We start from the raw sequence: 104,474 nt of genomic DNA, 5'->3' as shown, positions 1-104,474 counted from the left end.
CAAGCAAATCAAATATCTAAATCACTACCATTACCAGTCTTCGGTGTACTGGGGACCCCCTGAAGGACCCCAAATCCCAACTTGAGACCTATTAGACAAGCCTTCTGTGTCTGTCCCTGGCAGGGGGAGGAGCGGGGACTTTATTCCCACCAATTACAGAGCGGGAAGTGACTTTTACCTCTTGTGATTGGCCGGCTCGACCACGCAGTCTTGGGAAACAGGAAGAGACTTTCTGTCACGTTTGTTTTGCAGCAAGATGAGACGCGGACATCGTTCAGTCATCGTAGGGATGAAAAATAGCTTAATTGTAAGCCACAGTGCTGATGTATGGTGTTAAAGTTACTCTAACATAGCCTGATATAACCTGCAGTTCAAAAGTTATCCGTAAACTGCTATGCTACACAGGCTATATTTTAGCAAGTTCGAGTATGCCTTCAGTTACGATCCTCTATTCATCTTTTCGACATTTTAAGTGAGCACTCGATATAAAAAGTGTATTTTAACTCGTTTGCAGATATCTATCTATTTAAAGTATGGCGGCAATCTTTCCCCACGTTTCGGCATGAATTTCCTCAATCTAAAATGGCACAATAAGGACACATGTTGCATTTCCGCACTCGCAGCGCCCTTTCTACTCAATTAATCACGCAGGTTTGACCAGGAGCTAGTGTAATGAGAAACGAGTCAAATGATTGACGAGCAGGAGGAAGCTGCCAGTGATTTTTAACAACACAAGCTGCTTATTGTTTGTTGTTCCTCACCGTGAAGAGCCGGGTAAACATCCAAACATTCAAGTAGTCACTTAGACTAGTGTACTGCACCGAAAACGGCACAAAGCAAACATGATAGCATTATTTTTAATCAGCGAAGACTATTAAGCCAAGGCCATTATTGCCAAAGTCCATTATTCTATCTATGAGTCTATTACCAGCTTGCTAAATGGCAGGCAGTGTGTTCAGCGCTTATCCAAAGTGCACTGTACCATTGTTTGGCTCAGAAATTTCTCGCCTTTATTGTCAGTTCAGGCAAACCCCCGATGAATACAGTGAGAGCTGCAAGAGTAGAAACAAGAAAGTTGAAGCAGACGCATTTGTGATCGCATACCATGACAGATGTGGTGGTGTTGGTGGTGTGTGTATGTGAAGAAGGGGGGCAACCGAAAGTCTAAATGAAATACTGTAAATGCATGACTACTTTTTATCACATAACCTCTTTTTTTAATCTAAAAATATATATCTATTTTAAAAGTACTGGCTGAATTGAGCAGTGGGGTATTTATTAATTGTTTTAGGGCTGCAACATTTTTAAAAAATTATAGATAGGTATATATGATGTCAGAAAATAGTTTAACATGTCCATCACAATTTCCTAACTGTTAAGGTGTTTTTTCTGTCTGGAAAAAAAAAATTCTCTATCACAGAAGACAAAGGAAAAATCAGCAATTCTTCAAATAAGAGAAGCTCCAACTAGGGAATGTTTTCTATTTTCCCCAGAATAAATAATTAAAAGCATTAATTGATTATCAGAAGAGTTGCCAGTTGCGATTTATCAATTAATTGTTTTGGCTGTAGTGTGTTTTTTGTTGTTTGATTAAGTTACTAGTCTCCAAGTCTAGTGACTGTTAGAAGTTTAAAGTACATTTTGAAATAGTTATTCACAGGTTACAGTTTCTCAAATTTGCTCCTTTTATTCTGTTGTATATCTTTCTAGACTAATTTTTCTTTCCTTCCTTTTTTGTACTGTTTCACAATACATGTGAAAATGTAATCTTGGACTCTGTGATGCACATTTCTTTTCATTTTGTTACGTTTTTATACTAAACAATTAGGTGCTTAATCTAGAAAATAATCAGCAGAATAATCTATAGTGAAATAATCATTAGTTGCGGCACATCACACAACAAACATGTGACTTGGAATACATGAATGTGAATTACATGTACTATTAAAAATGAAAAAGAAAGAGAGATATTGTATTTGTACCCTTTAGACACTTTTCACATCAAGGTTCCAGGAAGGAAAGGTTTCCTTGGTTGAAACTCTTACAATCAATGTGACCTTTATTTATTATAACCCCCATCTCTCAAAAACTCACATATAACATAGTCAATCATCTCTCCTTCCCTCAAAGTAAAAATAAAAAAGGAACTGCTGTCTGGTTATTGCCAGTATCCATCTCAGTCGTCAGAAAAGCTGCACGTTTTTGCTGTTGTTAAGGGCTGGAAACCAGAATCCCATCGGAGTTGCACCCTAAGGAACAAATTTAATGCTAGAAAAACATCCCGACCATCAACCAAAAATGACGGATTGAAAATAATGTCGAGCTATCTTGGGAATCCCCCACCAGACAAGGGAACAGACTGCATTGTTTTTCTCATTTATGTGATATATAGAACAGAAAGAGGGGGAAAAATGGGCGATTTATTGGTTAGATAGGCGTATTCTTTTCCATGCACAAAAGAAATATTGGATAGTAATGTAGGGATCAAGTCACATCATGACATTGTTTGGAGGCTAGGTGTTCAAATATGTAAGTCATCATCTGTTGGTGGCCCGCTAGGTTTTCAATAGATCATTCAATGCAAATATGTGTGGGAAATTGTGAAAGTTGCCACATGAATATGTCAATGAAGGGAGTGTAATTTGTGCTTCCTTAGCAGGGCAGCGAGATGAAGAAGCAGAGGGAGAGCCAGTGCACTCAGAAGACCATCTCATTGCTGAGCCCCCTGGGGACGATCCAAGTCAGTGGATGTGAGAATGGTGTGCACACCATCCAGATCCTAATGGATGTCGCACCTGCTGAAAGGTACTGTACAACAGCCGGGCTGGTGACGTGATAAACAAAGGTGTGAAATTTACAGGCGGACAGAATCCACTCCTGTGATGGAGTGCCACCATTCCTCATTGGAAGCAGGGCATTTTTGTAGATCCCACAAGAAATATCCTGGAGAAAGTTGGGCAAATATGAGCCGGCACTAGAAATATGAGGGGCACTAGAATACAGTTGGGCTTGAAATTAGATTTCTGATGGCATGTGGTTGTGATTCTTCCTGCAGTATATTTGAAATTTCAGAAAAATAACTTGTTTATTACCCACAGGGGAGTTGATTAGAGCTGATGTCTGTAGGGTCAGCAAAGGCCATGGGGAGCATGGACTGTTCGCTCCTGTTTATTTATGTTCCCTCCAAGTTGTATGCAGTAGTTGTGAGTGTCAACCGACACTCAGAAATGTAATATGTGATTGCATTTCATGCCCTACCCATCCCTCAAAATTGTTAGAATGTTGACAGTCTTACTGAAGCGGTTGAAACTGATTAAACTCAGCGTTAATAAGTACTTATTCCTTATTTTTACAGGTCCACATCCTACAGCTCAGATTAGTTTTGATTAGATTGAAATTAAATATCCATGTATCGCAGATTCACATTTGATAAACTTGAATGGTTTGGGAAATTAAACCATTTCCAAATGCACCCGGATAGGAAGTTATCCTTTTGAAAATGTATGTTCAAATTCTAATTTATGGAAACCCATTAATGACCTTGTATATTATACCTCAACATGTGTTTCCTTCTCGACTGTCTGCTATTTCCTAAAATTCATCAAGCAGTAAAAACATTCCACTTGTTGTTAATGAGTTGAAGTGAGAAAATTAATAATATGGAATTTTGATTATGGAAGATGTCCTGTAACCATGCGCAAGCACCTTTCTCCGTCTCCTTGTGAACAGGGTTTAATTTGTGTGTTCAGGTTCAGTAGGAATATGCAAATGAATTTAATGATTCGCATCACTAGATCATTTCTCAGTTTAATATCATTTGCTATGTCGGTCATAAGTGATGCTTCGATCACATCGCTGTCTGTATGTTCTCAAAGGTGTGAGCAAGAAATCATTAAACAAAATGTTTAGATTTTATCACGACCAGTTGAATGCAGCGTTATTGTCACAGGACAGGGGAAGTAGAGCCGCCTCAGATATATGGAGTAACGCAATGTAAACAGGCATTAAGGGAGGCGAGATAAAGTGACAAAATATAGGCTTATCTTTGCAACCGGCTTTACATGTAGATCTCACAAAAGCCTGCCTGTAGCAGTAATAGTTCAAATCAGCCATTTCCATTGATTTATTTATGACATACTAAACAAGGCTCTTTCCAGCTTTGGATGTGGTGTGGTACGGGCTTAGGAAGTCAGTGTGATAAATGATCTCTTAGAGCATATTTTGGGTAAGGGAAATAGATAACATCTATGCATAAGGTAAAGGCAGACCTACAGTAGTATGTTTGTGAGCAAGTCAAAGCTTTGTAGGCTTATACGACTCTGTTTGCTTCCTTTTTTTCCTCACAATTCACTATTGGTTGGTGTTGAACAGCTGGTGCTGCAACAATAGCATTTGTGGCATTGATAGATAGTTATTGATAAATGCCATTATAGCTACATAAACGCCCTTGAAGTATTGCTTACACACCATGACCGTCAGCTCTTTCTAATAGAAACGTCTCAAGCCCCTTTTGCTTCCTAACTGATCTTAGGAACATTTCCTAAAATCAACCTCCTCTGCCAGTCTAACGACAGCCCTGAAGGCACCATCAGATGAACAAATTCATTACATCTCAACAACCCCTGTTGGGGCCCTACGCACCAGCCTCCCTGTTAACCAGCTTTCCCCCCCTTTTAGTTTTTAGCATGGCCTCAGCGTTCACAGAAAAATGATACGCATTTTGTTTACAGGAGATTACTATTATCTGAAATATGATGCTTCTTGCCTCTTTCACACAGAGCACAGACACATAATACAGAGGAAATCATAGAGTACTTTTTTATTAGGGTGAAAAATGAAAAAAGGGCTGGACTCCTGCCCCGAGACATTTTGTGAGCATATTATTTTACAATGCTTTGATCAATTTGTCTGTCAAGCTGGCTGAGATGTGGGGGAGCAGGAAAAAAGCAATTTAGCTTGTGAGGTCCTCAATAGAAATGTACTACAGGAGCCTGTGTATGACATGTTGCATTAGAACCTGAGTAGCCTTTATTGCCTGATAATGTCGCAAGGCAATGCTGATATCAATCACCCTTTAACAGCCAGTATGATGTGTTTTTATGAAAAGAAAAAAAAAATAATGCATGAAGCATTTCTTGGAAAATAATTGATTTAATTCTGAGCTGAGGGATTCCTTTTTTTTTAACAACATAAAAATATTGTGTTGGAAAAAACAGGCACAAAATGTGCTAGGAGCTAAAAATTGTTAAGAACAAGCTCTTTGCATATGCTCCTATAGAAAATTGTAATTAATTTTACACGGATAAACATTCTCATTCTCAGCCTCATTTGCATATAGATATAAACAATATATTTGTGCATCTGAATTCCCAGCACACTTGAGTCACGTGAGCTGCCTAAAATCCTAAGTGGCTAAAACCAAAAATTATCATTATATTTCCCAGGCCATAAATCCGCCTTTTTTTCTCTGACACAAAGCCTTATAAATCTGTGTCTGATTTTTCACATTGCACATTGTTTTTAGTTAATGATTTTCATCTGTTTGTTGTTGCTGTGATAGTGGGGAAATGTACCATATGCTCCGGCAAAAGACAAATGATTAGCAAATGAAATTCTGGACAGCTGTCTGACTGAAAGCGTTTGGTTGATAGCATTCTGCTACCATAATTAGCTTAAGCTTTGGGTTAATTAACTTTCTACCTGGATATGCATAATAATAGCATTCTGCAGAAAGCCAAGGAGCTTCCAGTATATCAGCAGCAAAGGCTGGCTTTTTATTTTGTATTTCGGCTGCATATTTCAATTTCAAGAGGCGATTTAGCTCGGGAGCATCGTCAAATATTGTAGATTTTACTCCCCAAGCCAGATAATTCTGAAACAATAGGGGTGTATTATGTGGCAGAAATGCCATTTCTGAATGTAATTAAAGCGGATGAAAGCAATCACCAATTTTTAAACGCTTTTGTCTAGCATGAGGCCTACTTGTAAAAAAATACCCATCAAGAGGAGAAAAGAGGCACGAGAACCCCCAAGTCCTTATATAAGAGGCCTTTGAGACTGAAGTGAAGTACAACAGTAATTAGTCTTTTGTATGAATTTTGCCGGCCATGCTCATGATTAGTTAAGCATATGAGAGGACTGCAGGACTGCATTGGTCTTAAGGAGGAGGGTGTTAAAGTCTATTTATCACCAGTTATCCTCACAGCTTTCCATTATCACTGACAACACTGGATGGGGCCTGAGAACAGCCTAATTGTTCTGAGGTGGAGTGTTTTTGTGTCAAACCCGTCACCCCAGTCACATTGGCATTCATAAGCAGCCAGACATTTTCCATCTATCTAGCCCTAATACCCAAGCTGTCACAACAGCTTTTACACACTACCAACGCTAGTGTGAAATATCTGAGGTGATGCATTTATCGTTTTTCTCACACTCATGTAGTGTTGTGAATCAATGTCCTGGTTCACACTGAATAGCAGTATGGTAAATGTGTTCCCCGTTTGGGGCCTGTTTACATGATGTGCTCACACTCATGGAACCATATCAACAACTTATTGGGTTGTTTTTTTTGCATGATAATTTCCTCTTCCTCTCCTCCATCTCTTTTTTTCTCTCTTTTTTTTGCTCTCTCTTATATTTAGTCTGACACATTATTTTAAACAGAGACCAATACAGATACTGATTTCAGAGGGGAACATCTTTTCTATGTGGATTTTTATACTGATTTAGGCCAAAATGACAAATATACTCATAAGACTGCTTTCTTAAACAGATAGCTTTATTAAAAAAAACATTTATCATACAATTATCAAACATGATAATGTGTTCTATATACAATTTATGACATTATCAGCCACCTCTACAGATGAAAAAGGAGATAATAAAGATTAAATACAAATAAAATAAACAGCTAAATAAACATCAGTGATGTATGTTCATTATTATCCAATTGCTGATATTTAAAATAAAGAATGAATAATAGCTAAATTAATACCTGACACTATTTCTAAAATACTCCAAGCATTTTTTTCTGCATAATGTGTTCTGTAAAAAAAAGGTGTCACACCATCATATCAGACTGATATTAATAGATACAGATATACCTGTAATAGACATATATATAAGCTATAAGCTAAGATATAAGCATAGCAATGTCGGTACTATGATATTTTTATCGGTCAGGCAATAATCAATTCAAATTGTTATATTTAATAATGCACAATAAGATGATTTCTCCAAACCGGTCCAATAACTGATAATTACCTGCTTCCAATACAGATAAAGATAATTTTAATTTTTTTTATTTGAAAAGAAGTTCATGACCTTGAGTTTCTGCACACCTGAGGGAAGAAATGCTAAGATGTGGGGAGTAGAGGTGAATGATTTAATATATTCCACAGCTCTGACCCAACCAGATCTAACTGATTACTATTTTAAGACAACAGAAACAAAGATCAGTCCTGACCCTTCAAATGTTCATTTATTTTTTCGACTACAGTTCATTAAAAAAACATACTTTGGATTTAAACAAACATTTTTCCAAAGAATTCAAACTAAATGGCTGCTAAATAAACTGCTTACATTTGTATCTAAAATGCTTTGTCATACAAACAGTGACCTGCTGAGATATTGAATGAAATCATCAATAAAGCAGAGGGGGAGACTTTTTGACGTAGTCCCTTTAGAAATGGTATGAATAATTCATTGTGTAATGATATTCAGATGATTTTTGTTCTATTTTTTACTGCGGCCTTAGAATATTGTTTTGCATGTTGTGAAGTGTAGTACTCAGCTGCGTATTCATTAAGGTGCTGCTCCCACTGGCCCTAGGACCCATCTGTGCTCTATGTTTATGCCTCCATCTCTCGGGACCGTCCCAATCAGGCTGCATGTGCCATTTCCTGTGTAAACCAACACCTGTGTAACACACTACCTGTAAACCGCCCCACACAGACGAGACACTGACATTCACTCAGATGAAAATCTGCAAATGTTGTGGTTTCTAAAGCAGAACCTCCAGGGTGAGGACCGAGCCGAGCGAGAGTTCCCCTTCACTGTGGAGATGCAGCTAAAAGCAGCTCCTGCAGTTTTTTCCCCCCCTTTTTTTCTGTTCTCCCTGCTGTCGACTGGGAAGTTTTTCCGGCGTGAGGGTTGTGCTAGTTTGTTTTAGAACTTGATTGGATTCTATATCTGCAACATGCAGAAGTGTACAGTGTGTGACATACTGAGGCAATATGCAGAGAGATGATTCCGCTCTGACATCTTGGAGAGGAGTACGAGTCAATTATGCCCAAGTGTTGTTCTTGCTTATCTTCCTGCGGCACCAAACAAGGATTTAGTCAAGGATTTAGGGGTGAGGGGGCGGTGGTGGGGATCATGGTAAGCGGTTCACAACAAAACACTCAAAACTCCTGGGAGCGGGCACTGATTTAAAAATAAATTACAGAAGACGAAGCGCTAACACTCAAGGGCCCTCAGCAGTGCTGGCGTACACAGGTGAAGATTAGCCTCCTCGCTAATCAGAGGAACAAGGCAGTAATTTGCTCTGAACACAGACAGTAATTAGGACTTGGTGACACTGGATTCCCATAATGCCTTTGTGCTTGACGTGGTCAAATTTTGACAGAGGCTATCCATGCAGGGTCACTGTCCCTCCAGTCTCTCGGCCCTCTTCAGTTGAGGCTCTAAAAGGTCCCTGCAGTTACAGGGGATCCCTAATGTACTTTATGCCTCCCTCACTGGCTCCTTACCATTCGGGTAATTGGAATCTCTTACTATGGCACTTGAGAATAGAGGCTAAAAACACTATTTGAAACTGCTCAGTAGTCTGTTGTAGATAAACATTGCTGCGTCGGGGTGTGTGGATACACTACATAATGGAGTAAGAGTTAAGGCTCTGGTAATACATGCCTTCACTGACTCCTGTGGCTAGCCAGTTGGGAGAAGACCTAATTGTTGTGTGCTTTGTTGCCTACTCTGCAGTATTTTACCACCACCTTTATGTATTGGATTGAGTGTTGCGGCCTCTTCGGTGGACATTCACTAATAAGAGTTGTTGGATATCTAGAGAGCCGTTTATCCGGCCGAGTTGTTTTTATTTTGAAACGGCAGAGCACAAAACGTGCACCCCACAATGGAAAAGGATGCATTCCTTTCAGCTTACCACTCCAAAACCTCTCGACTTTAGTGCTGCAGTAGCTAGATAGGCATCTGAATGATCTTCAAATGGTTGAACGAGCTGCATTGAGCAAGTGGCTTACAATTGTATCACAGCCTTTGGCTCAGAGACCATCAGGATCTTGACATTCATAGAGACATGCTGTATTTTTTTTCCCTTTTTAGACAGTCATTTTAGGCTTTTTTCATGCTCTCTTGAGTCTTTGACGTCTCTGAGTTAAGTATCTGCAGCTATAAGGCTGAGGAAAATATTGGACTGCTCTTGGCCTTTTCTATTTCATCCTCTGACCCGCCATGTTACCCATGATCGGTGAAGGAGAACTCTGGCAGGCTGTGTCAAAAGTGACAGCCGATCGAGTCAGGATGAGCGCCATCACGCTTCACAGGATGGAGGCATGAGTTCTGAGTTTTTCCCCTTTTTGTGCAATATACCATTACACCCTTCGCCAGATTCCTTTCAATTAGATCCTGTGGTTAACCTGTTTCATTCTTACGTCTGCGGCTGATAGAAAAAGTCTCACTGAAGTCTTGTGTAACTAGAGATACAGAATATGCCAAAGGAAAATCGACAAATTTAATGTCAGCTTTTCTTTTTTTTTTTTGTTCCTTTGTCTCCTTCGATTGTTTCCTTCAGGATGAATGAAATAACCTCCAACATTATATAAATGCTCAATTCATTCTTTATATTAGAGTTGGAAAATAGGTAGAACTCCAAATGACTCCCACTTTACGCAGCAATGATTTATGGTAATTGGAAATTGATTGTGACAGGAGCACAATATTAGAAATTTTCTCAAATCACAATCTTCTATCAGGGGAAATATTCTTTTTAGTGCAGCAGATCCTGGCTAGTTTGGAATTAGTTTCTTGTTTCCTTACCTGTGATGAAATAGTAAACGCCTGAAGGACATTGAAAGAAATGTGATTTTAACTAGTCAAAAGATAATAAATAACAATTCGTTCTAACCAAATTTGAATTGTTTATTCAAACTTAAACAGCCTTGTTTAACACGGTTATTTAAAATACTGTTTGTGATAACTACTTATTTAGTTTGTGGACGGCAAAATAAAGATCACTCCTCCTGTGGGAGTTTCTTTATAATAAGCCCGACATTTATCGCACATCTCTAATCTCTCATTTGAAGGGCAAAGTTTCTAATGTGCCAGTGTGGACACTATAAAGATCATATGATGCTGCTTGATTTGTAATTCATTGAAGCGACTGGAAATGTTGCCAGCGCAGGAGCTACATCTCCACTGCCCACATGCTCTTTAAAAACAATCCCCCATTGCACCTCGAGGTGACAGACTTCAGCTCGACTGATGTTGTTCTACTTTTATTTATTTATTTTGGTGTTGTTTACCGGCCATAACATGTACTGCATTCCATTAACTTTTACTACTGTCAATGTTGTATCACTCAAAACACCTTTTGAAGCCGGCGCATCCATAACGGAGGGCTGAGGGGAGAAGAAAATTAGCCACGGTGACAAGTCTGAAGTGTGAGCTGGAGGTCAAAGGTGCCAAGCCTTAAGCAAAGGTGCTCTAGCCTTTGTCCGGTAGATTGTAAGGGCCTGCGGGTCCAACAGGAACATTTCCACACACAATATCCCCGAGCTGTCAGTGTGCAGCGGCTGGAACATCCTCTCAGAGAGAAAGAGGGGCTGTGGAGGGGTAGAGGAGGTGGTGGTGGTGGTGGGAGGAGGCGCGCTAGAGGTGGAGGGAAGGTGGTGGTGGTGGTGGTGGGGGGGTTGTAGAGAGGGAACAGTGGCCTGAAGATCCTTGCAGAGAGAAAGAGAGGTGGGGGGATGGTGGGTGTGTGTGGTGGGGAGCCAAAAGAGCTGGAGTGGGAGGATAGAGAAATAGAGAGGGGGAAATGAGGAGGGAGAGCTGGGGGGAGGAGGGGGAGGGATAGAAAGGAGAGACAATGACAAGTAGGGGCTGGCTGGGCACTCACCCATGCCGACAGAGATTGCCATGAGCCATGGCCATTGTTTGAGCAGGTCTCAGCACAGGACCTGCCGGTGGGTTTCCGAGTTTTCACCACTCAACTATAAACTGCTGTGTGGTTTATTTAGAAATGAGAGTATTTACACCTTTTACTGTATTTACACCCACTGTTAAACGGCACCCAGGAGATTTTCATCACACAGCCACAAACTAGCAGGCAGAGCGGTTCCCTGAAAACTGACCTGCTCAGTCATAACACTCCAGTAAACCTCAGCTTCACATGTCCAATATAAAACGTTGCTCAAACTGTGACCTGCAGAAGTGTAAAAACACTTTAGGGCCGTGTTGTTACGGCGGGCAGGAGAGAGACGGTCTGTGTGTTTAACAAAGTAAATGTCTATTATTAATACCATACAGGATAAGCCAATTTTGAAAAAGGGGCACTTAAATGGTGATATTATTTATTTATAAGTCCTGTACACCAGTTAATGGAATTGGCGGGCCTGCTTTAGATCCACAACACAGCTTGAGGTCCACTTTGCAGTAATGCACATGCTAAGAGAGGACCTTCCCAGTAGGGTCTTTAAGTGTCAAATATGGGTCAGTCTGCTTGCATTGACCTGGGGGGTGGTCAGCAGCGGAGAGAAATTCAGCTGTTAAGTGATGCCAACTCAACCATCGGCAAATTCCTCCAAGCATCTACTCATGCTAAGATGCACGTCCAAGTGTAGTGCTTTGCTGGCCAGCACCGCTCTGGCCAAAAAAATCCATTTATACTTGTCATGAACTATAAACTAGACCCAAGCAGAGTTGAAACTGTTGTTAACGCTGTGCTCTTAACTTTTTTCCGTAACAGCTGCGAGACTTTTGAAAACTCTGTTCTTTTCTTTTTTCAGAAGCCGGTTCTGCTTCCTTAAAGTTGTTTGAAATAAACTGTTAGCGCCGTTCCTCATGACCCGACAATGTTTTCTTTCATACTCTATCATGCTGCACTTCATATAAATATATCTACTGTAACAAATGCCTCCATTACTGTCTTTTTATTTTCTTTCTCTGCTTTTCACAGCTCTGTGTGATATTTGTCGCACTATCCGAGCCGAAATACAGAACTTGAGATTTTAAACACGTCTTGATTAACAACTTTAGTTTCACTCAGCAAATTATGCCATCTTGCATCAGTGTCACTCGTGGCATATTATTACACTCTTGTGACATATTTTAGCACTATTCAACCAAGAATCTGGTATTATGATTGCTCCTCTGATCCCCACCTCAACTCCCCATCCTGCCTTATATCCCTCACAGGAGCAGCGAGGCCCCCCTGAGCTGTGTGGTCAACGATAGCCCGGCAGAAACGAGCCCCGAGTTGCAGCGCTGCGTTGAATGGCTCCAGGCGTACTTCAGTGAGCCGCACACCACTGGGAGTCTCCCGCTCCCTGCCTTTCACCACCCCGCCCTGCAAGGAGGTCTGTCATGGATAAATATTTGCAGAGCCATGACTGGGATCAGGCTTTCACTCTTAATTGTCAGTTACATCACTTACACTCACTGGCTCACTGTGTTATAATGAAGTATTTTATGGCTGAGAGAGGGAGAGCGAGGGAGAGAGCGAGAGCGGAGGAAAAGCGAGTGAGTGGGTGAGCGAAAGGAGAGAGAACAGAACACAGAGCTGTAACTTGGTTCAGTAATCTGTGGCAGCTCTTACCACGCGTGTTAGTCTTGGCAAGCTTTTCCATGATTCTTGGCACATTCTTTGAAACTGATCGAATTCCACTCTTGACATTTTCAGACAGGAAGCTTTTTTTTTTCAATGACAACATGTGAATGGTGGTAAAGTTTGAATGAGCTTATTGTTGGCTTGACCAGTCACCTAGGGCGAGTAAAATGAAAGCACCCCAAAAATGGACAATTAGTGTCCTTTCAACTGGTAGTTGTGACTGCAGAGTGAATGATTGAGGGCGCTGAGGAAAAAAATGAGGAATTAATTATCCCTGGCGCTTTTGTTTCGAGGAAAACAAACAGCACTCGCAGCCTGACAACTCACTTTTGAAATCATAAACTTATCGTGCTCGTGCCGTTTTTCAAAACAATTACAGGCTATTTCTTTGTCACACTCAGACGCTCGTTGCATTTTAACTTAAAGATTTTCAGAAGTGCTCATTTAGACCCAGAAGCACACCTACACAGGGAGAAAAAAAATAACTCTAATATATGCATTTAACAATTGTGCCTCTCTTCCCCTGCAATCAGGCCTTAGTTGCTCTCTAATTTCATGCAGATCTGCAGTGCTTGAGTGATGGCATTTTCAATGAGCAGGTACTCCATCGAGACCCTGTATACAGCTATGAGTCCCACGCTCCCGCAAAGGCAATGCAGAAATACATCAGGACCAATTACGATATCAACTTTCAGTGTGATTCCCTTCGCCACCAAGTGCTTGTGTACCAGCCCCAGGCTCTTTCAAATCGCATCTCATCTGAAGTCTTTGGGGTTTTAATTAAATTTCAGGATAGATGGAATTCTTCATTAGTACCTGATCTGAATAGGTGATTGTGCTGTGTTCCACCTCTCTCCCTCGCCTGTTGTTTTGGGGCTCAGTAAATACAGGGTTTAGGCTTAGATTGCTCTCAGTAGTCAGAACCATAGGCCATGCCAGTATAAAAATGTTAAATGTGAGCATCAAGAGTATTTGTCTTTTGAGGCAGGAAAATAGAAGGGTTTTTTTTCTTTGCTTGTTGATTCACAAATATTAAGGATTAGTTTTTGCCTTACTGCTGTACAGATTCCTACTCGATCCAGTCATGCAGCCCCAGCCTGCCTGCCTGCCTGCCTGCCTGCCTGCCTGCCTGCCTGCCTGCCTGGGAAAAAAAAAAATACAAGTTTAATCAGGTCATTACAATCTGTGACAACCAACTTTTGTTTGCTCAGTTATCTTGTGGGAGAACCTGAACGCGACAGCGCTCTCGCAGCACTTGTCATGTAATATTGAGTTGTGACCTTCACTTGAAGTGTTGCCATGTTTATTTACACATTTCTGACAAAACAAGCCACTTTTCATATTAGCTGTCATGATATACCTGAGCAACAGAGGTGACATGAAAGGAGACGCGAGGTGCAGTTTTCTATACTGCCTGACTGATTGTCATGTGGAACATCACACGCAAGTTTGGTCGTCGGAGGTAGAGGAATGGCGAGTGCGTGCACGTGTCATGCTTGGTGAGCTCGCGTGTGTTTGTGTGTGCGCGTGCACTCGCGTTAGCCCCCTCAGAAAAACACAGACGCCATCATGGGTTCTTAAAACGATGCATATTCTTATCTCATTAATTATACATCCATATGTAACAGACGAGAGGATCTTAGTCTCGGTAAGCGGCACAGGGAATATGCAGGGAGGGGGCCAGGCAAAGGGGGGGAAGGGCGCTCTTCAAAGCCCAAATGACTGTGTTCCTGCAGGAGGCTGAACCTCCCCCTGTGCACAGCACAGGGCGAGATGAGACACTCACCAGGACTCGCCCCTGTGATGTGGAGAGGAATTAGGGAAATGAACGTTTTCAGAATATCGAATAATCAGAGAATCATCAGCACCCCGTCAGCCTTCAAAAGTATGGATCCCTCAAGACTCAAGAGACACTTTGACTGGGAGTCAAAGTCTTCCCTCCCATTAGACACAAAGGATAATGAGGTAGCTGCATTTCCACTATTGTCTTTTTATTCATACAACCATAACTGTCAGGTGGAAATCATCTCCCCAAAATCTATCATTAGCTGTCCTGATGGAATTCAGTTTATAGTTGTTGTTTTTTTCTCGTTTGAAATTGCTCTCATATACGAAATTATGAGCAAATCAATCATATATGCCAATACCTTCATCACCTTAATCAGTAGATGTGTTTGATTTTACTCTGGGTCAATGTGCCTCTGCCTCTGCAGTGGCCCTATCACCTGCTAGGTAATGACCTGTGACATAATTATGGGATGTCTGTAAACATGTAAGTGGTTCCTCTCAACTTTTATTTAAACAATTGACATCACTGCACCCCGATCTAAAGAGGGTCCTGACCCCAGACACACCGTATTAGGCTCTTTATGAAGTATGGGGCTAGGGGACCGCTCTCCAAATCATTGCTGGTCACCTCGAGTGACCCGCAGGAAGTCTCTGTCACTAACACTGATGAGGGCAAAGTTCTTTAACCCCTGTGCCGGCAGATGAAAGCGCACACACTTGTTTTTTTGTCCAGAACTGTTGGAGATGCGGAACCTTTCCAGGAGAAACAGCTGCTGAGGATTTATAAAAGGTGTAAACAGCCCCGTCGCTTGTTGCTCGGTCTGCTCGTAGGCGAGAGTGCTCTGCCGCATCTGCTGGCGTGACACTGACTTTGGTTGTTTGTCAATAACGTTTGCATCAACTGGGATTTGTCATAGCCATAGTCTGGGCAAGTTGTCATCTCGCCACCGGTGACAAAGCGATATCAATATGTACCACGCACATCATGTGGCCAAATCCAAGCTTTATGAGGGAGAATAATGCATAAAAGAAATTTCAGGGGTGTATCTTATCTGCTCATAACATTAAGTCTGTCTGCGTAAGAGCCCGTCATCTCGTTGACAGCGTGATTATTACCTGAAAAATTATTAAACAGTACCTACGGGCCTTGTTCAAGACAAAGAACTCACATGGGTGCGCATCAATCAAATATATCCCCTTTAGGTTTTACACTTATTCCCCCCAGTTTAGGCAAATTGCCTTGTTCGCGTGGCTTTGTGTAGCGGAGAGTGACTATAAGGTAGCGAGGGAGCCTGGGGAGCAAAGGATGTTCACTCTGTAGAAGAGAGACAGGGGTGTGACATGTTTTCACACAATGCCAATTTAGAGGGATTTCTCATAGATCACTTGTCATGTGCTCTCTTAGACCATATAAATGAGAGAGAATGGGAGATCACTAATTGAATTTTCATGACTGAGTACATGTATGTACTAGAAGAATTTCACCCCCTCTTGATAACGAGACTATTGTTTCCCATCTTGTTCTCTGTGCAAAAAAAAAGTGTTGTTCGTCTGCTACACAAGCTCACTGCATCTACGTCTGAAGGTTTCAAGATGCTTCACATTTCCCTTTTACTTTAGCAATCAGAGCTGCACAAACATGCCTCTCAGTCACTGCCTGGTAATCCAGAAAAAAAAGATAATGCTACTGCTAAAGTGCTAATGAAATCAAAGCCGTTAATGTGGTCGGTTAAGCTGCGGATGATTTGAAGAATTCCGCCATTTAAGTGAAGATGATATAATGAATCTACTCTGAATAGAAAGCAATTAAAAGGACAAATTGGTCTGATTAACCTCAAAGTCATCCCACTGCCACAAATGGTGTGCAACATTCAAATTATTATTATTAAAAATCTGGAGCAGATTTGCAGTCTTTTTGGCCTCTCTTAATCCTTTTAAATGAAGGAGCGAACTTTTTTAATTTTAGCTGTGACCTTTCAAAGCATAACCTAGATTTTTCTGCCATAGAAATAATTTTCTCACATCAGCTTCTGTAGCATGTTAATACTAGCTCTAAGGTCAAATTGAGGGACTTCTATGTATTTAGTTGTTTAATGAGTATTGTGAAGAAAAAAGAGGGAGTCCTACAGAGCCCCTTCCAAGGAGAATTGGACGTCAAACATGTGGTTGGACGCGATGGGAAGCTATTAAGTGGATCAAAATGCAAGGATGTCTCAAACTTTTGATTTAAAATTCAAAACACCAGTTTCTTTGAAAGCGGTAAAATCAGCGTACTAAAGTGTTGTCTTGTTGTCACCAGCCTCTCAGGCAGCTGTCTGATTAAATGAGGAACTCTCGCTTCCTCTGTTCTCTCCTTCTGTCTCTCGCTCTTCCTTTCTGTCCTCTGCTTTTGTTGGCGTAGATGCATTCACCAGCCGCGTGCTGCAGGTACTTCTGAGGGATGTGAAGTTTGGAGAGACGGTGTCGTACAAACGGCTGGCTGAGATGGCGGGAAACCCCAGAGCGGTGCGGGCGGTGGGAGGGGCCATGAGGAGGAACCCGGTGAGTGTGGCTGACATTGATTGACAGGCTTCTCTCTTACTTACTTTATTTAGGCAGATAGGGAAAGTAATCATTGGTATTGGATTATTATTAGAATTTAATGACAAGTGCATCTGACCCTACAGCAAACAGTAAAGCTGCTTATAGTTAAAGTTAATTAATCATTTTGTTAGGTTAGTTATTAAGGAAATAAAACTAAAGACACCATGACATCACTTACAGTGTTAAATAGAGAGCTGCAATGATTAGGCGTTTGATAGAAAATTAATATGCAGATATTCTAAGCATAAACTCTAATAATTCTCTAAGTAATAAAATTTGCAGATTTGCTGCTTTTCTTTGTTTTATGTCATTTAAACAAAATCTATTTTGTTTTTAGAATGTTGGTTGTAAAAACAAGACATTTTAAATCATCACATTGGAGAGTGACGGATATTATTCATTGTTTTCTGATGTTTTGTGGAAATTATCGAGAAAATAATCAGCAGATTAATCAATAGAATAATATTCAATTTGAATATCTTCACGTCATTTTGATTATGTGTCAACAGCCACACATGACATTAGATTTACAAATGACATTAGATTTAAAGGTTTTACATCAATATGTTATGCTGTTATTGCATATAAACCTGGAGAAAAAGGTTTAATGAATGAATACAATTGTGAATTAATTAATAAGCAAACAAATACAAATTAATAAATAGAAACTATCCTGTGGGTAAATGTAAATATATGTGCCTGAATAAAAAAATTGAAAATACATAAAAGCTTATTTTCAGTTCATCTGCTTTGTTTCAATTTCTTGAAGAGCACTACCCACAACAAAGTGTTTGTGAACTCAACTTGAGTTTTTCCAATAAAATAAGTTTAAAAAAAAAATCTCATCGAAGCAGGATATGTAATCTAAACTGTAGGTGTGTTCGAATATGTGTAACGGCGAAATAAACGCCTCCCTGCGAGAGCGGCAGAGAAGTGAAAGTCTACCTACAGCACAATTTTAAGCCCACACCTTTTGTTCCTGTTCTCTCAAGTCTTTACTGTAGATGTTCGCTGCAAATCTCCGATTCTTGTAGGAAACCTGGCCCGCATCATTTCGCCCATGAATCCACTGTGTACAAAATGGAGGGCTAGAGGGCAAGTGGTGTGTCTTCTTTTGATCAAACCCTTTGATCAAAGCCCGTTTAGCTCTGCCCATGTAGTGCTGTGGGCACCACCGGTGTGCTCTGTGAGGCACAGCACACTTCTTGTACAGAAATACAGCCAGTGAAATGCTCTCCCTCATATATGCAGTGAAAGAGCTTGTTTACATCCTCGTCGTAGTGTCATGTTTTTCTTCTGACCCTATTTTTGATATTGAGGTAGGAAGAAAAGTCATTTATAATAAAATAAAAAAATCGGAATAAATCCAAATAAACCAAACAAAAGCATTTGTGTGTTTTTAACGCTCTGCTCTGGTTTTTTAATGTGCTTCATATATAACATTAGCCAATGGCACTGCTTTTGAATGGCTGTATAATACCTCTCAGTCTCATGTTTTACAGACACTTCCTTCCTTTCGTCAGGGAGGCTGGGAGCCTGAGCCCTCAGCTCCTGATACAGATCCAGAGTCAGATTGTCAGTGTCAATTACTTGTCAGTAGCGCTGCTCCACTCAGGCTTCAACTGTGAAAAGCTCAGTGTGCTCAATCGATCCTCGCCTCTCTGTGGCACTTCTTCTTCACCAGGATTTGAGTATTGATAAGCCTGGCGTAGTGCTCTTTTCCCCCCAAGTGAAGAGGCAGATCCGCAGGCCTTGAGGGTACCCTGCTCTCCCTCCAAACCCGGGGAACAGTATTGATCCGAATACTCGAGCAGTATTTCTCTGTCTGCAAGGTTAATCTGGGGCTCGGAAAGTTTTATTGCTGTTGATATGGGAGCGGGTTTAATGATGGATTTGAACTGAAACACACTGCGTGTCCAACTTTTATATGAAAGACTGGAGGCGCCGCCATCATCTCGGTTTAATTGGAGGAATACAGTGACAATGCAGCAGCAGTTTGGATGATTTTATGTTCAGTATAACGAGAGGAAAATGAGGGCAGCATTAAGAATATTTTAAAAGGAATAATTGCTGTGATTCATTCCAACCATTGCCACTCTTCTTGTTCTGAATTCACAATGATCGAAGTGTTTTAGGCTTGCTTGTTTAATCTTTCTCCAGCCATTTAGTTTACAAAGAACTCGGGACCCCCCTGGCAGTCGTCTGCAACAAGAGTAAACGCTCCACCGACTTCCTCTTTTTAATGATCACAGGGTTATCAGATCTTAATGTTGACACCCTCTCGATTGAATATTCATCCTGCTGGTGTTTTTGCCCATTAATTTTTGATTGCTTCTTTGCTTTACACTATTAAAGAGTAAAAAACATTTATACCCAAAGACTGAGCCATCACCCTGAATGTGGATTTGTGCAGGATCAAACCAGACACTTCTGGTGTGACACTTTGTTTTCATGCAGTGCAGGAACATAAAAAGCCCCAAAAAAAAAAAAAAGAAAGAAAAGGAAAGTGCAGATTCATATTTTCTGCACGTTAGTTACTTTAAAGTCGCAGCGTTTATGTTGTAAATCAGAGATTCTTTCATACATAATACATATCTACTATCTGCAACTGTTGTGCTTCTGTGACGATAAATGTCAACCTGAGAATAAGAAAGCAGTAAAGCTCCAATCTGTATTTCTGTTATTTTTTTAAATATTAGTGTTGCACTAACACATCATAGTTTGTGGTAACAGCACTGATCCTTCGTGGAATTTATATTTCTAAAGCTTAAAACTTGCATGCTGGAAATATGCCTCCTTTCTGAATTTATAAATCGGAAAAATCGTTTAAAGAAAAAGTAGAAGCAAATCTTTTAAAAGTGTCTCTGTTTGCACGTAAAAATGTCCTTGCGTAATATTTGCAGAAAACTTCAACATGTTTATTTCCTCAGAGTTGAATTTTTCTCTCTCTCTCTGCCTGTCCGTGCCAGGTTCCTCTCCTCATCCCCTGCCACCGAGTCATTTCTAGCAGTGGACAGAGTGGGCCGTACATGAGCGGCAAGGGCGACCATCTCAAACAATGGCTGCTCACCCATGAGAGGCAGGGAAGGGAAGGCTAAAGCATGACAGAGGCCAACTGTCCTTCATTCAGTACACACACACACACACACACACAGACACAGAAGGCCGGGATTTTATTTTTTTTTAAGAACACAAAACAGGGCCATAAAGTTTAGCGTGCTTGGCACACTCTGTGGAACAACTGGAGCTGCTTGTAGTTTATTCAGTTCAGTTTATTCTCCTTTTTTAAATCTAAGAATAGAGATGCTGCATAGTTAATGTGATACAGAGTTGTTGCAGAATTAGAATGTACAAAAATAACTTAAACAGAGAACAGTAGGAATTACAAACATATGCTCCCGTGGGTCTCCGTTGCGTTTGCCAGATAGTGCTGGAATGGTTTTTCTAAAGAATTATTATTCCCTTAAAAATATGTCTCTTGCATTGTTGTTGTTGTTGTTTTTTTTTTTCCTAAGCAGAATTAGTCTTTGTACCTCTCGTTGGTTTTTTAATTTCCTGCCAAGTGAATGCTTTGTTCAACATCCAGTGATAAAGGCTCTGAATTTTACTGCTACAAAGCTTTGTAGTGAAGCATTTGTTTTGTCTTCATTTAGATCTCATTGTTTGCTCTCGCCTTATAATCCACCTAGAGTGGAAACGTCTTATGCATTATATACAGTACTTTTGTAGCGTTAGACATGTTTAAATAAATACATCTCAAAATGACAAATCCTGCCTTTTCATCATTTTAATTGCATTTAATTTAAAAACTGATTTCATGTAGCGTTCACTCAGTTCAGCTCATAATTAATTATGCTGTATGTCTTCTCTCCTCGCTGCAGCTCTGGATGTCAGAGCTCCTTTTTTATTTCTGAGTAGTGTTTTCCATTAGAGGGCAGTACAGAACGGGAAACAGAAATCAACATTTCAACCTTGAATTCATCCTGCACATTTAATCTGTAACTTAAATGTTTATATGTTATTTTATTTTCATCACAACCCAGTTTAATCCCTTTGGGATAAATTATTCTCTCTTAAAAAGACCATATGGAGAGGGCAGCAGCAGTGGTGGTGTGTGTTTAGAAATAGCAGTTGCTTTAATTGAATATGTCCTGTACTTTTATTTTCTACATTTCCTCACGATGATCTGCGGTAACATTGACAGTTTAGTCTTTTTTCCCCCCTAAGTTCTGGATTCTCCTAACAGTCTAGCATAGCCCCAGAGTGACCCTTTCTTGCCCATAGTTATTCCTCTTCTGTTCAGCCCAGGTAGCCTAATAATCCACCCTCCAAAAATAACCTCGGCTCTAACCTTTACAGACACCAATTCAAGTGGCCCGCTCGCTGAATACATTTGAACTTTGCTGCATTTTTGAATTTCTTATCCGATCAGCTCCGTGTGGCTGTCTTGCCGTGCTGCTGCTGGACTCACTTACTCTGCCGTTGGAGCACCATCGCAGCGTAGATGTTGAGGCAGCAGACAGGCAGATGAAGAATGAGACTCAGTCTGTGGTTTCACAGAGGGCTAATGATGCCTGTGGTGACTACAGGCTACAGTCAGCCCCCTAACGAAGGGAGCTGTGACACAGCCACAAGGGGTCCCATTTAAGCCAGGCGCACTCTGAAGTGCACTGTAAGCACCCTCCTTTTTTGCTTGTGGCTAAGTAAATTCTATGGAATGCTATGAATTTAGCAACTAGAGATACTGATGTCTGTAGAGGTCTGTGGCTGATGTTAAAAAACAAGTCCAGCATCAAAGCATGGAACATGCTGCCAGTAATTGGCCATGTAATTGCTTAGGTACCCGAGGAATCTCTTAAAAATAATTCACACCTTTTTTATTTTCTCTTTTATGGCATTTTAGTATTTATCAGCATTAGTAGTGGTGTTAGTATTATTATTATTATTATGTCTGTATTATTTTGTGGACATATTTTCACCATGTGTACCACTTCCGTATCACGCTGGCTCGGAAATAAAAAGGAATTAGATTAAAAGAGGCTGAGACGATCTCATCATCCGCACTGTTAATCTCTGTGAAACCTTTAATTTTGGCCTAATATCTGCCTCCATTTCAGAGAGAGGGAGACTACACGAGTGCATGTGCTCGTGTGAGAGTGTGTGTGTGTTTGAGCATGTGGCCATGCGTGTTGGTGTGTGCACATGTGTATGTCCATATGTGTGTGGGTGAAGTGGATGATATTGAGTCTGACTTCATAAATCACCCAGACACTGATAAACTCCCCATGCACCCACACACCGCTAATGGGCAACCCTTAAGGAGTGTGAGTGTCTCGTGCGGCGTTTGATTCAACATTTATTAACCCCCTCACACACACACTCTCCCTCACATACGACACACACTCATTTGAGCCCCAGAAAGAGCGAGGATATGGTTGGTGGCATCCGTAGCGATAGTGCGAGGTTTTGACCCGGCTGCGCTGTATTAATCATGGCCGATAGTAGTAAGATACATTTTAGCTTATACAGCCACAACAACAACAACCTCTGCATTTCCTAACATTAGTTTCCTTCTCATAACTTATATCCTGTCTCCAACTCCCCACTTCCCATCTCATATCCTGGCACCCCTCCTCATTATAGAGCAATTTTCTGCCCCCACATCAAATACAAACACACTCTGTGCTTCCATCTCTTGCTCTTCATACATGTTGCCTCATAATTCTAATGTTATCACTACCTGCACCCCTTGGTACGAGTCATGCGCTTAGCGGGGACCCTGCAGAAGCGAATCCCGCAGCCACATCAGTGATTCATAAATAGCTGCTTTTATTCTTCCCTAAGAACTTTGTGCACTTAAAAAAAAATAAGAGTGAAACTTTTTGGAGCGCATTAACTCAGCTGCAAGCAGTGCACTGCTGCTTGGGAGCCAGAGGAGTATCCGGCATGCAGATAGGCAGTGTCCAACAGTCAGTCAGACAGATAGACACAGGGATAGATAGCTGGATAGACAGACATTAGACTGGGGCTTGGCTGCACTATCAGGTTTCCTCCCCCTCTGCCTGTCTGCCGGGACAGCCTGGCCTCGGAGGCCCTGACACCGAGGCACCACGCAGCCAGCCACGACAGCTGCCACAGCAGCATCTAATACCAACACACTCCACGCTACGCCACAACTACAAAGAGAAATATCATTTCAAACATGGCATACTTTGATGCTCTTGTAATGATCTTTGTGTTTTGAGAGAGAAAGCGGGAGGATGGAGGATTCGTATGGTGCCTTTTTTTCCCCGCTTTGTTTTGTTTCTTTAGAACAAAGAGACCCCCCCTCCACATGAAGTTTAGGACAGTGGTGATGAGATAGAGCAGGATTAAATGAGAAAGTAACAGAAACCCTGAGAGGTATCAGCATGCGAGTGTGTGTGTTAGTAACCTTGTATCAGTGTGTCATGGTAACCTTATGAACTCAAGTGTTGGTCTGGGGCTCTCTAATTAGGAACGGCTGATGAACGACCATACATTACGTGAGAGCGGGCTGCCTGTATCCCTGCATGTATCAATCTGTGACTATGCAGCGCGGTTGTCAGCGTGGTAAGGAGAGTGTCTCAGCCTGGAGAAAGTGCAGGTCTAGCCTTGGTCATGTTGACGGAGGGGCGGCACTTCAGAGGCTCCAGGACCCCATGGCACCAGTCTCCCCAGTCCCCCAGACAGACTGGGAGCATCTGGGCTCTGTCAGCGCCTCTGGCCCCCGCAGACTCCGATCTATATGACGGGGGAGAGGAGTGGATTGGATCAGGGAGAGGGAAAATATGAGCCAGATTCCTCAGCCTTGTGCAAAATGCATGCTTTGCCAGTTAGCATGTTACACGTGTGTGTGTGTATGTGTGTGTGTGTGTGTGTGTGTGTGTGTGTGTGTGCGTGCGTGTGTGCGCATGTGTGCTTGCATTAAGGCCTGATAACAGGTCATAGTGATTAATTTTGTATGATGTGAGATAGGGTTTATTGATTGGCGACTAATGTTGGAAAATTCCTCTCTGTAAATCGTTAAGCATTAATTAAAAGTGTGCAGCTAAAAATATGCAAAGCCCGTTCTGAGCAAAAACATCAAGATTAGACTGACAGATATCATTCCAGAGTTTCCTTATGAAAGTGAGCAGCGGTTTTGATGGAGAGGATATAGCGCCTAAGCTCTGCCACATGGAAACTGATACACACACACAAGACTAATTAATCCATACACTAAATTAGGAATATAAATTGTGGTCCCAATTTAACAAGGTCAGTTTTAACTTCTCCCTTTACACTTTATTTAACTGTGTTGAAGGAAAAAAAAAAGGAGCCCTATCAATGTGCTTCGCTTATTATGATTGACGATTGATGATTAAGTCCTCCAGCTGACACACACCACCAAAGCCGGTGAGTTGGAATTGGATGTGACACATACACAGTTCTGCGTGTTAGGTAATTCGTTGACGAGGGGCCAAATTCATTTATGGAACAGCGGTATTGGCAGGCATGGACACTCTCTGCAAAAACAACGATAATCACAGAGGTTTGGCGCGGCGTGACAAGGACTCTTCAGGGAAAGGCCCTTACACGCTGCTTTGTTGGCCGTTCCTCCCTAAGATGGAGGGAAACATCCGCCACTGTTCTTAAGATGAGAGTCGCTCAGAGCAGGAGAGAGCTTTATGTAAGGTGTGAATGATGTTTAAAGGGCTTGATTAGCACTTGTTGGAACAGCGTCCACAAAATCTGGAATGTATAGATTTTTGTGATTATAAATTTAGTTTTCACTTTTTGGAGGGAAGCAATAAGTGATTTTTTTTTTTTCAGAATTGATGGAATAAAAGCTCTGATAAATCCTCTGTAATGAAACATGAGGGGGACCCTGTCTCAAGCCATTTAATCTCTTTTCGCATTCTCCATTTTTTCTGCTAATGAGCCTTATTGACAATCAAACAGAAGCTGTCATCCCCCAGGATGCAACACTCCCAGCCCCTGCGTGTTTGTCATAGTGTCCTGGCAATCAGAGCTGCCTGCAAGACCAGGCTGGCAGTTAGTGGTTCTCACAGCAGCACTGCCTGAAAATGGCACACTTCCTGTAGAGTTGCAGCTGCCACCTCTGCTACTTCCATTACTTTCTATAGCATGCAGATGTTGTATCAACATTCCCTGCCAAGGGGACTGCAATAACTGTGAGATTCATGCCATGTTTCAGAGGCACGTCAATTTCTCAAGTGGCACAATTAAAGAGGGAAATACAGTACCAGGTTTTTCACAGGCGCTGAAATCGGAAAAGGGCTTTTTCACTTTTTTTCCAAAGGGGGGCTGTTTCATAAGGGTTCAGAAATCCACCCGATTTTTACTGCCCTTTTCCTGAGTCGAGCTGCTCTGTGAGCCTTTGTGCGGCAGACCTGTCGTGACCCACAGCGGATATGGAAATGGGGCTAAGGTTTTATGGGCCAAACGGATTGGACACAGTCAAGCTCAGGGGGCATGAATATTGGATGTTATTTCTGCTCCCTTTTTATGTAATCCATTGCCAATACATTATTAATAGATGATATCATATCCAGAACTACTGGACAAAGCACTACAGAGGGGTACTATGAAAGGAGCTCTATGTGGTGGAGACTGTGGCAGAAAATACAGTTCAAGTGATATTATTTTATCACCGTAGCCTAACACTCCCTGACCAGGCGATCCTTACAGTCTAATTTTTGGACTAAGTGAAGTTCATAGAAGGAAAATATAGTGAATACTGCATTTCTACCAGGGGTAAATCCTGCATTTGTGGGTTTGAAATGCACTGAAACATTGATGATGTATCAAATGACACCCAAATACAAGTTTAATGGATTTTGAAGCACTGGGATACTTTGCTCATCCTCCTTGACTGCAGCGAGTGAAGTGGAAATCTTTGCGAGGATCTAGAGTTTTCCTTGCAAAGCTGACTCCCAGTGTACAGTAGCAGGGGAGCAGTGTCTTATCTGATGTACCGATTCACAGACAGGAGACTGCGTTAATGTGGGACTGTTTAAAAAAAAAAAAAAAAAAAAGGTCGGATTCTCTGTTTTGATTCAAATGTGGAATCGTACAAAAAAAGGTCACACTTGCCTATTTTGATTCATTGTCGTCTGAAAGTTATGATCTCTAGTTGTGCAGTTTTTACGAGTCACAGCAGCATGTATAAACTTAGAGTTGCTGCCGCTTTTTTTCCCCTCTTTCTCCTTCACAAAACACATCACTCAGCGGTTACACAAATCCTGTCTGTCCGAGAGCAAATCCTTAAAAAGAACTTCTCAGCACTGCCCATCGAGCACACAAGATAAACTATCGGTCACCTTTTTTTACGGCCTGCCTCGATACTGTACACATATTAGAACAATAGTATTACCACATCAACGTCCATTAAAAGTGAATGTATAAGCCCCCTTAATAAGAGTTACATAGGGAGTGGATGCGTAAGGTAATATTCTCTTTTTAAGGTCAGTTTGAATTGTTTTTTCTCATGGGAAACGGCAGATTGATAAAGAGCAAACAAAACCTCTTTTCTGAATGCTTGTCCTCCATGGCCTCAATGAAGGTTTCATTCCTTTATATCATCCAGCCCAATTCCCAGCATGCACGGCCATTGTGGCTCTTTCAACTGGAGCTCTCCATTGACTGGCTCATTGTCCGGTCGCTCTTTTGTGTGTGCTATCACTGGAGCACAATCTTTCACCTGAACAGCACAGGAGCGCAGCCTGGATGTGGTCACGTAAAGCTACTGAGTCACCCACCAAGATGCCAGGCTGCGCAATTAACCCGCCCGCTAATTAAGAAACGTTCGGCCCTTATATCAACTTTAAAATATCTCTGCTGATGCTTGTTAATAATGCGGTTTTTAGTCATGCTCAGGCAGCCTGCGTCAGACAGAGATGTTCAATATTACCGCTCAGGCTTATATTATTGAGAGGAGGTTTTTTTGAAATATAACAATGCACGAGCAGATGTTTGAAGCGTGGCCCTCGGCAACACAAGGCTAGTTAAGATCGATATTGCTTTCAATATTTCTTTCCTTTGACAGATAACCAGTACTGAGGAAAGTCTTGATAAGAGTGGCAACATATGGATGTGGCGAGCCTCGCTCTCTTTTGATTGCGTGACCCCTTGACCTTTGCCTGTGTTTGAGAGGGAGGCAGCCACATGGTACGGTGGGGGTCTGTCAGGCTCTGGTTATGGGGCATTATTGACCCAGGATTTATAAATATTTAATGCACACATTAAGATCATGGTGGAGGGTGGCCATTAGAGTTCTCCAATAAAGAGGCTCTCACAATGATTGAGTGGTGTGGCAGAGCCAGTGGCTGGTCGTTGGGTACAGAGAAACCTGCTGAGACAATATACTGTACCTCCAGCCTGCCTGCCAGGCTTCAGGGCTCTTAAAACTGGCAACTTGTCGTTTTTTGATTGCACTTTTACCCTCTGAATTTTTCTTTGTGTGCGCCTTTTTTTTCTCTGCTGGTTGTTGCTTCTATGATGAGAGACAGTTTCATTTATTTTGGCATTTAAGACTAAATAAATATACAGTTGGTGCTGCAATTTGTCGCTGAATAACAGAGACAGCAGTGAGCAAAGGCGATGGATCCAAACCTGTGTATCTGAAACAGATAATGCAATGTCAGGAAGCAGATGTGTGGCAATTGTTATCAGACACATTGGATTATCGAGGGAATGATTTGAAGCACAAGGCGATCGCAGCTGAAAATTAAATCGCTCTTTTGAGTGCATCTGTCCTTTGCCGCTATCAGCAGCTCCTGGGCTATCTCCCGTTGCTGCCGAGATCCGTGCATGCTGGCTGACATAATAAGCTGTGATATGCTGATTGCCACTCAGGTTTGCCGTCGTTTTAATTGTGCATTAAAGGCAGAGGTGGCCTCGGACAATGTTGCCTTGATGAGAAATTGACATTTTGTGACCTGCTCTCCGCGTCCACTCAGGATGCCAGATAAGATGCTCAGTTGTTTTTAAGGAGAACTATTCTTCCCTCAAACACTTCTATCCTTCTGTTTGACCCACTTGATGAGTATAGATTTCACAGTGGCCCCCCTTTCAGCGCTCAAACTATAAGAGGTTCAAAACGATACCAGCCCTTATAGACAAAGGATAACCTTGCTCTTTCAATGTATTGATTCTTTATTAACTAGGTGGCTTAATGCAATGAAATGAGGGATTTGAATGAGCCCCATTTGGGGTGCTTTGAATAAAAAGCTTGCACTGTTTATGAATGACTACAATGAACCTTTGAAGCACCACAGATGCAGGATATGCTGATACAAAGACCAGTAGGAATATGTCACAATGTCAGAGTGCTTTGCTTGAAAGAATATGAGTGAAGAGCAGTTTTCATCTTTTATGGATGTTACACTTTTCCACAGGTTTCAAACAGTTATCTCTATGGCAAAGTCTAAACACTACAACTTACAGACGAATCACAGGTTTGTCTTCAGAAGATTTCTACTGTCTTTTTTTTTCTTTGTCCTGATTGTCAGTTTGTCTGCCAGCCAAACTGTACTTTAAGCTGAAGAAGTCCACAGTTGAGAGGAGCTATTGTGTTTTTACTGAAAATTTTAATAAAACATCACTTATTCATTTCTGTTTCCATTCCAAATGTTGACATTTTTAAATTTTCTTCCCTGTAAACACATGTAAGCTATGTGGCAGAGTCATAAGTGGTGAGTAAAAATGACTTCTATACATTCTACAAAACAGAAAAAAATACAACCACAAATGGAGTGTTTTTTTTATCTCCAAGGTTGTCCCTCATGCACATTAGTCTCTATTGGATCTTAACAACTATCATATGGGTCACAAACAATTTATTTGACAATACAACCAACAAAGTTTTCTCCAAAATGGTCTGTATAGATAATTTAAAATCAATATAAAAATAAACAATGAAGTTTGACTTCCCCTTTAAAAAATGGACAGAGAGTCTTGACGGAGTAACACAAATTTTTGAGGATACACATGAAATATATGCACATTGCATTTCATCAAATACAAAAAGAAAACAAATGAAGGCAACAGTTCTTGGCTGAATTATCTGTGCTGCATCACTATATTAAGGGCATGACGATTAATACATACATAATGAAAAGCAATATACAAAATTTCAGAGATAAATACATTATTTATAGTTGATATGTTACAAAATTTCCCTCAGTGAGCGCAAGTGTGTATTTGAACAGAAATATGACGATGAACTACTATACTCCTACATTCTCAATGGATTTTAATTTTGTTTTTTTAAATGTTTTTTTGTTGATCTAAAAGAACATGAAAAAGACAGATGTATAAATATTTAGCACAAGTTTGGCAATATCACAATAGTCTACAATTTTTAACCACATATAAAACACATAAGGGAGTTGGAGCTAGAAGGGGGAGACTGCTCCTCATCAACAAGAAACAGACTTCACAGTAGCCTAGGAATGCATTAATATACAGTGCTAGCAAAAAAGTTGAAAAACATGGCAAAACACACTTGCTTAAAAGGAAGCTCTAGACATGGAAGTACATCATATTCATCAACAGAGCAGTGTTTTGTACACGTCAGTGTGCTTGTTGAATCAAAGAGGATTTTTTTTTTAACTTTTGAAGATGATTTCTAGCTACAATAAATTACAAAATTTAAGTTAAAATGCAGGAATGAAACATGATACAACCTTACCCACCCAGCCCCGCCCATTTTTACTCGTATTTGTTGTACTTTTATGATCAATTTTCTACATTATATATCTCATATATTTTCCAGTTGAAATTCAAACTGTCTTGGCCCCTGTGTATTTTTCTCACACATAAAAATACAAAAAGTCACATTATAAAGACACACAACTGTTGTGAATCTATTAAAAGAGAGTTGAAACAGAAAAAACAATTTCTGAAGTTCATTGGCAAATGTACTGTACATCAGTGTTTTTACTTTACAACCAGATGGTGAGTCCACAGAGTCCCTTCCAGTATTGAATGTGTGGTTGATTGGACATATCCAAGGCCGAAGCACTACCCGACAGGTATACAAAATAAACCCTTCATCATCCCGTGTCCTCTTCAAGGGCGATAAAATAGGGGGGGAAAAATAAACAAACAAAAAAATTCCCCACAGAAAAAAAAAATATTGTTCCTCGTGAAATCCTTTTTTTCTGCAGGTTTTTGCGAGTCATTTTAAAAGAAAAAAATCTTTTCTTTCTTTTTCATTCATCTTTTTTCTCTTCATCTTTAAAAACAGAACAAGCGGTTGACTATACATTACACCAGCGTTTTTTGCTGTGTGCTCCTGTGAAGTGGTAATGTGTAGACTGGTGCTTGAGATGATGAAAGTGCATTTACATTGGAGGGACAACCAGGCCGGACATGGCTGGAGAAAAAAAAAAGGGAAAAAGAGATTAGTTTATTTGCCTGAAACAGGTATGGACATAAATATTAAAACATTTATTAACATTTTCTAATTTGTGTGTGCATGCATGTGTATGTGTGCATGTGTATGTGTGCCATCTTACTGTGCACAAGTGTGTGAATGTATGCCTTAATGTGCCTGTTTGCGTATGTGCCTGTGAGTGTTTGCCGTGTCCGCCAGCCTGCTGCTGCACGTCCTCCTAACGGGGGAGAGTTTGAAAACCTCCCTCCTGCTCTGACATTTCAGCCCCCAGCATGCCAGTCTTGCTATGTGTGATATTTCTCCTGGCGTTGGGGTAATGGCAAACAGTGGCCCAGACTCCCAGGAGACGCGGCCGTGGTGACGGCAGAGCAACAACACGGTCACTTCCCACAATGCCACAATGCTACAGTAGCAGACAGACTCCCCTCAGATTCTATTGCTTCCTTTCCTCCCCTCATCTCTTTATCCTCCACTCTCCGTCACCGTACAGCGCATTAGTCCTACACTTCCACATGCCTCTGCGTCATTATCTAAGAGAGATTAGGCAAGATCAAAGGTAGCTTCCGTTATTTTACCAAGACCATCTGCTTAGGATATCATTAGCAACTGTACCTCACCCTGAGAGTTTATATATTCAGTACTTTCACACGTTTTAACAATTAGGCGACTAGTGAAGTGCTGGGATGATATATTATTATATTGCTCTGAGTATATTTGTAGAGTCATGGTTGAAATGCTTTTAAGTTTGCCAGCGCAGATGATGGCAAGGCATTGCTCATTAATTTCTGCACAACATGTATTAATAAGTATGAACGTGTAGCAAGATGAACTTTAATTTCCCACTTCATTAAGCCCAATGTTATTAATCTTGGGGCACACACTACGGCTAAGCTTGTTTTCAAAGTAATCATGTTGGTCATGACACATGCACAAAACCTAATAAACATAATTACTAAAACAATTCGGGGAAGGTCTTTTCCTGCGACATCAGAGGGGATCATTTGTATAAAAGGGCAACAAGGATGTATGTTTGCACGGACGTGAGGCTTGCAGTCCTATGCTTGTGTGTGCATGTGTGTGTGTGTGTGTGTGTATATGTGAACTGAAAGGTGTAAATTGGCCTGTCAAAATGCATATATTTGTAATGATTAATCCCTCACCAAACCGGACAGAGGCCTGAGCAGCGGTATCTGACCAGTAGTCCGTAGGGAAGGGATGAGGGGGTGAGGGGGGCTCACCTTGCAGTCCGTTGCCGTTGGCGCTGGTGCAGGAGGGGGGTGGGGAGGCCTGGGGTCGGACCACAGGGGCGAAGGCGCTCTTTTGTTTAACTGCAGAGACGATAGGGAGGGAGAAGGAAGGAGGGAGGGGTGAGAGTGAGAACGTGCTGTGAGTAGTGCCGGAGAGGGAGAGGGCAGTTAAGGTAAGGCAAGGATAGTATTACTGCCAGGGGGGATACACGATCAGTACTCACAGGCCCCTACCATCAACATCTTGTCCGGTTGAACAAATACAGGTGGCATATGGTGAAATACACATAAAAATGAATATTCCTGCTACTCTGTGTGTGTTCTCCGAAGTACTAAAACTAAACAAGCCCCCGTGAATGAATAGTAATATATTATCACCATCAATAATGTTATAACCCTGTCAGAAGTGATTCATAGAAGTGAAAACGAATGTGGGAGCTGGAATTAAATCAGCAGCAGCTTAGTGCTACTACAGCGTGCGATAGTGGCAAGCTACTCACTTCCATATGGGGAGTTGGCAGAGGATCCGTTGAGGAACCCAGGGGAGCTTGGCACGCCCAGGTTCATACCGGCATTGCCGTAGCCATTCATGCTGTTGCTGACGGAGTTGTAGCTCGACTGCTGCGGGGTGCTGCTGGAGATGTAGCCCCGGGGGGACACGCTGCTGGTGTTCCGGCTGTAGCCCACTAAAAAACATGGGTGGGAGATAGAAAGGGAAATCCATTCATTTCTTTCCTTTTGTACAGTGTTTACCAGGGAGATGTGCACTCCTTACAGTAAATCTAACAGGAATTTACTGCTGCGACCTAACATTTTATATCAGCAGATGCCATGTTAATAAGAAAATCATTTGGCATTTAACTCATATATTACAGGTGAGAATGGGGGTAGTGATCCCAGAGTTCAAAAACACAATTACTATCCATTTTCTTATTTTAATGAGTGAAAAAAGTGAAATTTAAGTATTTTTCATATTGCTCAAAACCCCCCGAAAACCCCTCAAGGACCCCCACCAGCTCCCTGGACCCCACTTTTTAGAACCACTGAGTTATGGTACCCTAAATCACATACCTTGGTCATTCCCTTGTGACTCAGACACATTGACTGCTAGCTGGCTGCTGAAGGAGTTAACTCCCATCATGCCGTGGGAGGCTGTGTTAGCGAGAGAGGGGATCTGGTTGTGGTTGCGGGGAACGCTGTACAGGGCCTCGGCGATGTCAGCTGCCCTCTTCAGAATGATCTCCTGAAAAGCGCAGAGAAGGCAGAGGTTTTGTTATTTATGTGTTTTTTTTTATAGCTGTGCTGCTGCTTTGATGCACGGTTCATGGCTATATGGTTAACTCACAACGCATGTAGCCTACATTGCTCCAGATATAGTGATGAAAATACCCTTTGGTTATACTATCAGTAAATTTTCAATGGTTCCTTATTTAGCAGCTGTGTGGATACGAACCTGATTGTTGTGGGGCATTCCATACAGGGCTTCGACGAGATCAGCCGCCCTCTTCAGTAGCACCTCCTGATGAGGAAAACAGAAAGAGTAAATGTTAAGACCCAAACAGATTATGGTCGAGACCCCAGTGGTCCGTACAGTAACAAACAACATCAAAAACAACATTACGCAGCAGGGTTGTGGCGAGCTTTAAGAATGTTTACATATTCAACCGGCTAAATAAAAGCCACCCTGATTTAAGAGGCACCGGTGCTGCATTTATACAGCGCTACCACTTTGCTCCTTCCAACCATGCAGAGCAGTGAATAATGTTCCCTATCTTAATTAAACTGGCATAGTCCTTTAAAAACAACACCTCACCCCTGATTCTGGGCTTCACGTTTGCTCTGGAGTTCAGCGCTGAGTCCCCTCTCTTCAGAACAATAAAGTGAATTAGCTCTGGGTTAATCTAGTTCTGTTGTAATGACATTAAGGAATTTTTCAATTAACCTCTTTGACTGGCTGTTGCAAAGGACTTCACAAATGACTTCCCATCCAGCAAGAGCTGGGTGCTTGTGCCTTGGGGACACGGATGCTCAGGATGTGGTCTTATCCATGTCTGCATGCTTGCCCCCGCTTGACAATGCGGATTAGCTGTGTTGCTTTGGCTCTTAACACTGAAAATGAGTTGGCCCCAGATCCTGTTCCCCCCACTCTGTTTCGGGCTTCCAGCTAGGTGGGGTTTGGCCCGTTCGTGCGTCTTTATCTGCTCTTTGAATTCAGCACTTACAATTAAATCCCTCTCAAGCAACCAGACCGCTCTCTTTGTTTTCTATAATACAGAAGGCAATATGCTCTATGAAAACCCTCTTCTCCTTTTAGAGTGCATTTAATCTGACAAAGGCAAGTTGCAGACATGACTGTTGCGTGTGTTTTTAAAATGCTCGCTTGTTGTCACCTGCTGTAGAGCAGAGATTTGTCGACTGTGCTGTTAGAACCCTGGTTAAAAGCAATGCAAATCTGTCACCAGAAACATCTCAGATGGCGCTTGTTTTCTTCCCACATTCGCTGTGTTTTCTTTTGCGGGCCTCGGTAATTTGTCTGAAGTGTTCCATCACTTGGCAATAGCAGTGTGGGATTAAGACGGCAGCTGCCGTAAATGAATGTAAACACAGCCTTCGCGCCTTCAAACAGCGGCCTCCAAGACTTGGCCTGCATTTCCAAGGCACAGCGTATGTAGTGTGTACGGAGTGTGTGTATGGGCCCTTTCATCCTGAGGAGCATATCTACCACAGTCCTTGATTTATCAAGATGAATCACTGTAGAAGCCACTTCCAGCGTATGCCATGCTCTCTTATAGAAACATATCGCTTAATCCACCCCAAGTTACCGGATGGGTGGCTCTTAGAATGGGCATTTACCTCTGAAATTGGTGTGTATGCTCAACGTTGCATGCATCTAGTTTGCATACAAATAAAGAATTATGGTTGTCGTGAGGCAGGTAGACTAAATGAGAGGACCAGCTGTCTTGATGTGTTCTCATCAGGCAGAACAGATTTCTCTCTCTCTTGCTGAGTGAGATAAAGTGGTTTTCTTTCTTTTTGTCTGCAGTTAATAATTACCAATAATCTATTCTATCATATTTCAAGATCTCCTACATGGCTCTCAATTTTAAACAACAATTAAAGCAATTAAGACTGTCGCGTTCGCAAGCCATGTTTCATTCTCTGTAAAACGTCCTCTCCCTCCTTGTCCATATGGTACTTTGCAGCACTGACATAAGGACAGCTTGGAAAAAGGAGGAGAGAAAACGATATTGCCTCTCATCCTTAATCTGTCGTTTACCGCGTGGTGTCTTAACTAACCAAGCTGACTCGCAAGGCTATGCTTAAGTGCAACCTAGTCATATCCGAGGATGATGAGAAGTGCTGCACCCAATCAAGGAAGAAGTTTGTTTTCTTCTGACGAGACGCTTTCATGCATATCAGCTCACGCTGTGAATACGATTAACACGGAATAGTGTTCTGAGGGCATTTCCATGTAAATCTCAATACTACTCCAGCATAAGTGTAATTGGCTTTCTTGTCATGGAGACATATCAGAACACACCATGTTAAATTGAAACAATTAAAGGCCTCAAATGATTTCTGTTGTTCTGTGACAAACGCGTGACAGATTTCTGCTATTGTTTGCCTTTGCTTTGCATAAAGGTCTCGTGTTCAACAACTGTTTAAATGGAGCTGCTCAGATGACAGATCACCTAAGATTTAGAGCCCCCCCCCCCCCCCCCCCCCCCTTTTTTGTTATTGCCGAGAAAATATGAGAGGAAGCCATAACAAATGAAGTGTTATAAAGAATATCTAACAATAGGGAGAAGTGGTCTAAAACGGCCCGAACGTGATTCTTCAAGCACTAGATTAACATGGATGTTGTATTTATATTATCACAGTTAATAAAAGAGGGCCTAGGTTATGTAGCTTGGAGTGCTAATGCCATTATAAAACTGTAAGGCAATTACTCTGTTAGCTCTAGCCTGAGGTAATGAATGCATTTAGAAGCATAGGGCCATTAGATGAAGGTACTTCAAAGAGCACAGGAAGAGAGATTCATTTAAATACATGGGTAATTGCTTGACATGAACACATTTGTAATATTTTCTCCTTGTGGATTACACAAAGAATTGGAAAAGAATGGGCTTATGCTCATTTTGGGAGGAAAGAAAGGAATCCAAAGCAATCAGCTTAATAATAAAACAATATTGAGTTTCCACTTTTAATTTCATAATGAATCTAATTTGTTACAGAAGAGAGAAATTGAGTGTGATATAATGTGATATCCAGTCTATTTGTCCATTACTGCCAGAGGGCACAAAATGGTATTATAAATTGTCTTTTTTATATTATGAATAGAAAATTGTTTTATAACAAGATCTTAAAAAGGAGGGTGAATTCCAAAGTCTCTCTTCACTTAACGCGATGCCCGCAAACCAATCTCCTTTCTCATCACTTGACTGCTCACACTTATTACTTTCATATTCACCCTGGACTTTGCATTGAATTTTTATATCTCCACTCCTCCCACAGGGTCAGACTGTCATCTACGATGTTGTCTTAGAATTACGAGGTAAACTTCAATCAGAGGCAGCTTCCCCCCTTTTTTTCTCTGTGTAGCAACAATATTAGCGTGCATCCCTTGCTATCCATGAGCACTCCCATATTGGCTTTCTGTCTCCTTACAATTACCACGTGTCTTACTGGTCCCAGGGAGAAGGCTGGTGGAAATCAATATAGCGCAGTAATATTATCAACTGGAGGGTGAAGTCATGGGAGGGGGGGTAGAGAGGCGGTGAGTGGACTTGGTGTCGATTTGCCTTTCTGCTAATGCACACCGCGCGTCCTCCAGCTTTATCTTCTTTTTATAGAGTCTCCCTACCTCACCTGCACCCTGTAATGGCTGTTCTCTATATGCTGTTTCTGTTCTCATTCCAAATGTACATGCAAGCGTCAGCCCGCCGCGGGCTGTTTTATTGGGAATGTGCTTTTGACCCCGTGAGCTGACCCTCAGATGGCAAGCTTAACAATGACGAATCACTTGGTGGGATCATTTACATGCCCCCTGAACCCCATATTTGGGTCCATTAGAGAGCAAATCAAATATTTATGTTGTTTATTGGAAGTGCAGGGTTTCATCTCACTCTGTGATTGTTTCATGCAAAGGCCGGGAGACCGTGCTATATTAAGTATATGCACACCCAGGAAACTAATCTTGGGTCCAGTGTCAAAATCTGTCTCGCAGCCAACAACGCTTTGTATTCAAGGAAAAGAAGTAAAGGTTTCTATGTAATAAAGCTGTGTTTAACATTGTTGCTCTCTTTGTTCTGCCGTTTTCACAAAGACACTGTGACTTTATAAATTGAAACAGTGCAGTTGGATTGACCAGTGAGGCCTGCGGAGATAGACAAAGCCATGTGGATATTAAAGGTAAGTGTACTTTACCTTTTGGTCTACGTTTACAGTTGAAATTAGAGTAACATTTCATGTCTAGGTGTTGTTTCCTGTCTCCACAGGGACTGAGTCTAATTGAAACACTTCATATACTGAACCAGGGACTAGCTGTGATGTTCCATTTCTCCACATTGCTTTGGTCAAACGTCTACAGCTACCACACAGTCTGTTCTTTATTAAATTGTCCGTTGGACGTTAATGATATTGCTGTGGTGCATGCTGGGATTTAATAGATAAGGTCTTTAAAGGTTTTACAGTATTATTAAAACTCTGAGGTGGCCACCACTTTACCACATGCCAAGGGCTTTTGAATGTACTAATCAGTTATATTATTACACTTGACACATCTGGAACGTCACTCAACGAAATGGTTACTGGCAGGGTGGCAATTAGTGAAAACACACAGATAGATTTTATCAATAGGAAATGGAGAGAGTAACTGAATCAAAGGGAATGAAAAGACTAAAAGAATCAAAGAGTTTCTGCAGGGGAGGGGGAAATAAGAAAGAAAAAAAAAAAAACAAGCACCTTAGTTTTCATGCTCAGGTCTTTTCAATATGGCAGCCTATTTATGTGCCACACCGGTGCGTCTAAAACTGATGTGGCTTTCAACTCCTTCACCCAGGTTCAAAAGAAAACAATAAGAAAGCCAAAGCATAATAACATGCAGTCTTTGTCTATTAGCTGCAGTAAGACTAGGGGGTTTACGGCACAGGGTTCTGTAAACAAAAGATTAAACCAAATCGAGCTGCAGAAAATGAAAGGAAAACATGAGTGGGGTAATGAGGGTGCAGACGTCGTTTCTGACCAGATTACCATCTCCACAGACTACTGGAGAGGAAAACGCCTGATTGAGCTATTTTACCACACAGAGAGTTTTACGCCTCTCTCCACACACAAAACCAATACCATTACCACGCTGGTTAGTGGGGTAAGCCACACATGTGAGGCAAAGCTGTTACGGTTTGGGGTCACAGTGCTCTGCCTTGATGGTAATGCTGTTTTGTTTATTTGTCACATTCAGAGTATTAAGGCATTATAACACAGACAGCGCTGCCTCATTGCGGCTGTGTGTTTTCCTGTGCTGCAGAGACACTGTACTGACCTTTGGTAACCTCTCGGGGTCGCCGGGGTGTCTGGGGATGACCTTCTGCAGCCTCTGGAAACCATAGTCGATGGTTGGCTCATTCAGGGCTGAAACACAGGAAAAGGGAAGATGAAAATGAAAACCATATCAGGGCTAATTTTGCCAGAGAACAGGAAGAAACTAATTGAGAAATCTGTTGGAGTTTACAGAACAAAAGTCATTTCAGAATGCCTAATTTCAAAGAGACCTCAGGGGTGAGAAGATGTTTTATGAAACATCCAGGGGGGGTAAGTGATGGAAACTGACACAGGCTCCTCTGACACTTGTGTCACCAAGTGTTATTCCATTAACAGCCGTGATGACCTACATCAGTCTGAGAATCCTTCAGAGGGACCCTCCCTCTTTTTATCTGCTTGAGAATATTGACTACAGCAAACTACATAGCAGGGGTCTTTTAATCTAACCGAGCTTTAATAATCTGTGAAAGGCTGTCCACACATTGATCTAGTGTAAGTTGCTGTCATTTCACCCTTCTGCACCAACTGTACTGCAACACTGGGCCCGTGAAATACGGCAGCAGATCCCATGGAGCCATTAATCTCTCCCACCCCTCAAATAGTAATCTGGGGCATGAGGCATATTGGGCGATGAATCAGAGGCACAAAGTAAATGAATCATAACCCAGACTTTGGTGAGAGCAGGGCGTTTTATGTCTGACAGTCCTAATGGGTAATTGAAGGCTTCCTTACAGCTCCGCCTGATTCTAAACAATCATGTGCACACTCATAGGCAGGACACGGCGAGGGCGGGAGGGAGGGCAGAGGAGAGAAGGAGGGGAGGAAAGGAGGAGAGCAGTGTAAAGGGGGAAGGAACGACTTAATAGAGAACATCACTTCTCAATGTAGATATCATTTTCAGGAGAGTAACTCCGCCGAGCAAGGCGCTTCATAAATCAATGGCTTTCTATGGAGACTAATAAGAGCTGCCTGCCTCTATTCATTGTTCAGCCTGTAATTTGGCCCATCACTCATTACTCAGCATGTAATTTCAGCATTAACACCGCACAGCTCGCTGAACCTGCTGAACACCAGAGAATGTGAAAGCAAGCGAACCCCCCCCCACCGCACACACACACACACACATATACACAAGCAGGCAGGCAGGGCCACTGAAGCACGAGCCGGGGAGTCACGGCAGGAAAATGAACGTTCATGTGTCTCACTCTTTCTTTTGTTCCCTCACATCTAAATACACATGCGAGCATGCTCACACACATACTGTACCTACTCACGCATACATACAGCAGTCATGTACTAACACACACACATACAATCGAAAACACATGCACCACTTGTGCCAAAACCTGAATACAGTAATTGCCAGCTCGACCGTGATCAAATGGAGCAATTATGTGTTCAAGCATGGACAATGTGAGGTGCTAATCGATAGCAAGGATCTAGCTTGCAAATACAGTGGTATTCAGCCCTATTGGCCGGGCACACCTGAATAAACCCCACGCCACAACAACATACACTGCTGGAAATCTGATTTGACATGTCATCATGCGTCCCGAAACGACAAAGGTCTGCTTCGGAATGTGGGGGAACGCCATCTTCTCCTTAATAAAGGATTGATCTGCCGTATTGATCGTACATGACAAGGCTGTAGCAAGGAATTTGCCCCCTTTCTTTTGTTATTTCCACCCCCTTTCTTATCTATGCACTCTGGCAGTCCCGCACATAAGTATACACACACAAGAGCAGGCATATGCGTGTGTGTGTGTGTGTGAGTGAGTGCACGTGCCCGGCTGAGAGTGTATGTGCACGGCAGCCCTGCCAGACCCCGCTGCTCAGTGTGATGTAAATTGTGTATGTGTAAAAAGCACTCCATAATCAGGCCATCCATCATCAGAGGCTGTCAGTGGGCTCTCTCAGGGTGATACATCACGCTCTCCTGTCCTCTGCCTCAGCTGGGGCCTACACAACCCGCCAGGCATGCTGGGAACACAGCCGGAGAGACGTACAGTACAGGACGAGACCTAGGTTGGGAGAGGTGTTCTGTTTGATGTGCCTTTCCAATGATAATGATGCCCCACTGTAAATGCGGACCTAAGAATTATGATGAATGTGATTTGGAGGGTAGGGTATCCTGTACCCTTAAAGAACACTTTAAACTGAATTGTATCAGCAGTTTTTACAGTTTATACACAGTATTAAACGCCTACATATGGAGGAATTTTAAATGTGTTGAAAAATTACATTTTAACTTGTCCCGGTGTGGGTTTTAAACACGGCGGCAGTCTCAGCCCGAGCATCAGGCATGATCTCCACATGTCGACATGTCGCCATCTCATCTATCATGGAGATGATCTTTGTAACAACCCCGGCGTAATGAAATTGGTGACACAGACCGCCATCTGCTATTGATTTCATGCAAATGCTTTTGACAGCTGATGGAGACTTGCATTAGCGCTAAACGGTGCTGTCAGTTGATGAGTTGACAGTTTTGTAGTCATAGCATGTACACTGGTGCAGACAGACAATGTCAATAATCCTGTAAGAGCTGCTGATGATATATACTGAGCACTTATATTCAATCCGGACAATAAATGTGTTATGTGTGTATTCATCGCATCGCTCCGCACATTTTTTCTTCTGGGCAAAGATTTTCTTTCATCTGCTGAGCTTTTACAAGAGTCATTGGGACTGCTCTTCTTACTTTTTCTTACACCACACACATTGACAGCAGCCTTTCCCCCTCTTTTACTCCCCCCTCTTCACCCTATGTCTTTTTTAATCTTTGGCACATCATTATGTTCCGACTTCACACTCTGTCGTAAACTTTACTCTTGTCTAAAGATATAACCGGCAAATCTATCCGCTTTGCGATGCCCTTGTATGACTCCATGCATGCCAAAATTAGTTTGGCCCTCCTCGTCCTTCCAACACAATATGGTGAAAGAGGTGGGGGTGAGGGTGTGGAAGGAGCGTGCTCCCCCCTCCCTTACCCCTCCTGTAAGGGGTCTCAGTCGCTGCAAGGAAACATGAAACCCTCCACACACATCCAATAAATCCTGCTCTGGGTGGGGAGTCTAGCCGAGGGGAGGAGGGACCGAGAAAGGTGGGGGGGGTATGATAGGGGGCTGGTGGGGAGGGTGGGGGGGTCGCTGGCACGTTCCAGTCACGCCCGCTTCCCGGCTCGCGGCCAATCAATACCACTTTCCTGTTTTAGAGGCGGGTAATTATGAGGTGGAGAGATTGTGTGACCTCTCACCCCTGCTGCATTACTCGCCTGATATTAAGATAAATTGCCTGATTTTGGGTAAACATATGCTGCAATTCAAACTGTCAGCACTGGTTTGCTCAGGGATAATTTGTATTGATCTCCTGGCTTCTTCCCCATTTTGCTTACTGACCTCATGGATAATTAGAGAAAAAGAGACACGGGGATGTAAGGCAGGGCTTGCATTTGAATACTTTGCAGGAGAGATGAAGAGCACATGGGAGGGGAGGGGGCTGCGAGGGAAACATTATGGACTAATAGAATTTTCATTTTCCCTCATTTTCTGCTCAGATGTAGACAGGTTGCATGCTTTGTTCAATTACATCGCTTATATCTTTTTCCCTGCTCGCAGTACGTATACAGAGATATAATTGTTCGTAGATTTGTTTCTGGGGTTTTTATTTTAGAGTTGATTTAACAAAAGTAATGAGACAACAAAGTGACAGAAAATATGTTTCCAATTTAACAGCTGATAACTAAAAGAATGATTGGAAGAAACATGATTTCTTTACAAAGAAAGAGACTTCCACATGGAGGTTTGAGATGCAATTTTTTATGAATATTTCAGTAATTTTCTCACTCTAGAGAGCGAATGATCATGTTTCAGAATATGAAGAAATGGAATGCATGACTCGGTGTGCAGCTGTGACCATATCATTTCCAATTTTGAATATGGCGCATGCGCACAAGTGCTCATGGCAGGGCTTCAGTGGAATTCCTCTGCCTGGAATGTTCACTTCCCAATCTTATTTTGATCTGACGCCTTAATCTTGCCGTCCTTTCATGCTACTAAAACACATTTTCTCTGAGAGCCCCCTTTAGCCACCCCAGCTAGCCACTTCACTTAAAATGTAGAGTGGATGGCGCGTACATGGCATCTGAGTGTGGTCTGCTGCTCCTTCTCCATGTTCTCTAGAAATAGGACATGAGTAACCGCTCTACAGGAACAGTGTAACATGGCCGACGTTGGCAGCCAGAAGTGCTTACATGGCAATACACTACTGTGGGCCCTCGGTCTATATGGAAGTGGATTGAACACATGTATTGACTTACAGTATCTGGGTATAAACATGGGGAAATGTTTGAGCAAAGCAGTAAATTTAAGGGAAATTGTTCCTTGTTAAGTCTATGAGCCTGAATGGAAGCTTGCACAGAGTACTAGCATTCCTGCCAGCCATTACAGCTTATTACGATAACTCTATCTTTCCAGGAGATAAAAACCTAGCCTTGTTGCCATTTGCCAGCTATTACTTTCGCTAATTATACTTAACTGCTTCGAGCTTATCTCCACTCCTCCTACACCATTGAGCAGTTATTTTTTTCTTTCCCCTTAACACAAATTAGAGGTGGAGTGGGAGTTGGAAAGGGGGAGACAGATAAACAGCACAGGCAGAAGTTCATTCAAGTGTTATTGCATTTGTGACTTGTCAAACAGTCTAACTGAAGCCTTTTAGGCACCTGCGGTCTGTTAGATGGATGTAGTTTAAAACAGCATCAACACACATAATGACCTTGTCTCCCTGATGTTCGGCAGCGTCTACTGGAGACATTTAAAGTGTGAATATCCTCTCGGTGTTACTGTAAGGAGTTAAAAATTGAATACAGAGAAGGTAGAAGGCAGAAGTCATGCTGCTGCTCCACAGTAGATATGTTCCAGTATTGAGAAAATAGAAAACACACATGCAGATGTAGAGACCATCTTTAAAAAAAAAAAAACAACAACAACAAACCAAGCCAAATTGGAATTTTCACAGCAAACCCACGCAAAGCAAACCTCATCTGTTTTACCACTGACCATATCATCTCCATCCACTGCAGCCAGTTACCACTGAGTGATTCCATCTCCAGCAGTCTCAAGATGAACAGGAAATTAAAATTTCAAAGATCTGCAGTTAAGATAAATCAATGGAGACAGATCAATGTTCATTGAAATTTCATGAACTTTGAGCCAATACAGATGAAAAAAACTAGACAGTTACAGTCTCCAGCAGATATTGCTCCTGCAACAGATAAAATGTAATTAACACGGTTAAAAGGGAGCAATGTTACAGATTGCACATCCATAATTTCAGACTCCCTTCATATCATCTGTATTATTAGAAAGGGCCAAAGACACCTGTTCAATCCTCTTAGATGACATCTAAAGTATGTGTGCCACTTCTCTAAGGACGCCGGCGGACTTTCACACATTACCGGCCAACAGAAATCAAATGGGTTCCCTTCACAGCTGATTGCAAGCGCAAATTAATATTGTAAAATGAAGATCAATACATGGACGGGGCACAGATCGATGACGGCTAAATTACGGCCGCGTTTTCCCCCTCATTCAAGATGAGTTGTGTTTTCCTCTCAAAGTCAATACCTTGCTGCCTCCCTCATTCATTTCTCAATAAACTTGCCGATGAATTTCAATCAAAATGCGGCAGCGGAGGAGGAGGGGGGTGTGGAGTTCTTTTAAAGCCCGTTGGGTGTGGATCATACTGAAAATGGGGCAAGAAGAGGAGGTAGAGAAGGGAGGAGGAGGGGAAAGATCCTAGTCTATCAGAGCCCCCCTCCGTCTATCTTTCCTGTGGCAGAGGACTGATGCTGTGACTTACTGAGGACAATCCATTTTAAGAGCCATTACAAAACAGACCTCTAACGATACTGTGGGACAAAAAGTGGGTCCAATTAAAATTAAATCAATGAATACCATCCTTACTGAGAGGAGAGGGGAAAAAAACACACAGCCATACTTTCATTTTTCTCTTGAAAGATACCCACAATACATTTCACGGAGAGGTGTAATGGGGAAAAAATACATGCTCAACTGCAAGTACTTATTTCAATCAATTTCCTGGAGCTGGATTTCACAGGTCACTTGCTGATAACACGCTGTGGAATAATGCCACAGTGTGCTTCTCAAAGCCTACCTGACAAGCTGCCTGACAGTGGGGGATAGCGAGCACGTGTCACGTCAGCCCTCTAATTGGACACAAGGACCTTCCTCCGTGGAACCTTGTCGCGCTCAACACAAGCTCACAAGGCCTTCAAACCAGGCCCATCTAACTTGGCAACGAGTGTCTGCTCCACTCCTGTGGAGCTGGTGCTAAATACCAGAGTTGTAATGAGACAGGCAGGTATGGGGATATGGCTAGTGGATAACATGCTTTGACACATGCTAAAACTGTTGTGCCAACTGGTTACAACCCACTTGACTGTGGTGATGACATTTATAAATGCCTATTTCATCCTTACTTGCAGCGAGTTCATGCAGGGTGAATTTATAAAAAAAAGGAATATGCGGATAATTTAAAAATGGTTTCAAATCTGATATGCTGTGTAGATTTAGGAATTTTAAATATACAGTGCTTATATGAAGCATTTGGCATGTTTGCGAGCCTTCCTCTACAGCGGATTTGTTTACATACCTCCTTTAATGCCTTTGATTATAGCATATCTTTGCTGCAGGCCACACCCCATCACTGACCAGTAACCAACTGAGTTCCAAACCCAACCCTGCAGGACAGGAAATGAAAAGGAAGCTGTCCATCTGATCAGCTTCTGAGACTTCAAAGTGACGGCAGGGCGGAGAGGAGACATAAGGATAGGCCCGATTCACAGTCCGAACAGCACAAGGCCCTATCTGATGTGCTCAGATAAAGACGTCTGTGTTTGTTTATTTAATTTTTTTTTTTTTTTTTTGAAAGGAGGGTCCAAGACTGCTTAACATTTGTTTCCCTTTCTAAGAGTGGAACAGGAAGGGAGTTTAATTTTGGATTTAAGAGCTGGATATCACTATTTATATGTCTGATTTGTTACACGTCCAGTGGCTGAAATGGGACAGTTTTCACCAGTACTGGCACTTCTGATTTTTGAGTACCCTTATTTTTATTTAGAGTATTATTCATAGGTTGACATTTATACTAAAATAGGTTACATGATTTATTGGGAGAAACCAAGCAATTCTATGTGAAATCAGAAATTAAGCACCCCTTTAATTTAAGTCTTAATGGAATAATTCCTTGTTTCATAAGCACATTTATAAATATATTTAAGACATAAGCGATGATCATGCTGTGAAACAGCTAAATAAGGGTACTCACAACTTTTTTTGTCCCAATTCAGGCACTGTGGACATCTATTTTACATGCATCTGAAGACATAATTAGAATATTGTGATTTTTTTAACATTCATAAAGTAAGAAATTGTCTTAACTAAAAAGAGGCTTTACTTCTGCACTATGAACATCTTCCTTTCCCTTCCCGTACAGGGCTGACATTTCTTGATCTCCACCAGTATTGAGTGAAGCACACATGACCCCTTTGTCCTTATGTTGATGAATGACTGCCTCATACCCATTTTGTCAGATTTTGGTGCAGTGGAGTCGATAGCGTCACCTTGACGAGGAAAGTTTGTGATCCATCAGCCCTCAAGGCTGTCTGGCCTCAACTAAGGCCTGGCAAGAGTAGCTCACTGTATGGGGCACCCACTCCATCCAAAATCCTTCACCCAGTGTGCTGCGATCTTGTGAGGTCGAACGGATGGCTCTTATTACTGCCGCTTTACAGTGAGGGAAAAAAAGAAAAAACACTTGACTTGTACTAATAGCTGAGAAGCCATGCTGGTCACCAAAGGTCTGAAGACGAAGCACCCTGTCAGTGCCCAGCTTGGGAAATTAGCAAATAATGTTCCCTTCCCCCTGACAAATGTGTGACAGCTCGCCTTCGCCAATCATTCTCTCCTAACGTTATGATGCATGTCCTGGATCCCCACTGGAGGATACAGGCGAAGTTTACTGACCCTCAATTTACCCATGACAAATGGGGTCCCGGTAAATGTGCGTTTTCTGGGGCGCGGAAGGGGTTCATTTTAAGCAATCCTGGTTATGTGGATGTCACTGATTAGGATAAATAGTGGCTGAGTGTGTTAGGACTGCTTGCAGAACCATATTACCAAGGGCCTGCATCGTCGCCCCTGGAGGGGAGCACTCGTGGAAACTTGGCCAAGATAGAAAACCAAAAGCTCTGATGCAATTAGGAGCTTAAATTGGATGAATTGTGCGTTCAAAGTTTTTATTTATGATTTACTCTTTCATACACTCTGCAGTGAAAAGGTTAAGATGCTGCAAATGAGGCAGAAAATACAGACTTTTTTTTAAGAAATCAAACTAGCACGTACTGTTTGCAGTGCTTAATAAAGTGTAAAGTATAATGCAGCATTGACCTCAGGTACGGCCAGGAGTTTCTCCTTTTGATTTTCTACAACCTTGCTGACAGTTGGACCAATGGATAACCAATACATGGATTAGACAGAGGACAGGCTAGCAAGCTCCAAGGGACAACATTTTGTTAGAAGGTAAAAGGTATAGACTGTAAAATGTCTTTCTTTTAAAAATGTGCCAATTAAAGTACAGATATAAGCTCCTTGAAGCAGTCAGTAAACTACAGCCTACTAAAGTTTTATATAGTATGTCTGTTTGTCTCATTAGTGTTTTAAACATTCAATAGTCGATGCCAACAGGATTATTTGACATACATTACAGGGTGCTCTCTTTCTGAGAATGGATTGTGAGTTTTGGAGCCGTTCCAGGGTACTAACCCGAGTGAGGACGTGTCCCTCCGCTGTTCGAATTGGCTGCAGTCTCTTCTGTGTTGACTCTTGGTAATTTGTGATAATTTCTTAAATTGAGCGAGTTAAATCTCCACAATTAGGGTGGTGGTGCAAGAAGAGTCAACATGAAAAAAAAAAAAAAAAAAAATCTAAAAAGGCACTCCTCTCAAGCCGTGCTCTCAAGTCACGCTTGAAGCCATATGCTTTGATAACTAGACCTTTGATATGCACATGTTGCTCTCCAATATGACACCGGAACATTCTGTGCCTTTTGAGACAGCACTGTGACACTACATGCCCTTTTCAGCCCATGTAATTTGCTATTGTAACTTGAGGTCATTTCGAACCTATTTGCTCTTGTAGTGCAATTTTTTTCAAGTGCTGTAACACAGAAGAGAAAGCTATGGTTTGAAATGAGCTGTTCCGCTCTTAAATACAAGATCCACTCTCTTGCGCTCGATGCATCAGCCCATTCACATTTTAATGTCTGGGAGAAGTAGCTAACATCCTTTCACCTAGCAATTACAGTACATATGGAATCAGTGGTACCTAATTGTAGCGTTATGCATTCTGCTCTCTTTAACGGTTTCATTCTCTCAAGCGTCAACCCTTGTACAATCAGGGTGAGCCACACAGGGAATAGCAGAGCAGAGGAGCCGGACCTGTCTATTCGTGACTTTCTCTTTTAATTCAGCGCACTAATCAATTGTACCACCGTTGCCTCCAGGGGTAATTGTATCTTTATACTAACTGGAAGTGAGTAGGAACCCAGGGAAGACAGAGAGGAAGAATGGAGGTGGGGGGGTGAAAAATCAACAAAGATAGAGAGAAGGGGACACGTTTCCCCAGTAAAACCTGATGGTAATCATCCCAATCCGCTTAGCCTCTGTGACTAATGGGGTCTGTTCTTAAGGGACCTGGCACTTTCACCAGGGTGCTATAGAAGCCATTAATGTCTTAACTTATACACCTTCTCAGGGCTGTGCAGTAACACATGTACACATACTCGTGCACACACACACACACACAGACTTTTTTCCCTCTCACTCGCTCTCACACTCTCACACAAACAGACACACATACACTTACGCAGCCACACTACACTCCTGTTTCATTATCCTGGTGCCTTGTTGGCCTCTGCTCCGCTCCTGCTAGGGAGGTTAAATGCAGGAGAGCTGGGCCAGACTGCACGGTTGGAGGAGAAGGGGACGGATGGCTGGGGGGGGCGTAGTGGTGGTTTGGGGAGCGAGAGAGGGGGGACTTGATGAGAAACAGCTGCCCCAGGATGGAGGGGTCTGGTTGGGGGTTTCGGAAGGGGGGGGTCCAGCCCCACACTTTGCAATTCTGCTCTGCTGCGCTCAAGGCCAGGGCTGTGCTGGAGGCCTGGGGGAAGTGAGAGTGCTTTGACGCGCCCCCCCTGTTTCATTCTGCCCATCAGAGTTAGAACAGACAGAGGCTTCCAGGTCAGACAGGCTCTGACCTCCGCAACCTCTGTCTCCTCACCAATGATGACAGATAAGACCACCACTTCCTTCTGTTAGCCAAGATAATCAGATCCCTTCCTTATAGTGTGACACACACACCCCGTCTCTCTCACGTACACGCCTCTCTTTGCACACTTTCTCTCCCATGAATTCATATTGAACACGCATGAGAAAAACTTCAGACCAACTCGTGCACTTAACCTGCTTTTCTAATCTGATTCATAAAATATGAAACCACATTTTTGCTTTACAAAATCAGCAAATTAGCAGAAAGCATTATCTGTCTCGCAACAGGGCAGATAAAGAGAATTGGCAGAATGAGATATCCTGACAGCTTGAGTTTAACAGAGCTTGGCAGCGCCCTTGTATGATGGCAGGTCAGAGGAGGATCGAGTTGCACTTGTAGGAGCCCCTCCACGAAACACCTTTTCGCCAGCAGTGCAGATCTCACACTTTTAACATTCAGCAAGCAGGGCCCTGGTTAGTTCATTATTAGCGCCTGGACTTGGGGTTGAAGGAGGGAAGGGGGGGGCACAAGAGAAGCCTGCGGAAAAGGGGAGAGGAAGAGAAGGCTTTGACTCACCAGTATAGACAAATCTCCCAGGGGCACCTTTGCAGAACTGCTTGGACTTGTAGGACAGCGTGACTTCCACAACACCGGGGATATGCCGAGGTGGAGTCTGGACGCGGATGGCGTGGGGAGTTATCAGCTTTATTAGAGAGGAAAAGACAAAAAAATAATGAGCTCTCTGCAATAACAAACGACAGAGTCTGTACTTTTAAAACTGCTGGCAAAAAAGTTAAATAAAACTAGCTGAGTTTCTAGCTGGATTTTAATCAAATCTATAACGAGGATTCAAAATTAATGTTTTGTTTTTGTTGTTGCCTGGTCAGGCAAGTGGGTCAGAAATCTACTTGCCCCAAGTCATTTTTTACTTGCCCCTATACATTATTTTTTGTTTATAAGCTGTTGAAATCGACCATGTTTTATCTGCCTTGATCTCAAAATTGCAGCAAACTGCACAGTAAATAGTTGCAGTTTCACCCACATCCTCCCAATTACCCCCCATTACTCCAGGATAATTGAAATGCACTTTAGCTCATAAACTTTCTCTTTACTTTTGTTCCAGATCAGTACTGCGCATGTGCAACTCTCGTAACAGTTGAAAAAGAAGTGAGATGGCTCACTCCTTATCTCTACAAAAAACAGTGTTTAATTCGTTTTTAGGGCAAGTGAGTTGCAAGATTTACTATCCAGACATGGTATTTTATTTACCCTGAGCAATCTGGCATTCCTCAATGTTCAGCCCTGTTACCTCCACAAACTCATACCTCACTCCATACGAGCATGGTGCCGAACACGACTTGTAGGCCATCAAAGAAGTTGTCCCCTATGATGATGACAGTGGCTCCTCCAGTGGTCCATCCCTCACTTGGGCTGATAGCCTTGATGCACGGGGTGGCTGCTTATCCAAGACAAAAAGAGAAGAGCAAATTCAGCACCAAAAGCTTCGACACTCGGGCCCATGTCTCTTTCTATACAGACACATTACTGCATCACCTCCACGTCTCTCTCACAAAGACATATCATGGAAATTGCCCCTGGAAAAAAATGATGGATTTGTCCTTTAAGGCATGAGAATCAAAATCATTTATCAGCGCGCTGGAGTGGTGTAGTTAAGCAGACCCTTCAAATGGTCCACTTCACAAAGGCTAAACGCCGGGCTCGCCAGGAAAATGATTTGATGGAGCAAATTATGTGTCAGGGCAAATGTAGCTATCAGAATTGATTAAGCATGCGCCCACATGTACAGTAAAATTTCAAAGTTGAACACATCTTAAATGAGTCAAGAATACAGGCTGTTAAAGTGGAAATGACAAGCTAAAGCTTTGCTGGTTCACGTTATTTCATTACCTTTGTTCTGCATATGCAGTACAGTGCAGGCACACTGAGTGTAGTTTCAGGTTTCATAACGTGAAATGCACTCATGAATTATTCAGATTGAGTTTTTTTTCTTTCTTTTTGTGATCGATTCAATCCATTTCATATTGTTTATTACAATGCTTTTCATCTGGCATGACTTCTGCTACGTAGCTCTGCCATTCATCAACAGTCTGGGTTGTTATTATAATCTAATTTGAGTGATCTGGTGCCTCACATTCACTGTCATTTGATGCATTACCTTAATATGGTGTTCAGCACAACACCGTGTTTACAACAGAAATAGCATGACAGCTAGCCATAAAATAGCAATATCAAATTTAATCTATTTCCATCAATATCTTTTAATACACTATGAATTGTGCATGTTTTCCTACTCCTCAAAATGTGAGCAACTATTTCAGCAAGTTCCTTTTTTCTTTACAAGCTCAGTTCTAAACCTCTATTATCCTTTCCATCCAGTAAGTAAATCACAGTCGGCCATTGTTGTATGGATCACCTCCGACAAGACATCTCCCTTTGTTTGCCTTGCTGTTGGGTCTGTTCAGGTCATGTTTGCTCTCTCTCCCTGCCCATAAAGTGCACACACACACATTGGTACTACAGGGAATCTGACTTTAACAGGCGCTGTTGACTTCATGCTAATCACCTCGTACAGATTTTCATTTGTGAGGCCTGGAGGAGTGACATTTGCTTTCCTTAATTGCGAAGCGGAGCGTCTGAAAGAGGACCAACCCTCTATGGGCATGCTGGGCCCCCTCTAAGGGCCTGACCTTCATCAGTGCGGACGATTACAGCAAATAATTCACCCTTCAAAATTACTGTAAACAAATTGACTTTGGGGATGAGAGAGAGAGAGGGGGGCAGGAAGGAGGAGGAGGCAAGAAGAGGGCCTGATGGTGACGGTGACTGTTGGGGGGCAGCTGCAGCCTGAAACCTACGACAAGCATACACAATCACGTACACACACACACACACACACACACACACACACAAACACAGACGCACCACCTCGGAAATCCCAGTGCCCCCTCCCACTCACAGAAGGACCCATGGAGAGGCAGCGACTGAGGCCCTAAGCCGTCCACCCTTCTGCCTAAAAATTTGCATATGTCTCAATGCACAGACAGAGAGGGGAGCATGTGCTGAATGGGGACCGTGGCGAAGTGGATTACACAGTCAGCGCAGGCGATCTGATGACAGACACGCACAATGCCCCCTCAGCAGATGATAGGCATCATGAGGAGTGGACGGATGAGGATGCAAAGAGCCGGCCTGCCGGTCCGAGTGTTGCATCACTAAGTCTTTGCAAACTTTGCGCTACAGTAGAGGAAATTCACTCCACTTGAATTCATATGTCGTGGTTCGTTTTGGGTTTAGGGTTTTTTCGTGCTGAATTGTTGCTGCATCTATTTTGTTTGTGTGCTTGAATTTATTTCCAGATCCACTTTGCTTGTGAAATGACCCCAGGCAGCCGATCTGTGATCTGTCCTAATCTTTTTCCTCGGTGGTTAGGAATTGCCGTAGAGGACGTCAAAACTGATCCGAGATCTGAGCAGAGGAGGTCTCAGCTCTAGTATTGTGACACTCAAACAGGTCTGATGTGGCCCCGCGAAGCCGTCCTTTGTTCTGCCTGCTGAAATGTGTTGTAATTGTGCTGTGGGATGTCCAGATGGTCGGTTGATAGTGCAGCTGATGGGATTATACCTTTTACCTCTCCCTGGGCCATCTGTTCCCTTTGACTCTCTCTCTCTCTCTTTCTCTCTCTCCCTCTGCCGCTCACTCACTCTCAACCTCTCTCTCTCCTACTCTCTCCTTCTCTTTCTCCTTTCCTCCTCTCCTTTTTTTCCCCCTTCCTCCTTTTTCTCCCTCTCTTTCTTCCTCTTAGGCCCAGCAGTCTGGATTCACTTGTCTTTATTGCATAAACCCTAACAGCATTACAGCCACTTGGCATGCAAATGAGGCAGGCGCTGCAGGCTCTATGCTGAGTCTCCTATATTGTCTGGGGCTCTATAATGGTGGAACTGAGCTGAGGAACGTGTGTGTGCGTGTGTGTGAGAGAAAGAGTCTGTGCGGCGCTGTTTGTGTGTGTCTGCATGTGTGGGGGGTGATGCTGTGTGTGAAAGACTCGGCTATTTGTGAGCATGTTTATGCACCTTTGAGCCTGAATCTATACATGTTTGAGTGACAGGCAGCCACAAAGCACATTCGTGTCTGAATGCATAATATGCTTGTTGTGTGACAGTACACACAAGTGAACAAAAATGTCACATGGTGAGATTCAGTCTGTCATCCACGGGCTATCCCGTCTCTGTGCCAATAGGGGGCAGCACCTCTTGATCAATGTGAGCAAGTCGGTACAAGTGCAGTGTGAGCTGAGAGGAAGGATGCCTCTCTGTTTCAGCCACACAGGCAGTCAGTCAGCCAGCCGCATATCTGAGGCTTCTCGCCCAGTGAACTCCCAAAGAAGAATGTGTTGCTAATTTAAAGCACGCTGTCTGTCTGCCTGCTAGTTGTCAGAGCAGCATGGACGACGAGGCTGGAATTACATTTTATGACCGGGTCTCCTTTTCTCACGTCTCTGTTTGTTAAAGGTGACTCAAACAAAGCCAGCAATCGTTGTTGATGCATGTTAAATTAGTTTGTTATGGAGCTGAGCCTGGGAGGCAGGGGAAAAAAAGCACAAAGAAAAAAGGTCTCAACTTGTGAGAGCACACGCGGTTAAGCAGAGGGAAGGTGTATTAAAGTTATTAGACAAAGACATGTTCAACTGGGCGGTTGACAATAGCTTCTTTTCTTGCTTTACGGGGCGTCACTCTGCTGCTTTGAAGAGTGTGGTGAAGAGAGGAAGAAAGGGATGGGTCGGGGTAACCTGTAAAGAACACAAGCACACACGCTCGCACACACACACGCAGACACACAAAACACACACGATCCCATGGGAGAGGGGGAACATGGAGGCGAGGGCTCAACCTCTTTAATTGCTCCCCTCATTAAGAAACTGGTTGCTAGGCGATCCACACCTATCGTGTCATAAACGTGAAACACACAAACAGAACGTCAGTGAACATAATGACTTTGGTGCTCCGGGCAGGACTTTAATTATTTGATTTTGTTCTCCAGTAGAGGAGTCATTAATAAAGACAAAAACAAATAGATTAGCTTTTTCCCCCACCAGGACTGGAGAGCACAGAGATATATTAATTGTCTAGTCTTTTTTTTTTTTTTTTATTAGTCGTTGTTGTATTAAACATTACATTTGCTTTTGGTGATAGAACCATTAATGCCCATTAATGTGTAGAGAAGCTTGTTTTAGTCAGTGGTGTATATAAACTGTTTGCCCAGCCATAATTGGCTCTTGAAATCTGAAGATAAGCAATTTGCACAATTGGCCCACTCTCCTTCTTTTTTTCTTACAATGTTTCAGCTGTGTGTGCTCCCATCTGCAAGTGGAGGCCACGAGGGTCAGGAGGTTATGTTTAGTGCATTTTACTTTTTGGATTTCCCATGGTTTGGTGGTCCTTCTTTTCTCTCTTTTGGCTGAGCAGGCAATCAGTCTATCATATGGAATCAGTTGGAAGAAAAACAGTAAGTTCTGTTTTTCTCATAGGCTGCCCCCCCCCCTCCACACACACACACACACACTCACACACACCATCAACCCACCCTTCCCTCCCTCCACCGTTCTCTCTTTCTCCTTCCTCCCCCTGTTTCAGCTCACTCACAGCTAAATCTGCAGAACCCAATGACAGGAAATTGACCTCACAGCCAAATTCTTAAGCAATTTGATCATGTTTCACATCGGCTTTTAGGACAAATGTAGGTGCATTAGGAGACTGGAAGTAGTATAACATTTTAAAACTGTGAGTATTATACTCGTCATTAGTGATATCGGCATGATGAATACACTGAGTGATGCATACTATTTCCAGTCAGGACACAACAATAAGTATGATGGAGGAAAAGCAACTAAAAGAGTAAAAAATGAAAGTGATGGTGCAACAAAAGATTCTAGGAACTAGAAGCAAACTAGGTGTGTGGTTTGTGAAATGGGTGGATGTCTAAAAGAAAGTAGGAGAGAAAAAGGAGCGTAGCAAATTATAAGATGTAAAAATGTGCCTACCATTCTCCAGATAAGGAGGCGTACCTTCTGAAGGGTCGAGTCTGCGAGCCCTTCGCCCATGCTTGGAATTGTTGTGTACGAACATGTTGTCGGAGACAGCCAAGACATGGCCGTCCACATTGACGGTCGTCGATACGACAACCTGCAATAGGAGCGAAGGCGAGACATGCAGTTTATTACATTGTAAGATAAAAAATGAAGACTGAGAGATATAATTTTACACACATTCTCACTAATGCTCTGGGGTACATGCTGCTTTAAAAACTCTGCTGTGTCCAGGTACATGCCTGTGTGCTATTGATTTTTATTGTCAAACCTCTTGAAGTGGTTGTTCTCTTTGGACATATCGCATTACAGTTACCCTGCTTCTCAGCCATTTTGTTTTTGCTTTTTAGTGTCTTGCATTTGTGTACGGCTAATTGACTTTTCAATCACTAAAATACCATTTCCGTTTGCTGTCATCATAGCCGAAGCTCAGAATTATTGATCAGCTTGTCCATCTATTTGAGGATGGAAGGCCTCCCTTTTAAAATATTACTGGAGTCATTAGCAACTGAACCGTGCTCCATCCCATCACTCAACAAACATTTTACTAGGATCGGATTCCAAGCCACACTCCATATTTCATAATGCTTATTTTTGTTGTTGTTTTTTGGCTACCACATCTCCAAACAGTGAGCCGCATGTGAATGGCCAAAGTGTTTCTGAGCCGGAAACAGAGAGCCCCTCTCAGGTTTGCTTCGCCGGTAAGTGACCTCGGTGTAGCAGTGGAATTTAGGGGGGCGCTTTTTTTGGTTGGTTTGGGAAGGGTGGGGGGTGTAGCGGGGGAGAGAAGGGGAAGTGAAAGAGCTCCATTCTTGTGAGCAGGTTCAGAGCTGGGCCAAGCTGAGGATGATGGATTGGGCCCTCTCTGGCCTCCAGCTGGTTTTTGGGGGTAATAAGTGGAGTGGAAGGCATGCAGAATACACAACTTTGGCCAGAGAAACACCTATGGTGGAGCATCTGGGAAATCTATTTGGGGAAAAATGGCATGCTAACAGTTGGACTGAAGACAAGTTATGATCATCAGCAGAAAAAAAAAATAAAAGATCCAAAATCTTGTTTTAGATTTAATGTTTTAGTTTCACAAAAAAGAAATGTGAGTTCTTGCATTCCTTTTGACACACAGGAGTGAGAGGTGAAAGCCCTTGGTGGCTGTCATGCATCAGTCCACATTCACCCTGAGGGAAGATTTGCGGAGGCAGGGGAGGTCTGATGGTGGTGACATCAGGAGGGGACACCCTGTCTTGTCTGTTTCATGTCTGGGCTTCCTCCTGGAGGATGCCGGCTTGTGTGTCTATCACAGAACAGTGCTGTCAGTAACGGACGCCCTCCTGTAGATTGTCACTATCCTGATAGGACAAATAACACTAAACTCTCACTCTTTCACCTTGACCTAGTGGGCTGCTTTGTGGTGAAAGTGTCTGAGTAGAATGGATGTATGGTTGGATTAAATGGATCAGCAGGGGGGGTCAATAATTTCAAGGCTCAACTACTTGACACATTAGAAGGGGGAGGGTTAAAGAAGCAGTAAAAGTGCTCAACGGTCATGTCCTTTTAGTGTAAATCGCAGCATTTTGTCAGCCCGCAATAATGATGGTTTTCAGATGGCTTGAGATGGTTTTCATTGGCTATAGAGTGAACTGCATATATGCGAGTTTAAGTGTATGCATATGTGGGTAAGAATGAGCGAAGGATGTAGTGAAAGCAAATATATGCGCTTCTAGCTTGTATGGGCATCCATCCATATGTGTGTGTGTGTGTGTGTGTGTGTGTGTCTGCGTGCCTGCGCATATGTGTGTATAAGAAGGTATGCGTTTCCGCTGCCAGACAGATCCTGAGTTAACACTGTTGTTACATGTGGTTGGATCGTCCTCCCCTCTGCGCTGGGGCTCAGAAAGCTGTCAGGAACACAATTGATGGCACTCTTAAATCCTATATTCTTATTTGTGTCAGATGGTATTCCCTAATAAATATTCTGTCCAGAGCACACAGGACACAAAATCCCTCACTCTCTCTCTTTCACTGCTTTTTGCCTCCTTCAGTGCCAATAATAGAATTGTATTCATATGTGTGTCGAAGTGACTTAGCGTAGCTTTTGTACACCTGTGTGTCTGCAAAAAAAGAAGGACAGTGAGAGGCAGAGAAATAAACAGAAAGTAAGGGATGCACCAATCCGACAAACCTGCGGAAATGTGCAAAACTATTTAGAGCCGTTAAAAGAAATTTGCGCTGACAGCCCCAAAAGAAATACAAGATATGAATTCATTAACTTGATATATATTATGAAAATGTCAAATTGTGAACTGGCAATTTGGTAATAATAATTTAAGTGGAAACCTTTTGAATGCATCAACTTATGTATCAATACTTAAACAGGAATTAAAATTCCAGTATGTAATGTATACAAAATAGTATTTAATATAATCAAATTGAATATATCAACACTGTAGTCTCCGATCCAGTTATTTGAGTCAGTATCACCTCGATATTCAATAGTATCGGTACTGGTGCATCCCTTCAGATGACCTGTATGAAATTTTTGTGAGACTTCAGTCACCTGGAATCTGCGCATGTCTCGTGGATTCCCTGCATTCTTCAGACAGTTCTGATTGCACTTGAGGAAGAACTTTAGGAAGAATCTGAAAGAGAGCACAAAACAAAAGCAAAGAACAATTAAATACACCTGTCAAATGACCAAGATGTGGAATATATAAGTAAGAATCCTCAAACACTCTCACATCGGATCCATTCATCAGACACAAACGTGACATCGCACCGCTTCTCTTTGGGAAGTCGCAGCACTTATCATTCCCTCAAAATCGAGAACATCAGTCTCTTTGTCATCTCATCCCCTCACCTGAGTTCATGGGTCTTTCCCAACACCCATCTGCCACTAACATACAGGAAGTCACTTGATATTCCACCCACCTCTTTAATCCCAGGACACCCCCTGTGCAATTAAAGTACTCCTGTTCAATAGGGAAGCAAATGAGGCCCACCTGTGACCAGGTCTTGTTTGAAGAGCATCAGGGATAAAGGACCTAACAAGGTGGGAGCGCGCCACAAAACTTATAGTCCTGTCAGGCAATTAGGCGGACACTCCTGGGACCACCGTATGCCACACACACACAGACACACAACGCATACACACACCCATGCACTTGTGGGTGGGTGAGGCAATTATGCCACAAATTACAACCTGGCTAATCGTCTCTGAACAAATGTCACGTCTGAGTGAGATCTGGGCTTGGTTAGTTTGTAAGCTGCCTTCCTCTCCTTCTCTCAGGACTCACAGAATGTATTGCAGAATGTATTGATAAAGCCTCGTATTGAGAGCTGTGAATCAGATGTGGCCTCACAGACATAAAAACAGTTAGAAAGTGGAAGACAAACAACAGGGCCAATAAGAAAAATTGTTTCAGAATGTTGCCTATTGTGTAAAATCTTACACAACAACACAGAATAAACAATGAAATTGACTTGTTTTTGTAAATTCTCCCCAAAGAATCATGACTGATTGTGCCTTTGCTTTCTCCGATTCATTATAAATACCATGCAGAGATATTTATTTTTCATCACATTGCCCTAGCGTTACTATATGCAATACTGTGGTTTCCATTGTAATACTACCTTGGCTCACAGAATCACAGCGGCTCATTGGATTACCATAGATTGCACCATAGATTGCACGGCCATTTCATTCCGCTAAATACAGTGGCTTGTGTGGCCTGTGAGGACGGCTTTCACAACACTGAAGACTTCTCCTTCACCCAGTGGGATCCTGGCCAAGCCATAAATCAGAGTCTGAAATGACCCTTCTAACCCTGGCCACATTAACACATGCACTGGTCATTTAGAAGCGTTCTTCGATAGACTCCTATACCTTGTGCTTCACTGAGGGCCCAGGAGGGAGAGGAGAGGTGAGAAAATATTTTCACTCCACATCCAAGGAGCTTTGGCTCGGACATCAATAAAAGACGTTTTAACCCATGCCAGAATGCTGATTGCCTGTCGGTGTGTGGTGAGGCCATAAAAAACCTGACTTGTCATTAGTGCATTTCGCTTGATTGTGTTCACTGTGTTTTCGGGTTGCATCTGTTGGCTGATCATCAAAATGACCATTATGTACTCTAATTCCCTGACCCTGTTTTTATTTCCCCAAAGAGTCATAATGTAGAGCAGCAGACATCTGCGGAAAGCAGACCTGAAATACGACTTTTATTTGTCTGTCGCCTCTCATACAGATTGGGTAAGGCCAGTGTGTGTGTTTGTGTGCCCGTATGTGTGTGTGTGTGAGCATGTGCATGCACATGCATCACCCGTTGGTAGACAATTTATGTCAGAGCAAGAGATAGAATACATTTCCTCTGCAATGCATTGACTTCATAAAAGAAACACATTACTTTCAGAGTTAGTCTTGTCTCTTTTCTTGGATACTTTAATGCTTTTACATACTGTTCCGACTACAGCGAAACCAAAAGTTAAGAAACAATAAACACAGGAAATGGAGTGCCCACGCTATCATAAAGTGGCTCCTTTATGTTTACTGTTATGAAGGCAATTAAGCACAATTTCTCTGCTAAAAAGATAAGCTTAATTTTCATAGTCCGCAGCAGTGGCAGTGCTATAGCATCCATTACATTTGAGTTGGTTAAGATTCTCCATGAGCACGGTGCAAATTGGTCCTTGGTGAGAAGGAGAGCAATTAAGACAAGGCCCCTCTCTCTCTCTTTTACTTCTTAAATATCTACAGAAGTTTGTGCTGGTGTTTTGGCACGCACGGAGACAAAAGGAGGTTGTTTAATTGTTTTTTAATGGGATATCAAGTCGTCGCTGCCATTAGATGTTGGCAATGGAGGGCAAAGGGGGATAGAGAGAAAGAATGAACTGCAATTAGGTTTGATTAAAGCTATCCTTCTCAATAATCAGCTGTTCTGACAGGACAGGGGGACCCTGGTGGCCGCTGAGATGGAGGAAGGTGTTGAGTGATATTAAGGCCAATGAAGGGGATATTAACATGGCTAATTAAAGCTCTTCCAAAGCCGGGAGAGGAGGCTCTCAGTGGACCGCACTGGATGAAATAATCGGCCAAGGCAGCTATCAGTTGGAGGAGAGAGAGAAAAGGGAGTGCGGGAAGGGGTGGGGTGTAGTCCATCTGAGGGATGGGGGGAGCAGAGGGAGGGATAGTGGGAGGCGTAAAGGAAAACTATGAAGTGTGAAGAAAGACAAAGAGGAAGACATCGACAGGCATATAGAGAAAGACTTCCAGGGCAGCCTCGGAAGCTCATTTTGACATCAGCTCTCTCTGTCTGCATGCCCGAAGTCTGCCAGTATAACTAAGACCTGACATCAGCTTTTATCTCCGACAGCCAGTCATACAGGTCCACAAATCAACGTTAAAACAATCCTGCTCATGCCTTGGTCTAAGGCAATTAATACGATTCTCCTGTAGTACCTCCATGCTCGCCCGCTGCCGAAGCTACTAATCATGCCATAATGATTTCTCTCCCTCTGGTCAAAGGGGAAATAGATTGTCTCTTTAGTAATGCAGCAGGCTCGGTGCCTTCCACTCCCTGGCTTCACAGACCCGGTAATTGAGGAGAAAAAGGCCGACTTTGGCACTTTGACTGATTTGAGGGCTGCTAGACCCTCTTATCTTTACTCTGATCATTTTAGGCTGACACTCAAAGGAAGACCCATCGCCCTAATTCTAGCTCACCCTCTCCTATCATCAAACAGAGGGGGAATAGAGGAAAAAAAAGAAGAGAGAGAGGGAAAAAAACAAACAGGCGAGGTGAGGAAGGCCTTCTCTCATTTAAATGGCCAACTTAATTGCAGGGTTGATGTCACTCATGCATAAATGTCCATCCCTTTGATTTGAGTGAAGAGGGCAAATAAGGATAATGTTGTATTATTAAGGAGGCTCTATCGACAGCGGAGGCTAGCTCTCTCGTCAATTTCATTCATTTTTTTATTTTGGATTTGTAATATTTTTAATGACTTGTAAGAAGAAGAAAAAAAAAGTTGAGCTATTTGAAATTCTTCTCACTGGCTGGTTTCTTAAATTGCATACATGAAAGTACACTTTATTCCTTTCAATAGTACACCTTATTGTACAAAAGAGCTTCCCCTTATTTGTTTAGGTCGTTACACAATACACTGACAGATGGCCACAGTATCGGTAAGAGTCAGACTACAATCTGCTGACACCAGATCTCTACGCTGAGATAGTAGTACACGGGTCAATAGCGTATCGGATTTCCAAAACGCCAGGGTCTTAATGTCAAGCCTCCTGCCTTTCCTACCTACTGCTCCAGTTATTAGGCACTCCACTGAACTGCATTCAGATCCCTGTTGTGACAAGGCGGAGCAGGTAAAACGAGAAATAGAGACACTTATAGATCTTAATCTTCCCGAGCACTTATTTATGCAACTGAGTGGTCTTGGATATATATGCCAGTTAAGTCCCTGGGAGGCCGAGCTGAGCTGCGTGGCCATTTCTGTCGTATTCTGGTTCGCCGCTGTCTTCTCTCGTCAAGCAGAGCTGTTTTTCTCGCCTTAGCTGAAGTAAACCACAGCACATTAACAATATTTGCTCTACCCCTGTACAAGCGCCGAGGGACCAGACCCACAGATCCTATCACTTCTTTATCAGGGAACAAGTGCCTCACTATCCAACCTTATTGGGTTTGGGAGATTAACCCCTTCCACTCACGGGTTCTGCCCATCTCCTCCGAGAGCAGCAAGGCAGATGTCACTGTGATTATTATTGTTCGACATCAAATATCACAACTACATGTCTTGGAGAATTTATTGGGTATTTCCAAGGCCTTTTTTTGTTTTCTTATTTCTTTATTTTTTCAGCTGCTATTGTCAGTTCATTTTGTTGTTTCATATTTCATATTTTTGTTGGTGGTGTGTGTGTTGCGGGGGTGTCACAAATAATTTATGTGCTTCCTCTGCACCCTAAGATGTAGCTGTGTCCCTCCATTCATCCCTCTTTACCCTCTCCTCCACCATCCCCCTTTTCTCTCTAATGGGCAGAGTGGCATTGACATTATTTCACTTGAGGATCCCTCACTCTGTCAATCCCTCTTCATTTACTCCATGGCTACAGGACTCATTATGGTATCTCTTCCTCCTTCTCTCTCTCTCTCCTCGTACTCTCACTCATTTTCCTCACCTCCTGTCTCGCTCGCTCTCTAGCTTTCTCTCTCTCTCTCCGGACACTGTTAGTTTCTTACTTAAGAGAATCGCTCGTCTTCACAAATGGTTTCACGTCAAACCCACTCCTAGCAAGCCCCCACTGATTCCCTTCAGGCTTTGGCACAGGTTTACTGTAACAGATTAGACGAACACTCGGAGCTCCTGCTAACTATCCATCACTTGCTAACAGTGGACTAAGGCTGTGTGCTTTATGCAGCTTTTAGCTCCAGCCCCGCCACATACTGCATGTTTAGCCCCGAGCTTTCTCTCTGCCTCTCCCATCCCCTCACATCAAGATACTGCTGAGGCTGTGTACTGTTGCACGCTGTTCTTTGTTTTACTCTGAATACGCCTTTTCTCTACCAGGACTTTGAACACAATATAATAAGACACAAAACATAAATAATTCTGCGTTGTTTTGTCTTGCGCGGCCCTGTTGTAAAAATGAATCAAACACTGGTTGCCGCTATAGAGCCAACATCATCTGCATCCAAACTGGAATTCATAAATATTATTGAATCATCACCAGCACCATAAAAACAACGTGATGATGATTACTGATAATGACAGTCTCAACGATGTCAGTCGTGAGGTTGCTGACATTACAAAAATAATCACGTACATAAACAATACAGTTCTCGGGAATATTTACTCTGCTCACCAGCTGGACGGCAGAGAGGTGTCTTCAGGTTATTTTTGCGCATGAGGAGAAATATGGTGCTTTGATTACTGGTCAGCATTGGAGCTCGGGGCCTTGAGGAAATACCAGTCAGCACCTCCCTGCGCTAGTGAGATGGAAGATAAGCATATGTTGGAGTAACTGGCCGGGGTGAATAGTAGTATTTAGGGTGTTGGACGAGGGGTTCTGGAAGGCCCCAGAGCCGGTCTACAATGAGAGCCATACAGCGCCGTCTCTCTCCTGTGGCACCTTGGAGTGATCAGACCCAGGCAGGACGCAGAGGAACGCAGCTGTACAGGCAGGGCCAGCAGGGGGGCTTTGACCGTTTACCGACAGCCATGCTGGATCCAGCAGGCCAGTGGGGGCTTATTTGCATGTGTGTGAATGTGTCTGTGTTATATATAGGTCGGTGAGTCAGTGGTTTTTTGGTGTCTGTCCATGCATGCTCAAATGTATGCGAGTGTATTTCTACATCATATTATTACTAATGTATAATACATACATCTAAAGTGGCTGTCAGGACTGGTCAGTCATCATAAAACATGAGGCAGCCACTCTGACATCGCCGCCACATTAACGCAGAAGGGGAAAAAAAAAAACACCCAATGTGGACTGTCATGTAGGCAGGGGGGGATAGAGACAGAAAGACAGAGAGCGGGTCGGTGCTTAAAGCTAACAGGTAACCTTTCTGTGCACCTAGGACAAAGGCAGGGGGAAAAAGAAAATGTCAAATTAAGAGAGGCCAGGCAGAGAGACGTGGCTGCCATATTTGTGTGAAAGCCCAGTGCTGTTGGCAGCAGAGATGGCTGCTTTCTGATTCATCTGGGGCCGTATGGCAAAGCTTTGTCAGTCTGTGCGAGGTATAAATAATTCAGGGTGAGAGATGGCAATTACAGGGCCCTGCACAACCAAAATGAATATTTTATAAGGACTAAAACTGCCCTGGAATGAATCACACACATGGAGTCACACACACACACACACACACATGCACACAAGAGCATAAGTGAATGTGTGCACACGCACACGTAAGCACACATGCACCAAAACACACACACAAAGGTAGCACATATGAACCCTAGCTGTGTTGTATTGTTGACAATATAACTATTTTATTATATAAACCCCTGTATTGTGGGTTAATAATTTTTAATATGCTTGCATGTGTGATTCCTTACAATATTTGGTTAAGGGTGAAAGAGTGTGTTAAATTTGTTGTTCTGTTGTGAAAATAAAATGTATTTACAGCCACAAACAAATAAATCTGTTTAAGATTTTAGTGAACTGTTCTGTAGGCCATTTAAAATGCATTAGCAGAAAATAAAAATAAAAGCAAGTGTTGTCAATATATAGAAAAGATCCATACAAAAAGCAGTCTCCAGAGACTGTGAGCCTTTACTTTTGACCCTGTAAATATGGTCTTTGTGTGTGAGCAAGAGGGAGGGAGGGGGGGGTAAAATGCTAATGGGAAAAGATTAAACCCAAAAGCCGCCTGGAGCATTTACCTCTAAAGGGTTTTGTCTGTCAGGTTTCCTGCAAAACTCTGTCTTTATAATTCTGAGACAAAAAATAACATTGTTCCCTAGTCCTGAGGAGCGCAGTGGCTTGGTTGAATGGCCATTGTGTGGGCCTAGCTAATGATACCTTAGCTTTTGTGAGAGGGAGGCCAGGTAGGTCTGTGACATCAGCGCCACACAAGTGCTTCTCTGTCCGGATGTTTAGGGAAGGATTTCGTCCATGGTGGGAAAAGGGTATAGAGAATAAACAGGTCCTGTTTTTGTACCTGCATGTTGAACCCCTCTCCTAAGACAGGGGTATCCTGAGAAAAAAAAAAAATCCTTTTTTTGATTTTAAATCATTACTTTTATCTAATTATGTGAATATATGTGCATCAGTTTCTGGAAGGAGTTGCTTCAGCAGCGAATGATGTAATTCCAGGGGTGTCTTTTTTTTTTCCTCTCTTCCTCTCTCTTTTTTTTTATTTCAGTGGGAGTGTGGGCGTTTTATTTGTCAGTCCAAAGGGAAGATGGCAACCCTCTAAGGGAGGAGAGACCCCAAGCATGAAGACACAGATCGCATGTGTTGGAAAAAGTGACAGCAAGGCAAATGCTAAGAGAAAGCTGCTTCCTTACCGAACCGCACACTGTTAGCGATATAGCTAGCTGTTGTGAAGGCAGCTGACAAACCCATAGCGTGGCATGTCTCGCCCCGTTTGTGAGTTTTCAAAGAATGTGATTTGCAAATAACATGAGTCTCTGGGCATAGACTGGGCATGTAAGTACGGTGAATAAAGCCCCCCTGCTCTGCTGAGGGAAACCCTTACTTGTCAGCTCAGTTCTTTGTCAGGAACCTGACAGATAAATAGACAGTGTTTTGCCGCTCACTCCTCCTGCCTTATGTACACAGAGGCATGTGTCTGCCTCCACATACAGGTTGACTTGCTTTAGGGGAGGAATTTGTTAAAAGATACCCCATCGCTTCTCAGGGCAATGACTGAAAATATTGTGGGCCACTTCAGACAGCCTCAAACAACAAACAATGGGGGTTGATGTGTAACCAGATAAAACACAGATCGAATAGCTGGGTCTAAGCACCACTACAGGGCTTATTTTTCATGCAAATTACTACTAATGAGCTTCCTGAAATCTGACTAATTATATCAAAGTGATTTCTTTAATTAGTTTGTAATAATTCCTCGCATAAACATCATAGTAAACAGATTAAGCTATATAAAAATATCAATTTGTCACACTTTATATGAGATGCTGCGCGGTTGACGCTAATCTTGCTTCTCCAAAATGCCACAGTAAACATTTATTAAAGAATTAAATATGTACTTAGAGAATGTTTGGTAACATTAAGAGAGTATATCTTTTGCATATTTGTCACGGTTTCTCATATACACATAGGGAAGAAGCCTCTGAAAGAATAAGAGAACATAATGAAGTGAGTGTGAGAGCTTGCACATATGTAACTAATGAGAGCGCGAAGTTAATAATTCAGTATTGTAATATGATTCAATATAAAATTCTATAATTAAAAGTAATAAAATTTCTAACTAAAACAGAGCTAATGTTATTTTAATCCGACATCAGAGATTACACCACCGGGTGACTGGAAATCCTGCATGTCAAATCCAAATACCTATTTGAAAAATAACAGACGACTTCAGAAAAGATAAGAAATTGCATTTATCTACCACTTTGCACCTTTTGTTAATCCAACAACATTCCTCAAACCCCAGAAGAGTTAAAATATCTAATATACTACCAGTCACAAGAGAACTCATACGACTACCGATCTTTCTGATACCCTCAATCTGCACTGAGATGGATTAAACATTCAATTTGTTACTCGCCAGACCACCACCCAGGTTCACCACTTACCATACAAATGGAAAACACGCTAGTAATCTATTAGCCTGCCTGGTCTGACACTGTATTATGTTGTATTTGTATTATATTTACTTCAGGGAAATTACGATTCAAGTCATATTTATCTTCATGTGGAAATGTGTGTCTAAATGGAAATCACCTATAGTGCGAGGGGTGGATGCAGAGCAATACTAATGTGATCCATGAACCGTGCGATTTAGTCACCCTCTATGGATGCACTATGGGCTGATTCTACATATCAAACATGCTCTCCCCCTGTTAAAGCCCATACCCAGAGCCCCTGATGCTGTTTGATAATTATTACGCTTACATTACAACACAAGACCTTGCCTGTGGAGCTGGAAGAGACGCCCCCCTTCCCCATAAACACACACACATGCACGCACGCACACGCATGCACGCACGCCCCTTTGTCATATACAGTAGTAAACAGCTTCCCAGTAAGCTGTTTGCACTTCACTGCCCGCTCTAGGAAATAAAAACAAAGAGCAAATTGGGGGTTTTGCGTCTCAGTGAATAAATAAGGTTGTTTTACTCACAGAATCCATTACCTTTTAAAACATGTGCCTAATGCGTTCAGCCTTTTCATTTTACAAACAAAGCCTAAATTAGGAATTAAATACATTCGTATTTAGATAACGGCATTAGCTTTATGACATCAATGTGAAAAAGTTGGACGCCATCCATATCATTCCCATGCCTCCATTGTTACGTTAAATTGCAATATTAATCCTGGCTCAAACCAAGGTACTGTAGCTTTTATGCAGTACACTTGAATTATGCTATTGAAGTAATTGATAGTGATTCAGTCATTGAAGGTACTAATCCCATGATTCAGTTCATCTCTCTCAGTGCCATTTACCTCCAGATGTTTAGAGTTTGGGGTAATCAATAAAGAGGGAATAAAGATTGGCATTCACAATACTCCCCTTGACAAGCTCCAGCCGAATGTTTGTCAAGCAAATTAAACACACTTAGACTTTTCACCTGCTCCTACAACGACACCACATATGGCCGTGAAGTTAAAAATAAGAAACTCTGCATACATTACCATGCATAATGCACAACTCCCTCCATTTAATATGCAAATTTTGTAAAATATTACTGAATACCTTCTGTTCGGAATGAATAAATTTGAATTGCAATTAGAATAATCTTGTATAATTAATGAAAACTGTCAATTTTGGTTCCGAAGTAATTTGATTAGCATGTTGATAGGACACTTATCAAGTTCAGTAAACTGTTAGATTAAGAAGATGAAAAAAAAGATTCTAAGGATATTTTTCTCAACGGCTCTGACATTTTCCCTTGGCATTGTAAACAAAGACAGTAGCTGGCAAACTTCCTGAATCGAGGGGCGAGAAAGGGAGGGTGGAGAAACAGAAAAAGAGAAATAGAGACGAGGACAGAGATAGAGAGCCTCTTGAGATAATCTGTGAATCTCAGTCCGCAGATGAAAAGGAGTCTATCGTCAAGGCTCCTGAGTGAGCTACTCATCTCTGCCCTCTGCTCTCCAGCTAAGCCCAAGTTTATGGGATTTATCTCGTGAACCATTTGTAGTTTTCACATCACATGATGAGTTAAAAACAGCACACAGCTTTTCTAAATGTTTCGAGGCTATAAATGTAGAGTTCTCAGCTAAAACCCACAGACAACTGATCCCAGTCTGCAATTCATCTGAGAGTAGCTATCTATTAGCGATCAACAAATTGATGTACGCCATTGTTGTATTGTATAAAACAGAACCATCTGTACTGTCTACAGATGAACAGAGCTAGTGACCTCCTTTTCCCCTCTCTTTCTCTGCTCATTAGCTATCCTGAACCTCTTTCTCTCCTGCTTTCAGTTTTCAAACCCCCAAATGAGACCTAAATCGCTTGCAATACAGGTTAGCTCGAGGAAGGGGGGGGCAAACATCTGTCGCGCTAGGTACCCACACGCAGCTCGGGGTATCTCCTGCGAGGAACTTTGGGGATGTTTAATTCATAAACGCTGTCATCCATGTAAACCTCCTGATTTCATAATGACTAACTCTTGGTGGTTTAATTAATTTAATAATGCCTTTCAGAAGCCATAAATGAAAGGGTCTCTGAAGTGGTGCATTAATTAGCCGGCGCCGATGCTAGCCCTGTCAGACTGGTGGCTGTCAAAAGCAGGGCAGAGCGGAGGATGGGCACAGCTGACGTCCTGAGGTCGGAGGTCATGCCAATCACGCTCCTCACCACACTTAATGAGTCATAATTTGTGTGTAGTATACACATGTTATTAGGGTCAACCTGTGGTCATGTCCATAATTCTCTCCCCTTGCTAGGCTACATGGAAAAAACTGGCGGGGCGACACGGTAGTTACATTCTCAGTAATAAGCTGTGGCACGGCCACATTATGTTGCTACTTGTATTTACATGGCAACCGCCTCTGGAAAGCACAACCCGTCAGATCTTTGCTTTTACCTTTTTATAAGGTTGATGCCGTTACATCTTTCACTTTAATTACAATGTAATGGCATCCTCGCTCACAAGGTTATAACATAGAATAAATCAAAGTTCATTAAAAGTCTCGGCAACTCAACGCATGAGCACACAAAATCATCACAGAGCCAACCAGATTATATTCCAAACTAACTCCATGCATCTCTTAAGGAGGTTGTTTTCCTTTTTCATATTTCATAAATATGAACCAGGGAGGTTTGTGTCTGTGCCTGTCCATTTATTACCATAAAAATCAGCTGACTGAAGTATCTCACTATCTGTGGAGGCAATTAACTGTTTTGAGAGAATGCGTAATACGGGACTTTGTAATGGTATCATTTGGAGTCAAGGCACAGATGCGCCGTGCGGAGCCATACTGTAATTAGAGAGAAACGCTGTACAGGTTTTCCACTAATTAGCAAATTATGCTGAAAATAGCATCAAGCTAATTAACAGTTATTATGGCATTTTTGAAAGTATGACTTTAATTAGCAAAGTCCTGACGCAGGCAATTTCAAACTCGTCTCCAAGAAGATGAGGAAGAAAAGAAAAAAAAAAACATGGGGCATGATCAAGAAGATACCCAGATTATTATGATGCCGTCAAAAACTAAAGGAAGGGGAGAAAAAACAGGAGGGAGAAAAAGAGAGAGACTGAGTGAGTGAGTGAGTGAGGGAGGGAAGGGAGGAGGAGGAGGAGGAGGAGGACCGGGGGGGGTAAAGCTTTTGTGTGTTGTGTCTGAATCTCCATCCAAATGAGGGGACATGTGTGCTGTACCACGTTGCCAAGAGGAGCCCTGAGCCGTGTGCCCAGTGTCAGGTGGCAGCGGCTCACCCCTCAGCTACCAGGCGAAGACGAGAGTGAGCTCAGCTGGTGCCCACAGCCACTCACTTATTCTACTCCGCTGCACATTAAAGGAGCCCTCGAGTGGAGCCAAGCAACGCCAGCCAGCCAACCTGACAACAACACTCCACCTCCTCCTCATTTCCAACAGTTCCTCTTAGCACTTCCAGGGAACCCACCTTGGACCTAATGACGCTTGGTGACAGCCGACAAACCTGAAGAATTCCCCGTCCTCTTAGTTTAAGAAATAAAATCATCTTCTTGGTTATTTTGGAAATTCTGGTTGGAATAATTTTGTTATGAGGAGGATGTCATTTACTATCATCACAATTGCTGATAAAATGGACAAAAGTGAGTATTTTGGAGGTGTTTCGTGGAAAATGTGTTTTTAAAGGCACCTGTGCTGAACCTTTTGAAGGGAGGAAGTGTCACCAGTGGAAGTGGGGAAAAGAGTAAAAGAGGAGTGGAAGAGATGGAGGAAGAGAGGAGAGAAGGAGAGGGGTGGACTGAAGGGTCTTTGAAGGCCCAGTGTGTGAGAGAGAACAGAAGTGTGCCTAGCCCCAGGCAGCCTACGGCTCAGGCCCATTAGCTAGACTGACCTTGCCCGCGCCTTTGTCTTTGTGCTCTCCTCCCGCTGCTTCCCCTTCTCAAGCATTCCCTTTTTGTTGTCTCCGAGCGAGATTGGGAAGGGGGCCATATCTTTCAGCTTTCTAAACCTCCCAACCCCCCATCTACCACTCCACCCCCCCACACACACACTCCCCTACGCCTTGCCTGGAGCTTGTGCCCCAGAGGGCTCAGTACAGTGACACCCCTAGCCGGTGGCCACCTCTGCCCCGACGAGAACTTGGCTGGAGTGGTCAGTGCCCCAAAGACCCCTAGAGAAAATGCAACATATCAGGGGGGCCCGAATCATGGCGCTGCAGGCCTCGCATACGTGCACCCACTCTGGGCAGCCTGCCTCTTTATTGCCTGCCTCTCATTTGAGAGGATGGAGCCTGGCTGCCAAGTTTTGACACCGCCACATATGGCCTCCTCCATCAATCGGACTAATCAAGCATCAAGGGGAGGCAGGACCAGCTTAATTGCCAGCCAGATATAGCTGCTCTCACTTGACGTGCAACCTGAAATAGAAACAGGTCTGAGGAGACATGACAGAAGACAAATGAATACGGCCATTGTTCTAATAATTATATCAAAATACGCTTATTCTTAAATCTACATTCCACAGAAATAATGCAACAGATCCCGTTATTTCAACATGGCAAATCAACACGATTGCAAATATTGCCTTAATATAGCATCATCCACTCATTAAAATGTGGATTATGTTCACATTTGTAATGTCTGGTACCTCAGGTTAGAGAAGTGTACAGTAAGTTGTAAGGGAGTTTTTTCCCATGCAGGCTGCAGCGCTCGGCTCCTCCAGAGTCCTTGAGGCGTTCTGCCTGCCTCTCTCAACTTCCTGTTTCCCTACACCCCCCACTGGGGTAGCAGCCACGGAATAACTTAGCACATGGAATGAGGAGGAGAGATCAACAGCAGTGATCCATTCATCTTGAGTTTCTCCTGTCACTCTCCCTTTCCGTTTGTAAACACTGAGGGTCTGTGGTCAGAATGGCCTTTTGTCCACTGTGTTTTTCCGCGTCCCTCTCTTATTCACTTCAAAGGTAACAAGTGACAGATGTCTGTCTTCTCTGCGGTCTTAAACACTGAGGCTCCGCGATAGCATCTGGGCTGAATGTCAAACTGTGAATCTTCCCTAAGAATGTACTGTGGTTATGCCAAGCTCATTGTTATTAATGTCAGGGACACTGCCTACAGAAGTATTTAAGATACTCCCTGTAGTTCACAGCAGGGTGCACATGGGGGGGCACGCATGTAAAAATGATGGACAACAATTATTAGAAAAAATATTACAATACAGCAATTCTAACAAAGGACAAAGTAAATGGATGAATGGCTCAATTAGATCTATATCAAGATTTCCTGGTGTGTGTGCAACTTCCCAAATAATCTGACTATGCATGGATCAATTCAGCCACAGGAGATGATGAAAACAAAAAGAAAAAAAGAAATATATAATATGTTAAAGCAGAAGTTTAGCTGGATTAAAGAGTTCCTTGGAGTTGCAGGAACTTAAAAAAAGTGGCAAAGGTGGTGGTGTTTTGAGCTTGTAATCACAGCACGGTGCTGTGTTTATTTAACTTTCTCATCTCCATCGCTGCCTGCTTTTGGTATTTACATGTTTAATTGAGAAGTGTGCTGCCGGTTTCCTCTGCCCATCTGCCGAGTCCCTTCCTCTTATCAGGCTCATTCCTCAAACTGACAGCTCTCCCTTTCTGCATATCTCTCTTTCACTCCCGTGCCACTACACTACTAACTCCTCTCTCTCCCTTTTCCCTGCCCCTCTTCAATCTGTCACGGCCGGATATGAGTAATGACAATGCATTTTCCCGCAAATCAAACCAATAAGTAGAAACATGCACAGGCGGCTTCACGAGAAAATTCTGCATCGAGCGGAGTATCGTGTCATGAAACTCTCTGTTGTGTGGTCCAGGTTTTTTTTTTTTACCCCACGTCTAAATCACCGCCTGTCAGATGCAACATGTGTGTCATTGTATCCCCATCAGCGTGTTTCATTGTACACACTACCACCTCTGAAGAGCTGCCTCTTATCAGTCGAGTGTCAGAAAGCCCCCAGCACCACCACCTCCTCCCTGCTGCCTTTCTAAATGCTTTTCTATTAAGAGCAGTGTTGTGTCCCTCTGATAGCGGCAGCTTCTCCACTTCATCATTCATAATCCCAATGGGCATCAATGGACTCTATAGCCTCGCTATCCACACCAAAGGCTTTGTCAGTCAGAGCAAATGAAAACAACCTAAATGAGAGCGAGAATCTGAGGAATTCACTGTGAGAGAAAAAGGAAATGGCCCAATAGGCCAAAGCACTCCAGTCATGAATAGTCCACTCCACAGCAAGACATTGGCGATACCTCACATGTTTGGAGTGGGCTCGCTCAGTCTGCTTTAATTCTTTCTAGATGGCATAAAACATATGGTGGGCACTTTACAAGTGTAAAATGACACTACTTATGTGCTTTGTCTTTTAAATGCTGTTCTATTTTAGCTAGCTGCATGGTGTGACACAGGAAAAACAATAAATTCCCTGAGGTAGACAAGTGTTGTGCAAATCAAGGAATAAGAACCATATGAGAAAACAAGACGGGGAAATATTCACTACTCTACATTATAGCGACGGCGTAGGCTAACTTTCACCAGCTCAAAAAGTCTAAAATGATGTTCCCGCCCTTCCCAGCGTGCAGAAGTCCCGCTGGGGGCCTCAATGTGATCAGCAGCATCCCCACCACGTCTCCTCATTATTGAGTAAATAGGTTTGGGCATGTCCTCAGTAAACAAAGCCAAGACTGACAGTTAAGGGAGTGAGGGGAGTGGGAGGCAGCCTCGTTCCCAATTAGAGTCGCCTCAGGCAAAACTTTAAAGAGGAGATCAATCCTACAGATCGCTAAACTGATCCTGTCACAGGCTGGGGATATTTAAACCGTGGTGCAGAGCAGAGCGGTGCAGGGCAGTTCTCAGTACAGTTTGACTGTGTGTGCTAATGACTTGGGGGTAGGCTCTCTCACCAGGACACACACCCCACAGCGAAGCGGCCGTGATTGACGGGTGAAATCGGACCTCAGCTGCAGTTCTCGGCACAGTAGGGGCCAGATGGGGAAATAGTGATTTGCGTTTTTTAGTATGCAGCTCCTGCACTTACGGATATTCCCTAATTGTCTCCCTTACTTACCTGTGAGGCTGTTTCCCATCACAGATGCAGAGTACATTTCAAATTAACCCAGGATGTTTTGATTTTTTTCCCTCCCTCACCCTACACCTTTGAAGCAGACTTATTAAAATGTGCCAGTGGGTCTCATCCCTGTCTATCTACTTGAGGTGAAAAGTTGGTTCTCACTAATGTTGGAGCAAAATAAAGGGACTAACATGAGGTGAATGAAGCTGGAGTGGTGGAGATGACACCTGAGTTTAATCGCGTTGTCAATTCGTGACATCCTGCTAAAGCAGCAGATACTGTATCTTTGACTACAAGTGAGTATAGCTGGCACACTCCAACTCCCAGGCACACATGGGTAATGTGTAATGAGCTACCAAGCTCTCTGCAACTGCAGAGGAACTGAACATTTAAATGAGCGAATGATGCATTATGTATATCATCGAGGTTCCTGTGCAGGAATTAATCATGATCATAAAAGCCAAAGACAAAACAACATACTCAGGCCATTGCTAAATTGTTGTGATCTAATGCAAAACAAATTCATTTTTCATGCTATTAAAGATAAAGAAAATCTTAAAAGGTTTGGTCTTGCTTGTCTGCGTCTCTTATTGAGAGTCATTCACTTTCAACTTTATTTGCGGATTATTGCAAATCCCCGGTACAAATCATATCATGAAATCATGTAGCTGGGACATTGGATGTGTTCTGCTAATGCTCAAGGAAGATCCCCTGAGGGAGCCATTGAGTGGGGGAGAAGGAAAAGAAAGAGGGAGGCAGATAGAGGGAGAGAAAGCAAAAAGAGAGGTGGAGAGCGAGTTACAGGATGAGGAAAGAAGGGAAGGGCGGGAAAGAAAGACAGAGAGGAGGGGAGGGCAGCAGCAGTCAAGCTGCACTTTATCCTGACAGATCTCCTTTACACACTAATTTCCTTGTTAAAGAAGAGAAAATGGCACTCAATCCGGAGAAATCCTTTTCTCCTGGAGCAAGCCTGTCAGCTGAGGGATGAGTGGATACAAGCAGAGCTTTCCTCCTCAGGCTAGCTCCCCCTGGCACACAGCAGCTAGGCTACCGCTCACAGCAGAGCTCTCTATCTATAGCCATAATTAATACACCATCGGAATATAATGAACCATACCATGATACATGAATTTCAGTGGGTGCTGTCGACAGCAGTCATTTAACCGCTCGCTGGAAATCAAATGTGAAGTGAATTGATTTTGTGATCATGTCATCTCCATCACAAATGGCAAACAAATCGTGTACAAACATTTCATGCTCAGTTGCTGTTTATAAACATTCCCCATGACAAAATACTAAGCCCCCACCACCCCAACCCCTCCACCATCAATTCATTCACAGTTACCAGCAAAGACGGTAAAATCCAACACATCTTTCACCGCAACATATTTATCACTGAATTTGTAATTCACCAAAGTGTATTAGCTTGGATTTGAAAAAGGGAGAAAAGAAAAGCCTCTTTTATTTTAAGTCAGGGGTGTTAGCTGTTCAGTCTGGATGTTCTCATCTCCCAAGATTACTATTCGCGGGGTGTGTGTCAAGACTACTTTTCAGAAATCTCGGTAACAATTCAGATGCGATCGATAAGGAGTGACAGTTTATTCTAAGGCTTAGCACAGGCCAAGAAAAGAACGACTGAAGCATCAAGTTTAGAGGAATGAATTTGTTTTGTATTTGATTTTTCCATTAAATTTATCACCACTTTAACTCTGCCTTCTTCCCTCTCCTCACTCGTTCCCTCTCACTTTCTCCCTCGCTCTGTCACTCACATCAACAACAAGGCTGTAAACGGCTGTCAATTTCTCATCTGTGATTTCCATGTCTTCACTTTCATCCATTTTTGATTGCTTCACACCCTATACCTATGATGCTTTTAGTGCTCATCGGTGACCTTGTGAGATGATGGGGAAAATTATAAAATAAATTTTCAGTGGCAGAGTGCTGCTGCCCTTTATAACACTTCATCATATCTGCTGTGGACGGAAAATAGTTGAGAAACATTTTCTTACAAAACTCCCTAATGCTGGTTTGGCACAAAATCATATGGTAAATCTATTACCACTTTGTCAAGAGAAACCACATGAGGTTTCCCACAGTGTAGCAGCAGGAAAAGTGGGAAATTGTGACCCTGAAACTACTGTCCGATTTCTCTTATTAAAGTGTTTTCAAAATCTTCTCCCTTTTCGGATTTAAGGGTCATTGAGGATGCCAATCAGAGGGACAGGCCAGTCAGAAAGCCAGCGGCGTGAACAGGACAGGAACCAGCTGATGAAATTCATCCATACTTCTCACTTATGATGACATGATTGATTTTCCCTCAGAGTGCTCAAATGTAGGATTGTCTTCCTACCCCCATCTCCTCCTCCATCCCGCCTCAATCTGCCCACCCACCCGCCAAGCCAACAGCTAATGGATAAAGCCTCTGTCTGTCTCAGGCATGGCGGAGAGTTGACGAGTGGAAGAACAACTGCAACGAATGAAGGGTGAAATCTGAGAGTGCAATTTTCCGTCTGTCAATCTCCCTTCAAGAGAACAAGTTGACCACCAATCAGCGGAGTCGATTCTGGGCTGGCGGTTGATGGGAGCGTTCTGAGTGACAGCGTCATGTCACTACATTAACACAGCAATGAAAGACATAAAAAGGAATTTTTTGAAGACCTCGGCCAGTTATTCGATTTCTGGATGTGATTTGGGGGGTTGGGACCGTACTTTTCTGCCTTAACAAATGAACAAACTGACAGGTTAATGCATAACATATCACTCTATAATTCATGGTTCTGAATTTGGGAGACTCCTATCATCCACTAGGTCCTTCAAAATACAACCAATTAAACTTTACTTAATTATTAAAGGTAGAAAGTGAGGGAGAAACATGCCTTAAAAACTCTTGCTTGCAGTCAATTACGATAAAACTTTAATGAGGCTGGATAGAGAGCCATAAAAACTGATAGCCCCTCCGTCATGAATTATATATCCATATCGATTTTGTTTCTTTGCTATAAGAATTGCAGGTAATCGTATGTTACCACATGTAAAGTGCACTTCCCTAGCGAGGATAAATATTAACTATCAAATATATATGAGGTGTGTGTGCATTTATGACCAAGCTCATGTAGAAAATGAAGAGCAGAGATGTCGAGGCAAGGGCCATTGGGAATGGATGAAGGGTGCCATATCTGACAGTAAGAGAGACCCTTAGCGGTGCTGGCTTGATATGTTACCTAGTTAGCGTCACAGAGAGAGGAATAAATAGTTCTTTATTATTTGTGGTTGCCATCATGTCTCTCCTAATAGACAGGCTATACTGAGTTTAAACCACATTATCCTCTGCGAGACCATCGCAATTACTCTTGAGAGCTAGGTCTGATGTGTGGATAAGGCAGGTCGCCCATGTCTTAATGAACACAAACAATGTGAAATGGAGGAAGGGAGCAGTGGGGGGAAAGATAATGGCAGGGGAGGGCTTGTTTTAATAGAGACAGCACTAAGTTGTTTGCTATGATCTATGCGAAGTCTGAGAATGCTGAAAACCCCCAATGTTAGTTTGTGGAGATCTTTTTTCATGATCCTATTATCCAATCAATCCACACCCTTTTCTCTGCATTTTCGCCAGCGAGCAGCAGGCACAAATCCTGTTTAGTGGATCTCCAGTTGTGGACTTGTGTGTCTTGCTGTCATTGTCACACAGTCGTGCCTTGTTGGACACTCGCAGAGGTTAAAGGGCACCAAACTGGATCACCGTGACACCCGGTGCGAGTGTTATCCCCAGCACAAATGGCTCAGTGCTGGGTTAATTGATAAACTGCCGCTCCACTTCATTAGTCAGACAGACCGGGCTTAACGAACGAACACAGAGAGAGTGTCACTCTGAATATGTTAATCATGACTGGCCATTATGGGGCACTTCCCTCTACCTCCTTGTCTCAATTTCTGTTAAACTACAAAGGGACTCACTTCAAACTGTGTGTACGCTTGTATCGAGCAAGGCTATTTATCAGTGACAATAGAAAAAAAAACGGGAGACAGACAGACGCAAGAGTGGTCCTTGGTGTTATTGAATATAAATATATAATAACCATGTAAAAAATGCATCATTTGGCCTTTTCACAAAGGCAGTTGTAATATAGCGCTAGGTGAGCACTGTACTTGACGTACACACTGGAGGTGAGGGTGTCAGGGGAGAGCTCGCTGGAGCGAGAGGAGGTTTTATTGTTGCCCAGCCCTTCCGCTTAAGTGCACATGGCTGGGAGGAAGCCGGGACCTCCAGCTCTGACCTCTGCGCATGTATATTTAATAGGCCATCAGTTGGCCGGGGCAGCGCTCTGATCAGGATTCAGAGAGGGGCTTTGAACACCCCTGTGTATTCCTGAGCGTGCAGCCTCAAGCTGCTCTCCCCAGCTGTGTCAATCCGACAGCACTGTTACAGGCACCCAGACAAGGCGCTGGGCACTCCACTGCTACTGCCTAATGACTACAGAAAAAAAAAGCAAAACAAACACAAAAACAATAACATTTGGCGTATGGAGCTCTGCTACCATCTAATGAGTGTTTTTAAAAACTGAAATATTACGCCAGCTGATATACTGTAGGGTGTGTGGGATGTGTTTGGATTACATCAGCTATACTATACTATGTTCCCCTTAATAATAACAAAATGGCAATCTCACGGTGACTGCACTACACACGCCGGTAACGATTGCAGAAACAAGGAGGCAAACAGAGAAGTGCCACTCGTGTGTCTTTTCTTCTAACAAGGTATCACTACTCTTTGAATCAAATCGGCTATGTGTGTGGGTGTGTGTGCATGTGTGTGTGAGCGTATGAATGTCACAGTGCACGCATGAGTGTGTGTGAGTGTGTGTGTGTGAGGGCAGCTTAACGAGGGTGGTTCATTTGACAGGCAATTAGTTTGCGGAGCTGCTATTGACAGCCCCTGTGCTTGTGTTTGTTCAACAGCTCTGGGTGAGTTCCACGCTCCCTGGGCTACGTGACAAAGCACCTCCGACAGGGAGCTCCTGATCTCCACCGAGGCTCGGAGGCTCGCACTGTGAGGGGGGTGGATATGTGACAGCCTAGCAGAGAGAAGAGAGGAGCGAGAGGGGGAGTGATACAAAACCCACAAGGGTCTATTAGGGGGTTGTTGCAAGTTAATGTAGCTACAACACACTTTTTTGTGTCGTATTTTGAAAGGCCTGAGCAATGATGTTGTCATTTGTTGTTTGATTGCGGGGATAGCGGAGGGTAATCTTAGGAGACACGCAGGCTCTCACACTACATGCGCACACATAAAAATGCAGAAAGAGAGGAGGCAAGGAGGTGGGGGAAAGCTAGAGGGAGATGGAGGAGAGGAAAAATATAACAAGATCCAAACACTCTTTTATCCTCGAAAATCCCATATTCTAATGCAAAGGCCCATCCCTCTTTTAGTTGCAACCATTTCGTTTGTAGAGCCAAGCTCCAATCAATATCATTATTTTCACAGAGGATCGAAGCGCCTTCACCGAGTTAATGGGGGATTGAGGTGGTAAACGTTTACCCTCTCACTGTCAGCAGAGCAGTGGTCCATAGTGGGCCCAGATGACAGCGCTGGCCCCACTGTGGACACACTATGTGGAGATGTCCTGTGGGTAGACAGGCTGCATGGACTGTCAACCGCCTGCCATGCCCTAGATGGCCTAACATATCAGCCACTTGAGTTAGAGCAGCAGCATGGGCTTTGACTTCTGCTAGAGCTAACAGAAACAAACCGGCCAGTGCTGGCAGCAGCATTACTGCACTGCTTGACATTGTTATTGTTGATACAAGAAAAACTGGAAATAGACTTGGTTTTTCCCTGTGTTATTTTAACAGAATAATTCAGCGTAATGCAGAAGTAATTAAGTAAAATATGAAATAACATGCGGCATTAGCATAAAACATTATTTTGGTCAATGCTAGCCGTCTACGACTATGGATCAGCTGTTCTGTCGGATTTTGGAGAAATGAAGACTAATCTGCAGCTGGCAACAGCAAAGTAAATTCTCTCGTATAGCAGCATATGCTAAATAGCTCTTCAAGCGCGCAGATGCATTGCTGTAAAATACTTCTCCTGTCTGCGTATCTGCATCTCCCAGATGGGTCCCAAGCTGTGCCAAACTGCATCTCATCAACTGCTATGAACTATGGCATCACATGACCGCAGGAGATATGTGGAGTCCTATTCTGTCTTGCCTTGGCACAACATGGTCAAGTGATGCATCATCAGGAAGCCCACACTTTGTCAAAATGGAGGTAACTATCATGAGGAGGAGGCAGGGGAGAGCCAGAGAGAGGCTTTTTTTCTGCTCAAAGTGTTGAAAGTTCTGTTCAATAAAACAGGAGAAAAGAACAAGACTTTTGTCCAGTTTCTTTTTTTTTTTTCACTCTGGAAAAAAGACTAATCAGCAGAGTTCGAGTTGATTTGGGTTTGCATGAGGGTGTGACAGAGCAGTGAGAGATTTCATGGGACGTTGCCCCATGATTCATTGAGTTATTGGTTTCCGCCCTGTTTTAATCGCTGGCGGGACCGAGCCAAAAAATCTCGGAGGATTCCGGAGTGCTCTTTTCTCCACCATTCAGCAGAATGGAATTTGGTCTGCAAGTGCCTCACGTCATTCGAGGCGTCCTTCACAGTTTCAGGGGCCCTAATGCAAACCACATGGAGGCCAGCGTCCGGTTACGGACCTCTGCAGAAAAAAAAAGGACACATTCCCATTGGCTGCTTCGAGATGGGAAATGGGGTGTCTTGATGGAAAAAGATAACAAACACATCTAAGTAGGAGTCACAACATAGCCAAAGAACACACACATTCACATGCATAAATATACATACACATGTACATACACGGCGACATATACAAATATACATGCATATACACAAATACACACACAGACTGAAGCGTACACTTATGGGCCTGCAAAAGCTGTTTGCTTGACATGATGGAAGAATGAGCAGCAGGCTCTGTAATATTGCTCCTATTCTTCATTGACAAGCATATATATTTTTTGCTGTTCCCAACTGACTTTGCCGCGCTGAACTCCATTTATGAATTATCTGACATATTTCCTGCTATTTTTTTGACAGGAGTACTCAGAGGAAATTTCAAGGCACCTTTCTCCTGACAAGTAGAAATATCAATATTTGAATAAATTGCAGATTTGGATCTCCTCACATGGATGCTCTCCAGCAAGAGTGTGTGTGTGTGTGTGTGTGTGTGTGTGTGTGTGTGTGTGTGTATACACGGGCGTATGAATGTGTATTTGTCTGTGTATGTTTTTGCATGTGCGTGTGTTTGTGTGTGTGAGTGAAGGGAATGGGAAGGGGTTTGTTTCATTCTGTTACCACGGTCTTATCCCCCTGAGCCCGCAGGCAGAAATCTGTATGCAGCATTTCATTAGGAGGGAGCTCGACTGAGTGACATGTGAAGCACACCTCGCCGTCGACCTGATGAAGTTTACTTCTCTCAAACGGCAAAAAGCCACTTTGTAGACTAGCCCTTTTTTCCACAGAGGAAGAGAGGGGGTGATGGCTGAGCACCAATAAAAGAATCATGAATGTTGTTTTACAGAATGACAGGCCTATCTGTACACAAATATTTCTCTTCCAGAGAAATGTAAGCTTCAGAGCTTTTTTTCCTCTCCGCTTTTTAAAGTAGATTTGAATTGATAGAACTGACAGTCTTCAAAATATGATCACCTAAATTCCGAGTCTTGTCGAAAACATCTAAGAAGGCGCACAAAAGGGAGAAAAGAAACAGATTGTTCTTATCTTGTAAAAGTGGCAAGTGTTACGTGAGGAAAGTAGCATCTCACCCAGTGAACTAAATAATTTACAAACAAATACACTATTGTCCTACAACCTTGATAAATACTCCATGTCTCTATAAGGGGTCAATGTCAAGCATCCATAACACTCAGCGCTGTCGTCTTAAAGCTCCTGGTGTTACGTATGAGAGACTTCTGCCTATCTGTCTCACTCTGTTTAGCTGCAGTAGCTGCCATTCTGTCTGCATGTCTGCTGCTGCCGCTGATAGATCACTCTCCTGCCCACCCCCTCAACCTGCCCCCCTCCCCTCAACACCCAACCATCATTTCAGGGAGCCTGAGAAATGGCTTAGCCATGTGAGGTTACTCAGGTACCGAAAAGGCTGTGACCCTGTGACCTCCTGAGTCGACCTTCCTGACCCGAACGTCATACTTTCTCCCTCTCCTACAGAAAACAAAAACAAATCTTATCATGCGCCTCTGCGGCTCAAAGGGAAAAAAAGACAGCCCTTATATCAATGTGGTGCTTTGACAATCATCTATCCACATGACCTGTGATTTCTCCGACAGGGTCTGCTTGACACTTACAACAGAGAGGTGACGGCGTGCAGGTTGTCCATCTCTCGCCTCGCCTGCCCTTATCTCCTCTCCTCTCCATCTCTGTCCTCACTCCTCCTTGTGTGCACAACTTAATAAGCAAGCAAGGGGTAGATTCCCATTATGGAAAGCCTGGAAAATGGCCCGGACATTTTCCCCCATATCTGGGATCTCCATCTGGAGAAGGCACTCTCTCTCGCTCTCACTGCCCCCCTCGTCCAATCTCTGTGTGTGTTCTGTTGAGGTTGTGCTGCAGAGATGGCTTTCACTCTCCACTGGCTACAATGAGATTGGCCCACCAGGTTGACTCTATTCGAATCGACAACCCATTTCAATAACGTAACAAAACAGAACAGAGTGGTGATGTTGAATAAAACATTTTTGAGGAGTGCCCAGGGGGCAAGACAGGGGTCTTAAATTATCCAAATCTGTATGATTTTGGAACACTTTAGCAGAAACATAGATTCATCCACACATAACATAATCTTTTCCATATTGATTTAATCATAGCATGTAATTTGGTTAGTTTCCCCCTCCCCCCCTTTGCATTGTCCTGAAGTGCATGCCTGTGTCACTCCTCTCACATCAGTTAAGGCTGCTTCATAACTAGAGTATATAGTTAACAGACTAATAAAGATTACACTGAGGTCAGCAAGTCACTAATCCCCGGCGTTATTAGTAAAAACAAAGCCCACAGCTTTACGCCATGCACCTCATCACATCTGAGCGCCTATGCACGTGCATAAGGTCCGAACATAATATGGTGTGACTTAAACCATACAATGAGAAGAGAAAATAAATATGCTAAGAGCAGCAGGGGTGGACCAGGCCAGGCCTCTGCGGACCTATGTCATCACTCCCTCTGGTCTCGGCTGTGTTCCCCACCCGAGCGAAAGGCTCAATGATTACGGAGGCTCAGCTTCCCTCTAAGAAAGCAAACCGGAGCTGCAGTCCAAACAAGGCCGAGCCAGCAGCGAGGGAGCACTGCTACACCAGGCAGCTCGGGTTTACCGTCGCCTCCGACCTGGCTGGCCCCCGGGCTTGCATTAGTCCCCCAGCCCAGCCTCTCTAGGACAAACAAACAACCACCACTTACACAGTCAGGGACGAGCAGTGAGGCAGAGAGAGCTGGTGCCACCAGCACTGTGTGGAAGGGAACCTGACCCAATTGGATTTGCTTTATCACCCCATATAATGATTCCCAGACTGGCCTGTTCCAGTGGTAGAAAATAAAAATTACAAAAAAAAATCTGCCTGCCATTCTGAGTTTGGCCCAAAATGGGCAGCTCCCCCAAAACAGATGGGGAGGCATCTCAAAAATGTTCTCTGCCTCTGGGGACATGTGGTTTTCCCCATCATTATATAACTGTAAACTCCTGGATGTCAGAGATTGGGGATAATAACTTTCAGATGTTGGCAGCCCAGGCCAATGCTGGGACCTGCTGGATGGGAACGGTTATTTGGCAGAGGGGAGGAAGTCCGAGAGATTAGGACTAAGATGTGACAGGGAGGAAAGTGGATCTGGACTGGAGCTGAGTGGGTCGCCTTAGTCTGTTCCAATGTGTTCGGCATTGCACCGGACCCTAATGATGGCCGTGTGGGAGGCAGAGGCCCGCCATGTGTGTGTGTGCATGTTAGAGAAAGAGACAAATTAATATCAAAACCACAGGAAATCATGTCATCGTGTTAACACGCTGAAATCAAGCTAAAGTGCTCGGGCTTGATCCACCACTTTTAGCATTCCGTTTCAATTTTCAGATAGATTTGATATGACAGTTTTAGCACTCCCCATTGCAGTGCAGATGTGCCACTAATTCAGAAACAGACACACCTCCTTCAATAAATGAGTCCTTATAGAAGTGTCATCCCGTTAAGCCATTTTTATTGGTTTGTCTCGCATGGCGGGAGAGGATCATTGTTCACTGCGGACGTGGTGGCTGGTTGCCGGTATGGTCAAGGTTTGGTCACTTACACTCAAACTCCTCTAATGAAAATGAAACATCTCCTCACATTTTTATATATTCCAGCTGGTCACCACACGGTGAAAAGCACAATCCCGTTTTTCTTCTTTTTAAATATTTTTTCCCCCTTTGCTTTAAAGTATCGATCGCAGTGCTGAACAAGCAGAGGAGTGTTTTTTATTGTAAATCAATACTGATCGATCGGCTGCCTGGGTGTTGAATATGGATCAATATCACACCAGGCTGTGGAGGAGATCTGATTTCAATTGGCAAGAGAAGCCCGCAGCAGGTTTCCATCAAGCGGTAATTCAAGACATGGGAACATAAGTCAGATGGATTGATATAGACTAGCCAGGACCTTTCTTGCCACTGAACCAGCTCAAGGAAATTTCTGTCATATATCATTAACGCAGTTGGGGCAGGCAGTAAAAAAAAAGAGGGGGAGCAGAGTACCTCAGTGACCCTAAATGAAGAGCAGTGGTCAAACATTGAATAAATACTCCATTATTAGCATTTTTTTTAAATAAGAAACTCAAGCGAAACACTAAAATAGACGCTGAAGCTTCACTCTCTTGTGCACACACACACACACCACAGCGTGGTCATGTTTTGTGGAACTTCTGGTACTGATTATGCGGAGGTCAGCTTGAGATTCATACTGTAAGCTGTTATTAATTTACTGAACAAATGTCCTGGAGAAAACTGGTGAATGGTGAAATATTTTCATTACACTTATCATACGCTCCATCTTTATTAAACTTGCACATTTGTTTAATTTAAGCAGCGCAACAAAATACATAATATCATTTAACAGCGTACATGTGTGGGCAAAGTGCATCGAGCATGTGTGTATATGTTTAGCAAAAAAAAAAAAAAAAATCAGGTCACCTCGTTCATTCATCACTTGTTTGTGATTCCTGAAGAGAGGGGCACTGTTCCAAATGACAGCATTGTAAAACAATAAAAACAGAGCTATAGTTAGAAATAACTTGTCACTTTTAATAAATGACACTGGTTCAGGGCTCTTTCTCAGGGGCTTCTCCTCCGATACATCCCAGGCACCCCTGGGGCCAACAGAGCAGCCAGCAGACCAGCTCGTTTCCCCGAGGTAACTGATGACCCTATCCCTGAATTCCCCCATCTTTGTCCTGTGACCTCACACCAGCGGGAGCAGGACCATGTCCGATGAAATCTTCAGACTGCTTCCCATCCTAATCTTGCCCGTGTCACACTACAAATTGCTACATTCAGAAAATGGAAATAGATTGAGGTGGAGATGGGAGGGAGGCAGTGACAGAGGTAGGGAAAAAGGGAAGGATAGGAGGGGAGGGGGAGCGGAGGAGTGTGCATCGACAACCAGTCCCCTAAGAAAAATACTTGAGGAAAGAACGACTCGGGAGATCCCGACAAGGAATCACATCTCAGCGAACATATTGATCTGATTTACAAAACCTCTACTCTAATGCGAAACAAATGGCGTGGGCGTGAACTGGTACTTAACCATAAAACCCCAGCATTACTCCGTCTCCGATGAAATACCACATATATCCCTCACCAGGGCCTAATGTGCTGTTTTACAGCCAGATACGACTGAGGTTGACCCAACAGTTTGTTTGACAATTAGGGGAAACCTAATAAGGATTGAATGGGAGTGAGAACATGCCAAAAGAAAGAAAGGAGACCCTTTTTCACAAAAAAAAAAAAAAAAAAAAGCTAAAAAAAACAACAACACTGGTCTGGGTGACCTAAATGTGATTCACAGAATCAGGAGCTGTTTGACAAAGCTCTTGCGTCATTAATGCTTTGAGAAACTAAACAACGTCTTCCAAACAGCTACAAAGTTTAATTATAAAAGAGAGCTGCTAAATATTTGAGAAAGAGTGGCATGCGTTATTTACTTCAGATTTAATTTCAATAATGTAAGATTTTCACCATGGTGGCTTATTGCAGCAGTGTGTCAGGAAGAAGTGAATAAATCTTAATAGATTGTTTTCTTTCATAATATCAAAATAAATCACTTCCATTGCTCCAGAGCTGGATTTAAATCACATTAACGCAGCGCTAAACCAAGTCAGTGAATGCAACTGTAAACTTTAATAGCATATACGCCCCAAAAAAATCTTTGATAACCTTTTCTTGTTTCTTTTCAGCGTGTGTGTGTGTGTGTGTGTGTGTGTGTGTGTGTGTGTGTGTAACTGTGTGTATACACAACGTCCAGTGTTGCTCTTGGCCCAGCATTCATCCCATCACCCCAGCTCTGGCCTTGTTTCTGTCAGCAGTGAACCAGGGGAGTAAAGAGTGGGGGGGAGCAAGAGAAGGAGAAGAGGAGAAGGAAAGAGGGAAAGAGAAGGGGGTGGTGAAGGGGGGAGGGGTTGTCTCCATGGACAGATGGACTGCTCTTTCTCAACACATGTGGAACCATGTTTCGTCTTTCACTGCCGTCAAGCTGGAGCCGGATCCGTCGCTCTGTTGGCCCGCGCCACTCTTTCGTACAGCACACCTCTCTCTTTAGCACACACACACACACACACACACACACATACACACAAGTGCACAGAAACACACACGCATGCGAGCAAGTGCACGCGCAGGGGACACACACAAAACACACACACGCACACACCACACAAACATCTCAGTCTTTCTCTGCACACATGTTAAAGTCATCACCCCTGCTCAGCGCTAGTAAAACACAACACCCCCGGCTTCTCTGCTGTTGTCAAGTCTTGCCATTAGCTGATGCCACTGGGGAATCCTACCCTAGTGAGGTGGGTCTCCCTCGGGAACGTCAGGCACCACGTTACGTTCAGCCGCCACTCATGTGAACCCAAACATGTGAGCATAATTTGGAAAATATCATTTATACTGTGCGTCTTTGTACGTGTCTTGACATTTACAAACTGCGATAAAACCGACATGAGGGAGGAGGGAATAGAAAACAGGGCGAGAATAATTTGAGGTAATGTTTTGCTTAGTGAACAGTATTACCCAATCCTGGATGTTGGAGCACTGGGAAGGAGGTTCTGGCTCTGGGGCTGCAGAGAGGGTCTGGGTTTCATTTTTCGGCAAGTGCAAGCCAAAGGAGAGCTGCCAAGTACAGCTTTCGCTCTCAACACTTCCTGCTCTTCCTACTCTGGCTCGGGAGGAGACAGGCTTCACTCAAACAGCACGTCGACTTAGGCAGGGGTGGCCAGTTTATTCTCCAATTTCTCAATGGGCGTCAAAAACTCACATCTGTCACATGAATTACACCAAACACGGCCATAAATAAAACGCTGAGATGGAAATAATGTTAAGCCACAAATTAAAAGGTGTGTGCAGGTGTATGCATGCGTGTGTAAACACAGAAAGAGAGCATTTCCTACACACGTTAACAGCTTTAAATGACTCACTGTGAAGCCTGAAAAAAACAGCGCAGGTCCCACAGCTCAGTGGAATAATGTAAAAAATCCAGAAGGAACACCTGCAGCAATCAACTCTCTATCACAACAACAGTGACCCCATCCACTGCATCATTTTCATTATGGATGGTGGGAGTACAATGCGAGATTAACACTACCTACCGAGTGGCATCTTAATTGCCCCGCTACAGATGCAGTGAAAACACGTCATTTAGGTACTTCATAAACAGACTTCTCTTTGCAGGTTATCGAGACAGCCGCTCTGTGAAAACACACCCTCTTTTCCAATGCTGATGTGCAATTAAAATGGTTTTAGAAATCCTCTTTGACAGTCCAGGGCTTAGCCAAAAATGTAAATGACATTAAAGGAGACAATGAATTTAATTTTGTTTAATGTCCCCTTTCGCTGATTCTCATTTACATCACATTTCCACATAAAGGGCTGACCTTATAAATACTGGCATTTGTTCAGCTTTTGGAGGTAATCACGGTTTTGCAAAAACCAGATGGGAGCACACAAATTTTCCGATTTGTTTCTTAGAAGGCCGAGGGAACCACATGTGAGACGTTCTTAGGCTGCGCTCTTTTGTTTCTGGTAAACAACTTGACAACAAGTCAAGTGCACTCTGGGAAATGACCTCGTAGGTGTTCCACAAATGAACGATAACGCAAAGTCATTTAGAAAATACAGGCTCACTAATGAGGGACATAACGGAAAGCTAAGCAAAATTTACATTAGGCCAAAATTTAATCGCATTAACACACGAACAGGTGCGGTGAGGCCTTTATAAATGAGCTAAATGAATAAAAGCCTCCCACAGCACAACCATGTGTGCTGACCAAAAAAAAAAGAGACAAGGGGAAAAATAAGGGAAAAAACAAGTCAATGTCATGAATTATTCAGTGGCTGGGCTGCACTCCAAAGGTCAGTGCTCTTTGACCTTTGTGACAGGAAGTGAAAGGGAGTGCCGTAGCCGCTGGAATAAATGGAGCTGACATGTTTAGATCTGGACTAGAATCCGTTTTTCGAATGGCAGCGTAAATTGACACAAGATGTTAAACTGTATGAACATACATTAAATTCAAAATTCATATGTGGGTAGAATACACAGTGATAACACATTCTCTCTCTGTGTCTGTCTCCATTCTGCTTGCATAAATTGCTCCGGCTTCTCAGAGTAAAATGTGACCTTTGAACCCTGACACGCAGAATGAGTCATTTTCTCTCCTCTTTCAACAACATGTGCTGTCTTATTACAAAATCCATGTGTAAGCCTGAACAATGTATCTAATCTTTCACACAAGAGAAGACAAAGTCAATATGCAAGAGAGTGAAGACAGATACCAGACCAGGAGAGTCATCGCAAATTGAGTTATGTTTGGCTATACACTACTTGCACTGTAAATGGGAAAACCATCTAATCAGATATTGGGTACCTCATCACTATAATTCTAAAGACTCAAATTACCGACTGAATAAACGTACACCCCCACTTACTTTAAGGCACCATTAACTTATAAATGTGACATCTGTAGCACTGCTGGATTTATAAAGGGGAGAGATGATTATAGCGAACTGCAAAGCGCTGCGGTCAAAGCAAAAGCGCTGCAATTAGTCACAAGATAAATTTACTGTTTCTTTTATTTAATGTAAGCACCAACTTTGATTTTTTTTTTCTTGCAAAAGTACACTCACGCTGTTGAAATACAAAAGTTTTTTTTTTTGCGGAGTAAAATATGTACTGACTTTTCCAAACGATGTTGAAATTTGAGTCACAACACCCAAATGCAACAAAAATAGGCTCTTTCTTCATCCAAAAAGGAGTATGAATAATGCAAGGGCATCAAATGTAAGTGCTGAAATATTTAAAGACCAAGCAGTGCTGAAACTTTGTGACAGCTGTTGGGCCTATATCTAACCAACTTTTTTTTTAAGAGAATCCTTCCTCTTCAAAAATCTGAGTGAAAATCTGTATCAAAACTCTGAGAGAAAATAGGGTAAACAGATGTCTGGCTTGACCGCAGGAAAATAGGACACATTTGGAATGATAAGTTTCCCAAACTCCGTTGGATATGCCAGATCCATGGGAACGCCAGTTAATGTCTTGCTAGATGCCAGCTAGCTGTGTGCGCTTTCCCCTCTTACCATCTGGGAAAATGTTACAGCGAATGAACGCCATCAATGATTCACTCCAAATCTGTTTCTTAAGGTTCGGCCATGCTACTGTTTCTCTGGGAAATGTGGCAGTGCTAGCTGGTTTTCATACTGTAATTGTAGACAGATGAGACATGCCTGATTCAACAATCAAACCTCTCCTCTAGGTTTATGTCACTCAACTATGTTCTACTCAATTGGAAATAATCAGTTTCTGCCAGCAGCGACCGCAGCACAGGTGCCTGTAATGATGTGCATGAGAAAATGACAGATGTAACAGAAATGGCTGTAAAACATGGAAGCTTTAACTAAAAGCTTACCCATATGCACAGCGGGAATAGTCAAGTAATTGCGGTAAATAGTCTACAGTGTGCTCTGGCCATGTCCGTAACTCTTGCTAAACCCTGCAACCTTTCACAAGCACCCCTCTCTGCGAGCCTCCTCCAGTCACTGGGAACCTGTGTGGGTCTGTTAGGGTGAGCTGACGGGCTCATAGTTACGACATGGAGACAATGGGAGGGTCTAATGAGGAACATATGCTTTTGTGTTTCAACAGAGCCGCTCATTGTGCAAGGAAAGGGATACTCTACTCCTATTCAGACTCGTCACAATGAAAATCCGAGCCCTCCCTGAGCCAGTTGAGCTTACAATATCCATCCGCTTCTTTTTTCTCCTGTTCTTTTTTTTCCCATCCCTCTTTCTTGACTTTAATTCTCCATGCATTCATTTTGCTTATTGTACTTATGTTACATGTTTTGTCCCGCAGATTGAAGAACAATGGTGTGCGAAACTCTAAGCAGTAAAAGGCAGCAGAGCAACACAAAGCAAACATGAAAGCAGCGGAAATTAAGCAAAGTAGACGTCTCAAGTTATATGTTAATGCTCGCACTGTCACTAACAAATGCACCTGACTAATAAATTAAGCAAGATACCAGATACTGCAAAATAAAAAAAAGCTCTATCCTGACATTGTCCGAAACACCTCAGTTTTTTTTTTTTTGCAAGCACTGTGATTGTCAAGCATAAAAGCATAACATAAGAGCAGCGTGCGCGCGTACAAGTATGTTTGTGTCCTCGTCTTGTGTGTGCGTCTACGTGTGTCTGTGTGAGTTTGAGTTCAGACAGCAGTAGCGCTGGTAATCCATCCAGGCTCCCAGGGCAGCCAGCTCCTACTTCCTGATGCATGAGAAGCCGCTGGAGTGGAGTGGCAGCAACAACTGCTCAGCCCTATTTGATTACTAATAAGAGAGTTGTCCCCTCTGTCAGATACCAGGCATTCTCCACTAAGCAAACAGTGATTCCGGCTAGTCAAACATTAGCATTGCTGTCTCTCCCTACTACGTGGTGAGAGTTACATTGAGATCGACGCTCAAACTACACCCCCTACCTCACCCCTATATCCCCCACGCACACACATATACACACACACTAAACTACCTAAACATATTCACACTGACCGGGACGTATAGTATATTCACAGTGTGAGAAAAATGTCAATGCCTGAAAGAAGACCATTTATTCTCCCTCTTTAGAAGGTGATGAAGGTAATATAAATGTGGCAGATGTAACTTCCCCTGAAGGTGCAGAACAAAACAGCAGACATAAAATGTTTATCCCTTCTTAAACGAAACTTTAATGGCATCTAGCTCACAGCTAACATTGAGAGAAGGAAACAGTCAATGAAAAACAACTATTGACAGTGTAAGCATCACTGTCGTAAACAAAGAAGGGAAGCCAGCCAAATAAATGTGAAGTTGCCTAAGCTAATTAGGTGTATTCCCAGCATGATCCTCTAGTGATTGAACCACCTGTGATTGAACAAACCCTATCCAGGTGGTGACCGCCCCTCGGTGCACAGGTACCTGGGAAAGACGCCCCTCAGCCACTCACACAGAATCACCCACAGTTCCCACACTGTGGGCTGTAAGATGCAAGTCAGCCCAACTGGGCTGTCTGGCACGCCGGGAGGGAACTCATTTGTTCACAAGCTCATCCGTGTACCTGCTCATCCACTCAGTCACTCATCCATTTAGTCACTCAGACACTCATTCACTTATTCATTCGGTAGAAGAAGCTGCACACAGCCTACCTGTCAATGATCACAGGGTCTGATGGAGTCTCGTTCCTGTTTCCACAGCTTTTCTTGTCACAGCATCGGCTATAGGAACATAGACAGTGTGTTTCAGAAACAAGCAATACTTTGCTAAATAAATAAAAATAAATAAATAATGCACACAAAAGCACATACATTTATTAAGTGCCTAGGAGTGGTTTTGATATCGGGAAAAAAAATTGCCATGAGATTTCCTTCACTCAATCTATCCATTCCATTGATGCTGATGGCTGATAAAAATGGTGAAAACAACATGTTGTGTTGTTTGGCTTAGTGTTGGAGGGGAGGGGAGTGGGGATTGGGCCAGGAGGCAGGGGAGTCACTTTTCACAGCTTCAGCTTTTGTTTACCTCTAATTGCCAAGCTGCTATTTCTGAGGGAGATGCAAGGTGCCACCCTCAACCAATATTTCTGCAGGGCATTTATCAATTATGGCCTCAAAAGCACTAATCTATCTTCCACCACATGTTTCAGCCATCTCGCCCCTATAAGCCTATAGCTAGCTGCCTTTCACTTCTTTGATTGGGACTTGAATCAAAACTGCAAAAATAAACAAATACATCATTCTAGCTTCCATTTGAAATGAAAACATATAAACATATGTGAATAAGATTGATTTATGCCATATGGTGCCGAAAGAAAAACAAAGATTTTGTGCAAAGCTACTGTCAGTCAAGCACACATTATTTAAATATGTCTGATTTACATGACTTTCTAGCAGGAGTAATAAAGATGTGTTTTATAGCTGTGGCGCTGCAGTGTATTAGAGCAAAAATATAATTCAAAAAACACATGTATTACATGCCTAAAAAATAACACATAATAAGATATCAAGAGATTATTCTTATTATAAATGTTCTTATTATGTAGATCTTCTTATCTGATAATAGGTGAAGTAGTTCTTTATTCAGCAGCAAAACGCACTTCCTCTTGACAAAAAAAATATTACCTCTAGAGCACGAGCATATTCAACGTGTCACAAATAAGTGATGGATGCATGTATAAATTGAGCGTGAGTGATGAGTTTATGCATGGAAAAAGACAAATCATTCTCAGCTCTCATGCTGCACTTGCTCTCAACCAGTAACTTGAACAATGCACCGGTGCAACAAAGGAGAGGTTAACCGACAGTATCCGAATTCAATGTTCACAAAGCTCATGCTGAGCTCAACAATAACAACAAAAGGCGTTTTTCCTTTTAGTATCAATGACACCGCTGAATAGCAGCGCAATATGAGAGGTTGAGATTTATGTGGTTAAATGACGCTAAAAGGCTCGCTGATCATTGTTGACAGGTGGGATCAACCGAGAACTGACTCTGTGCTAAAAAGGGAAAAAAAAAAACTGATACATGGCATGCAACGTCTATGCATAACTTAACAGAAAACACATTGTCTCTGGCAGGCTTAAATGATGACATACAATTCTTAGAATATTAAAATAAATAAAGTGAAAATTAAAAAACATAACTTATGTACCGTGTCACTGACTGTTTATTATACACTCAATTTCCTTTCACTGGAAAAGACAGTCAGTTCATTCTCACTGTCATATTCGTATTCATATCAAAGTTGAATCACATCATATCAAAGTTAGAAATGACAGCAGCTCTCTCTCTGTGGTTGCTGAAGGACCACAGGACAGTCTGGATTGCTGCATCACATCATGAGTGTCAAAACTTATTGAAGGGGAGGGAATTACTTTTTGCCTGGATCTGCAAAATGGACAGAGCAAAAAATAATGCTTACCTGCACATAATTTCATGGGTAAGAAGAACTCTGCACATTTCTGGATTCTTGTCCTGGCCCTCATAAACTATGGCCTTTAAAAGGAAAATGAGGTGGAAACAAAGTGAGAAAAACAGTCATCTCTTAAACACATATTAATTCACACAAAAAAATATCACAAATAATTAGATCAACTTATCTGCTGTTTTTGCACTTAATAAAATAAATCAGGGCATGAATACACATAATCTTAAAACAACAGAATATATTAACAGAGTGCAAAGGCTAAGTGATGAATATGGTTAATATAATTACAGTGATATTATAAATGATATTAATACATATAAACATCAACCTAAATAAACAATTATAAAAATAACTATGACCAATAACAATAATATGTCTAGTGCCTGTAACAATATAAATTCTAATTATAAAATGCATGGTAATGATTATAATAATAATAAATTGTATTTTTTTATTAATCTAGATAATATCCTGTGGCTCAGAGAGACAGACAGAGAAAGAGAGAGAGACAGAGAGATTTTCATAAGGAGAGATCCAATAGAAGTGTCATCAATATGCTTATAATCTGGGGATATTTGGGGGAAAGTGTTAATGGGCAATCTGTTGTTTATTTTGAGCCGCTAACAATGATCTTTCTGTGGATAAAAAGCGGTGTCTGGCGGTACGGTTGAGTAATTTTTGAGCATTGGCTGAAACAGATGGCGTGGAGCTATCAGTTCTGCCGCTCTTCTCCTCTCCCTCCCTCGATCCCTCCCTCCTTCTTCCATTTCTAAGGATAGACACTTCACTCCCTCGTATACTGAACCGGCACCAAGTGCAGACAGGCAAAGCTGCACATTATTGAATTAATACTTTAAAATAAATAAAAATTATTAAATAAGCAGCGTGATTTTTTTACTCGATGTTTCCATGCTATCAATATTTTTTTATTATTTTTTCTGGCACGCATGAGGCCAATAAGAGGAGTTTCTTTTTTATTTTAAAAGTGACATATCTGAACCAGGTCGCATCACTCTATTTTTTTTAAAACTGTCCTACTTGACCTGATGTATTTTTTTTCCCTTTTTTTTTTTTTAAAGGAACCGGGCGATTATCTATATTGGTTTGATTTATGTCGCTGTTTGCAGCTGTAGAAACAGAAATCCATAAATTGCTTGTTCTGCGTCATTGACTCGGATCATTCGCACAGGAATGTTGTCTGTGACCAGTGGCTCAGGCTGCACGGCTCTATTGAGAAAAAGCTGCACCTAAACCCTCGATTTAATAACAAAACACGAGCTGGAGAGCTGAAATAACGCTGTCTGATTTTATCCCCACAATTATAATTCACTTTAGAAATCTTTGCGTTGACTTGAAATGCGCGTTAAGACTTATAAATAACATTTTACGCGCTGGGCTCTGGGTTAAAAGTCAGACCAATGTTTGTGGGGAATAAAAGTGAACTGCACCTCCGCCAAAATATTAATATTAATATATATAAATATTACACATTTTAAAAAATATTTATTTGACCTCTGACTCTTTGCAGGAAAAGTCAAATCAGATCATATGGAGCAGACGTGCTGTTTAAATTTTAATGTGAGCCTACAAAGACTCAGAGTAAAATTGACTTTAGAGTGTTGCAATATGATATGGACAAATGTAAACAGGCAAAATGGAAGCTGTCTCTTCTTGTTACACAGGTAATTTGATTTTTTTTTGTGCCACAACTTCCATTTTGCAAGGATTTTTTTTGGCTGCATGTTTCTCAGGGGTGACGATTTGCACGGCGTGTTAAAGGTTTTTGCACAAGTAAGCCATGCATGTGAGCAGTTTGAACAAGTGTAACAGCAGCTTACCTGCTTCGTCATGGAATCGATTAACCGTATGTAAAGATCCTGTTCTGTTCTGACGCCTGGGGAGAGAAGAAGAGTACTTGTCAGTTTTTTAGGAATTATGGGTAATAATTGTTTTTTAAAATGAAACACTCCAAAATAAAAGTTTGGTAATATGCATGTAAAGTTTTGCTATATATAATTTAAAATATATATATAGCAAACAGACAGTGATTTGTAAAATTATCACATTGGGTTTTTTTGTAAATAAAAAAGAATGTTTTAATTTTTATTGCATGTTTTTTTTTTTTTTTTTTTTTTTGCAGACTGAGAAACTCGTTGTTTGTATTTGCACGTGTTTGCAAAATATTAAAGTCACTTGAACTCACCATTGCTGTACAATAACTGTAGTTTGTAATGTATCCCATTGTTAGTTTTTTCACTGGTTGGTTCCTGCAGAAAACAACAGTTTGTGAAAATCAGCATCAACACAACAACTGACTAAATATTTATGTGCAAAAGCAGAGAATCAGCTGTAAAACGACTCTCTGTCATGCACGAATTGAGTTTAAAATAATAATATTACACGTGACTTCCCCCTTTAGTAACCCATTGCCATTTCTGAGAACATAATTTCGATACATGTGCTGATTATGTACAGGGGGTGCACGTTATTTTTCTAAAATACAACCGCTTACTTTTTCTTTCTCCACAAAGTCCACAAAAGCTGTCCTTTCGATCTCCACGGGCTGACCCTGTCTGTCATACAGCGCCAGGACGAAATGGAAAAAATTGGATTTTCTGAGGTTGGAAGGGGGCTGCTTTTCATAATGTGCCCGTGCCAAGCCGACACCGCTGCGGGGAGAAAACAAGAGACCATGTCGGTTAAGCACCGGACACCGGGGATACTAGATGATGGAGAAGCTGATGGAAACATTGGAGATGCAGAAGCACGCTTGAGTACGGGGGAGATTTCTTGATTTGTCACAATAATGGGTAATCTGATGTAATGAAAGAAGGGAAAGCCGAAGGGGGGGCATTTATTGGGAGACCGTAATTGATACAGAGTATTCAGGGGATTGAGGGGTCGATATGATGAGGAGGGAATGCGTGAGAAAAATCAGATGCTTTTGGCATGCGTACCTTTGGGCGGCTGTGTTTGCATCCACCACCCCAGCTGTGTGCATCCAGGAGCGGACCGAGTTCAGTCCACCGAGCGGTTCCTCCTTCATCGTCGTCCCACCCCGCGGTATAGTTTCCTGAATTCCAAACATTTAGGAGAATTTGCGTGAAAAAGAGCCTCCTGCGAAATTAGGGAAATAAACGTCCAAGCGTGTTATCCTTTAGGGTTTTTTTTTCACGGGATAAGTAGCGAGAGCCGATTCAGACTTGCGAGGGAAAACCCGGTCCACAGGTCTTGCCTCCCTCTTCAGTCCGTCCGATGTGAACAATTCTCAAAGTGCTGTACTTAGTTAGAGCGGTATCCACAGACTGGAAAAGTGAATTGTTCAATAGACAAGATTTTTTGTGTTGCTATTGTTCCTCTTTGTTTTTCTTTTCTTTTTTTGTGCTATTCACAGAAAAATCGATGGCAGTTGTTTGTGTTTGTGGGTGATGCTGCTCTCAAAGTGCCCACATCCCTGAAGCACCGCATCCAAAACCTTCAGGACTTCTTGTTGAATAAAAAACCCACTCCTGAAAAGGTGCTGCTGCTTCTCCACAAGACAAACACAGGCAAAGGCTGATCACCAGTGGAGGTGTTCCTAGTACACAGGAGAGGTGGATAAGGGGCCCTTTCGCGTCGTGCAGGATGGATGGGAACATGCAAAACTAAGCCCTCTTTCCCCGAGGACTGAAATCTTTCCCGGGAGCCAAAACTCTAAACCCACGGGAGAGGCGCTGTCAGAATATGACGCTGAAGGGGCGTGGTTTTGCCCAAATATGGAGCTGTGACGGTTCCTGTCAGGCAGTGGCGCTCCTCTGTACGGGTACAGCCCTATAGTGCAGCAGCCTGAGAACACTCATTCGCTCCACTTTTCCTCTTGCTTAGGCCCTATATGTGGTGAGTTTGATTTTTTTAATGATATGGAAAATTCATCCGGGTGTAACCATCACACATAATGAGAAAAAATAAAAAAAATAATACATAATAATAACTCGGAATTCAGGATTCATTGCTTATTATTTTTTTAGCTGGCCGAATGATTGCAATTTCCGTGATTAGTTTTATTATAATAGATTAAAAATAATAGTATTTGACATATTTATTCGATTAAATTTGTTATCATTATTACAAATTGGCTTGATGAGATTGTTTGTGCACTAATGTATCGGAAGCATCTCAATAGCTGCGTAAATACAGGCCATAAATCATATATCAATGATGGCTGATCATGTTTCCTTATATTGTGCTTTTTTAACTTTATGCTGCGTGTTATTTTATTGTAATTAAATTGTAATTAATTTAACGCCGATTTCAGAGAATAACACATGATTATAAATCTACTAATTCGCATTAAATTTTCATTTGGAATTTAAAAAAAACAACAACAACAGATTATTGACTTTTAATTGTTTTTCTTTGTTTTGCAAAGCAGAGGATATCTGTATTTATAGCGGCATAATTTATGAACAAAGTTTGCTCAGCATCCATATTATTAATGTGAAGAGAAATCAATCACCTCGCTGTGCCATTTACAGAAGATAAAGTCAGATGTTCTGACCTCTTTTTATGGGCTAAAAATCAGAGCCACAGTGACATTAAACAAACTTCAGATAATCCATGGTTCTGTGTCTTCTTTATTTCATGCACGTCCTGTAAAAATCAGTAATAATCAGAAACATCTTAATCATTTTTAAAGAGCCAACTGCCTACATGTCCGACTCTGTCCGAGAGGGGCAAGCAGGCAATTCGGTTCATTAGTGGTGAAAAGGAGGAGAGGATGGAGGGAGAGAGGGGAGGAGGGTGCGAGGAAGAGAGATGTGTGCTATATCCTGAGCAATCTATCTAGCTGGTGCTGAGGGTTAATAGCTGCTGCCAAAGATAAGTGAATTATAAGCTGTTGCTTTCACCTCTACACAATCTATTGCCAAATTGCCCAGTCACAAAATGAGGGTGTGGATTTTTTACTTTTTTTATATTATTTAAGAGAAATCCAAGTTTATATTTGTGGGGGAAAATATGAGGAAAAACTCAAAGGGGGGCCTCTGCAAAAAAAAAAAGAAAGAAAGAAAGAAAGAAAAAATTATCTTCTTCCTCTTAGATGAAACAAACCGAGACGCATGTTGTAAATATTTTTGTCTGTTCTACCGAGATTGCAAATATCTTTTTTGCACAGAACTCACTCTGCTTTTTTTGCACAGTTTCAAGTCGCTTATTAGAACTTAACCCCTGATTACACGCACCAAGGCGATTTAAATCTGATTATCAAATTAGGAGACTTTGAGACAAATCCTCTTAGATCTGATACTGTTGACTGGAGAAGGAAAATGGATCTCCACACCCGTCACGTAGGTAACGATGCTGTCCTGAAAGGGAGTTTTAAACCGTATTTGACAACAAATGCAGCTGCCCCGCTATTTCAGAAGATATTAGAGGAAAATGAATGCAAATCTGTGTGCAGGAGCCATCTGGACGTGGAGAGAGGGAGTCAGCTGCTCCACACACTGAGGCGCGGAGCCTGAATCCGTCTCAGCTCATTCTGTGGGATCATCTGCGTGGTGGGCTTACACCGTGGAAAATGCGCTCTCCATCATTAGGTGAAATGTTAGCATCAAAATAAAAGAAAATGTTGATCCCCGTTTGTTTTAGTGGCTGCGTGCATGCAAACTTTGCACGGGCGTGGAATTAGAGCATCTTAGTCACATTTTTCTTATTTCTCACTAAAATAAGCTTGTTTTTCAATGGAGGTAAGTGGTGGATGACATGCAGGGAAACAAGTGCAAAGTGTGTCTCATCTCTGCATCTTTGAGCTCGTTTAAATGACCGGCTGATGACACGGGGGCCTGTTATCTCATTCTTCTATTCAGTGGCCACAATGAGTGAACCCCCAAAGATTTGGGCCTGACCATTGATATAAAACCAAACTCCTCGGGACGCGTGGCTCCCAATAAAAATGTACACGGTGACTTCCAAAGACCTCCCGTCTCGCCGGGACGAGCCTCCTCCGTATTGAGGGTGACGTCTTCTTTTTTGTGTGAATTTACGGGGCGAGGCCCTCATGATCTCCTTAAATTTGCATGTAAATGGCGACATCAGCCTATACGCGTGCCAGGGGCCAGCGGGCCTCCCAGATGTCAAGGCAAAGTCAATCAGCCGGCCGCTGCCCAGCTGTCCATCGATGCACTTTATTGGGACAACACTTTCATTATGCTCACCTGCATTGTTTCCTAATGAATTGATTGGAGAGGGAAAAAAGGGAGAATATAAAAAATAAAAAAAAATCTTATGAGCTCTCAGCAAAGCAAGTTCGCTCACGGCTTTATCGTAGAGGTTGTTTTAAAGTGATCTTTTTTCGATTAAATATTAATCAAATACGCCTACAGTTACGCATCACTCCAAACTCCATATGGAACAAACAGGCAGTCAGCCCACTTATTGTTTACAGAAAATCAACTATATATTATTCCACTATTTAGACATATAATATTTTGTGCATATGGCTGAACTTAATGGACATTTATTGACTTATTAATTAATTAATCTATTTTTCCTTTTATGTATTTATTTACGTATTTATTTCATTAATAGGGTGTGTGTGACATGTGCTACCGCGCAAAAAAAATCACATTTGGTATTTTTAGATTTAAAGCCTTTGTTTTAAAATTCACATCACCTGTAGATATTTTTAAAAAATCTACTTTTATACTTGCGTATTTTAATTTTTTCTAATAAGTCAGGAATTTGACAGTATTTATCATTATTTATATTTCTTAAATTAAATTAATAAAAAAATTAAAAGCTCATTACAATGAAAGGCTGCTTCCAAACTTTGTTTAAATAAGCTTTATGGGCCTAATAAATGCACATTCGATATGACATATTGAAATATTATATTAAAATGCACTTTGCGCGTTATTTTTAATTATAGGGGTAAAAACACAAATGGCCACGAGTGATGAGATCAATCATGTAGGCTGTTCGTGTCAAGTAGTTAGAGCTGATAGACGGACAGCGCCCCTCGTTGGTTACACTTGAGATCATTGTGTCGATATGAGGCAGCTGTGTTCCTCATTGACAAGATAGCTAAATCTCAACATAGGTTTATCTAACACCCCCTCCCTCCCCACACAGCCCCCCGAGCGGGCACAAAATGCTTGTTTATGTTCAGGAGAAATTATCTAAAATAATAAATAAAATTACATTTTGCGTGAGAATTATTTAAGAATTTGCACAGAGGGATAAAAAAAAAAACGTGATTAAATAAATAATTTGATTTATAGAGCTAAAAGATGAAGAGGAGAAGAGCGCGTTATTGTTTTCCACGCGGAGTTAAATTTTCACAAAAGCCACATTATAACAATTATTTTAATTATCTTGATTATTACTGTTACTATGATATTACTGGTGTAAAATGTGTATATTTTTGATGCTTTTTAACTGTGTCCGTTATCTGACACACAGCTGCTGTGACCTCACATTTCGTCACTAACTTCTGTCAGAGTGCTCATGTTAATTGTGTGCAGTGGTGAGTTCTGTCAAGGGCATTGCCCGTGCGCACAATTTGCATTTCCATTCTGCTGTGGAAATGATGAGAGAGTTTTCTGCGCGGTTTAGAGCCTCGCGGCGCAGTCTGTGGGCGAATTACATTTAAAGAAGGCGAGAGAAATTAAATAAGAAACCGAGACCACTTCAGGGCTATTAACATCTAAAATATCCCCTGGAAATTTAGACCAAAATACACATGACCAAATATCCAGCATACCTTCGCTCTTTACGCAGCCCCGTCCTGATGGTGTCCATCACTGCTTTGTGAGGGCCTGTCTAAAATTCTTTATTTAAACACATTTCTCAGTGGCATTGATGGAAGTGAGGCAAATGTGATTATTCAGCTCTATATTAACTTATAATATAGGCGCCATAATAATAAATAAAAAAAATAACAGACTCTGGAAAACGGGTGCAAAAATCTGACTTTTAAGGTCATTTAAAAATCTCATCAGTAAGTATGATATGGGCACATGTTGCATCGGGTAATGTGGCCTCCAAAACGGGAGGCATCAGCTTTAACCTTGCTGCTTTTTTTTTTTATTCACGCGCATGTGCGTGTGCATGGCCACACAGGCAGCAGCAGCCTTTCCCTCAATACTCAGGAGAACTTTAATTTGCCTGTTGACCCCTGTGATGGAGCTTTTGCCAACTTATAGTGATGCTGCACCACCTGCAGGAGTCCAATAATCCCCAAGTCACTCATATCAAAATGTATATTTTCTACATGTTGCATCAGCGCCTCTAATTTACTCCTGCAGGGATTACAAACCTTAAGGCGATACAAATTCAATGGTGATTGGCAAGCAGTCTCATATATGAGCAATGCAGTATAATTCATTAGCCACTGAATTTTGATTTCAGTCAGAAATCCTTATTAATATCGAACTGTGTTACTATTAACAGAAATGTTAATTATGATGTCAAGATGGAGAGAGTCAAGGTGAAAGCTGCACAGCAATAGCTAAAAATAATCCACGCCAGCTAGAGTACAGTATGATCCTGCAGAGGAGTGTTACTGGCAAGGGACCTTTTTGCTGCAACAAAGAGGTGGAAAAGAGGAAGTAAATGAATTAGAGTACAAGCCAGTTTTTGTCTTTGTTTCATCCACACTTGTCCTGTCCCTATTTTCCAACCTCTCCCTTTTTCCCTGCTATTGGAAGTGCTGCAAATTGTATAATGCTGGTCTTTGTTCTACAGAGTCAAGCCACATGAATAGCCGTCCTGAGCACACACAAAAACACACTGACAAACTGATCATCTTAAAAAAGCAACGCCCTGGTGCTCACTTGGCCTACTTTCCACGGCAGCACTGGGACGTGGGAAGAGGAATAGAATTCAGGGGAGGATGTTCTTGCACTCTGGGAAACATTCAGTATAGCAAGTGTGATGCACATAAACATAGCCTTTGCATTGTCAACCTTAGACCGCATTTGCCCCAGATAACTAGTCCCCATGTGCTAGACTATTCTCTTTGACTTTGCAATTGAAATCCTGAGAAGATTATGCCAAAGCTAAAAGAGGCAAACTCCAGGGTGGGATTTCAATTGTCAATTCCTGTTGGATTTTATAGCATTATGACATATAGTACACCATCTGTTACGCTTCCTGTGACTAGGTCTGCACAAGTAGAGTCTATTGATGTGAACATCATTAAAACTAAGACCTCTGCTTTTGAATGGACAGCAATATTCAATCACCAATATTTCTGCCTTACACACTCTTTAACACAGATGTATGACTAAGCACGGTAAGGTCTCCAGGTTACAAAACGCAAGGGTAAATTAGGAAGGTGCAGGAAAGTAACCACTCCTAACTTTAGCTAAACAGACTTCCTGAAGCGCTAGATAATCTGGGGCTTCTATGTACACCGCCTAACCAAATGTCGACATCTGCGAGGGTGTGCATAAAGAAAAGCTCCTCAGAGAAACGGGGGATAATAATCTTAGTTCCCCTCACCTTCAGTTTGCCCATAGGGGTTTAAAAGGGAGATGAAGAAATCCTATGTAAACATGCCAAGTCAAATTTTCACTTGAAATGTGACATGGAGGCAAAGGCCAAACCTTGGTGCATCACTAATGTGGTTCCACACATGAGTTTTTTAGTGCCCCTGGATGTAAACAACTGATGTATTCAGTCCGTGGTTTGACTCACTGTGCACACTTAGTTTGTTTGAACATCTTTGTTTTTTTATTCACGACTGTACGTTTAGTGCATAGGTGAAGAGCCCAAAGAAGTCAACACAAAGCTTGTACACAATCACAATCTCTGTACTCAATAGCTTCCATGAAAGTGAGTTTTGCTCTCCTGAGAAACATACAAAGTTTGAGCATCTGTTCCATCATGTAGTCTTTGTTGAGAAATTAAATATTGAACTGATCTAGTGTACCATGAATGTTTCACTCACATAGTGATTAGACAGACTGGAGAGGCAAGACATTGCAGCACTTTACACTGCACTTTAATACACTGTATTTGTTGTCCTTGCCTTTAAGTGTTTTATATACCAGATTATATTGTTATAGAAAATGGTTATAATTCTTAGTTCAATTAGGCTTAACATGCATGTGTAGTTCTAGCACACATGTAAATTTAAATGCACGTTATGAAAATGTGTGCACAAACATAATCATCCACCGAACACAATAAGCATTATGAGTGTAGTCCGGCACATCAATTTAATTGAAAAACAAAAAAACTGAAATTGGAGTTTTGCTTTTTATGATTCAATTATCAACTTGGTGGCATCTGCTCTTACATTTTTATGTTACTGTGCACCATATAGAAAAAAGTACTGATTTAAATTGGTTTCCTTGCTTGCAGTTAAAATCTTAAGATAAAGGATTCTCTTACTACATCATATTGCTTCAAATCAACAACTGTCTCAAGGGAGGACACCTAATGATGTTTTTTTTTTTTTTACATTAACATTTCGGATTAGATGAGCAGACCAAGGTAACATGCGAGCAGGAGAAGGAAACGGTATCATCACAGAGATCATAAAATGGTGTCGTGAGTAGTCTTTTGTCCGGGACCATAGGAGAGTTCTGTTGCTAAAGGGAAGGACAAAAGCAGAAGGCGCCACGGGTATAAGGTTCCCCTGAGCAACAATGCTGAAAGTTTCAACTTGCAGCACATGGGTGTAACTTTAACTGGAATACTGTGGATCAAAGACTCACAAACAAAGTGGGTGGAAATGCTGGAGGAGTGTCTGTGCTCAAGTGAAGGACAGGTTCACTAGAGAGAAAGCGGGAGAGACCATTTATGAAACACAGACCAGGCAATCAAGGCTAATTACTCAGACTGCGTTTTGTGAACTCAAAGGGCAGCATGATTCAATTAACAAAATTGATGTGTGTTTTAATTTTTTGCTCATTTTGATGAAATAAAATTACCCTAAATATGTGGTAAAACAAGCTTTATCAGGTATAAAACAAAATTAAATTAAATCTAAAAAGAGATTTGAATGTTGTCACTGCATCGTGCAGACTTAATTGAGCGGAGGCTACACGGTAGATTTTGTATTGCATCTCGAACATTCATTCCACACTCCTGTCTGCTCCTGTCATCCTGTAGAGAGTGAGAGAATTATTCACTTCTGCTTCTTTAAATAAGAAACACAGCCTTGAAATTTGTGGGGCTTAAGGCAACTCATCAGGTTAGATCAGTGCAATGTGGATGTGTAACCTTTACACTGCAGTTGAACCTGCACATACAAGTGTTATGAAAGGTCCCTGTGGCACTCTGCTCTTCTGACATGGATTTGAAGACTTGCCACTTTATTAGCTGCTAAGCCCCCAATACTTGTTCTATATAGTGGAGGCCTATGTTATGAGCTGGGATCTCATTGTCTTGCGTTATTAGAGGAAGAGTCTGCAGCACTCTCTTGTCCCCCCGAGAGAATAAGCCTG

At 42.4% G+C, this 104,474-nt stretch overlaps 2 protein-coding genes across 10 annotated transcripts; one reads left to right on the top strand and one right to left on the bottom strand.

Moving 5' to 3' along the window:
- The first annotated feature begins 215 nt into the window (after positions 1-215).
- On the top strand, positions 216-20,984 carry mgmt (O-6-methylguanine-DNA methyltransferase). 6 transcript variants are annotated; one of them, XM_059323922.1, is made up of 5 exons: positions 216-307; positions 2,660-2,805; positions 12,433-12,593; positions 17,034-17,173; positions 20,185-20,984. In XM_059323922.1, exons 1-5 carry the CDS (start codon positions 257-259, stop codon positions 20,311-20,313), a joined length of 627 nt encoding a protein of 208 aa, XP_059179905.1. In that variant the 5' UTR covers positions 216-256; the 3' UTR covers positions 20,314-20,984. The 6 variants fall into 6 exon arrangements, with proteins under 6 accessions (XP_059179905.1, XP_059179904.1, XP_059179907.1 ...); XM_059323921.1 differs by having other exon boundaries at positions 221-307; positions 2,657-2,805; XM_059323924.1 differs by having other exon boundaries at positions 228-472.
- A 7,951-nt stretch (positions 20,985-28,935) lies between these two features.
- ebf3b (EBF transcription factor 3b) lies at positions 28,936-97,688 on the bottom strand. 4 transcript variants are annotated; one of them, XM_059359135.1, is made up of 16 exons: positions 96,000-97,688; positions 95,555-95,711; positions 95,246-95,309; positions 94,881-94,936; positions 93,037-93,110; positions 91,266-91,334; positions 57,432-57,513; positions 54,857-54,974; positions 50,100-50,233; positions 49,351-49,477; positions 38,427-38,515; positions 33,339-33,404; positions 32,957-33,128; positions 32,386-32,571; positions 31,799-31,966; positions 28,936-30,617 (listed from the first exon to the last, which is right to left on the bottom strand). In XM_059359135.1, the coding sequence occupies exons 1-16, from the start codon at positions 96,128-96,130 to the stop codon at positions 30,586-30,588; spliced, it is 1,725 nt and encodes a 574-aa protein (XP_059215118.1). In that variant the 5' UTR covers positions 96,131-97,688; the 3' UTR covers positions 28,936-30,585. The 4 variants fall into 4 exon arrangements, with proteins under 4 accessions (XP_059215118.1, XP_059215120.1, XP_059215119.1 ...); XM_059359137.1 differs by having other exon boundaries at positions 31,877-31,966; XM_059359136.1 differs by having other exon boundaries at positions 50,100-50,230.
- Positions 97,689-104,474: the final 6,786 nt, after the last annotated feature.

This window comes from Centropristis striata, chromosome 20 (assembly GCF_030273125.1).
Source record: "Centropristis striata isolate RG_2023a ecotype Rhode Island chromosome 20, C.striata_1.0, whole genome shotgun sequence".
In the NCBI taxonomy this organism is placed as follows: Eukaryota; Metazoa; Chordata; class Actinopteri; order Perciformes; family Serranidae; genus Centropristis; species Centropristis striata.
Note: the sequence above shows the minus strand (reverse complement) of the source record. Positions and strands in the feature narration are given on the sequence as shown.

Bases quoted from the DNA above. Each gene is read 5' to 3' on its own strand.
- ebf3b (XM_059359135.1), bottom strand. From the start codon at position 96,130: ATGTTTGGAATTCAGGAAACTATACCGCGGGGTGGGACGACGATGAAG. The intron at 94,937-95,245 runs GTGAGTTCAAGT...TTCTCTCCCCAG, and splicing joins ACAGTTATTGTACAGCAATG to GCGTCAGAACAGAACAGGAT. The intron at 50,234-54,856 runs GTACGCCTCCTT...GTCTTGGATAAG, and splicing joins CAGACTCGACCCTTCAGAAG to CAGCCACCCCGTGCATCAAG.
- mgmt (XM_059323921.1), top strand. From the start codon at position 257: ATGAGACGCGGACATCGTTCAGTCATCGTAGGGATGAAAAATAGCTTA. The intron at 2,806-12,432 runs GTACTGTACAAC...TATCCCTCACAG, and splicing joins GATGTCGCACCTGCTGAAAG to GAGCAGCGAGGCCCCCCTGA. The intron at 17,174-20,184 runs GTGAGTGTGGCT...TGTCCGTGCCAG, and splicing joins GGGCCATGAGGAGGAACCCG to GTTCCTCTCCTCATCCCCTG.